General features: G+C 35.4%; 4 protein-coding genes across 6 annotated transcripts in view; 1 reads left to right on the top strand and 3 right to left on the bottom strand.

The window, feature by feature from the left end:
• Positions 1–316, bottom strand: part of LOC136036283 (dihydrolipoyllysine-residue acetyltransferase component of pyruvate dehydrogenase complex-like) — a 31,398-nt gene extending 31,082 nt beyond the window's left edge. The window contains exon 1 of the mRNA XM_065718428.1: positions 140–316. Within this exon, the coding sequence (XP_065574500.1) occupies positions 140–249 (110 nt within the window). The 5' untranslated portion in view covers positions 250–316. The remainder of the gene's footprint in view (positions 1–139) is intronic.
• A 7,382-nt stretch (positions 317–7,698) lies between these two features.
• Positions 7,699–68,352, top strand: LOC136036282 (ribosomal protein S6 kinase beta-1-like). The gene is made up of 11 exons (XM_065718427.1): positions 7,699–7,920; positions 28,433–28,479; positions 30,947–31,073; positions 38,968–39,099; positions 39,880–40,013; positions 44,821–45,012; positions 49,124–49,214; positions 52,982–53,098; positions 60,650–60,781; positions 61,857–61,964; positions 64,371–68,352. Exons 1-11 carry the CDS (start codon positions 7,819–7,821, stop codon positions 64,641–64,643), a joined length of 1,455 nt encoding a protein of 484 aa, XP_065574499.1. The 5' UTR covers positions 7,699–7,818; the 3' UTR covers positions 64,644–68,352.
• A 3,973-nt stretch (positions 68,353–72,325) lies between these two features.
• LOC136036280 (H/ACA ribonucleoprotein complex non-core subunit NAF1-like) lies at positions 72,326–87,501 on the bottom strand. Its single transcript, XM_065718426.1, has 6 exons — positions 87,388–87,501; positions 81,907–82,978; positions 79,968–80,125; positions 78,293–78,536; positions 75,201–75,972; positions 72,326–72,432 (listed from the first exon to the last, which is right to left on the bottom strand). The coding sequence occupies exons 2-5, from the start codon at positions 82,974–82,976 to the stop codon at positions 75,210–75,212; spliced, it is 2,235 nt and encodes a 744-aa protein (XP_065574498.1). The 5' UTR covers positions 82,977–82,978; positions 87,388–87,501; the 3' UTR covers positions 72,326–72,432; positions 75,201–75,209.
• Positions 87,502–91,719: 4,218 nt separating this feature from the next.
• LOC136036279 (MOB kinase activator-like 2) overlaps positions 91,720–121,086 on the bottom strand; it is a 115,315-nt gene continuing 85,948 nt past the window's right edge. For all 3 annotated transcript variants that reach the window (XM_065718425.1, XM_065718424.1, XM_065718423.1), the window contains exons 4-5: positions 116,132–116,256; positions 91,720–98,355 (exon numbers count right to left, since the gene is read on the bottom strand). In XM_065718425.1, coding sequence (XP_065574497.1) covers positions 97,925–98,355; positions 116,132–116,256 — 556 coding nt within the window. In that variant the 3' untranslated portion in view covers positions 91,720–97,924. The remainder of the gene's footprint in view (positions 98,356–116,131; positions 116,257–121,086) is intronic.

Genomic DNA, 121,086 nt, shown 5'->3' with positions numbered 1-121,086 from the left:
CCATCAAGATATTTTTCTAAATAAAAGTTAATAAGGCATGGGCCCACCTGTATTACTCTTTCTAGCCTAATTTCGATTACCTTCTGTTATAGGCTAGCCTACTAAAACGACACAGGACATCTAAAATTAAAAATGCTACCTCTTCACACAAGCATTTGAAGATGATAGTCTGACTGCAGTTTTACAGCTTTGTTCCACTTCTTTAGTGAGGCTCCTTCTAATCTGATGAGATATAGCAGATCTAATCATTTTCGATTTTTTACGATTTTCAAATTCCTACTTTTCTACTTCTTAAACATACTGCCAAACAGCCATCTAGAAGGAAATAAATAAAGGTTGGGAAAGAGGACGCTGACTGAGAAGCCTAATAAAAAAGGCAAAATATTGACTAGAAACTTGTGGGAGCCCCTTCAAATTTTTGAACTGAATGTGTGTAAGAACTTATGCAAATTCTATTGACATTAGCCTTCTAGTGTTTTTCCCAAATCCGGTGGTTTTTTCCTTTCACTCTGTGAGGCAGATAATGTAAGAGGATCAAAAAATTATTACTCTCTGCCAATTTTAGTGGATGGATATAAAATAAACTGATCTCAACACACCACATCTCAGGCTTTTAAAATGCTTCAAGTTTATTAGCATTTTAAATAAGATTTTTCGAATTTCATTGATTAGAGCAACAGACCTTTTAAAGTAAAATCCTTCGAGACCAGCAGATATTGAAGGAAAGAAAATAAGTCTCTCTGTCGAAATTTTAATTCAGAATCGTAGTTGTAATAATGAGTGGTTTCCTTAATTTTTCCAAGTGTATTTGCGAACACCTTAGCTGCATAACTTACGTTTAGACATCTTTGCTTTGAGCAAAAAAGTATTTTTATGCACAAAAACTGCAGAAAAGCAACAAATATAACTAAGTATAGCTTGCAGTAATTAATATCAATAGTTTTCTGAATCAGAATTAACAATGTAATCTAATTTGTTGGCAAACCATATATTTGTCATAGATATCATACTCCATAATTTTATACGAACCATTTTATCAAGAATACTGTATCATATTTACTCTAATACTGTTAGTAGAATATAGTATTTAGAGTCTAAAGTATACTGTATATTGCTTACTACTGTTACTTCATGGTATTGGTATTATAAAAATAATACATACACAAGTGTTTGCTTGATGCTCATTAATCCCTATTCTACAACTATAAAAAGCATCACTTGACTTTCTGGAAGAAGAATTTTGATTGGCAGTCTGCAGTCACATGCATTAGGAAGCTGTAATATTAGTTTTGCCCTTATCTAATCCCCAAAATAAATAGAGAATTACTTCTATATTGTAGTGTGGGTATTTAGGCTACTAATCTTTCATGATCCAGCTTTCCAATTACCTGCTTCAGCCAGCCCTTTTAACTGTGAGGACATAAACTGGATTTAACTCTAAATCTAATTGAACTGCGCAGCTAGTGACATTGAGTACAGTAAAAGATTAAGAAATATTATTATCTTTGAGCATTCAAAGAGTGTAGACAAGAAGCGGTATAATAATACATTAATGTAACCCTAATTTGCAAGCAGGAGAGGGGCAGTTCCCCCGTCACAAGCATCAACACTGGCGGCCGCACAATATTTATTTCCATTTGTGAAAATCGTTATTTGAACAAACTTTGGCTTTAATTCAGTGGTATTGGACGATAATTATAAAGGTGTACTCTGTCCCGCAATTCACATTCCACTGGGCCATCTTTCCAACGGTGATTGCCACTTCTATCAAGGGCCTGCCCATATTCAAGATAAATGCTTTATACAAAATAATATACGGAAGAGAATAATGGAAGACTAATTTTGCTCATTCTTTACGGATTATAGCTGAAACTTTACAATGTAAGTAGTCACCCAGTCATCCTTTGAGCGATTCAAGAAGCTGATTAATGAGAAGTTGGACAAAATCCTAACGGCACAAACTCAAGTTTCTACAAAGCTAGACTCAATTTCGGCAGAAATTTTGTTTCTAAGGATGAGCCTGTGTTGCAAGACCATAAAATTTCTGAGCTTGATTTAACCTTGGATGACCAAAAGACCCAATCAGATTCGTTGGAAAAGCAGCTGCTAGCCTTTGAAGTAAAAGAAAGAAAGCTTAATCTATTCATTCACAGGCTTCCCGAAGAAAAAAATTTCCGAAAAGATTGAAGTTTCAGTTTCAAACTTTATTAGAAACAAACTTGAAGTCACAGAACCTATCAATCTGATGAAATGCTATCGCATCACTCCTCGGTCGTCAAATGTTACTGATTCATGTCAACGCGGTAACAAGTCTAAACAGCAAAACGAAGCCTTTTTTTTTATCTCGGTCAGCTGTGAGAGAGAACTGCAGTGGATTATGCAGTGGCTCAAATCTAGCAGTATTCTCATATGTACGGATCTGCCACCCATACTGAATTCTCAAAGAAGTGAATTGCTTGAGTGGCGAAAGAAATTAAATCAAAAGGTGAAGTCGTATCTTCCAGAGTGCGCCACAAAGGGACTGATGTTTGGCTTGAAACTAAAGCCTCTACTCCATCTTCTTGGTCTTGTGTTTAATTAGTGTATCTTTGTTTTCGTATCTTCAGTTAATTGCATTGGACAAGTAAAGTTTATGAATTGTCTCTGCGAATTATTATTTTGTTTTCCATGTGCCCTATTCCACTGTTTTCTTTTTGTTTCAGTGTACTTTCTCTTTCAGTTTTCTTTTTTATCTATCTTTAAAAATACAAAGTTCTTAATCTGCTGCTTTTCCTTTTACAGCACCATTGTTTGGTATCGAGCCTTTGATCTTTTCGAATTTATGTACATCACTAGATGATAAGGTATGTTGCGCGCTTTTCACTATATCTCATGCTTTTGGATGCTTTTTGGCAAGTAATTTAAAAGGAAATTATTTTGTTAAGTAATTTTTTTTATATAATCTGATAGACTGAAACGGTTTGAGAGATACTCTACTGAGTTGAGTAAAACATTAATTTTTCAATAAATATAGGTGATGATCCAGCCCAAAACCCTCTTGTTGATAATACACCCCGCAACAGGTATCATTTACTTGAAGAAATTATTTCTGTTAACAGTGGCCTTTTCCGACTAGCGAGTTGGAACTGTGGGGTGCTTTCTAGCCTAAATTTTTATCTACGTTCCTTCCTCGTAATGGGATAGGAGTTATGGGGCTTTGTGAGACTTTTTTGAATGCAAATACCCTGAATGCGGCAAATATTCAAGGATACCAAATACTTCAGAAAAACAGATTGAATAATCAAAAAGGAGGACTTGCATTCTACATCCATGCTTCTTTGCATTTTGAAGAAATCAAAGATTTTGACTTTCTATGTGGGGAAATGCTGTTCTAATTTCTAGTCATCGAAGTCGCCATAGCATCTGAGAAGGTTTTTTTTATGAATGTTCTACCGCCCTCCTAGTTCTAGCACCAAGAAATATTTAGATAAATTTGAAGAATTTGCTAAGATGGTCAGTTCGAAGAAAAAAAATCATTCTCATGGGAGACTTTAACATTGACACTTCTTCAGTAAGTCATGACTGAAGTACTTCTGCGCCTTCGAGTATTGTGGCTACAGACTTCCTTACTACATGATTGGCTGCTGGCTTTGTTCCATCCTTCTGGATTCCAACTCGGGTTACAAATCAAAATGCATCTATTATTGATAATCAAATTGTAAATTTCCCTGTTGGGTCGTGTGACGTAACACTTACGGATGTGTCTGATCATTTAGTTCTTATGAGCGAGTTTCTCCGGTATTCCGGTGAAAAGGGTCAAATGAAAAATCTAGAAGGATGGGTCAAGGTTCGGTTAAGCTATTAAATATCAAGTTACTTTGTCCTATTTGGTCGCAATGCTTGGAGTCAGATGACGTTGCAAGTGTAACCACGTCGTTTACTGAAACGTTTCAGAATGTTTTAAATGAAACTTACCCTCTTGTGAAGAAAAGGTGTAAAAAGTACCAGCTGCCCGTAAAGCCATGGAGAAAAAAAGGCTTGCTTAAGAGTATTGATGAAAAAAATCGACTTTACGCTGAATACATAAATTCTCCCACATCAAATAAAGAAGCTACATTCAAATCTTGTAAAAAACATCTTACAAGACTGATAAGATGGGCGAAGAAGATTCATTTTAAGAAACTATTTCTCGAAGCTGAAGGATCTTTACAAAAGACCTCGACAATAATTAACGAGTGTCTTAACAAAAGCAAAAGTCAAGGGCTGCCCGAATCAATGAATGTATGGGATGGATTAATAGTGAATGGTAAGCAAAATGTAGCCGATGAAATGAACCAGTACTTTGCTAGGATTAGAGAGGTCACCGTAAACAGTAATTTGAATGACTGCTTGGATGTGGAATCTGGATTGCACGACTTCCTACCACATCCCGTCGGTTCTTCCATATTTCCCTCTCCCGTGACTGAAGTGGAACTCAAGAATCTGGTAAAAATCATAAAGAACGGACATTCTGAAGGAACTGATTGCTCATTTACTTATCTACTGAAACAAATCACTGAATGGCATGCTCAAGTGCTGGTTCATCTGGTCAATCTATGCTTCAAACATGGACCTTTCCCTGAAGTGATGAAAACTGCTCGAGCTATTCTCCTGCATAAAAAAGGAAACAAGCAAAATCCGTCCAATTATCGACCCATTTCCATTTTGTCCGCTTTTAGCAAAGCTATTGAAAAGTGTATATATAACAGGTTGAACAGTTTCTTGAAGAAAACAAATTTTTAAGCCCATTTCAATTTAGATTCAGGTCTTCATACTCTACAGAACATGCAATATCAAGGCTAACCCTGTTTTTCAATGACGCCATGGATAAAGGTCTACAACCTGCAATAATATTCGTTGATATAAAAAAAGCTTTCGACACTATTTCTCACAAAATTCTACCAACTAAGCTATATAATTGCAGTATTAGAGGACATGCGAGTCTCCTAATTGAATCTTACCTCAAGGAGAGAAAACAAATATTGAAGCGAATGACTTCATTTCAGATGAGAAAAACCTATCTAATGCTGTGATGGTTCCTCAGGGGTCCATAATTGAACCACTGTTATTTCTTATCTATGAAAACGATCTCCCTCTAAGCCTAGTCTGCCATAGGACTGCTACAAATATCAGTTTACTGTTTGGTGATGATACAGCCAACTCTACCTGCGACATAGATCATCGATCTCTAAAATCAAATCTGAAATTATCACTGAGAAAGGTACTTCAGTGGTTTCATTGTAACAAAGTGGTTGTCAACACTTCAAAGACATTGAGTGCAACAATTGAGTGTAAACAGCTCGGTATCTTGGAGTCATTGTTGATCAGAATTTAAGCTGGAAAGCTCATATTACTGCCCTAAGGCTTAAGTTAGGAAGGAAGGTAGGTGTAATGCATTGTCTAAATTTTGTCCTTCTTTTTTATGCTTTAACATCAATCTATTTTTCTCTTGTTTATTCGTATATTAATTATTGCTCGATCATTTATTTGAGTACGTTTCAGTCACATATTTCTCCTATTGTGAAGCTACAAAAAAAAGCAATGAGAATCCTTGAGATGTTATTTTATTCCCCACTTTCTCTTCCTGGTAAATCTCGAACTAAGAATCTTTACAGTTATTTTAATATTATTCTGACTAGACAAATTTTAGCTTTTCAATGGATACTTTTCTGTGTCCGTTATCTAAAGGATCTGGAACCAGATCGCTTTAAATTATTTTTTCCAGGCCCTTCCTCAGTCAAACCACATAATACTCGTTGTCCTTAAAGCAAGCTTCCTGTTCCTTTCATTGTCTTCGAACGGTCTACAAATATTATGACAAATTATTCAAACACATATGAATATTTTTTTTCAGAGTCGATCGCTATTAACATTAAAAACTAAAGTCAAAGCTCTTCTAATTAGTAAATATTAATTTGTGAGTAGCTGACGGTCCTTAAGCTATCGGATAAATAATGAAATTAATTTTAATAATTGCTTTTTGAACTTATTTTTTGGTGTGAGATAGAGTGAGAAGTGTGATGACATCCGTTTCTTCTGGGTTTATTTGTTTATACTGTTTGTATCGTCGCCCGGCTTTTGAGCCAGTCTCCAAGCCCGGGATGGTATGTGCATAGTTTTGAATATGTATAGTTAAAGAATAATAAGAACTTGAACTTCAATTGACAAATAAAGTTTTTAGAGAATTTGGCTATTTGTGTGAGATTTGGACAAATATTCACTTTCAGTTGAAAAGAAGTAGAGTAAATAAAAACTTGTCCACAAGGGCAAGGGGTAACAATGACGTAAAAGTAAATTTTCACATAGTAACGTTGAAACTCCATGAGCTTGAGCTTTGAACAAGTTTTAAAAAACCGCAGGATGAAAAAAAGGAAAAAGTACAAAGCAAAAAAAGGTACATCTCTTCTTGTAGAAGATACAAGATACGTACGTCTTGTGAGAAGAGATATTTCAGAAGAGATATATCACCTGGTAGGGCTAAAGAAAAATATCGACTAAATGCAACACCTCTTGCACAAATGTATAAAGTCATTGCAATATCATCACGTATCCCTTTTGCTCTTTAAATGCGTTTGAATGATACGTCATTCAAATGAAAGGTTTTTTTTTCGGAATTGAGGTTCTAAAGTTTCGTCAGCTGAAAGTTTCACGTCCTGCCCATGACCCAACAAAATATTACCCTGCTCCAACAGTGGGGTATATGCCCCACCATGCAAGTCACGGGAGCTTTTAGCTTTTCAGTCAAGCTCATAGGGCATGAAAATCTCGGCCCTGGCCAAAAGGAGTTACAATACTTGGAATACGTTCAATCAGCCCAAGGCGTATGAAGGCCAGATCTTAAATATTTTCGACATGACTAGGATTAAAGGAATATCTGAACGTGGTAAACTCTCGATCAGCCAAGGCAAAAAAGATTAGCCGGACTTGGAATATTTTTGAGCAGATCAGACAAAAAAATAAAGTACATTTTTGACAATCATTTAAGCCCACCACAAGAAAATATTCAATGGATGCAGTTTTCGGTGACAGGAAAAAAATTATGAACGTCTTGAAACTAAAATGGGAACTTTGGGCTAATGAGGGCTCATAGCACAAGTTAATTCAGCCTTAAAGGCGTTGAAATATGTACAAGAATTATATCTTTGATATTCACATGGAACAGAATTTGAAAAGTATGTACACTATTTTTTTCTAAAGGGACTTCTTTACACACAACAGAAGGTGACAACAAAAAGTCGTTAATGCAAACTTACCAAAAAAAAAAAAAAAAAACATGTAAAAAAAACTCAGTACCTGCAAAATAAGATTATTCAGCTGAAAAAATATTCAAAAGAGGAAATTTAGTCGAATGATTTGTTTTTGATGGTTAATTTAAGGATGCTAATCGAACTTCATTTTACCTTATTATTTGTGTTTTGTTGCTGCGATGGGGAGTCACTATTAAGTACCGTTTTCATTGGTGTATTATGGTTGGCCAGGACGTAAAAATGAAACCGTGAGAAAGCTGTATGACATGGCAGAGCACATTTGGGTTTCCAATTGACTAGTTCAATAGTAGTTAATATCTTAGTTTAAAGTTAAAGTAGTAGTTAAAGTAAAGTTAAAGTAGTTTATATTGTTGGTTAAATCTATACGGATATTAAATTTTTAGATAGCGCTGGGATAGTTAAAAATTTGCTTATTTCATAGAAGCAATAAATTTACCCCACATGCTTCTGTTTACTTTTCTCCAGTGTAGAGTTACAAAACAAGGTTAACAGTTGCCTTAAGTTAGTATTGGACTGATAAATCTTTTACAAAATGGCTGGAGTTTTTGATATTGAGCTACATGAACCAGACGATACTGCTCATCTCACTATTCAGAGTGAACTACAATCAGATGAGGATTCCATTGAAGTGGAGGTAAAAAATAGAGACATATGTTTTTGTGGCTGGTTTAGCAGTAAAATTCTAATTTTGTTATGCTAGGAAAATGAAACTCACTGTTGAATCCAGGCTAAAAACATACTCCAGGAAGGTATTAAAAAGCAGTAAAATTCTAGTTAATGACTTCTTGCATTTCCTAACATTTCCTAAATTTTGAAAAAAAACATTGATATGGCTCAAAATTCTACTCAAATAATGGGAATTGCATTTTAGAACTAAAGGCAGAGAAAAAGCAACTAGTAACTGAAAATTAAGGTAAAATGTTGTTTTGTCAAAATTTCAGTAGGTAATAGACCTGTCATATAGGCAAATTTCAGGGCCCTCTAGAGAGAGAAGGAGTGGAGATGGGTACTTTAAAATACCTTCCTGGGACATACTTTAGTCAGTAGATTCATTCCTGAAAGTTCCTTTTTCCTAACCTAAACCCTTTCTGAGATAGCAAGAAGTGAATTAACTAGAATGTCACCTAAAAAGCTTCCATGTTAACCCTCTTCTCATTTCTAAATATTAGAAATTTTTCTACATCACAGGTCTAGCCTATACCTATTGAAATTTCAACAAAATAAAATTTGATGTTAACTTTCAGTTATCAGTTTCCTTTTCTCTGGTTTTAGTTTTTAAAATGCAGTTCATGTTAATTGAGTAAAATTTTAGCCATATGCTATCAATTGGTTGTTCTTACAAAACTTAGAAAATGTATTTGTGGATCTTTGAAACTTCTTAAATTGGTATTGAGCAAAGTTGAAAACAGTTTTGTTGCAGGGGCTTACCACATTTAAGCTGAAGATTTATTTTCAACATTTCACTTGTATAAACACAAAGATTTTCAAAAGTCACTAAACTCTAGAGAGAGAGAGGGAAGGAGTAGAGATAGGGGTCAATGGTCCTATTACCTGAACAATTGTTTAGGGTCATGAAACTATTGTTAATAGATGCATTTTGACTTTTGGAACATCTTTTCTCTCTTGTAAACCTACTGCACACTCACTGTTATGGATTTATTATATATTTGCACATTAGGGGGGGGAGGGAGTAAAGCAAAGCATATATTAAATACTGCAATGGTTAGTTTACATATTCAATATATGCTTTGCTTTACCCCCACCCCCATAATGTGCAAATATATAGCCCAAATTTATTTCTAAAGTATTACAGATTTGTGATTTCAAATATCCAATCAATCAACAGGAACAAAAATGATTGCAATTCTATATGTGTAACTACTGCACACTCACTGTTATGAATTTATTATATATTTGCACATTAGGGGGGGGGGAGGGAGTAAAGCAAAGCATATATTAAATACAGCAATGGTTAGTTTACATATTCAATATATGCTTTGCTTTACCCCCACCCCCATAATGTGCAAATATATAGCCCAAATTTGTTTCTAAAGTATTACAGATTTGTGATTTCAAATATCCAATCAACAAGAACAAAAATGATTGCAATTCTATATGTGTAACTACTGCACACTCACTGTTATGGATTTATTATATATTTGCACATTAGGGGGGGAGGGAGTAAAGCAAAGCATATATTAAATACAGCAATGGTTAGTTTACATATTCAATATATGCTTTGCTTTACCCCCACCCCCATAATGTGCAAATATATAGCCCAAATTTGTTTCTAAAGTATTACAGATTTGTGATTTCAAATATCCAATCAACAGGAACAAAAATGATTACAATTCTATATGTGTAAATACGAGAATATTTCAGCAGGAATTACTCCACAATGGTGGATTTGCAGTAGTTTTGCAAGAGAGAAAAGATGTTCCAAAAGTCAAAATGTATCTATTAACAATAGTTTCATGACCCTAAACAATTGTTCAGGTAATAGGAACATTGACCAAGATAGGTACTTGAAAAAATCCTCCCAGGACATAATTGCCTATAGACCTATTCCTGAAAGTTTCATTTTTCTAACCTTATCCCTTTGCAAAATAGCCAAAAGTAGCTGAAGTAGAATTTTACCATGAATTAGCCTCTTAAAATTCTAGACAAGTTACTATTGGCAATCTTGGAATAGGGTTAGGTTAAGAAAATGGAACTTCTAGGGACAGAACTACAGACTAAAGAATGTCCTAAAAAGGTATTTTGAAGTACCTGTCACCATCCCTTCTCCCTTCAATGGGCTCTAACCTTTAAAAATATTTATGTTACAACAATGAAACCTAACAGAATAAATCTCCTGCTTAAAAAAAGTACAAGGAAAAGTATTTTCAACTTTGTAACTTTGCTCAATCCCAATTTATGAGGTTTCAAATGTTTGCAAGTACATTTCCTAAATTTATGAAAAATTGATATAACCTAAAATTCTGCTCAAATTGTAGGAGTTGCATTTTCAAAACTAAAACTATAGACATATCAGCCTTACCTGTGTGGCATGCAAGGTCATGGAGAGAATTGTGAACAAATGCATCATTAATCATCTTGAGGCTAACTCACTCATCAGCAGCAGCCAGCATGGTTTTTGTTCTAAGAGATCAGTGGATACAAACCTTCTTGAGTCTTACAGTCTTGTAACTGACCTAATAGAAAAAGGAGTACCAGTGGATATAATCCTGCTGGATCTAGCCAAAGCTTTTGACAAGGTTTGTCACTGCTACCTCATTCACAGGCTATGCACCCTGTCTCTTAGTCCAAAAGTGATCAGTTGGATTGAGGATTTTCTGAGGGACAGAATGCAGCAAGTGAAAGTGACCAATGGACCAAATAGTCGTGCACTCTCTGATGAAGTCAATGTCACCAGTGGGTCCCCCAGGGCAGTGTCCTGGGCCTTATCCTGTTCAATATATACGTAAATGAGCTAGCCATTATCAGCAGTAACAAAACCACTCTCTATGCAGATGATTCAAAACTTACAGGTCCTGCCAGTACCCCTTCTGCCTACCAATCTCTCCAAAATGATCTCAACCACATCTGCTCCTGGGTCAAAAGATGGTTGCTGGAATTCAATGCTGAAAAATGCAAGGTCATGCACTTTGGACACAGCAACCCCCAGCAACAATACCTAATGACCCAAAACCCTGGACGTCACCACATACTGGAGCATGTTCAGGAGGAGAGAGACCTTGGAGTTATTGTAGACTCCCAGTTGAAATTCAGCTCCCGCTCACAGAAGATCTCAGCCAATGCTAGCAGAGCCCTAGGTATCATTTAACACAGCATTACCAGCAAAAGTAGACATGTAATCACCAAGCTCTACAAAGGACTGGTAAAACCACGTTTGGGGGTGAGGACCATCCTGGCCACCCCTCAATTCAAAAAGGATAAGGTAGTGCTTGAGCAAATCCAACATAGGGCCACTAAGCTGATTGCCAGTATGGAAAACAAGCCCTACAATGAACGGCTGAAGGAACTCAACCTCCCCTCTTTAGTCTACAGGCGGAAACGTGGGGTATGATCCAGGCACATAAACTCCTCTCTACCAATCAAGAAAATGAGCTTGAGATTGACCTCTCCCACATAACTTGAGGACACCCAAAACAAATCCGCGAAATTCATGCAAAGACTGGACCAAGATGCAGCTTCTTCTCAAACCGGATTGTGAACCTCTGGAACAGCCTCAAGGAGAACACTGTTTCTGCTGAATCAACAGATATATTTAAATGCTGTCTGGATGCTGAGTGGAGTGACAAACCATGGAGATTTGACTGGGATGCACCAGAATTTAATCAACCATGTATGCAACTGTCATCACAAGGAGTGATTCAACAGGATCAAAAGTCCTTATTTCACTCCAAGATGTGATTTAAGGTAATTTAAGGTAAAACCAGAGAAAAAGAAACTAAAACTGAACATTAAGGCATAATATTATTTTGTCAAAATTCAGTAAACTCTGAAGAAAATTTTTGAGACTTTGAAATCAGAATAGGATTAATGTAGTGGCTTGCTAATACCCTCCCATAGTATGTTTTTGATCCTGGATTCATTGCTAAAAGTTTCATTTTCCTATCATAGCCCCTTTCCAAGATAGTAAAAAGGTGCTTATGTAGAATTTTACTGTTGATTCAGGGGAATCAAACTTTCAGGACTGAATCTATGGGCAAAAATATAGGATATGCTAAGTAAAATTATAGAATAATAGCTTTCCAGAAGGAGGCATTTTTGAACACAAAGAAAAACATTTTTATATTATACCTTACTAGAGTTATGGTTAAAATCAGATTAGTGACAATTTTTCTCCAGCTGCTCCTCACCTGTATAGCCTTAGGCTATATGCAAAACTAACAAAATAAGATTGTTTTCTGAGTCACAATTAACAATGTAATCAAATTCAGTGGCAAGCCATATACTTGCCATAGGTATCATACTCCATAATTTTATATGAACCATTTTATCAAGAGTACCTAAGTTGCCTTAAATCACAGCTTGGTTGCAATCAGTGCTGTCACTTACTTAAAGTACTTTTACTTGAAGTACTACTTAAGTAAAATTTTCCATTACTTGTACTTGTACTTAAGTAAAAACTCTAGAGTGTATTTATTACTTGATACTTAAGTAAGATTACAAAATACTTATTACTTAAGATACTTTTAATGTACTTGTTTTTCAAATACTTTACCTTTGACACGAAAATTTTGTGTGTGTGTGCTTTGGCAATGTACAAGAAAACATTGTCTTTAGATTTAGAGCAAACTCAGATATAGCTTTTGTGTGTGTGTGCTTTGGCAATGTACAAGAAAACATCACCCTTTAGATTTAGAATAAACTCAGATATAACTCCATGCCCTATTTTTGGATATGAAATAAGGTATTTGTTTTTGACAAAAAAAAAAATTATAGTATGATTAACACTTGGCTTAATTTTTGTTTATATAACAAAGAAAATTGAAGTTATTTCACAGTTCACTGGTCGACATTGAGCTAAAATCCCTCGTTTTGTACTAAATGTTGCATACTGTAGTCCATTTGGGCTTATATTTCTGACATTAGTGTAAGTTTTGTCATCTCGTCAACTGAACCAGATTTCTACCATTTCATCATCTTCAGGATCACATTATTGGTAAAACTACTGAAGCTATGAATCTTTGCCCAATTAACGTTGTCTGCAATAAACAAGTATAGGGAATTCTAGCTGGATCCACTGCAGTGGTATTTTGTCAAATTCGTTCCAGCAAATTCAGGTATTTGGACGAATCTGACTTCAGATTTGTCACTCCATTCATAAGTTATAGGCCCTACTAAATTAAAGGAAAACAACTTTCTTAAAACTTGAAACCCTCTCCCTATTTGAGATAGGGTTTGCGATACCAGAGCTTGATATGAGCCCTTATCTTAGGCATCTTTGGTCTAGTTTTCATTCGGATCCGTTACTCCATTTGCAAGTTATACTAAATTAAACAGAAAACTTAAATTTTTCAGGAATTAAAACCCACTCCCCCTTGTTAAATTTGAGCTAGGATCTTTATCTCAAAACTTGATGTGTCATGCTCTTAGGCCTCTTTGGTTCAATTTTCATTCAGATCCATCACTCCAGTTGCAATTTACTCTGAATTAAACGAAAAACTGTTTTTAGCAGGTAAAGCCCTCTCCCCCCCTGTTTGTTTGAGCTAGGGTCTACATCTTTCAACTTGATGTGTCTCATGATCCTTGGCACCAAATCTGGCCATCAAAATTTTCATCCAAATCCAACCAGCAGTTCTCCCCCTATACGTGATTAAACAGATGGACGGACAGACGGACAAACGGATTTTGCAGTGTCTTAGGTAGCCAAGTTCGCTCATTGGATCCAAAAAAAAAGGAAAACAATAGCATATCATGATCCAGGCATCATCACCTGTTTGGATAGTGGAAAATATCCATCAAGATAGGTTTTTGAGATCTGTCTGTCTGTCCGCCCGTCTGTGCAATCGAGTATAGCGGGAGAACTACCAGTCAGATTTGTATTAAAATTGAACTATTTGGATTAAAATTGAGCTTAATTAGGGCGACGGGGCTTAAGTGTTAAAAACAATTCGAGCTTTTCATTTAATTCACTGTAACTTGCAAATGGAGAGATGAATTTTGATGAAAATTGAATAAAGATGCCTAAGAGTATGATATGCATTGAGTTCTGGGATGGAGACCCAAGCTTAACTAGGGCGAGGGGAGGGGGCTTTAAGAGCTAAAAAAGTTGAGTTTTTCATTTAATTCAGTGTAACTTCCAAGAGATTGATGGATCTCAGTGAAGATTGAACCAAAGGTGCGTAAGACTGTGACAGGCATCACGTTTTGAGATGAAAACCCTAGCTCAAATAGAACGAGGGGGAGTGGGTTTTAAGTGCTTGAAAAGTCAAGCTTTTGGTTTAATTTAGTATAACTTGCAAATGAAGCAACGGATCCAAATGAAAGCTAGACCAAAGATGACTAGGATCAGGGCTCATATCAAGCTCTGATATCACAAGCCCTATCTAAAATAGGGCGAGGGGGAGGGGGTTTCCAGTTTTAAGAAAGTCGAGTTTTCCTTCAGTTTAGTAGGGCCTATAGCTACTTCCATCCATGGCTTGCCCAAAGCCTGGAAACAACCCTTTTCCAAAATAAGTCATACTAAAGCCAACCTTCAACCAAATATCCCATCCCTAGAGAAAAATTACTTTGTATGGCACTTGGTATTTACCAAGTGACATACAGTGATTGCAAATTCTGTCGGTCTATCGGTCTGTCAGTCCTGGTCTTGCTAGTTAGGCACTTCTAGATAAGCTAGGACGACGAAATTTGGCAGGCGTATCAGGGACCAGACCAGATTAAATTTGAAATAGTTGTTTCCCCGAGTTCGACCATCTGGGGGGAGGGAGAGTGGGAGGACGGATAATTTGGAAAAATTAGATCGAATCTTAATTAAATGTGATATTTAGAAGGATATCATGTCTCAGAGGTCTTATTTTAAATACCGACCGGATGAGGTGACATTGGAGGGGGAAACCTAAAATCTTGGAGAATGCCTAGAGTGGAGGGATCGGGATGAAACTTGGTGGGAAAAATAAGCACAAGTCCTAGATACGTGATTGACATAAACAGAACGAATTCTCTCTTTTGGGGAGTTGGGGGGAGGGTTAATTCTGAAAAATAAAAAAAGAGGTATTTTTAACTTACGAAGGAGTGATCGGATCTTGAATTTCACCGGTAACTCAGATCTCATGTCTTAAATCCCGACCAGATTCGTTGTCATTGGGGGGATCTGGGGGGGCCGGAAATCTTGAAAAACGCTTAGAGTGGAGTGATCAGGATGAAACTTGATGGGAAGGATAAGCACAAGTCCTAGATACGTGATTGACATAACCGAAATGGATTAGCTCTCTTTGGGGGAGTTGCAGGGGGCGTTAATTCAGAAAAATTGCAAAAATTGAGGTATTTTTAAGTTAAGAGCGGGTGACCATTCAAGAGGTATTTTTGAATTCGATATTAAGAGGGAACTCATGTCTCAGATCTCTTATTTTAAACCCCGACCAGTTCTGGTGACATTGGGGGAGAGTTGGAGGGGGGAACCGGAAATCTTGGAAAACGCTTAGAGTGGAGAGATCGGGATGAAACTTGGTGGGTAGAATTAGCAAATGTCGTAGATGCGTGATTGACGAAACCGGACTGGATCCACTCTCTTTGGGGTGGTTAGGGGGTCCAATGCTTTGGCAAGTTCGGTACTTCTGGACATGCTAGGACAATGAGGCATGTCAGGGACCTGCACAAATTGACTTGATAAAGTTTATTTCCCCGATTCAACCATATGGGGGGGGGTTGAAGGGAGAGGAAAAATTAGAAAAATGAGGTATTTTTAACTAGCGAGTGGGTAATCGGATCTTAATGAATTTTGATCTTTAAAAGGACCTTGTGTCTCAGAGCTCTTATTTTAAATGCCGACCGGCAGTACACCTCTGATTTTTCTTTTAAATTAATCTGTTGATTCTTATAATTTTGCTAGAGCTCATGCCATATGAGCTCTTGGCTCTTCCGACCTCGTCACAAGTGCCATATGAGCTCTTAGCTCTTGTTTTATTCCTTTTTTTCTCAGAAGATTTTCGACTTAGTCTCATGGTTTTTGCTGCTTCATGGTGTGAAAACTGCTGCTAGAAATAGATAGGTTGCAACTTCTGCCGTGTTGTCTTCTAGTATATTTAAATGTGTGCTTGCATCGTGCCTGCGTCCCTTTAAAAATTCTGTTTCTTACGGTAATATTGGTTTGTCTTCTGTTGCATATGCAGACGACATTCTTCTTGTTGCCCGGACTCGTCGTGGATTGCTTTCCAATTTTACCATATTAACCAATGAACTATCTAAGATTGGACTGTCAGTTAATGCGTCTAAACGCTCCATTCGTTGCTGTGACTGCAATTCTGCCATGTTCTTCTTTAATGGGTTGGCTATGTCTGTGTTTCGGTCCAACACTTTCCACTACCTTTTCATCCCTAGTGAATCAAGCCGTGAAAAACCTACGCGTCGTTTACGGGAAAATATCCCCAAACAAAAGTAGTTACAACCGCAATGGTTTGTGCATGATTATATAATGCTTATTGTGCCCCTGTGCTTTTGTTTTTATCAGGCATGGCTCATCTGTTTCGGAAGAATAATCGCCATATTCTACGTGCGGCTTATTTCAGATATTGCAAACTCCTCCGGCTTCCTAGATGGCACGAAAACAGAAAAATAATTGCCCGATTTGGTTTAAGAGATATGCCTTCTTGAATTCGGTCTTCCAGTGATGATTTATGTAAAAAGACTATCTACTTTATTCACGTTTATGACCCTCTGCAGCCTTTTTTCCATATTGATACTGGTTAATTAGTCCATGTTGTCTTTTGTTAGTTTGAATTTTTTTTCTTGCTGATTATCGTTTTTGTTTTTGTTTATTTATAATACTCCGTACTTTTGTTTTTTACACTTTTGCGGATAATGAAGTTCATTCATTCACTCTGCAGTTTGACCAGACGTATGGAATGCGTCTGAATCAGCGGGCTTGCTGCAGGCCCGTGATTTTACAATATATGTTTGTAGAGAGTTTTACCGACCATCTGAATTGACTACAGAGCATGCAGCTTGCTTGAATGAAAACCAGCCAAAGGATATAGATGCCATACATTTTCATTACGCGTCTGAAATTTAACTTGAAAACTTGAGGCACTTTTCTTGTAAAGGTGCAGGGCGAGACATGTCATCAAAGTGTGAATCAAGACTTAATTTTCATACTCTTCTTTTCTTTCAGCTCGCTGAGAGCCAGTGACCTTCAGCTAGCTGCCGAAAGTGTGGATTTTTGCTGCTCTTTTTTTTATTGAGCTTTGATTTCTCTTAATAAAAAGTCTGCAACTGACTCACTTGGCTCCTTACTTTTAAATTCGAGTTTTTTTTGTTGCTAAGGTTTTTACTTATTGAATCAGAGAATGAACTACTTTATTACCTTTTATCTGTTTTAAAGTCAATTCAAAGTTTATTTTTCTATTTTCAATATTTGTTCCACCATTCTGACATGTTTCAGAATAACCTTGTATTTTTTCAAATGAACCAGATTTGAATGAACACTAATCGCCAGAAGTTCAACTCTATGTGCACTGTATTAATCCTGTTATGTGATCTGTCTGATCCAATCAGAAATTTTTTGACTGCACTTAATTGTTTTGATAGTCTTTTTCTTTCAAGCCGTTGTGTTGAAAATTGGTTCAGATTATTTTTTGGATTTCGTTGGGTGTCTACCAGCCAAACAAGGGAAAAAAAATTTCGATATTTTGTTTTATCATTCCCACATGTTTCAGAATAACCGTGTATTTTTTCAAACGTGCCAGATTTGACTGAACACTAATCACCAGAAGTTCAACTCTATGTGCACTGTGTTACTCCTGTCATGTGATCTGTCTGATCCAATCAGGAGTTTTTTGACTGCACTTAATCGTTTTGAAAGTCTTTTGCTTTCAAGCCGTTGTTTTGAAAATTGGTTCGGATTATTTTTTGGACTTCGTTGGGTGTGTAACAGCCAAGGCGTGCACTGTGTTAATCCTGTCATGTGATATGCCTGATCCAATCAAGAGTTTTTTGACTACATTTAATTGTTTTGATAGTCTTTTCCTTTCAAGCCGTTGTGATGAAAATTGGTTAAGATTATTTTCTTGGACTTCATTGGGTGTGTACCAGCCGAACAAGGGAAACGGTTAAAAACGATAAAACGGAAATTCTGGTTCTTGATGAAGATTTCCAAGAGAGGAATGACAGGGGGCATTTTATAGGCAAGGAAAGGGGTTGAGAAGCCTTCAGAATTGCTTTAAAAAATGTTGCATGGGCTTGATATCAGAAATATATATATATATATATATATATATATATATATATATATATATATATATATATATATATATATATATATATATATATACATATATATTTATATATATATATATATATAGAATAAATACTTGAAGTAATACTTAAGTACAATTTTGACAAGTACTTGATATTTGATACTTAAGTAAGAATTTGGAAAGTAATTATTACTTGATATTTAAGTAAAAAAAAAACAATGAGTACTTAATACTTGATACTTAAGTAAAAATTTGGAGTACTTGTTGCAGCACTGGTTGCAATATAAGGATTTTCCTTCCTTGTGATGCTTCAGTGATGAAAAAAAATTGTTTGGGGTAAATTGTGGTTGTTGATCTAGACTCTTTTGAAGAACTCTGCAGCTTCCCAACTGTAAAGGAACTCCTGGCAGAGCCTTTCCTTATCAACGTGGGACTTGAACATGCTGGTTGAAGTTGCAGAAACTGTTTCCTCAGACAGTTGGTTCCACAGATTGTTGACTCTTTGGCTAAAGAAATGACTTCTGTGTCTACTCGTGGAATGCTGCATGGGGAGCTTTATTGAATGTCTTCTAGTGTCAGAATGCAAGGGCTATGCAAAGAGTCTGGGAAGGGTATTTTTATAGAGGATTTTTTTGGTTAAAATCATGTCACCCCTTTTCCTTTGGTATATCAGTGTTGGTAGCTTCAAATGATGTAGTCATTCTTCATATGGAAATTTATTCATGCTAATAACCATCTTTGGGGCACAATGCTGGACATCCTCAAGCACCTTCTTATCTTTTTAGCAAAATGGGGCTGCCAATGACATTCCAACCTCCTGATGTGGCTGTACAAGCCCCTTACATAACTTCATAAAAACTCTTGAGTGTTGGTTGGAGATGGTTCATTTTATGATACTAAGGGATTTATTTGCAGAAGATGAAACAGACTTAGCATGACTGCTAAACTTTTTTGGTGATCAACAATAACACCAATATCTTTTTCATTTGAAACAACAGAAAGAAAGTTGTCTTGAAGAAAATACTTATGATGCTTGTTGTGTTTGCCAAAATGGATGAAAAGCAAGGAGCCACATGTTAGCCCATCTTCCTAGACTGTCAAAATCTGTTTGAATTGATTGCTGGTCAGAGCGAGTAGCCATTTTTCCAACTAGTCTTGTGTTATCAGCATAAAGGGTAACAAGATTTGAATGAAGGGTGGGTAGATTTTTGACATAGAAGTTGAAAAGTGTTGGTCCAAGAATATTGCCCTGGGACATGCAGCTCAATACAGCTGTGGGAGAAGAGAAATGACCAGTTCCTTGTGAATCAAAAACTCTGACACTCTATGATCTTTCAGAGAGGAAGCCCATAATCCACTGTACAGCGCCTTCATTGACACCTGCAGCCTTAAGTTTGATTCTGAGGAATTCATGACAAACCTTTTTGAATGCTTTGGACAGATCAAGAAGAATCATATCAACAGGAAGACCTTTATTAATCAGTGTAGTCACTAATTCATATGTTTGGGCAAGGTTAGTGTCCACAGATCTGCCAGATCTGAATCCATGTTGTGATGTGAAGAGGATGTTATTGACCTCAAGATGTTCAATTAGAGCTTTGTTAACAAATATCTCAAGCACCTTAAAAACTGCAGAAGCAATGCTTATAGGATGGTAATTTTCTGCAGTCTCTCTTAGTCCCTTTTTATGGATTGGGGTTATATAAGATGTTTTTCAATCATGCAGTAGTTCCCCATTTTGAATAGATAACAGGAGCAGCATGCACAGGGGGTAACTGAGAGCTTTTCAACACTCCTTAAGAAGATGTGGATGAACACTGTCTGGTGCCTTTGACTTATTTACATCAAGCTTCCCAAGGCTATTGAAACCATTACTTCATTTACTGACAGATTAGACATGGGAAAAGCACTTAATACAATGGAGGATCTGGTGAGGAGGTACCTGAGTTTCGGGTAAAGGCAGAAGCAAATTTTGCATTTAAAAGGCCAGCCTTATCTATTGGAGATGATTATAGTACATTGTTGTCAACAAGGTCAGGAATAGTATGATGATATGGGTTTTTAGCAGAGACATGTCTCCAGAAAGCTTCTTGATGTCAGAAGCTGTTTTTTCGTCATAAGCAAATTTCAGTTTTTTGACAGAATCTGTTACATGATTATGTGCTGCCTTTTAAATTTACAGGTTCTCCTGGTTCCTCTTCTTCATATACTGTTTTCAAGCTATAGATTTTTGGTTAATCAGCTTCTTAACTTCCTTAGTGAGGAAGGGAAATGTTTTAGGCTGTTTTCTAAAAATGGAATGTTTCTTTTCAAGAGCAAGGAGAGTTTTTTTTTTTAATTTAACCAAGACTCATTGATGTCACTGGTGATAAGCATTAACCAGTTTGCAGATGAAAGTTCCTGCTGTATTGCCTCATAGTTGGTGAATGCATGAGGACGAAGTTTAGGTTGAGGATGACTATTTAAGGACAACACAGTCAGAATCTTATTTACTACTTTAATATTCCTAGTGGAATATAGTATCTTAAGTCTGAAGTATACTGTATAAAGCTTACTGCTGTTACTTCATGGATAGAGGTGTACCCTCCAATACTATTGGGATTAAAGAAATAATGCATACCCAACTGTTTGCTTGATACTCATTGATCACTATACTATAACTATAAAAAGCATCACTTGACTTTCTGGAAGAAGAATTTTCATTGGCAGTCTGCAGTCCCATGCATTAGGAAGCTGTAATATTAGTTTTGCCCTTATCTAATCCCCGAAATAAACAGAGAATTACTTCTATACTGTAGTATGGGTATTTAGGCTACTAATCTTCCATGTTCCATCGTTCTAATTACCTGCATTAACTATGTACACCTTGATAGCTACCAGCCCTTTCAAGATTCTTTCAATTGACGAATAAGCTTTGACAGAATTTGGCTATTTATGTGACTTACTCAACAACTTTCCTAAACTGTACAAAGATCCTAGACTGGAGTTGAACCACTTAATCAAACATAGACCCCCATCAAAAATATTGCAGGGGAGAGGGCACCAGAGTAGCAGTGGTGAGGGGAGGAGGAGAGGGGGAATAAATTAAAAGATAAAATGCTATATGCAAAATAATCTCAAGGAAAAACTACTTAATTTTTACTTACCAAATGAAACATAATTAAAAAAAATAAATGGTGAAGATTCCTGGCAAAAAGATCAATTCTGTTAATTGGTACTTATGTATTATATCACTGACACCCAAGAAGTAAAGTTAGGTAACTCCTAATGAAAAATACCAAAATAAGACGAAAATATAATACTGTATAAACACGTTTGGGCTATATATTTGTACATTAGGGGGGGGGGGGCTGACCATGACTAACCTAACCCAACACCTCTCCCCCTTAGTGTGCAAATACATAGCCCAAGTTATTTAATTACAATGTAAAGTTATGCAGTTCCAAGCGTAAGCTAATTGTTTCTCAATACAGAGAAATAAAACTGGTTTTGACTTAAGGACTTCGGATTAAGGTTAAGGACTTTTGATCCTGTTGAATCACTCCTTGTGATGACAGTTGCATACATGGTTGATTAGATTCTGGTGCATCCCAGTCAAGTCTCCATGGTTTGTCACTCCACTCAGCATCCAGTGTTTCCTCAGCCGTTCACTGTAGGGCTTGTTTTCCATACTGGCAATCAGCTTAGTGGCCCTTTGCTGGATTTGCTCAAGCACCACCTTGTCCTTTTTGAATCAAGGAGTGGCCAGGATGGTCCCCACCTCCAAACACGGTCTTCCCAGTCCTTTGTAGAGCTTGGTGATTACATGTCTATTTCTGCTGGTAATGATGTGTCTAATGATGCCTAGGGCTCTGCTAGCATTGGCTGACATCTTCTATGAGTGGGATCTTGATTCTCAAAGGTGTTCCCTTCGATCACTTAGGAGCTTATAGTGTTCCTATAGTGTTATATAGGAACTTCTATTGGTACAGTGAAAAAAAAAAACATTTTTAACCCCTCCCCTCTAGTACCCATTTCAAGGATTAAAACCGGTCAAATGGCAACCTGTGCTCTTTTACGCCGAAATTATGAGTTACCTTTTTATTTAGAATGGTTGGAGGGTAACTATGCCCTCCTTGTCCTTTAGACCAGTGTCCTGTTAAGGGAAAACTTGGTGATAGATTTAAATAAAAAATGAAACAGAACGATTGGAATATTACAAAACTATGGTTCAGAGAACAAATTAATGTTTGTACTTCCAAGGAAATGGCCTAAAACTATGAAACACTGCTCATTGTACATAAACGGATTGTTATACACATTTTTGAAGAAAGGACGCTTGTTATGGCATTTCAAAAGGAAGATTTTGTAGATCTTGATTGTATTGATTCTTTCGATGTACCTGATGATGAGGCTAAATACTTTTGATGAGAACCGATTTTGATTTTCAATGAACAGTACATTTTGATGAGGCTCAATAGTGACCAAAATCTTAGAAACAGAATCTTGATAACAATAGGTACATCAAAAGAATCGAATTTAGATGCTTATTCCAAATATGTAAAATTCATCAAATTTAACGGCACCCATCTAAAGGTACGCCAGAGAAAATTTTTCCAATTATTGAAAAAGGGGAAAACTTCCCCAAAACATTAAGTTATCTTAATGAAAATCACTCCATAAGATTCAGCATACCAGAGAACCCTACTTTAGAAATTTCAAGCTCCTATGTACAAAAATGTTGTTACATATAATATTGGTTATTGGGAAGTATACAGACGCTTTCAGCGCGGATTTTTCTGTCAGAGGGGGGGGGGTACATGGGAGGATCTTTCCATGAAGGAATTTTGTATGAGGAAAGGGATTTTCCATGCAGGGGGAGTCAGATTTTCCAGTATTATTTAAACGGCGGTCGGAAATTAAATTAAAAAACAAGTAACTTAAAAACTTTAGCGTAAAGACCGAGATGTTGAGGAGGGGGCAATCCCCCTCATATATATAACAGTTTCTGTTCGATTTAAGTTTTGATGTTGCTCCTTACTGACTGTTGAAAAACTTTTTTTTTAATTTAATAGATAACTAAAGACTAACCCATGCGAATGTAACTGGAACTGTAAAAACAGAATTTAGGTCAGAATATATAGGCTACAGCACAAGAATGTGCCTTTTATGATAGTTCCCAGTATGTAAAATGTATATAATTTAATGAGCAACCCCAATCTCTTAGTTAAAAGTCTTAATTTTCCCCCTAATGCTTCGAGGACAAACTCTCAAGCATAAGAACAGTGTGATACAAAGCTTTTTTTTGTTTTTAATGAATGTTTGAAATGAAAAGAAGTTACATTTTCTTAAAATATGTTATATGCAAAATTTTTCTTCAATCAGATAATGGAAACCATATTGCCTCTCCCGTCGTATGTGAACAAAATGATTCTAAGAAAAGGTGACTTTTTCTACGAAGTGGCTCAAACAAACAATTAAATATTCACGGATAGTCCAGCTATATCACGGAAAATCCATCCTTAGCAGTAAAGAAAAAAAAAAACTAAATATAAACCGCCGATTAACTCACAATTGAAAAGATCAGTAGAATCTTTCCTGAACCTCTTTGAAATGAGGATGATAGGCTCTTTTAGCAGCTTTTTTCGTGCTGATTTGATTGTAATTTATTATTTTTATCCTATTTTTTCTCTTTTTGCTGAGAATGGCAAAAGAGAAAAAATAGAAATATTTCTATGATTAAAATTTTTAACTGTGTTGTTAAAGGGCCTAAAAGCCATATCATTGGTGGATCCAATCCTCTCCTCTCCTCTGCCGTAAGTGCAGTTCACTTTTTTATAGTTTTTACTTACCTTTATATGAAGATGCATAGTAAAACAGAAACAATAAACCCCACGAAAATCTTGCCACTAGATATACTGAACCAAAAAAAAAGAATGAGTTAGAAAAACCTGAGAAAACAGGAAACAGTTTGAAGATAGTCTCAAGCACCTAAGAAGAAATGACAGGATACAGCTTAGGTAAAATATCAAATTTGTTTCTGATTATGATTCTATATATATAAAAATAAGTTGTCTGTGTGTGGATCTGTGGATGGATCAGGTGACGTCACCTGAAAAAACTGGATCAGGTGACAAAACTGAAAACTGAAAAAACTAAAAAAAGGCAAAAACTACAAAAAAAACTAAAAACTAATAAAAAAAATAAAAAAGCTAAAAAACTAAAAAAACTAAAAAAAGGCAAAAACTACAAAAAAAACTAAAAACTAATAAAAAAGCTAAAAAACTAAAAAAACTAAAATAAGGCAAAAACTACAAAAAAAACTAAAAACTAATAAAAAAAATAAAAAAGCTAAAAAACTAAAAAAACTAAAAAAACTAAAAAAAGGTAAAAAACTAAAAAAACTAAAAACTAAAAAAAAACTAAAAAAAAGGAAAAAACTGAAAAATAAGCTAAAATAAAGGTAAAAACCAATAAAAAACTAAAAAAAAAACTGAAAAAACTAAAAAAAGGCAAAAACTACAAAAAAACTAAAAACTAATAAAAAAAGCTAAAAAACTAAAAAAACTAAAAAAAACTAAAAAAAGGTAAAAAACTAAAAAAAATAAAAAATAAAAAAAACTAAAAAAAAAGGAAAAAACTGAAAAATAAGCTAAAATAAAGGTAAAAACCAATAAAAAACTAAAAAGAAAAAAAGAAAAAACTAAAAAAAATTTTCATCTAAAAAACTAAAAAAAACTAAAAAAGGTAAAAACTAAAAGAACTAAAAAAGAAAAAAATAAATGACGACACTCAAAGAGAAAGCGACCAGGACAAAAGGAATGTTCGATTAGCAATCAACAAAGCACCGGGACACAGGGAGTATAAATGACGACCAGGACATAAGTAAAAAAAAAACTAACAAAACTAAAAAGAAGGTAAAAACTACAAAAAACTAAAAAGAAAAAAACTAAAAAAAGGCAAAAACTACAAAAAAAAACTAAAAACTAATAAAAAAGCTAAAAAACTAAAAAAACTAAAAAAAAGGCAAAAACTACAAAAAAAACTAAAAACTAATAAAAAAAATAAAAAAGCTAAAAAACTGAAAAAACTAAAAAAACTAAAAAAAGGTAAAAAGCTAAAAAAAACTAAAAACTAAAAAAAACTAAAAAAAAGGAAAAAACTGAAAAATAAGCTAAAATAAAGGTAAAAACCAATAAAAAACTAAAAAAAAAACTGAAAAAACTAAAAAAAGGCAAAAACTACAAAAAAAACTAAAAACTAATAAAAAAAGTAAAAAAGCTAAAAAACTAAAAAAACTAAAAAAAGGTAAAAAACTAAAAAAAATAAAAAATAAAAAAAAAACTAAAAAAAAGGAAAAAACTGAAAAATAAGCTAAAATAAAGGTAAAAACCAATAAAAAACTAAAAAGAAAAAAAGGAAAAAACTAAAAAAAATTTTCATCTAAAAAACTAAAAAAAACTAAAAAAGGTAAAAACTAAAAGAACTAAAAAAGAAAAAAATAAATGACGACACTCAAAGAGAAAGCGACCAGGACAAAAGGAATGTTCGATTAGCAATCAACAAAGCACCGGGACACAGGGAGTATAAATGACGACCAGGACATAAGTAAAAAAAAACTAACAAAACTAAAAAGAAGGTAAAAACTACAAAAAAAAAAAGAAAAAAAAACTAAAAACTAATAAAAAAACTAAAAAATCTAAAAATCTAAATAAACTAAAAAAGAAAAAAAAAAGGAAAAAAATAAAGGAGAAAAACAAAACTAAAAAACGAATGTATATACAGACCTGGACACCGGGATACAAATGACGACCGGGACACAGGGAATATAAATGACGACCGGGACACAGGGACACAACTACAACGGGGACACCGGGGGAAACAGGGGGATATAAATGACGACCGGGACACCGGGACAGGGAATGGTCGATTAGCAATCACCATCAACAAAGCTCAAGGGCAATCATTAGAATCATGAGGTATAGATCTGAATACAGATTGTTTTCCCATGGACCATTATATGTTGCATGTTCAAGAGTCGGTAAACCTGACAATCTATTTATATGCAAAGACAATGGGACAGCAAAGAATGTTGTATATTCGCAAGTTTTACGTAGTTAAAACCATATATATATATATATATATATATATATATATATATATATATATATATATATATATATATATATATATATATATATATATATATATATATATATATATATATATATCTATATTCACAGGTGGGACATAGGGACACAACTACAATAGCGCGTAACTATTATGGCGCGTAACGACTTACGCGCGCGGGGGGGCTTGGGGGGGGGCGAAGCGCCCCCACCAACTAGGTGTTGGGGTGGCGCGAAGCGCCACCCCAACAGCTAGTATATATATATATATATATATATATTTATATATATATATATATATATTTTTTATTGTCAAGGTCAGATTGTACCTGCAAGACGTACTAAAAATTGTTATAATACGAAAATTTATATTTTCCAAAGAGAAACGCCCTAGCGCCTTCTTGTTGATGGGGGGGGGGTCCAGATTTGTACAGGAATTTCTGGATGATTTATAGGAATTTGCTGTATTTTACTGGAATTTTTTCAAAGTGATCATATTGCTAGAAATTGTAGTGTGGTTATGTTGTGGTATCGATTATGCCTTAGTCCATCGACCAGCGGCAAGATGACTTTCATTATTTTAAAGGTATGGAGTTCGTTTAGCAGTTACTGGACATAGACACTATCTTGCGCCTTTGTTAAACTCCATGAGCCATTTCTCGTTCATCATCAGCCAGTCTTGCAAGAGTCTTTATTTAGTATAACCTAAGTATTGTATCTAAACATGAATTTCAGTATCTGCACATTTGACTGGTGCCTTGTGGATTGTGTGAATTAATCTGGCTGCCAAAATTATGCCTCAGTTTTCTGCTTAGAGTGAAACAAAGCTTGGTCAAGAAGCAGAAGGACTAATTAAAGATCAGAAGTTAAGTTGCATTTGGATATGGCTTGAAAGTTTTATAAATTTACGAGATATACGTAAATCATTCAGTGAATGTTTCAGTTTACTGTGCTGTCTGTCTGAAGTAATCAATTTGATAAGCGGTGTCTTCAGGTCATCTCGATAAGTTAGAGTCTGTGCCTCTCTGTAAACTGCAAAATTTCAGCTACTTTCCTGAATCAAATTCCATGGGACTATCTGGGACAAGTTTCAGTTGATTTTCTGATTTAAGCTTTAGTAAATTTTCTGAGAAAAGTTCCAATAGATGGCCTGAGCCACGTTTCGGTAGATTTCCTTGTACAAGATTTTGGTAGATTCCCTGAATCGAATTTTTGTACATTTCAGCCGAATTCCAGTAGATTCCTTGAGCGAAACTTGGGTAGATTTCATGAGAAAAGTGGAGGTAGATTATCGTAAACAGTTTGCTAGATTCACTGGCAAAACTTCCAGTTTGCTACCTGAGTGGAAATACAACACATTAGTGCCGCCAAGCTCCAGAGTAGATTCCCTTTGTCGAACTCTTGTAAATCCTTCTTAGCCAAGTTTGGCGAACACTCACCGTGGGAATGATCATGTTCCCAAGTGCTTCTGTAAATGAGGTAAAGAGAAATTCAGATTTTTTGCAAAAGTGAGAAATTTCAAAATTTGCATTCTAATTATTTTCCAAGAAACTTTACAGGAATGTGTTTGGATGATCCTAAGAAGTGTGAATTTTCTCAGTACAGGAAAGAACTGGAAATTCTAGACATTTTTGGGGCTACTTCAATATAAATGATTATTTTTCTACTTCTATTATACCTCTCATTGAAAAATAGTTTTTGATTATCATATGGTTCATTTTGCTATATTTTTTGGAATTCTTTTTGATGCGTATAGATCCAATCCTAAGAAGAGCTTCCAGTGGTGTTTCCTGGTAAGGGGTGTCAAAAACATGAAAAAGTTCTATCTTGATGCATCAGTTTAGCGTGGAGGAAGGGAGCTGCTTTAAACCAACTTAGGAAAGGACCCCCTCCTTTGGATGAACAGTAGTCGAAGGGTATGACGGACAATGCGGTAAACGTATGGTTTTATGCCCATACCTGTCAATTTTTTTGGGGCTTTGGATTAGCTTTAGAGATTAGAGAAGCTCCCTTCGTCCGTTGGTATCTTTATATTTGTTTTTCTGGAGGGTTGTCTGCCTCTCCCTACCCTGTGCAGAAATGGCCATTATACTATCTTCTTATATATTTTTAGGATGTCAGCATGCTCGATCAAGGATCCTATTATGAAACTTTTGTAAAGTAAGTTATGTTTTGTTTCTTGTGTATTTATTACTCAATTTAATATTCAACGGTATTTAGCTCTACAACAGGAAAATAAAATGTCAAAACTTATTTCGTCAAAAACATCCTTGTCCTTGTTGTTCAGCGAATGTAACGTAAATTTTATATAACATGGAATGAAATGCTTATCAAACAGTTCGTGGTAAGGAGTGATGAGGCTCAATGGTAACCGATACTGTAAGAAATAGTCTTGATAGCAATGGATACATAAAAAGAATATTATTGTGATGCTTATTCAAAAATTTTAATGCCAGAAGCAAGATCGTGGATGCGTTTTTATTTGTTTTTGTTTTTGTTTTTTTTTTCGAGTGGTTGTTGTGTCGAACCAGTAATTCTAGAAGATTTGAAGAGGACTCATTTGATCAAAAATCAAAATTTCTATGCTCTTTTTAAGTGCAAAAATATTGGAGGGTAGCTTGTACCCCTCCCACGCCCCTTTTTCCCCATAGTCGTCCGATCAAAATTTTGAGAGTCATTTTGTTCAGCATAGTGAAAAGGTCCAATAACTACGTCTTTGAGGGTGAATTAACCCCCCACAGCGCCCCGAGGAAAAGCTGCAGGCTATTAACTTCGTCCATTGATTACATGTGATTTTGACTATTGGGAAGTATAAGAATATTTTTCGTGGAAGAGGGATTTTTCGTGTGGGTTTACATCGGAGAAATTTTCCTTCTTCCATGGGTGAATTTTTCTATGGAGGGGGAGCTGGATTTTCCGGCTTTGCTAAGAAAAACTATCAGAAACTCAATCAAAAAGACATTTTTTTTTACTGAAATAAGGAACAACATTTAGACTTAAAACAACAAATATTGTTCAGTTTGTTAGAGGGTCGCACCCTCCTCAATACCTCGCTCTTTACGCTAAAGTTTTTTATCTTTTAAAAAAGCTTCTAATTAAACGGCCTTACTGTTTCAGGAGTCACTCTAAATAATTGGAACAAAAAGTCAAACTTTAGCGTAAAAAGCAAGGTATTAAGGAGGGGGTTATTCCTCTCATATGCGTAATAATTTCTATTCGTTTTAAGTTTTGATGTTTCCCCTTACTTTCCATTGAAAAAACTAGTTTCTTTTAAATTTAGTTAAAAAAGGAACAGTCTCCCTGCTCTTGGTCGTAAGACTAAAACTTCATAAGAAACCTTGTTTAAATTAAACGATCTAAACATATATACAAACAAAATAAAGTAAGTAGCATGTGAAGTATTGTATTGTATCAGATTAACGACGCTTCTTGACTACTAAGGTCCCTGCGTCGGCCCTGCAGTGCATTGCTGCAGCATAATTCGATCTCTGGGTCCTGTATTACCAAGCTAAGGTCAAACCCACTGCGCCACTACAGGACTAGCATGTGAAGTCAGAATTCACTCTTAACTATTTGAACTACGGGAAAAAGGATGTTATACAGAGAAAACACAGGTTATTTTTAAGATACAATTTTTAAACGATATCCGCTTAACCTTATCGATGTTAATGAGGTCAATTTACCTTAATATGTTTTAGCTACAGCATGTGTTGTTTGAAAATGAAATTATAAGCATTTTAGCCTATGCTGCATCAAGCCCAAAGGAGATTTGGTTGTCAAAAGTTGACAACCAAAGTTACTGCGTTTAGTTTCTATGAAACACAGGGCTCTTAATTGTTATTGGCCATATACTCTCTTCTGAAAAATATTGTGTATGAATTTTAAGTTGTTTAGAATTCCTACACCAGCCTAAAATTCAGGATGATTTATTGTTGTTTAAAGTATTTTATTAAAGTTTCTTATAAGGAAATGTATTCGCTGTGGACCACAGTTACCAAATTAGCAACTCCCTCGTCAACATCGTCAACTTCTCTGCCTTTCTGTTGTTTGAGGTTATGTGGGTGGTTAGTGATGAAGCACATGATTAGCCATCAATGGGATTGCTATTCCTTAAAAGTATGGATGTTTGCTAAAAAATTATAAAAATTTATTGCTACCAAAAACTATATAATTTTTTGGAAGCCGATTTGACTAATTAAACTCTAAAATTTACTTAAAACAGCTTCTAAACTCATTCACTTTAAAACAAAATAAATTATTGTGGAATGTTACTTCTCAGATGGCTAATTATTAGAATTGGAACCATCAGTGCATCTTTTTTTATATAAAGTTTCTGCCTGCCTTTTTTTTGGGATTTGGATAAATCGACCTCTGAATGGTTCATTTGAATAACATACAATAATTCTGTCGTATTGTATCTCTCAGGAAAGAATTTATAATGCTAAAAATTACATTTAAAGGATACCATTTTCTTGGAGTGGGGGGTGTCTTTTCGACCATATCTGTGCATAGATATGAGTAACTCAGTTTTTATGTTTAGTGAAGTGAATGTGAGTATTAATCCTGCATTGCTTACAATTCCGTTAGTGTGATTAAATACTTACAGTGATAGTTTACCTCTTTCTAGCCAACCAGACGTTGAGGCCATTCCTATTTCTGAGCAAAATGTCAATCAAGGGAAAGAGAAGACTGGTCCTCAAGATTTTGAACTGAGAAAGGTTTTAGGCAAAGGAGGCTACGGAAAAGTATTTCAGGTATGTCAATTTTTAATTTATTTACTAATTTATGTATTTTTGTGCCTCAAACGGTAGAGCGTATTTCGTATTTCCTAATCCTTCAGGAGAACAAAATGATTTTTTGAGTCTTTTTTGGGCCTTTTTCTTTTTTTCTTTTTTTTTGCCCAGGAACTGAAATAAGAGAAATAAATAAAGAAAAATATATATATATGTCCAGTATAGCTAAACAAACGTGGATTTATTTAACTGAACAATAAATTGTCTTTGGGCTAGAAGTAACGAAACATTTTCGGCACAACCATGGTTGGTCCCCAAGTTTTAACATGCAGTAAGTATTTTGCAAACGCAAGCAGTGAACTAATGCGTAACCAGTCACGATGTTTTTTTTATGGGGTGGAAGGGCGGAGGGAAGCTAACATATTTTACCGACGGGCTGAAAATATCATCGATCAACATCTAGATATGTAACCGTGATGTAAAATCGTGATCAAATTAATTGACCGAAGTAAGTCTGTAGGACAATGATTTCGTGTCACAATTTTACAAACTAAATCTGTCAATTCCTTTGCTCAGTGGTGGAAAAAATTGGAAGGGGGAATACCCCTGTCTTGCTTATATTTGACGCCTCTGACAGCTGATGAAGATCCATTTGTTTAACTTGAATCACTTACCCGCTAAGGTTAGGAAATATGTCCTTTTGTTTCTGCACAAAAGTACCGTGCATCGATTGCTAGATTGGAGTTTTTTAATGGCACACGTCTTTAGTTTTTGGTAGTTTTTCCAGAGCGTTAGGAAAAAAAGGTACTGAAGTTCGATTAAAGCATAACAATATATGTTGTTAATGGTATTTAAAGAGAGCGATTTCTAACTCAAAGTAAGATGGTTGTAAATTCAAAGCCTGTCTTATGTCGGTAAAATTCTGAACAGGATTGCTGCTAACCCAGGAAAAAGAATTCCCAAACTTCCTAGACAAAAAAAAATGTTGTATTCAAAACAATCAAAATGGATTTAACTGTTTTGAGAGGTTTAAAATGGGGAATATAAAATAATCTTTTTCAATTGCAACTTCTGTAAATTCCAATGGAAAGGTGTATGTGGAAATGAAAAATTCAAAAACTGTTCAAAATAAATTCTGGAAAAAAATTATATGAACAAACTATCAGGGAGAGAAATAACTTAATAAAACTAGTGGCAAACCCCCCTTAGGTTCGAAAGCCCTAATCTGGGAAGATGCTGTTTGTATTAAAGATGTGGAAAAAATAGTTTTGAAATCGCAATATGTGTTCTGCTAAGAGTGGTTTGAACAAAGTTGAACCCATCGAAGGATATGTGAGCTCTTAAAAATCAACCTCTGATTTTTATGGCACTTAGTATTTACCAAGTGACATATAGCGATCGCAAATTCTGCCGGTCTTTCTGTCGGTCGCGGTTTTGCTAGTTTAGGCACTTCTAGATTAGCTAGGACGATGAAATTTGGCAGGCATATCAGGGACCAGACCATATTAATTTATAAATAGTAGTTGTCTCCCCGATTCGACCATCTGGGGGGGGGGGTTAATTCGGAAAAATGAGGTGTTTTTAACTTACGAATGGATGATCGGATCTTAATGAAATTTGATATTTAGAAGGATATCGGGTTTCAGAGCTCTTATTTTAAATTCTGACCTGATCTGGTGACAGTGGGGGGAGTTTGAGGGAGAAACCTAAAATCTTGGAAAACGCTTAGAGTGGAAGGATCGGGATGAAACTTAGTGGGAACAATAAGCACAAGTCCTAGATACGATATTGATATAACCAGAACGGATCCGCTCTCTGTGGGGAGTTGGGGGGGGGGGGGGGTTAATTCTGAAAAATTAGAAAAAAGTAGGTATTTTTAACTTACGAATGAGTGATTGAATCTTAGTGACATTTCATATTTAGAAGAACCCCGTAACTTTGATCTCTTACTTTAAATCCCGACCGGATCTAGTGTCATTGTGGGGAGTTGGTGGGGGGCAGAAATCTTGGAAAATGCTTAGAGTGGAGAGATCAGGATGAAACTTGGTGGGAAGAATAAGGACAAGTCCAAGATACGTGACTGACATAGCCGGATCGGATCTGCTCTCTTTGGGGGAGTTGGGGGGGGGGTAGGTGATTCGGAAAAATTAGAAAAAAATGAGGTATTGGTAACTTACGAACGGGTGATCAGATCTTAATGAAGTTTGATATTTAGAAATATCTTGTACTTCAAAGCTCTTATTTTAAATCCCGCTCAGATCCGGTGACATTGGGGGGGGGGGGCTGGAGAGTTAAATCAGAAATATTGGAAAACGTGAAAATTGAGGTATCTTTACCTTACAAATTACTGATCTGATCTTAATGAAACTTGATATATAGAAAGATATTATGTCTCAGATGCTCCATTTTCAATTCGAATTGGATCCGGGGACATGGGGGGCTGGAGGGGGGAAACAGAAATCTTGGAACCGGAAATCTTGGGAAAACGCTTAGGATAAAGCTTGATGGGAAGAATAAGCACAAGTTCTAGATACGTGATTGACATAATTAGAACCGCTTTCTTTGGAGTTGTTGGGGGAGGGTGTTAATTCAGAAAAAATCCCGACCAGATCTGGTGACATAGGGGGAGTTGGAGGGGAAACCAGAAATCTTGGAAAACGCTTAGAGTGGAGAGATCTGGATGAAACTTGGTGGGTAGAATAAGCAAATGTCTTAGATACGTGATTGACGTAACCGGACTGAATCCGCTCTCTTTGGGGGAACTAGGGGGTGTCTAGTGCGTTGGCGAGTTTGGTGCTTCTGGACGTGCTAGGACGCTGAAAATTGGTAGGCGTGACAGGGATCTGCAGTAAGCGTGTCTCAGAGTTCTTATTTTAAATCCCGACCGGCATTAAGCCTCTGATTTTCCTTTTAAATCAATCTGTTGATTCTTAGAATTTTGCTAGAGCTCATGCCATATGAGCTCTTGGCTCTTCCGACCTCGTCACAAGTGCCAAATGAGCTCTTAGCTCTGGTTTGTTTTGTTTTCTTGAGTTGCCTCATTAAGTTGATAGATCAGTTCTTTTTTGAGTTGGTAGCATATTTTTTATTCTTGCTTGCTTTCCTGAGATTATACATTCCCAGGTCTCCTACATTCTGTGTTATGTAGGGGATTTTTTTTGCGTCGGATGATTTGCCCCCAACCATGCATTGCTCTCCCTGCTGAAAGTATTGTCAGGAGATCGATATCGCGCTATGCAGACCATTGGTCACCATGCGAAAAAGTTTAAATTTTGGGTGATTTTTCCTATGAAAAGCAAATTCATATACAAGTATATACAAGAACTGAATTGATTGATAAATTCATATTCATAAATTATATACAATTTCAATGTATTACATTGGATTCACACTTGAACCGAAGGAAGGAAGAGGAAGTCGAGAGAGAGGGAACAAAAGGTAAAAGCAATAAGTGCCTTTATAAAAATTAAAGCATCTGGGTTAAAATTAGCGATCTAAAAAATCTGTGTATATCTGTGAATGAAGGGCTATGAAATCGCATATTATGATTCTTGGTAACTAAATCTAAATACTCCTAGATATTCTAGGTGTAAGTATCAAAATACATGTTAGTACAGGTGCACGCTATTCCCCCCTTTGTTTGCTAGTATGTTTATGTAATATAACATGTTGTTAGGTCAAAAAGGTTTTTGGTTTCGAAAGTATTTCAGGTATGCTGGCGCTAATACCACTGACTGTGGTGTGGATCCTTATGTAAAGTGACAAAAGTGATTTAGATCGATTCTGTATCATAGGGGCAATCCAAGGAGTGGGGAATATAGACTTTTTTCAAAGCTTGTTCTGTATGTTTCCCATTAACAAATACTATCTGTTAGTAATTAAATGAAAAAAAACTATAGTTTTTCATTGAAAGTAAGGAGCAACATCAAACCTTAAAACGAACTGAAATTATTACGCGTGTGAAAGGGGTTGCCTCCTCCTCAAGACCTCGCTCTTTACTCTGAATTTTTTATAGGCTTTTAAAACAAAGCTTGTTATTCTAATTCAACGGTAACCGTGTTTCAGGAATCGCTCCTAAAGAATTAGGACAAAAAGTCAAAACTTTAGCGTAAAAGCAAGGTCCTGTGGAAGGGACAAATCCTTTCGTATGCGTAATAATTTCTGTTCGTTTTAAGTTTTGATTTTGCTCGTTACTTTCAGTTTAAAAAGCTATCTGACTTCAAACTATCCGAATACTTACCCCCCCCCCTATATGCAAATATATAGCCCACATTATATATTTCCCATCTAGTCTGTCACTTGTTTTGATTTGTCTCGCGCTAAGCTGAAAGGAACTAAGAAGAAACCAGCTTGTTCTCGAGTTTTACGCAGCGTAAACTTGAGTGAGTGGCGTATAATACACAAGCATCAAAATTTCTTCTTAGTACAGAAAAAAAACTCAAATAAAGTTCTCAAACTTGGAAAGCCTTATTTTACACGGGGGGTATTTTCTGTGGGGAGAGGGATAAACGTCGGCCACTAAGTACTTCATTTTTAAGGTATAAAGTAAGTGTCAGGAAAGGCTATAGGTCAGCTCGAGTATTTAAGCTGAGGCGAAGGCTTTACCAAAACCCCCTCCCTCCCCCCTAATCTGAGGTCTGTTATGCTTTCCCCTATAATTTGGTATGGTTTAAGATTAATTTAAGTGATTTTCTTATCTAGTACAGGAGCTCCAATCGACAAAAATACTGGGAGGGGGCAGGGTATATTTTTCAAAATCAAGGGGGTGTGCAATCTCTTTTGTTTTTTCGTTTTTTCCTGTAAAAATACCTGAAATTTTTTTTTAAAACTACCAAAAAAAGATATTGTTCGATATCTTGGGAAAGGGCAATAGTCTCCTACCCCCAATTAACATGCCTGACACGGTATCCTCCTAAAAAAATTACCCGACCGACAGAGCTTACAGTTTCAAGTTTGGAAATTTGGGAAGTAAGACTGGAATTTGGGTGAAATAATGGGGTTGGAAATAGGGATTTTCTTAGCCAGGAGTATCAGAAACAATTTTTAAATAGACGGGACAGCTCATACCAAACATTTTACGTGACTTCTGATAAGATTTACCAAGTACTTACGCAACCACAAGATATTACTGGGACAAAGCTACACATAGGGAGGAAGGGTGATTCTTTCTTTGGAAACTTGGAAAATGGCTGCAGAATTTATTTTATTTTTTCACTTCCTCATAAAAATTAAGCCTGTGTCTTAGACAATCAAAATCTTGCATTTTGGATTCTTATTATCATACAACATACACATAAAAAAATATTGATTACATTGACAACTACAAGCCATGAATAATTGTTGCTGATCCGTTTTGCCACGAATTGTGACACCCCATAATAGAATCGGCATTATTGGAACACAAATAGGTCCAGTATTTTACGTGGACTTTGTCCTTCTCAAGGATTTTCAGCGTTTATTTGAGCTTTAAAAATACAGAAGTAGCTGTTCCACGAAAACAGATCATCTTAATATCTATCATAAACATCGAAAATACAATAAGAACGAATTTTTAATGTTTTTTTATGGAATTTTTTAAAGAAAATTCCAAGTCGTCCGTTTTGCCATATCTTTCCCACACAACACCAGGAAGATGTCTTCAAAATTAAAGTTAAGGCCAGACATAAATTTTATCAGTTTAAATTTTATCGGTATTTAGTAAAATCTTCGAAAAGGCTATCCTTTTCGAAGGTCATGATTTTCAATTTGATTTCCGAATGAAGCACTCTACTGAACATGCTTGTATGACCTTGAATTTAAATTTTATACATTCTGCATTAGGTCTGGGATTAATTCCGGTGGCTATATTCCTGGATATTCGTACGGCATTCGATTCCTTAACCCATGAAATTCTTCTATCGAAGATGTCTCATTTTGGCATTAGGGGTAATGCATTTTCTTGGTTTCAGTCTTATTTGAATGATAGGTTAATTTATGTTGATCCACTTTTCCGTTCAACCTTACAGGTGAATTTGGAATTTTCACGGATCAGTTTTAGAGCCTTTGCTATTTTTGATTTAAGTAAATGTTCTTTTTTGTGTAGTAAAAAAGCGGAAATTTATTAATCGTTGTAGACTTTGTCATCCTAAGCCTTCCTTTGCCCATAGTGTCAACTATAGTTTGCCGTCTCCTGATGTCCTTGTTCGTTTTGCTGACACTTGGCACTTCGGGAAATTGCGAAACAGAGTTTCTATTAAATTCGGAAAATTTGTTTGAGAGAGTAATTTTGTGGCCTGATGCTAATTATCTTACGCTAAATTTTTCTAAGTCCAGTTTTTCGATATTTTCGCATATTTCTCATATTTGTCCCCAGTTTTCAGAAATTCACCAGCCAAATCGAATAATTCATAGATGTAAAGATCGATGTGTTCGTTTTTGGGTATTCTTTGAATGAAAACTTGTCTTTCATGCAGCACATTGATTTGGTTAAATTGAATATATGCAAAAGTCTCGGTATCTTAAGGAAACTTAAACATACTTTTCCTGGATTTAATTTCGAAAATCCTTTTTCATTGTTTGATCCAATCTTACGTTTCTTACTGTCCAATAGTATGAATGTCAATCGTTCTTTCACTGTTAAAACCGCTTTCTAAGGTTTACGATAAAGCTAGAAACCTCACTAAGGAAACTAATCGTTCAGTAATTATCCCATTGCTTGATCTCGAGTCACTGTATATTCTTTCATGTGCATGTTATACTTTTTCTCAGCTTCATGGTGACACCCCATCCCTTAAGTGTTCCGCCATCTTTTACCTCTGATCAGAGTAATTATAATCTTCGTAATACCAAAAATCGTATTCAAATTTCTTTTACTCCTTGTGTAAGTTCAGATTTTAATCTTTTAATTGCAAGTCATATTGTATGGAATATGTTGCCCGATTCAGCTCGAAGGTGCCACTTATTCGGTTTGTTCAAAAAAATTATTAAAAATTCTTTGGCCTCTTTAGAAGTCATCTATTTATTTATATATATATATATATATATATATATATAAAATATTATTATTATTTAATCTATTTAATCTACTAATCTACTTAATTAATTTGGTCTATTCAATTTATTTAGTTTTGTTTTCTATAGTTTATTTTGTTTATATTTTTTCATTGCTGTTCACTCTATGAGTAAGTGATTATTTGAAAAAAATTCTCTGAGTAAGTGACTCGTTTTTCTTCCCCCTTCCTTACAGACCAAAGAACCTTTGGGGGAATAGTAAAATATAATATTGATCTAATATTGTATGCGTATTTCTTGATGAATAAACCTCATCTTATCTTACATGAGAATATCGAGTTGCCAAAAAAAGAAAGAAGATAGGTTATTCAGTGAAACTATCCGCTTATTGAGGCGTAATGATATGGTCACCCCTGACCACAAGAAGCGTTTCATTTGTGTTAATTTTGCCTTGCACAAAGAAGATGAAAAACGAAAAACTTGAGCCGAAAATCCTCTGAAGCTGAAAGATGTCTGCTCCGGACTCTGGGTGTCGATTTTCAGAAGAAGTTTTCTTACATAAACTGAAAAAACTGAACCAAGAAAAATACAGTATTCCAGTCATCTTCTATATCTTTGTTAACGGGATCCAGTGACCCTACTGAACTTTTTCGTGTTATAAGTTCGTTCAAGTTCTAATTTATGATTTTCATTGTGACTCCAAAAATAAACGTCGGATTCACACGAGTAAGTCATCACCTTCAAAATGAACTTGAAGTTGACAACATGAAACGGCAGCTCTATCTAAGATACTGTTATAATTATTATATAAACATTATAAAAATAATATAAATAACCTAATTTGTTGTTTTTGATCATTTGTCCTCTTTTCCCTTGGGTCAATTTAAAATTTTAGTTATTGTTTTTTTTTGTATGTTTTTTCAAGGTGAGGAAACTAACTGGACAAGATTCTGGGCACACGTTTGCGATGAAAGTATTAAAGAAGGCAACAATAGTGAGAAATCAGAAAGATACAGCACATACGAAGGCAGAAAGAAATATCCTTGAGGCTGTTAAGGTGAGATTTTATATTTGTTTGGATTCACGATGGATGCTTTCTGCTCTCTTTGTTCTCCTGCTTTCTAATGGATGATCAAAGCTGGTTTCTCTTTGCAATTCAGTTAATTTGGTTTTGGTGGTTACTGGACAGTTATATATTTATTTAAAGACAGTACTAGGTTCGAATAGAGTGCCTTTGAATCCATGAAACTGATTAGAAAACAAAACTTTTGAAAACCCAAATTGAATGGTCCGACCTACTGGGTATTTTCAATATTGTCCTTTATCCTAGACCCAATTTTATATCCGTGTCTTTTCCCTTAGCCCCACTTTATTCGAAATCATTTATTGCGCAGTCCCCTAAGGATTTGATTGGAAATAAAATTGTCATGGTCTGGAAATATTAAAGTGTCTTCAAAAATCCCTCCGTCGTTTCAAATAAAGAAATTCAGGAAGCGTTGAATTTCTTTATTCAGTTGCGTTGAAGCTTTCAAAGCGCAACTTTCAAAAGCGCAACTGAAATTCAGTTGCGTTGAAGCTTTCATTTAAAAAATCGATGCTAGCATATATGATAAATTAGTGCCACATGCTTCAAATAATTAATAATAATAAACAGAGCAATTATCAAAAACAAATATATAATCCTGGTTAGTCAAATTTGTATGCTAGAAAAATAACAGTGAAGAAAAGGGAATGTGCTTATAAAAAAATAAATTGTTCTGAAAGTCGTATTTTGGAAAGTTAAACGCTTTTTGAAACCAATTTCTATCAAAATTGGCTTACTTTATTCCTTTTATAGCATCCATTTATCGTCGACCTAATATACGCCTTTCAAACTGGTGGCAAGCTTTACCTGATCTTGGAGTACTTGAGTGGTGGTGAACTTTTCATGCATCTTGAGAGAGAAGGAATTTTTATGGAAGATACTGCATGGTATGTTGTTCTTTTGTTTTTACCACAGGAATTGATTAAAAATGCCCAAGCCATTTTAATGATGGCTGTGGTGTACTGGGTTGCCACCCAACGAGGAAAAAAAATCTCTAAATTTTAGTCATTTTTGATTGGTTTAGTTATCTTCTCCAATAACCTAGCGATTTATGTCCTGAATTAGTGATTTTTTGTTTAGGCAATATAAAAAATCACTAGAAATATTGATAAATCGCTAGAAATAGTGATAAGTTACTAGGGATGGCATCAAAAAATAGACCCCCTCAAAAAGTCTGTAAAAGCAGTTGCTTAGCCAGGATCAATATTACTGTTAATGTTTTTCAAGCAGAATAAAAGCCTTGCTGATTTTGGCAGTTTTGCATTCACATACACCTCTTCTCTCCTCTTCTTCTTACATTCATCTACCATGACTTATAGTTTGAGCACTATATTTTTTTTATCTTAAAAGGTTAAGTTTATCAATCAATAGATTTGATAAACGATTATTAAGTTCAAAATGCAAAGTAAGATTTCTTTTAGAGCGAAGGCAGGGATTTATCTGCAATGGTAGGCTTTTTGCACCTCAGTTTTTTATAAATATTTTAACTGTTGTCCGAAGAAAAGATGATTATAAAAAATAAGAGAGAAAAGAAAAAAAAAGTTGATAAAAAAAAGGGCAAAGGGTTCCCTTGACTGGAACAGAACTAAGTATATACATAAATATATCATCATACATCATACAGTATATGCATCATACATACATCAATAGTAGCCTAAAGATGTGCATCTAAAATTGGTGACGATGCTTGGCTCTACGTATATCGTTTTCTTTTACAAAATTTAGATCAGAGCCATATCCAGGGGGGCAGTTATATCCCCCCTCCCCAAAAAAAAGTGAAAAAAATCGTCCGACTCGCAAAAAGGTAACAAAATGTATATAAACAAATTTCTGATGCATTTTATAAAGTTTTATTAGCCCCCCTTCCCCTCCCAAACAAAAATCCTGGATACGCGCTTTGTTTTGACACGCTGGAAAAACAGTCTCGCATCCTGTAAAAATAGTTCCTTTGTCCGGTATTGTCTGTTATTGTCATAATCCCTTATTGTCTACTCTCTTTCCTACTAGAAAAATATATTAATTGACTGTTTTCTGTCTTGTCGTACCTGATTTTGGGGGGAGAGAGAGAGAGAGAGAGAGAGAGAGAGAGAGAGAGAGAGAGAGAGAGAGAGAGAGAGAGAGAGAGAGAGAGAGATACGACAGTTCAAGGATCTTAGAACTTATTTCTGTATCGTCAAAAGCACGTGTGTCTATGACAAGGCCATATCCAGGGGGAGGGTTAGGGTTTTGAACTCCGCCCCCCCCCCCCCGAATTATTTGTCCAACTTGTAAAAACGTAACAAAAGTGAATAGAAACCACTATTTGATGTGTTTTTTTAAAGTTTATTGTCAACTCTCCCCCAAAAAATTCCCTTTTGTAAACCCTCCCCCCTCCCAACAAAAAAAACAAATCCTGGAGGCATATCTGGTCTGTGATACCTCTCATTCCGATTTCAAATATTCCATTGTTAAAGGATAAACGTTCCAGCGCTTAACAGACTGAGATAGCGTTTTGACAGTCTTTTTAAACTTCGAGTAGCTTTATAATTTGCCCAACGCTTTTTTTTTACCAGCCAAATTTGCAAAGGTCTGAAACTTATTGTTTAACTATCCTTAATGGACTCTCCTTTTTAATGTTTTCGTAGAAAGAAAGCAAAATTTGTTGAGTGTTTTTCCCTTTAGAATCTTCCAGGTTTGTGAGTGAAATATCATCTCTCCTGTTCTCCATCTGCTTGCACCATCAAAATAGTAAACTTAATAATACTGCTGCATAATTCTGTCAAGCGATTGAGAATTCTATTGGATACATTGTACAGGGATTTTGTTATGTTTTTATTTTAACCTGTGTTAACCCGTATAAACTACCTCTGGTGAAAAATGAAAGATCTCGTTTCAACCTTGGGTATATGATCCCATCAATAGCCAACAAATATTCATTAAATAAATTTGTTGAGTTACCAAAAGGATCTTTCAAGAGACGATTAAAAAGTTATATAATGGAACCTGCTTGCAAGAACGGCGGATAAAAATTTTTATTTTATATTTTATTTTGGCCTCACTCCACTTACTCCACCTGAAATACCCTCATTAAAGATACTGTTTTTTTTTTTTTTTTTTTTTTTTTTTTTTTTTTTTTTTTTTTTTTTTTTTTTTTTTTTTTTTTTTTTTTTTTTATTGATGAAATAGTGGTTCATTTTTTGTTTGTTCTGTATCAATGAGGATTGTTACATTTATATGTCTTGCCCAGCAGTCGAGCCTGTTTCTCTATTTGGGCAAGTTGAAGATTTTGATGAATATGAATTTTTGAATAAATGAATCTGAATCTGTCCCCTCACAAATAAACTAAGGTATCAAAAAAACAAACAAACAAAAAACTATGAAACTGGAACACCTCAGTTGCTTCTTTGCAAGCTGACGTCTTGCGTCCAAAAATTAGATGAAAATCCTTAGAAAGACACCAAGTTTATTTAGGATTAATACTGACATTATTCGCAGGTGCAAGCAAATTTGACTCTTGTGTGTCTGTGTGTGGGGAGGGTGGGGGTTCAGGACTTAAACAATTGCGCCGCAGTTTTTTTCCAGGATGGGCGTCCTTTGTATTGACCTCACAGAAATTCACCCCCCCCCCCCTTTTTTTGGTAGGATGGTACTACTGTATTGATACGTTAAGAATATTTTTCGGATAACAGAGTAGCAGTCTTAGTATCTGGGGATGGACATTCAATTTTAAAAACAAAAGAAGAATACTATTTTCGTAGAAGAAGGCAACACTTTCCAACAAGTGGCATAATTTGTGATGACTATCTTTTATGCATTGATGTGAAAACCAACGAGACCGGACTCCTCTCTGAGCAAGAAGATCTATTCGTGTCCATAATGAAATTTTCGTTTTACATTTTCTTCGAGAAAATGTAAAATATATATAAAAATGTGTATAGAAAATTTACATATATATATATATATATATATATATATATATATATATATATATATATTAGCTTCATCCTTTGCATTATATTAGACTCTGATTCATATTACTTGTCATAATCTACTATGGTATCTATCTGAAAGAGCCAGTTAATTGGCTATCTTGTTTTACATCTAATTCCCTGCTATGTTTTATCATTGCAGATAATCCATTGTTTCCACCAGATGGCTTTATATTAAAATCAAATCCAACAATATTTCTTCTTTTTCTGTTTTCTTCGTTTCCTTTTTATGGACTTGATTGATTTTTTTTTTTCGCAATAGAAATGACGCAAAAATTTAGGAGTTTGACTCTTCGGAATCATGCTTTTTCTTCAGGTTTTTTGGGTCTGTGTGTTTTTTTTATTCATCTCGTGAAGCATCTTGTCAAACACCTTTGGTCCTCATTTTTATAGATTATGAGCAAGCATTCGATTATGTTTATAGAAGAGCTTTAGCGAAGATCTTATCATTGTATGGTATACCGGACAAATACATAAAGTGACTAGTGCTATGTATGAGAATAACGCTGCTGCTTTTAAGGTAGGACATGAGGTTAGCAGCTGGTCTTGTATTAAATCAGTTGTTAAGCACGGTTGTGTTCTATCCCCCTTTATATGGATCATTTTGATGGACTTTGGCTTAAGGAGCACAGGAAAGGCAATAGGAGACCCCCGAATCAAATGGGGAGGAAAAACGTAGATTATGCAGATGATTTAAGCATCCTAGATGAAAGTGTGAGCAAAATGAATGAACTTTTAGAGGTATTGCGAATTTATGGTGCTAGATCATGTTTAAAAATTAATGTTAAGAAGACTAAGTCGCTAAGGCTAGGAACAAGTGAAGATGAAAAGGGTCGTTGGGTAACGAAACGATTGATTAGGAGGACAGCTTCACATACCATGGTAGTATTATTAGTAAAGACAGTGGAAGCTATGAAGATGTTAAAAGTAGAATAGCCGAGGCTCAGAGTGTCTTTTACAGTTAAAAACTGTCTGGAAGAATAGGAAGATAAATCTGCAAAGCAAGATTAGAATTTTGGAAGCTACAGTAATGACAGTGGTCAGATATGGTTCTGAAGCAGGGCGCTTCGAAAAATAGATGAAGATTTGCTTGATGTTTTCCAGAGAAATTGCCTACGGGTTGTTCTGGGTACCCGGCTCACTAACCGTATTTCAAACAGTAGGCTATACGAAAAGTGTGGTTCAATCCGACTTTCTAGGACTATAATGATAGAAAGGTTTAGATGGCTAGGACATGTTTTGAGGATGAAGGATGACAGATTGCCGAAGATAGTCCTTTTTGGTCAACCGTCTTGGGCTAAACGGGAAGCAGGTCGTCCGTGGTTGGGGTGGGAGGATGTCATAAAGGAAAATTTAAAGGAAATGGGAACTTCCTGGGAGTTTGTAAAGAGGGAGGCTTTGAATAGATTGGGACGGAGGAGGAACTTGCGTAGCTGTGTTGGCCTCAGGCAGCTTGGTGTTGCGATAAGTTGTTAGCAGTAGTAGTAGTCGTGGAGCTGACTTTATTTATTACTTGTATTGTATTTTTTTCTTTTTTTTTTCTTATGTTTTTTTTCTACTTTGATTTTTACATTTAATTTAAAAATGGAAAATAAAACTTATTGTTATTATTTGATATCCGAAAGAAATATCTGATGATCCTTATTAATCTAGAATTGCCAAAGAAAAAACTACTACGTGATATTGTCTTTAGTCAGCTATTCAATTTAATAAATTTCTATTTTAGTTTTTATCTATCAGAGATAATATTGGCATTAGAGCATTTGCATCATCAAGGAATAATTTACAGAGATTTAAAGCCAGAGAATATATTGTTAGACGCTCAAGGTCATGTAAAACTGACAGACTTTGGCCTTTGTAAGGAATCTGTTATAGAAGGCTCGGTAACGCACACATTCTGTGGAACAATTGAATATATGTAAGTATATCTTTTTTTTTACTTCGAGATAAGGATATTGAAAGTCCTAGGGCAATAACCAAACTGCCAAAAATTGAAAATACAATAAAAAAAGAAAAAACAAATAAAACAAAAACAAATCATTCGGGAATTTAAGAAGTTACATTAGAACGGAAGGTACAAAGTATTCAGCTGTAGTTAGTTCAGTATTAATAAAAATTTCGTGGGATAGGTACCTTGTTGACAAGTACTCGAATCTATGTACTATGTACTTACGGATTTGTAGAAATATGAATTTAGAAGATTGTAGGTTTATACCTGTTAATGTCTTCTCTCTTGAAAAAATAGGCATGGAAAGTGGTGGAGATGACATCTATACAGTGTAGTGGACAAGAGTCCCTATCTTCATATGTACCAGGACATGGGTGCGTCTGTTAAAAATGTGTATGCTATGTATTTAAGTAGTTTTCATAAAGTTCTGGCAATTTTTCGTAATTGACCCTGGTAGCTTTAGCCTGAGTTCCCTTTTTTAAACTGGTATGGGTCTATTGATCACCTCTAGAATGTAAGGAAGATAAGGAGGAAATTGGTAAGTTAGCTTGTATCTAACCCCAAACTCCTAGAAAAAAAATGGACTGAATAGCGTCCGGAATCGCTACTGAAAAATTGTCATATTGCTAGCCATTTGAAGTTGATTCACTATCAAACACCTCACGGCCGCCAAATCCTGTTTTAAGCTTTTCGTTGTCGCCTTGGTTTCACCTCAGAAAATCTTCAAAGGTTTTGAGTAATTTTATTGTAATCTGGGACATCCAGCCTTTTCCTACCGGGGTATTTATAAATGTGCAGCAGCAAAAGTGGTTTTCCTTTATATACATTAGCCCACTGAGTAAACTCGAGGTACTTTGTTTAAGAAAGTAGCGTTTGGCTCCTCCTCGCTACGCTTTGTGTCTAAAATCATCCTTCAATGATTTCTCCAAGTAATTTATAGCTCATTCGTCTCTTTTTCTTTAGCGGTTATGCTTTGTGTCATAATTTGCAATGCTGGTCATTATTAGGTTATTATACCAGATTGTAAATCAGTAGTAATTCTGCTAATTACTCTGTGTTAATTATAGGGAAAGAGCTCGGTCTTTGGAAATTAAAACAGCTTTTTCAGTTTTAAATATCTATATAATTTGTCTGAAATATACTTTAATGGGGGTAATTTATTATCATCCCAAACTGTTTCTTTCTGTCTTTCTAATGGTTTACTTCTCCAATTTTTTATGCCATGCAAAAGGATCAGTATTGTTACTTTCTGAAAAGCAGTGCCTGTTACAGGAAGCTTAAATCGGTTTGTCTATTTGTTAATCCTATTGCAAATTATGACTTTCTTTTTTTTCTGAAGCAGAAATATTAATTTTTTTTCTTTCTTCAAAGTAATATTACTTTTCTCAAGAGAAATACATTTTGAAGAGGATACAAACTCTTTCACTCCGCAAAACCGGTGAGGAAGTAACGTGAATGCTACAGCTTTAAATTGCTCACTTTTGTTTAAGCGGCCATTTCCTACGAATTTGACGAACTTTAATGTAATTGGCATAAAGAAAAATTAGGAAATATTAATTTGCTGTTGTTACAACTAATACTATTCCTTGGGTTCAGTTATCGTCGATAATTTGATTACACGCTTATAATGTCGTTAAATATTACCCCCTTTTACTGAGCGTGTTTTAACCATAGACGTGGTTAGGGGACAAAGTAGACAGAGCCTCATAAAAGCTTTACACCCGCACCCTTGTGGTGTCAGTTTATGAAAATCGGGGGATTTGGGGGGGAGGGGGTATATATTTCACAAAATCTAGAGGAATGCAAATTTATCGTTTTTCAATTTCTCCCCAATGAAATTACTAGAAAAGGGTTTTTCAATGAAAACAAACTCCAAAAGAGGTATTTTCAAAATCTTGGGTGTGGGGCCAAAATATAGGGGGGGAGGGGCGTGCCCCCCAATTGACGACGCTGCAAATATTTCTCCTTCCCCTAGGTGAGATAGTATAAGGAATTTTGTCGTTTCATACGAAATTTTCCCAGATCCCATCCTGATTAGCTTTACGACATAAGCTGTTGCAGTAACCCATAAACCATTGCAGTAACCTAACCCATTAAATCTGCTCTGAGTAACACCCCTTTTTTGTTTTTAGTTTTGTCAGGTCTGATATCTTATTTAATGTTATTTGAGACGGCATCTTTAGGTAACATCTGTATTTCCTATTGCTTCAGGTAAAGGACAGAAAAGAAAATAACCAAAACATGGGTTGGTTTCTTCATTTGTTTCGCAACGCGGTACTTCGCGGTTTCAATGTTGAGACACAATTTTGAAATTGATACGTTATAACAGTTTAGCATATGAATTTACTATGCTCCTGGTCAGTCGAGGGATTTCATTGTCGTTAAAGCATGCTTTAAATTTTTTTTTTTTTTTTTTTGTTAAATTCAGATTTGAATATTTCATATTATTTCTATTTAATAGCGAACTAATCAATTCCGAAGGAAACAGGTTGTATAAGATCAAAATCGAATTTAAAAATAGCTTTTGCTTTTACTAATTACGAGAATTTCGCATTATCATAGAAAAAATGAAAAAACTCATGCCCTCCCTCGACTTCATTCCCTCTACCGCAATCTCTTACTTGTTTGGTTGTTCCCATCTAATTCTACATTCAAATGCCATTTTTTCCGAATTTAACCTCCTTGAAATATTGAAGCGCCGCCCACAAAAATTTAACCTTGATTGCATCCCTGAGACAAGTGCGAACTTAAATCTTTGCATCAAAACGTGACAACCAAATCTTAGTATGTAGTTGGCCATTCTTAATATTGCAAATTAAAAAAACTAGTAAGGTGACATGAATGAAATACTATATGATACTCTTCTTAGTTTTGAACTCCTTGAAGCTGACACACTCGTGAACACTGCTCCATCTCATCATGTTTAAAGTTCTGCTTTCGCCAACATAGAATAATTTCATAACTAATCTGGGCCGTCCTTTCTTTTACTTACCCCCTTGCAGAATACTTCGTTGAACTTTTTAGGATCACAGATTTTTCATCTTGAAACCATTTCTGAGCCGTGCTTGCAGCTCCTTCACAATACCTGTAGTGAGTCAAATTGAACCATTTGCTCAGAAGAAGTAGCGTTAGACACCCCGTTATTAGCAGTGTTTAAAATTGTTCTTAAACAGTTTCTCTGAAAAATTACATCTCTCTTTTTTTTTCGTTACTAATGCTGAAAATATATTATTTACAATGGACTGCTATAATTATTTGTTATTTCAGCGTTTCAGTCAGTTGAACTAGGATCTCGTTTTTTTTTAAAGAATTGCTGTAAAAGTAACTACTACCGTAAACTACTTGGTTTTTGCAGAGGGCAGTTATGATGAATTACCACTAATAGATTACCAGAGAATTAACGCTTCGAGAACTCTTGTGTATCTCTCATTCATATGCTCTGCAGGAAACATGCTTAGAGCCCATTCGCAATGACATTTTACTAATACCGACATTTAAATAGTGCTAAATTAGGCCCATCAGATTTTCCATAGAATGTTCGAATTGATGAAAAATTCTCATTGGCTCAAACTAGCGCTGATTAAATATTGATATTAGTAAAATTTCATTGTGAATAGGCCTTCAATGAGAAAGGTGTGAAATATTTTAGTATATTTTTGAAACAAGATGCAATTGCAAGTGACAGTAAAATGAGTATTCAGAATTGTGCTGAGAAAACTGAGGCCTTAATCTCAACCCCGAGAACGTTGTATATAAGTAATAATTCAGGATATGTAGCCAGGATGAAAAACCCCAATTCTATAAATGAACTTAAGTTAAGTCTTCTCTACAAAGATTTAATTCTTAAGTATCTATGATCAAAGTAAATAGTCTTTCTTAATGGTCTTCCAAAGCTCCTCATTTCGTCGTCTTTATTTTTATAAAAAACCGACGAGTGTTTATGTTTAGTTTTGCACCCACCCCTTTTCAAGTAGCCTTCATATATAATGACTTTGTTGGCTTAATTGATTCTAAAAGTTTTATTTATTTTATCTTATTCTTATTTAGTTTGATTCGAATTGTTTTCATTTGTTTTTTCAAGGGCTCCTGAGATTTTGACAAGGTCAGGTCACGGTAAAGCAGTTGACTGGTGGTCTCTGGGTGCTTTAATGTATGACATGCTCACTGGTGCTGTAAGTACTTTACCTTTCAATTCTGTTTTTTCTGTATACTTTCTTCTTTTTTTAATTTTCAGTAATTCCTATATGTTGAAGTATTGTTTGATCATTTTTTTGATAATGGAAATTTAGGAGGGGGTCATTTTTCAATATATAGAGGGGGGGGCAAAACATTTTCCAAGAAACACCACAAAAACATATTTTCAAATATCCAGAGGGGCAGAGTCCCCTCCCCCTCTCAGTTGATGCCACTGTGTAGTTGTACTTATATTATGATGGTTAGTTCGTGTAAATTAAAATTAGTATGAATCTTTTCGTTTCTTTTCTCTGTCGTTTGTTATATGGACTTGATTAAGTTGTGTAGGGAAGTTAGGTAATCGAAAGTATTTTTCTTGGCTGGTTATAGTTTCTTATTCTTCTATTGCAACGATCCGCGTTCAAAAATTCTGTCCCTGATTTATTTAAGTTTGAAACAGATACTTTATCCTAGCATATGTGGTACGTCTAGTCCATTTCCAGCTATCCAGTTGCTGGATTTTCAACAGAATGAGGGTATGCCACCGTCCACTATTCCTGAAATGAACCTATTGTATTACTAAAAGAACTCTGCGTTAGTAAGCGTTACCAAAAGCTATCCTTTTCTACTGGTTATTGATGAATTATTAACTTCGTTGTTTACTGTTGAACATATGCTTGCCATTTTTTCTAACGACATGGGATAGGCCGTTCAGCGACCAGTTTTTCACAAAAAAGATCGAAGTCATAAAGCTTATGAAGAGAAATAAAAACGGATAGGCTCCCAAAAATAATGCTAATAAAACAAGTTGACTTTTTCTGTGAGCCATATACGAGAAACGAACGTAGTTTCTCGACCAAACTTGATAGGCTGTCCTAATTATGCTTTTTTTGAACCAGAACTTAGCCTGATCTCTATGGGAGACCGGAGAGGGGGAGTTTTCATAAATTCATGTCATCAGCGTAGCTACAAAAAAGTGGTTGGTTCTCAACCACACTTTGTTGGAAGTCACAGCAAGTGGTCTAGTTATGCTTGTCAAGGATCTAGAGATTCTAAAGTGGTTGTCGTCCTAGCCGAGTGGTTAGCGCGCTGGATTTAGAATCCTTTGGAATCTTTGGGGTTCAATTCCTGGTATGGCCAGTTATTGGTTTGGGACAGGAAGTGCAACCACACATTGCACTTCCTGACTGGAGGCCCTTGAAACTGAAATCAACACTCCTAGTTTGAACTTTAAGGGTCTAGTGCTGTATCCTTTTTTTTAGATTCCAGACCCAAACATGGTCGGAGGTAAATGTAAATTTTCTAGTTGTGTTTTGCTTGGGGGGGGGGGGTTTCTTGTCCTTTCAACCTCTGTTGGACGGTGGTCTATAAATTCTTGTCATCGTGACTCCTATAAGAACAGGCTTTTGGATAGTAACCTAACTCTGTGCAAAGTAAGAGTTAGTGTCCAGGTCCTGATTTTGAGGGTTTAGACCGGATTCGACGTATGTGGGAGGAGTGTGTGGTTGAATTCTTGTCATTAGGACTTCTACCAAAAAGAATTATCTGAATTTAGCGATACTTAATGGATAATAAGACCTAATGTCTTGTTTATGCCTTTTAGGCATCAGGATCCAATTAGGACTATGTTGGGGAGGGGGGGCTCTCTAAATCCATTTTGATGAGTAGAATAGCCAGTTCAAAAAGGGTTGCCAGATCTCTGCTGAATGCAGTAAAAGTTCATGCCAAAATTAGGCATTTTGTAAACAGTTGTGCTGGGCCACTTTCAAATTCTGTTGGTAAAGGGTAAGTTTGTTTCATAAGTATCTTTACCAAAAGGGGAAATCAACTCCCACCCCAAAAATGGAAGGGAAGTACTTTGTGTGCTTCTCCTGCTAGTAGTTTTTTGTGTCTGGACTGGATGTGGTCCCTGTGGAGGGGAAGGTGTTCCTTAATTCTCGTACAACTACCAAATGGGTTTTCTGATCTCAATCAAACTTTGTGGAAAGTAAGAATAGACTAACATGCCTAGTTTTGCCTTTTGGTGGTCCATACCTGACCTGTGCTTTGTGGGAGAGGGCATCCCTTCATTCTTATCAGCATGACGTCCACCAGAACGGGTTTAAGTTTTATAGTGGGACCAACCCATACACTCTAGATAGAGAGGCTAAGGCCTCAAAGACCCACTGTCTCAACCCTCGCCCCCTCAAGAAACCACGAATAATCAAGTAATTTTTTAGATAACAGAGGTTGATCGTGAAAAAAAAGGGACGAATCGGGATTAATAAATTCATTGTAGCTGGGGCTTAGAAAAGTTACTCCGGTGTCCCTATTAAGGACAATTTGTTTACACGTATGTTTCTTGGTTTTAACTACCTCCCTGAAAAATTGCGTGAAATCTTTAACAGAGGCAATAATGGATGTGTTGTCAAACAAAAGGAAGTGGCGTGGGTTTATCAGTCAAATGCTGAGCCAAGGCGGAATCAAGATTCTAGGACTTTTGGCATGACTTTGTGCCTTTGTCGATTGAAAATTTGTGTTCTGACAACCTCTTTCCTTGCTATCTGTGGCTCCTTCCAGCGTAGAAACAACTACAAGAACAAGATATTGTACAACATAGTATCCAGCAAACTGATAGGATACTCCGCCATAGCAGAGCTACCACAAAAGAAAGAATAGCTAATAATTGAAATAGCCGAATGAAGTCGTTAAAAAATCTGTTTATGTTAATTATCGGTCAGCATAGATGTCTCTCAGAGGAGAAAGCCATAATTAAAAAGAGATTGGATTTGCGAAATAAAACTCAAGGATTTAGCCACTCCTCTTCACATAAGGAGGGTGATTAGTAGAAAATGCAAATATCCATCGTAATGTGTAGGCCTTTTCGTAAATTGAAAACTGCTAGGTTGAGAGACATTTTGAGCATCCAAACGCCTAAAAAGGCAATTTATGATTATCTTTTAGTTTTAAGGTGAATTGAAGATCAGAATCTTAAGTGTTCAGATATGTCAAGAAGGTGGTTGTCAAGTGACCCCTCTCCGTGATCCCACACAGAAATAAGGTCACCCACAAAGCAATTCTGCAAACAGTGCTTCAGAGGAAGTGTTTTAAGTAGAAGTCTGATTGAGAAAAGTGGAAAAAAAAGTAAAAGGCTAGTACCCATTGGCATACCAACAGTTTGTGTGAACAGTTGGTTATTGTGTTGAAAATAATAATAATGAAAATATTGCAAACGTGGACAAGGGCATAATGGTTTTGATATCTAACGTAGTCCATTTGGCTGATATTGCTTTAATGAGCGAGTTTTCATTTTTCTAACATCACACCAGGCGTACGTAGAAATAACATCGAAACTAGCCAAAATCGTGTCTTTTTTAATATTTAATTTTAATTTTTCGTAATCTCAATTTATAATTTTTCTTCATTATAGTAATTTTTCACAAGCTAAACTGAATTTTTATTGTATTAAATTTGTGTAGATGTATGGGGACAAAAAATTGTGGAGAACCATTTTCCCAATATGGCAGCTGGAGAGGAATAAGAATAATGGGTCTTACAGGAACTCCATTTTGAAGATATCCACCCTTTTTTTACTATATGAGCATTTTTTATGACTAAGAATGAAGGCTCAGATCAAAAAAAAAATGAGGGGTTTGGTGTTTTTTTTCCGACCAATAATGTCAAACTAAAAACGCCCGAAATGTTTATTTTTATTTGATGACCACTTTTAATTGTTGTATCCATCCCTTTTAAAATTGAATTTTAATTTATACATTTCCTGTTTTAGCCACCCTTCACTGCTGAAAACAGAAAAAAGACAATTGAGAAGATATTGAAAGGCAAGTTAAATCTGCCACCGTACCTGTCCCCCGATGCAAGAGATCTTATACGTAAATTGCTTAAAGTAAGTTTTTTATTATTAATAGTGGTTTTAAATGTTTTTCAGTTCTTTTTCTGCCAGAGAACTCTAATGATCTTTTTCTTCTCATCTTTTGTTTTAGTTCGACAGGTTTTCAGAAATTTGAGAGAACTGCACAAAAATATAATAACTCGACCATTATCACAAATAATTAACCATTAAAATAATTCACCATTATCACAAGTTTTGGCACTTCTGAAATGTCTTTATCTATATCCTAAAATGTAATTATTCTGGCGAGTTTCAGAGGGATAAAATAGTAAATAATTTAAGCTTTTGTATCATATAAAAAATAATACTGGAATCTGGAGATTGTACATGAAATAACAGGTAAAATTTCACTAATATTTGGGTCGAAAAAAAAAATTGGAAACTTGGTTGCATTACCCTATTTGATTTCGAGATATTTCGGTAAGAGCGGTTTTATATGGTCACTTCATCATTTTTATCCAAGGGCGTACATATTGCAGTTGGGCTGTAGACTGATTTGGCAGAATACTTTAATTGGTTAACTTCTGTAATTTCTGTAACCTAAACTTTTCCAACGCTTTACTTAAATTAATTAAAAACGGTTTTGACAAAACAAGTTTTCGTAAGAACAGTAAAGAGCTCCATTAAGCCAAAAATGAGCAGAAATAAAGTCAAATAATCTTCCAAGTGTAAAAAATACCATAAATCACCATTAATAAATAAATGAATCCCAAAACGAACAGAAATTACAATAAATAACCGAGTCAAACTCAAAACGAGCAAAAATCACCATGAATAGGGCCTAAACCCCCATGTCTTCTCAAGATCAGAACGTAATTTGAAATTTACTGAAAATAAACAGACAAATGAACGCGGATTTTCAGTTTAATTGGCATATACTCGTATTTATTCCTTAAAGTTATGATGATTTTACTGATTAAAGTAAAAAAGTGAAAACATTTAAAACGTATTTTGTTTTCAGTAAAGCGCAACTTATGTTCTGGTCTTGGGAAGCCATTGGGGTTATAAGCCGTACTCATGTTAGTTTTTGCCCCTTTTTTGCTTGATTCGACTATTTGTTGTAATTTCTGTTCTTTTTTAGTTTATCTTATTTATTACTGGTAATCTGTTGTATTTTTAGGCTTAAAAGATTATTTGACTTTATTTCTGCTCATTTTTGGCTCAATGGAACACTTTACTTTTCGTTGAAAAACTTCCTTTGTGGAAAAAGTTTTTTAAACTAATTTTTGTTCGTTTTTTATTGACATAGTCTTTTTCATGAAAAAAATAATATTTTATATATTTTCGGTGTTTTTATAAGAATCCATAATTTGGGTTGCTATTTGTATATTGGAGAAAATTTTTCAGCAATTTTTAATTTTGACACAAACAGTATTTTTTTAATCTAATTTCATAACTCCTGAAGTTGGCCTTAAAAATAAAACTTAGTGTCATTCCCAAAAGATTCTTTCTATGTTCTTTGACAACCTGAATACGCTTTTTTTTTATTTATTTAAATAGTAAGAGCATAAGTAGTAAAAGTAGTAGCCCCAAAAGTTTCAACTTAATACCCCCGGTCGTTCTCGATATATTGCTGAGGTGTCTTACTGGTAACCACAAACACAGTGCCTTCTGATTTAGTTTCAAGCAGCATTTAGTTTTAAAGCGTAATGGGTCAATTGCATAATTGTAGGGGGTTGACATGCCGAATATCCCTAAAGATATATTTGCTGGACCATTCTACTAGGATGAGCAAAATGGCTGGCTCAAAATTTGGCTGGACGCGTTCGGAAAATGATTGGGTTTGAGAGATGGGCTGCTTGCCCTTTAATCTCTGTTTACTCTTGAAAAGGGCACCAGAACTTTTAATTTTGAATGGAATTAGCTCCTTTAAATGTTACCCTTAAAGTCATTAGTTACAGTAACTGTGTGGTAGTAATAAAAGAATGCACATAGTGCCTTCTGGCTAGTTCAAAATCACCCACAACTCGCACTTAAAGGTCTAACTAAGTAAAATAAGTTGTTCTTAAGATATTGCTTTGTTACTTTTTGAAAGTCCAAATGCTCACCTTAATGCCCTTAGCCTGCGCAGTAGCAATAGTTATAGTAACATTAGTAGCAGTATGCACATAGCACCTTTGGTTTCCCTTCAACACACGCTGAAAGTTTCAGCTTAATACCATCAACCGTTCTTGAAGCATTTTTGATGCGTCCGCTTGACAACCTTTGTGGGCATAGTGTGCTTCAAATTATTTCAATACAGTTTCTATATATCCCAAGTTTTTCGTCGTAATACCCTTTGTTTCAAAAGCAGTAGTAATAGTAGCAGTAGAATTAATAGTAGTTGCCTAAGCTTTAGTGGCAGTAGTAGTAATAATAGTAACAGCAGTAGTAGTATGAGTAGATGCAGTAGCATTAGGATGGAAATATTTTCTTCTGGTTAGTTCAACATCCCTCACAACAAGCCCTGTTAGTTTCAAATTCACACACCAAACTGTTCCTAAGACATTGCTGTTACACCCTTTTGAAAACCTGCATACAGACGACATACCGGAACTTTCAACAATGCTGAACAAAATAGCCCTCTTAAAATGTCGATCGGAGGTATTTTGTAAAATGATAGGGTTGGGGAGGGGGATATCGCACTCCATTTACTTTTGACTCTTAAAAAGAACACTAAAATTTCCGATTTCCAATCAAATGAGCTCCACCCGATCCAAAGTTTATGCGAACACCCGTTCCATAAAAACCTTATATGCCCCGGGGCATAACTTACAAATCTTGCCAGTTTGGGGAATTGATGGGCATCGGGGGGGGGGGGGGGGGCTTGTTGCCCCCTAATGACTTTTGACTATTAAAAAGTACACTGACCATTACAGTTTCCAATCGAATGAGGCTTTGTCGAAGTTTCTACGACAACAAATGACCATCCCAAAATTTCATCGAAGACATTTCGGGAAAAAACGAGATGGAGAGGGTATCCGCCCCCCGATCTCTTTGAATCTTAAAAAGGGCGCTAGAACTTCTGATTATGAATCAAATTATCCCCCTCTGAAGTCCACATGACCACTCTTTCCATAAAACCCTGAGTCCTATATGCCTCAGGGCATGATTTTCAACCCTTACCCTGAGGGCTGTGAAGGAGTTGTCATCCTTAAAGGCATAATTTCTGGACCTTTTAACTATGCTGAACAAAATGGCTACCTCAAAGTTTTATTGGATTTGTTTGGGGAAACGGTAGGCGTGGGAGGGGGTTGGTTGCCCTCCAGTCACTTTCGACTATTAATTACGGCAAAAGTCCTTCCGATTTTCGATCGAATAAGAAGCCCTTTTCAAAATTTCCACGTCAACTCCTTCGATACGAAGTGCCCTGGTCTAAAAAAAAAGTAAATAATACATTTTGCCCACATCGCATTTTACTTCGACAGCACTATTACACTGCCTTTGATTACATGACATTTAATTGAATATTATTGAAATATTTGTAGGAAAAGGATTATTGTTCTGAAAATAGGTTAAGATGATTTCACCCTTCCCCCCCCCAAAAAAAAAAAACAAACTGATATGACGTTTGTGCTTCGAGTGGTTAGCACGCTAGACTTGAAGACCCTTTGTCTGTGAGGAGAGGGGATCGAGGCCTGGTGTCTTTGGCTATTTGGTCTGGAACTAGGGTCAGTATTGTGACTGTAAGCTCAGTTAAAATCGACATAACTATTAATGGGGATCTGAATAAACCTGGGGAAGGTAAAAAGGAAGGCTGTACGAAAACAGGATATCTGGCCCCCAACCCCATTTCACTTCCTGGCTGATGGGCCATGAAACAGAGATCAGAACTGCCGGTAGGGACTGTAAAGTACAATGCCGTGTTCTTTACCTTATTTTCGCATAATACTACGCGAAACCTAAGGGGATTCCTTTCGTAGTGTAATATTTTTCTTTTGTGTCGAATTAAGCATATTGTGAGAATCTGAGTAAGGAATTGCTGAAAATTTCTAGTTTTGTAGTCGTTGATTTTACTTGACAGTTTTCCCCTTAGTGATTGCTTGCATCAGAATGACATATGCCTAATTGGGGCTTAGGAAATAAATAAAGTTATGTCATAGGTTGCCCAGTTTATTTGTGTGTATTTTTTTGGGGGCGGGGGGTGTAGATTTTGTTTCAGAAATTCTTTATCACTTTTCAATTTTTGGGAAAAAGTTGGATTTGTGGAAAAAAAGATGACTTTAGACTATTTTATGCGTGCTGATAATTCTTTTTATAAATGAGTATTTCTATAGTTATTGTAAGTCTATCCTGTTTTGTCTTTGTTTGGGATAGAGTTGAAACATTCAGATCCTTCTGGTGGAGGGCGGTGGTTTAAGCGCCTTTGGGTTTTGCGTTTCGGGCAGAGGACATCTATTCTCTGATCCTCGCAATAGAACATAGGCCACGGTTTTTTTATGGCACTTGATATTAACCAAGTGACATATAGCGATCGCAAATTCTGTCGGTCTGTCTGTCTGTCCCAGTTTTGCTACTTTAGGCACTTCCAGGTAAGCTAGGACGATGAAATTTAGCAGGCGTATCAGGAGCCAGACTAGGTTAAATTAGAAATAGTCATTTCCCTGATTCGACCATCTGGGGGGAGGGGACGGTTAAATCGGAAAAATTAGAAAAAAGGAGGTATTTTTAACTTACGAACGGGAGATCGGATCTTAATGAAATTTGATGTTGGGAAGGATATCGTGTCTCAGAGCTCTTATTTTAAAACCTGACCGGATCAGGTGACATTGGGGGGAGTTGGGGTGGGGAACCTAAAATCTTGGGAAACGCTTAGAGGCGAGGGATCGGAATGAAACTTGGTGGAAAAAAATAAGTACAAGTCGTAGATACGTGATTGACATAACCAGAACGGATCCGCTCTCTTTGGGGCAGTTGGGGGGGAGGGTTAATTCTGAAAATGAGGTATTTTTAACTTAAGAAGGAGCGATCGGATCTTATTGAAATTTGATGTTTCGAAGGATATAGTGTCTCAGAGCTCTTATTTTAAGTCCCGACCGTACCCGGTGGCATTGGGGGGAGTTAGGGGGAGAGCCTAAAATCTTGGAAAACGCTTAGAGCCGAGGGATCGGGATGAAACTTGGTGGGAAAAATAATCGCAAGTCCTAAATACGTGATTGACATAACCGCAACGGATCCACTCTTTTTGGGGGAGTTGGGGAGAGGGTTAATTCTGAAAAATTATAAAAATGAGGTATTTTTAACTTATGAAGGAGTAATCAGATCTTAATGAAATTTGATGTTTGGAAGGAAATATTGTCTCAGAGCTCTTGTTTTAAATCCCAACTGGATCTGGTGAAATTGGGGGGAGTTGGGGGGGGGGCCTAAAATTTTGGAAAACGCTTAGAGTGGAGGGATCGGGATGAAACTTGGTTGGAAAAATAATATGTGATTGACATAACCGGAATGGATCCGCTCTCTTTGGGGGAGTTGGGGGGGGTGGGGTAATTCTAGAACATAAAAAAGGAGATATTTTTAACTTACAAAGAAATGATCGGATCTTTATGAAATTTTATATTTAGAAGGACCTCGTAACTCGGGTCTCTTATTTTAAATCTCGACTGGATCTTGTGTCATTGGGGGGGGCGGAAATCTTGGAAAACGCTGAAAGCGGAGAGATCAGGATGAAACTTGGTGGGAAGAATAAGCACTTGGAATAAGTCGAAGACAAGTTACTCACATAACCGGACGGTATCCGCTCTCTTTGGTAGAGTTGGGGGGGGGAGGAGTAATTCGGAAAAATTAGAAAAAATGAGGTATTTTAACTTACCAACGGGTGATCAGATCTTGGAGGGGGAAACCGGAGATCTTTGAAAACGCTTAGAGTGGAGAGATCGAGATGAAACTTGATGGGAAGAATAAGCTCAAGCTATAGATACGTGACTGGCATAATTGTTCTCTATGGGGGAGCTGCGGGTTGTTAATTAGGAAAAATTGAGATATTTTTAACTTAAGAACGGGTGACCGGATCTTAATGAAATTTGATATTTAGAAGGAACTCATGTCTCAGAGCTCTTATTTCAAATGCCGACCAGATCTGTTGAGATTGGGGGAAGTTGGAGGGGAAATCGGAAATCTTGTAAAACGCTTATAAATGTCGTAGATTCGTGATTGACGTAACCGGACTGGATCCACTCTCTTTGGGGGAGTTAGGGGTATGGGATTCAGTGCTTTGGCGAGTTTGGTGCTTCTGGACGTGCTAGGACGATGAAAATTGGTAGGTGTGTCAGGGAGCTGCACAAATTGACTTGATAAAGTCGTTTTCCCTGATTCGGCCATCTGGGGGGCTGAAGGATTCATAAAATTTTGCTAGAGCTCATGCATATGAGCTTTTGGCTCTTCCAACCTCGTCACAAGTGCCATATGAGCTCTTAGCTCTTGTTTTTCTTGTGTCTCCCGTTTGACAGACTTCGCCGCTAGTTTATAATAAGAATAAAGCAACTAAAAATAATTGCCTGGGAAAATTGCTGCTGGTGCTGAACCCAAGATTCCCCTGTGAATTGTCGGATCTCTCAACCGTGGATCAACAGGCACGCCTACCGATCTTTCCATAGCTTATAATTATACCGTTCTGTACATATCAAATAACTTGAAATTTCAAGTTATCTTATTTGTAAAAGTGAAGTAGCTAGTAAGGACATTGACAGGAGGAATCCTCCTGTGCCATTACTGCTGCATAGGGCGTCTACCCAACGTCTTTCTTATAGGGACAATTAGCAAGGTTGTCACCCAACCTTGTTGTGGCGGAAATCGAACCTCGGGCCTCGTATTGCCATGCAGAGCATCAATCCACTGTGCTACAACAAGGTTATGGAAGGGAGATAGCCGGCGGTTAATCTGTTCACATGAACTGAATTTCATTTTCTTCTCAGAAATATATAGAGCTGATTACAGAAAATCCTAGATTTACAATGAACCAGCATTTGAAAAACATCTTGAACTAACCGATGATAACGAAATGAACCAGCATTTGAAAAACATCTTGAACTAACCGATGATAACGAAAACAATAATGTAGATTTTCCAACATACAGATAGGACTGAAAACAAGACATCTACAAGAAAAATTGTAAAAGTGGAAATTGACTCCACTGAACAAATGCGGATACAAAGCATATATTTGCTGTTATAACTATGCATGTATAATGTGCATTTTTTTTTTTATTGTTGTTATGCTTGAGTGTGGAGCAAGTCAGCTAAATCGACTGTTAGAATTATATGAGGCATTCAGTGACTAACTTTCATTTATGCGTGGGAGGGGGAAGGGCTAATTCTTATATTTAGGTAGTTTCATTGTCAATGTACCATCAGTCAAACGCTTTGATACTAGCAAGTGAAAGAGTGTGACGAGTATGCTGAATTGATCTGACCTATTTGACTAGCTTAATTGATGTATCTCACACTTATTCTAGAGTCAATGTTAGATATTCTAGAGTCAATGTTAGATAATGACACAATTTCATTTAGTAAAGTCACTGGTATTTAATTTGTTGTTGTCCAGAATACAAAATCTATTCTTTGTTTCAGAGGACAGTAAACCAACGTTTAGGATCTGGTCCAGAAGATGGTGAATCGTTGAAAGATCACCCTTTCTTCAGACTCGTGAATTGGAATGACGTCCTTATGAGAAGAGTTGATCCACCTTTCAAGCCAGCTTTGGTGAGCCCTTTTTTCTTATTTTTCATAACACCTTTATTTATTATCGGGGACAACCAGTTTCAGCTCAGAGCAGCTACTCAACTCTCATACAAATACCAACAAATACCCACTCTGTTGTGTGTTGATTTGAATGTATTGGGTTAATCGGAGACAATCGCAAAAACCTCTGTGTAATAGACAATAAGGACTAAAGACAGAAATACTAAAATTGTTCTATATTTGCAATTCTATGCTTGAAGGAGGTGATCGTCCTTAGCTCCCCATGACATTGGCCAGAAGACTCTACCACCAGTATCCTTCAGTAAAAATTGTGGTCTAAAAAATTTTGTTTCTGTTTTGACCCCCTCCCCCTTCGTAAGGATAATCTTCGGTCAAAAATACGGGTGTCATTAACCTTCGAAATATATTGAGACATCTTGAACTGCCCTCACTAATCTTTTGTACTCACTCATCTTTTTAATAATATGCTTATCTTTTGACCGCTCATTGCCTGGCCGGATAGAAAGTATTCCTAAAAATTAATTAAGATAAATTAAATTTGTCGAAATATTCGTATCTCTTTTGGAGAGCTACACGTGGAAGCTCCAGGTGCAATTTGCGAACAGTGTGCTTCAGAATCCAACCACAGGAAAATTGTTTTTTATCTATCATTTTAATTTAGACTTTGGACCCCCTTACCTAGTCTGACAAGGAATGCCCTTCTTTCCCCTTCTTTTTTTATCTATGGTTTGGTATGAAAACACGTTCATTATTGCTATTTGTGCTTTCACCTTCTTATTCTCCGTCCTGTCTTGTTCAATGATGTTATTATTTGTCTATTTATGTCAATTTATGTCATTATTTTCTTTCCACTTGTTTTACTTTTTTCTTTTCTGTTTTCTTTTTTTTTTACCTGCTTGTTCCTTGTTTTTTTTTCTGGGATTTTTTTTCTTTATAGATAGTGATTTTTGTTTTATTAAATGTGTTTCCATCCTTTTTTTTTTGTGGTAGCCCCACCAACCTCTAGAGGTAGGAATGATGTGCATCTCTGAATGTACAAAGGTACTGTATTTAAAAACCTTACTTTTTATTTTAGACATCCGAAGATGACGTATCGCAGTTTGACACTCGATTTACAAAGCAGACTCCTGTGGACTCCCCTGATGAATCAACATTAAGCGAAAGTGCAAATCTTGTCTTCCAGGTAAGCTTTCTCCCAAATCCTTTGAATACTTACTATCCAGTAGCTTAGAACCAGAAGTCACTTTTTTTTCAAGCAGTTGATTGACTCAATGAGGAATGACACTTACAAATTACAATCAAATAAGTAATTCTGTAATAACAAATTACAATACTTGCATACAAATTTTTATACGAATTCGGCTCAGCCGGGCTTCTGATAGCTATTTATTGAAATAAACATTATCTTGTCTGATAAAACACACTGAAGCACAATATTCGTGTTTGAACAAAACTGTAAAAGAAAAGTCTTTTTCTATCGCTTGAGGTTCAGTTCAAGAAAAGGTGTATTGTATCGCCGTTAAACAATTCTATTGTCTGTCTTGGGGAGTTTTTTCATATGACATGTGAACTACTGGGTTTGAACCCCTCACCCTCCCAAAAATGTGTCAGAATCTATAAAACCTAGTAACAAAAATACATCTAAACAAATTTTGATGTTTTTATAAAAAAAAAATTGTAACCCCCTCCAAAAAGGAAAAACCCAGGATACGCCCTTGCTATAAAAATGCTGATATGTCCCCCCAAATATTATTTTCAGTATTATGTACGAATACCCTTTGATTTTACTGCCCGTATTGGTGGTGTCTCATTTGATGATCCATGTTGTTGATTTTCACCAATTGTGAAATTGTGATATGACTCATATCTTGGTCTCTTATTGTCTCTGTTTTTACCCTCGTCAATCTTAAAGAGTACAGTTTGACTATTTTACTGTTATCAGGTGTAAGTTATACATTTCTAAATTTTTTAGACCTAAAAAGAAGAAAAACATATTTTGTTATCCTAGTGTGTTTTTTTTAAGGAGGTTTGCCCATCTATTTATAGTCTTTTTTATACGTGTTATTCTCCTGCGATTCGCGAAATCATTTTTTGTGGTGTCATAATATTTCAAAACAATATGTTTAATTTCTTAGCAAACTAGCCTCAAGCATGAATCTCACATTTTGTACTATCACAAAGAAACAGGATGTAACCTAAAATATACCTATGTCTACAATAAACTGTCTGGATTTGTGAATATCTATATGCTAAACTACTCAAGCATAGAAACGTGAAATATTTTCGCAATAATCTTAGAACTTTGTCATTGTTGTGGCTGCACATGTTTAAAAGAAAGCACAAAACTCTTCTTAAATGACGTTATATGGTATATTTGTGAGATTCGAGCAGAAGGGGGTGAAACAAAAATTGCTAGAAGAAAAGCAAATGATACAAGCTTGTCTATATATACTTATAAGATTACGCTTTTGTTGTGTCTGTCCGTTTTTTTAGTACATACATAGATATGCTAATACTAGCTTCTAGGGGTTTTTGGCGCTTCATCCGCTCGCTTTGATCAGGTACTCGGGCCTTCTGCTTTCGCATCACCTAATCATTGCGTCAGCCAATCTATACTAGCTAGAAATCGGCAAGTTTCGCCAAATCATTAGGAACTATGGGATTTACTGCAAGGCATATAGTGAAGTTATGTGAAAAAAAATTACTCTCTTTAATAAATCCGTCTCTTAAGGATGAGAAATTGATATAAGTGTGACGTAAGTAAGAAAGAAGATGGAAATGCCTTTCCATCGTACAAGAACAAAATAATTCCAAGAAATGAGGTCTTTTTTGCCAAGACAGTGACACCCCACCTTTTATATCGTATAGGAACAAAACAATTCCTAGAAATGAGGCCTTTTTTTGTCATGAAAGTGATATCCCACGTTTTATTTGCGAATAATTAGGCTTTCTTACCAACAGCCGTTTCACTGAAAAGCGAATGTCATTTTTTGTCGCGTCATTTTTAATTGAAACCAGTTTATTTGGTGGTTTCTGCTTGATTTTTTTTCCCTAAAAATCTATCAATAATCTATTTTCCTAAAATTGATGACAAAAAGAAAAGTAGAGAAAATTTTACTGAGAATAAAATCATGATTTCTATATTCAGCATTAAAAGTGAAACCGAAATTCTTTTCAATTAGTTTTTGCTTCTTTCATAATGATTTGTCATGAAACCTCCATAATACTACCTCTATTAAACTTTGCTAGCGTTTCAACTCCTCAGTCGCAAATCCGATTAGTTCAATTTTCTTATTTTCTTTTTTGGTAGCATTCTTTAAAAAGAATAGTATATGGAAGCAGCGTCAACCCCATCCATCTAGAGAGACTTAAATTGGCCAATACCTAGTTTATACGATGTAATCCCCCTTTGAGCATGCAGGGTTGTTTTTTTTAAGGTATCAAGCAAGTGACACTTTCGAGCTAACTTAAGTTGGCTATTACATGGATATATGGTATGTTGAGGAAGTAAATTTCTAGGTTAACCACCCCCTTCGAAGCTTCAGACTTGCACGCATCTATGATTTTAACCAAGATTTTTGTATTTCAGGGTTTTACATATGTAGCACCATCAGTTCTAGAAGACGTTAATAGACCGCATGTAATTAAAGCCCGGTCCCCCAGGAAGCCCACTTTTCATTTAACTCGAATGAACTCGCAGCCTTTTTCTCCTCGTCAGACTACCTATCAACATTTTCCTTGTTTCAACAGCGCCACACGCAGTAGTGTTGACATTGGAGATACAATGGACACAGGAATGCCATCTATTGTAAATAATGCTACTACGGATTTTCAACAGCAGCGCTTTATGCCCATGCTATGACTTGTGTGATTAATAATTAGGGATAATTTTGTAGGAAATAAATTTTGAATCCTCTTCCTGCTTTGGTGATCAAATTGATGCCTTTTTGAAGAGGATGACAACGGTTTGATTGACCTGGTTAAGCAAGAATTAGTTGTTCCTTTTTTTAAATTAAAAGTTTGATCACGATTTGAATTAAGGATTATTGACTTTGAGTTGGTCAGTCATATTAAAAAACTTGAGCAGACAGTCATTTGAAAAATCTTCACTGCTGTTAGTATTTAGTAGTAATATACATCAACCATAGACTTTTAAAGAGCAATAATTTATGTTATAGATTAAGTCTTGGATACAGATTACGACTTGAGTGAACATAGATATTTCCTAATACCCATGCTATAAATTATGAACACCAGCTAATTATTTATATAAACTTTCAAATGAAAAATTGGATATATAATAGCCGAAATTTTGTCTTGTTAAGAAATAATCTTCAAATTAAATCCGTATTCATCTATTACAGATACAGATCACACCATCGTGATCAGAATTATTTAACATAGTAAGTTTTTTCATGTTCTTTTTAATTAGTATCACAGATTCCTATTGTTGCTTTACCTGTCTTAGTGCCTATCATCTCTCTCTCCCCTCTCAGTAGAAATTCCTTGACTTCCCCCCCCCCCCCAAAAAAAAGAAAATGCAGGAGAAAAAACTGTTCGTGTAATTACTGTCCTACGACCCTAAGAAAATAATCATCCAAAGAATACGGCACTTTATTTTACATTATACAAATTCAATAGTTAATGGGAATGAGTAAGGTTGGCCGATTTTTTTACACTAGTTACTTCATTGTTTGTTGCTTGATTTAATATTCAAAATGCCTGGTTACCAACCGTTGTATGGTAACACCATCTACGATGTTACAAGAATTTTTTTCCCTTAGATTGCTTGCTATTGTGTATAAATTTATGTATGTAGATGCTATGAATTGTGTTGCAGTTATATTTTTGAAGGGCTGTTAATGCTGGCTACTTTTATTCGTTCTTTTTGAATTGAAATAAATACTGATTTTTTGGAATTTTTGTAAGATCCTGCCTGAAAGGACGTGACTTAAATTTAGTTCACACTCAAACAGCATTTTGTGATCTTAGTAATTATGAGCTGAAGGTATAATTGAATTTGGCCATCAATTGCGTCAAGACACTTTCCATTTGAATTTTTTTAGTGGATTTAAAAAAATGTATGTTAAGTATTACACTGTTTTGCACTATATATGATGTATTCTTAACCTCTCAAGGTGGGGGGAGGCAGGAGTCTTCCTAACCACTTGTTCTGGGAACACTTCTAGACATTACCCTTGGGGCAACATTTTCGACTTCGTGTTAAAAATGTTAACTTTAAAAATTTGTAGCAGTTACGTCTTTGAAGCATGGATTGTTAAGTCAAGTACTTTTTTTCTTTCTTTGCTTTACCAGACTGAGTCCCTAATAGACTAAATTTTTATAAAAGTAAACATTATAGGCTTAACTGAAATGACTTTAGCAGCATTAGCTCTACACAACTTTTGATGCTAGTATAGAATTTAACTGCAATTATTTAAGTTTAAGAATTGTTTTTCTTACTTTTACTTGGTGTATTATTAGATTAAAGTTGGCTCATATTGTATTTATTTGAAAAGTCGGGGAATTTGTGAGAAACAGCTGCGGTTTCTGTGTATGTCTCATCCATTACATGCATATAATTGAAAAGGAACAACAGCATTGCTTTCTGTATTTAGCTTTAGTTAGATAAAATAATAGGTGTCGAGTATACTCATAGCCAGTTAGTGGTGTGACAATATGACAATTGCGTCAGCCTGGTGATTAAATTGTTGGGTTATTGATGTATGGTTCAATTGAATGAATCTGAGAGTTTTTCAAAGGATCCATTATGGTGCCACCAGTTATTGACTAGTTAGTCCAAGGGGCAACGTATTAAGGATCAATAAAATAAGAAATGACGGCCAATATTTAATTTTAAATCAAAGCTCATGAGAGAATGTTATGCAACTAGTAGCTGGCTTAAGTCTAGTAAATTTTCCCAGAAGCAGATACTCAAGTTTCACAGAAGAATCCTACTATTTATAAAAGTTCTCATTATAAGATTTGGCTGAAATTTCATATAAACTCCGCTATTCATGAGGTGTTAGATTTTACTCTTTATATTTCTAAGCTTAATGTCCAATTTGGTAGGGATTTTGAATTATTAAAAGATTCCAAATAACAGTCAAATTAAGCAATGATTTGTTTATGGGTCGTTTTGGAGCCGAATCGTTAAATTCTAGTTTTTAAATTTTGTATCTTAGTGTCTCTTAGATGGCCCCAATATCAACACTCAAAAATGTCAAAAATATTATGTGAATTGAGTATTTAAATATTTCGTAAATAAAATTCGAATTACGCTATCTAAGCCCAAACCGCGTGCAATATCATTGATTGTAAATGATTGCAATTGATTTTCGTCACTGGCGTTCAAGGAAAAGCAGTTTCTTTGTAATAAAATGGTCTTCGTGGCTGTCAGTGACAAAAATCGATTCCAATAACATGTTTTGAACGCAGATCCAATGTATTTCAACACATTTCCACTCTCAACACACATAAGAAAACATAGAGTAAGTCTGAAAAGTGAATTGACCAGATCATCAATACATTACAATTAGCTACGTGAGTTCTTTGTCTATCTTCCTTAATGTTTTAATGAAGTCCATTTGACCCCTATGTCGCTCATATAAAAGAGAGGAAAAACAGTTTGATTATACGAGATTTGAGATGGTACTTTAAAATATTTTGATAATTTTCTGGTCGGCGACACAATCTGATAAGATTTAGAAATAAATAGTTTTTTTTCTTAGTTTACGCATAGTCATTTTTTTATATATTGCATGTTTTTACAATGGAAATGGCCTCGAACGATGTCTTATTGCTATTAGGATGCACTATCTAGTTTCTGTCCTGTAACTAACCCTATCTAGTTTATCCCCTTTTCTGACTGAATACTATAATAACACATTTCTTAATTCATTAAATTCAAAAAATCTCTTTTTAATAAACTGTCAGAGTTAATCCCATTTTGAGACCACGATAAATACTAAATCTCTTGGAATTCTATCAACGCAGTTGTAACTGATATCACTAGGAGGAACCATCCCCACGAAATCAGGCAAACTGTGTTATTATCGTACAGATGATTGGTAAAAATTGTAACTAGTAATGTATAATCTTTATCACTTTTCTGCTTGTTGTTTTATGGAATTAAACAAATGTTTCAAGCAATTGACTCATTTGGTACATTGGAAATGTGTGAAACCCTTAATCTGAATAAAATATGACAATTAATTTTAAAAAGTAGTCAAAAAATCTTAGACTAATTTCGTTAATCTTTTAATCGAACATTTCTCGCCCCAGCTGTGTATACCAGTTCCCCTGGTTGCACTTGTGATTGCAAGTCTTTGATTGCAATAGGAAGGCAACAATTTGTGCTTACTAAATTGATCTATTTTATTAACCTTGGTATGTTGGATGAAGTGAATGAGATTATGCTGGGTGGCCAGAGTGCCTTACTAGAGATAGTTTCTAAATTGATAATGGCACAAAATTATTCTTGTATTTGTGTATTTGTAGGAGGGTGATTTTTATTGTTTGCCCGTACAACTGTCAATAAAGTTAAAAATAAAATTATAATCAATGGACAAGTGTTTACTTAATTTAGGTGAAGACCCAAGAGTATTGCTAGATGGAAAAAGCAAAATAAAAGCTATTCAAGGCTGGTAAACATGAGTTCGAAATATTTCTATAGAGTTATACCAGAAATATTTACTAATTTCTTTTATGTACTCAAACTGTGTATTAGACTTGCGAAACAGTATTTAATGTTTTTTTTATGTTTCGTCAAATAACTAGTGATATAAACGTTGACAGCATAATATAAAAGAATGGTATTTGAATCATGTATTAAAAGAAGTGAAAAAGGGTTATTTTTGGTAAAACATAGTCATGATTTCTTCTCGTTTTAAGTAATTGAATATATGAAAAGAGTGGGGACTTAGGCATTTTCGGAAATATTATTTCTATCTCTTTATTTTAAGATTGCTCTAAAAATGCCTCCTTAAAGGCTGCACCAATGAGTATAAGGGGCTTTGAGTCTTTGGCTACTTTGTTTGGCCCAAAACTGTTACATAATTGCAATTTTTAGGTACTTTAAACTACAGGAGATCTTAAAGTCAGCTAGCCTACTTAGCCTGCCAAGATTTTCCCAAGTAACCTAAGCCTACTTAGCCTACCAAGATTTTCCCAAGCTAACTAACTTAAGCCTACTTAGCCATCCAAGATTTTCTCAATCTAACCTGAGCCTACTTTGCGACGACTGGATTTTAGACTTGAAATAATTCTTGAAAAGAAATATTGCTGTCCAATTATCAATTGCAGAGAAATTTCATCTTTAGCCCCATTGCATTGTAGATTAAACATATCAAATACCAAAGTTTCTTTACAAGTTTTTACTATTGTGGTGCTACTAGTTTTTAATTCCAGACTAGTTTAATTCCTAGTTTAGTTTAATATTTCTAGTTTTCTTCCCATGTAAAATCGCGTAAGATCTAACGCTTATCTTTCATTCTCTTTAGGATGTACTCGCTACACTAAGGAAACTAACTAAGGAAATGTATATATACAACACCTCTATACCTATAAAAAGGTATATAGGTCTGCAGAAACCATAAAATTTGCTTAACTTAATAACTATTTTAATATATTCTCTTAACATAAGTACAAATGGGTTTGTAAAAAGAGCAGGGGGGGAGGTCGTAGAATTTTTGCAATGGCTGGGGATGGGGTCAAAATAAAAATACATTTTTAGTGCATTATTTTAAATCTTTCTAGGGGGATTCTTCACACAAGCCTTTCTATCCTTTTAAAACCCTCTTAATGAGCAGTCATTCCCGAATGACTGCCACGCTAGACTTGCAATCCTTTTCCCGTGCAGACAGGGATTCGAATCTCAGTCATTTGGTTTGGAACAGGGGTCAGTGGCGTGACTAAGCTCAGCCAGAGTCAACCCAACTCTAAATGGATACCTGGAGAAATCTAGGGAAGGTAAACAGGAAAAGTGTGTGAAAGCTAAGGATGACCAACCCTCATTGCACTTCCCGGCTGAAGGGCCACGAAGCGGAGATCAGGCCCGCGGGTTGGGCCAATGCCGTTTTCTTTACTTACTTATTTCTTAATATATCTGATGTAGTTGGATTGTTCTTAAGCTGCATCAATTCAACAATAAGAAAACGGCTAGCTGGCTGTTAGGAGCCGGTTTGTAACTGGAATCAAAAGATTATGTGTTGTAAGCTGTTTGGGAAGTTTCAAAATGCTTTGATTAATGTTTTATTTACCCAAGCCAAATTAATCAAACATTTGAAAAACTATATGTTCTATCACTATCTTAGCTCTATGACTATCTACCTTGGTTCTACTGCCCTAGCAATGACGCAAGGATGGATAATAGATAGACATGTCTATTAACAAATGAACTAACCTCCTTTTTATACAATCCTAATAAGGGGGGAATTAATGCCAGGTTTGCTTCTCACTAAATTGGACTATCTGTCTTTTTCTACAATTAGCTATGACTTGATGCCCACAACTATTCCATTTTAAGTCAATTTTAAGAAGATTTGAATTTACCTAACAAATATAATAATACACGAGGAACATTTGAACATTGGTTCTTTTTGTAGGTACATCGTATATGTGATTACCCACAAATGAAAACTTTCCATTAGGGAGTTGCGGACTTTCTCCTCTTCTGAGTTTTTTTTTTTTTTTTGAGGACTCTTACCTCCAATTAAGATAACAGAATCTGTAATAAATTTGTCTGTTCTACATCCAGCCCCAACTGTTGTTCTCTAAAAAATACATCGCCAATTTTATCCTGATCTGTTTACCTAATTCTGTTAAACCCCTTCCCTTTGTTTTACTAGAATTCGGCCGTTACTATTTGCTAACTGAATGTCTAGGACAGAATCCTTCCCCATTTTTTTTTACTCTAATTGGTTAGAAGCGTGTTCTTCATGGGGTATTGTAAGCTAGTCCCTGCGGAAGATTAGTTGAGCCTCTGATCTAATGCTATGTACAGTACTCAGACACCTGAAAAAAGAATGCTTTTTGAGCTCAGAATCACCCTGATAATGAGATAATCACGAAGTGGTGGTGTGGTTTTAGTTAGAGGGGCTTCAAACTAATGAACAGACACATATTGGGGCTTCCCAAGTGCCCAGGACCCAGAATATCAAACAGATCCCTAATCTTGCGAAAATCTTCAGACATATAGCATCCACCAAATCTTCTTCATTGGTGTTAAATTAAGAATCTTATTGGAATTTTCGTTATACTTTTTTAAACAGAAATACTCGGCAAAAAAAAAATCTGCATAGAACAACCTGTTCTTTGAATGCGTAAGACACATGGCTTCTGAGAAATAAGAGAGATGAATACCGGACACTGCCTATATAGTCATTACTCACTTCCCATGCTCTTGGAAGAATTTTGAATTAGGATAGAGGGATTGCCAGAAATGATTCTGCAGCTAAATTAGGGTCTTATAATGTGTCTTTAAGCCACTACCTAGACTCCTCTACTTCTGATGTTTGGAAAAGACTGGGTTCGAAATTTATAAAGAAAGCCTATCTCAGAATAGAGATCGAGTCGCAGGAAGGGTCTTGCCCTTCCCCTTCCTAGTCGTAGAAAGGATCAACAATCCAAAATCAGAGGAATTTCCCTAAGTTGAGAAAAAACAAATATTTACAGAGTAGAAAGATCTTTCTTCAAAAAAAATCTTTACCGTTAGGGACTTTACAATTTGGGTGAGGTTGGACATAGGAGCTTGAAAGCTCATCATGGGACCCAATTTGATCCGTCCACAGATGTTTCATTCACCTAGCAAAAGAGCTTACCGAGTTGGCAAAAAGCCAATCTCCTGCACTTTCAACAACACACTTAGATGTAACCTTAGATTAAAATCGTAAATTGTTAAGCAACGACCAAGGCTCATTATCTTCAGAGAAAAAGCGGATAACCCCTCAAATATTAGATCTTCACCATTTTTTTTTTTTTTTGTGTACTTAGTATTAAAAAGCATGACGAAACCGGTTTAGGTCTGAGGATAAGCTTCTTAGAGATCATGTAATGGTGGATTAATATAGAGCATGGTGTTAAATATTTATAAAAGCAGAAACCAAATTGTATTTTTCTCCTAGATTTTTAGTCAATAATTTTTGAAAAATCTATCTGGAAATTCCAAATTATAAGTTTTTTCATATTGGTATATCCAAAAATAAAATCTGAATTGGGTTAGTATCTATAGAACCAACCGATATAACACGCGGAATTCAGTTGTGCATTAGGATTTATTTTGCGTGAGAAAAGAGGATATTGAATATATTTTGGAAAAACAGAAACTCCTAAGCACCTTGAGAACTAAATCGGATATTGGAGAATAGTAGAAAATCTATAAAGCTTACTTCCTTCAACAGCGTCTACTTCAAATCTGATTTTTACAAAACAAGTCAAACCCATATACCCTAACATATATTTTCCTACGTTAAAACGACGTAGTTTTGAAATTGTTTAAACAACTAGATAGTCTATCCTTATAGTCTATCACAACCGAGGGGAAAATAGTGGTGTTAAATTTATTGGCTTCAAAAAACAATAGACAAGAATATTTAACAAAATACGAAAAGAAGCATTTTGGATTTAATCGCACGTGCGTTGTAGAAAATCGCCTGAAAAAATGGAAAAAATAATGAAAAGTCAAGCAAGAACACCTTTTATGATGTAACAGAAATTCGCTGAAGGAGATTTTTTTGTTTAATCAATCAAAAACATGATATTTATAAGTGCAATTTGAAGCCAAATGGCGTGATTGAGCATGCAAAGTGTCTATTTGAATTTAAAATGGCTTTGCGTGATGTTTTTCAAATCCTTTTTGCAGAGCTTATTTTTTAATTCAGCACAAAGACTTATTATAATTTTTTATTAGATGATTAAATTCTTTTTTTCTGAAAAGTTTAATAACCCAAATTTCACTCCAAAGCAAATCATAAGAAATTATTAAATAAAGCCGACAAAAAAAGAAATTCAGCATAAAAATCTACTTTCAAGGTGCAATAAAACTCGTTTGAATCCAATTTGTTATATCAGTATTACTAGCTACTAAAATTGAACAAAATTAAGCTTTTAAGTGAGACATTTTTAAATAACACAGAAAGAGTCATCTATAGAAAAGGGAACTATTTAAAAGACTAAAACTTCAATAATAACAAAGGCTTAATTTATCAACAAGTTAAATTAAAGAAGGGTCACTTTAAGACAACCTTAGCTTAAGTTGCAACATAAGCTCCTTTGAAGCGGCAAAAGTCTGTTCCAAAAATTAGGAATTTGCCTGGACGTGTCTATCCGGGTGTTTGAAGCCTTTCTAACAGCAACCACATTGGTACTTTCTAATAATTGTGCATCCTTTTTATATCAGGATGATCCTGGAATAAATAATCTTTCTGGATGCAGGACACCACATTTACTCTAGAAGGACATAATAGTCATACATTTTCAAATCAGGGGATCCCAAATTGGAAATCACCCTTTTCTAGAGGAAATGGTTATGCATCATTAGTCCAGAGGCCAAACTAACACCACGTAGTGACTATTGTTTTGTGTTTTTACTATGAAAAGGTAGTTATACATTCACAGTTATAAATACCCATTAAATGTGTAGGAATGCCCTTAAGACTGACACGGGATTGAAAAGCCTTTTCATTAGAATATGTCAAAGAAAATAAAAATTCCTTAAACTAATAGTACTGTGTATCATGCAGCACTCACAAACGGACTATCAATGAATCATATGGAAAATTAGTGGTCTTAAATTTAAAGTAAATGAAATTAGTTGTGAGACGTGTAAAGTAGAAATATTTCTAGATGCATAAAACTTAATAACTTTCAGTGCGTTAATGCACCAACCTCGAACTGCCACACTGTCAAAGATATTTTATTAGTTACTAAAGGGGCTCTATTTAGTAGCTACTAAAAGGGCTCCAATGATTGCTGAACTTCTCGCGAAAGAAGAAAAGAAAATACACACCGCAGACATTCGGAATTTTAACAACAACAAAAATCAGAAATCATGAGAATACAGACTTTCAAAAATTAGGACAATAGGAGAACTGAACAGAAGTTACTTTTCGTGGTCATAAATTACGTTAGTTGCATGATTGGCAATTATTTTCCAATTTTGTGCAATTTGTGACTGGAAAACTGGGTTATTTAACTTCTAACCCTCTGACCGCCGTATCCGACGATTTAAGTGTGCAGCAGATATAGTTTAAAACTACTTACTTATTTTTTCAAATTTGGTTTAAAAAATGCATTTTCTAAATGGTTAATTACATTATTTTAAATATTATTATATCAAAATTTCTTTTAATTAACATTATATTTGACTTGTACGACTTTTTTTAGTAAATGATAAAGTAATTATTTGGAAATACAAATTTATTTCAAAAACAGTTTCATACATTCAAAAAATTTTCAAACATTGACCAAAACTGACACACTTTACCCAACAACATCAGATTCCTCCATCTTACCTCCTAACTAGGGCCTACCAGTATTCTATAACACAAATCAAATATTTATAATTCAGAAAACAAAACACACCACTTCACACGCCAATCTATTTAGACATATAGCCCGACACTGAAAAACAATCGGGTAACATTGACGGTAGAATCGTGCTATAGCATTGTATTAACATAAATAATTGGGTAAAAGTCCAAATCACGGGATGCGTAGAATAAAAACCGCAGCTACTATACGCGTAATTCGCGGGATACGCGGTCAGCGGGTAATATTTGGAAAAATAAGTACGTGGTCAGAGGGCTAACATTGCTGAGGCTAGACTGCTATAAATAAAATTAGGGCAGACTTCCTCCTACTGAATGAACGGGATTGAAAACATTCAGGTTATAACCAAACTCTTCTAAGGGTTTGGGGTAATAAACTCATTCTTTCAAGAGGGACGAGCGTGGTTAAACACATTCTTGTAAGAAAAATACTTAACACCCAAGTGAATTTAAGCTTTCAGGTTGTGAACTCTAATCCGGCATCAATGACATGGCAGAGAATTACTGCAATAATGTTCTAAAGAAAACAAGATAAACATGACATTTACATTTCCTATTTTTAGATTTTATTAGGAAACCAAAGGTTTATATATATATATATATATATATATATATATATATAGGCAGTATGTGTCTCCCATTATTAAGGGTGCTTACTTAAGGGTGTTATAGCATAATTTGCAGCCATTTTTAATGATGAGGGATTCAAGATGCTCTAAACTCCAACTTCTTGTGTGAAGGAATGAAGAGAAAACACATTGGAGAAAACAATGAGAACTATTCTAATGAGACTTTATAAAGCAAGAAGTTTTTAAGTCAAGAGTATAATACGGCTGATTGATTTCTTATTCAATTTATTATAGATTTCTTACCTGTGTTCTTTAGTATCGGGGTGGTCGATAAGACTCAAAATATTGCGGCTGATGTGCTTCCCCTGGAGAAGAGAAGGAAGACCAGCCAGGAGTTGCGCCAAACCTAGGATATCTGGGAGGCGGTCGTGGTTGAAACCTCAAAGAAGATGTATGATGTATGGGGGATGGTGCTATATTCATATGAGACTGTTGTTGGTTTTCATAAAAGTAATCAAATCTTGGGGGATCTGATACAGACATTTCTGTGGAGTGATTAAAGTTTTGTGGAGGTTGAAATCTTGTTCCATAGCCTCCACGGGTTCTAATTGAACTCTGATATTCTAGGCCCGAATTCTGTAGGGACTGAAACTTTGGTTCATAGCGTCCTTGCTGCCTACTTTGTGGCTGATAATTTGAACCCACAATTTCCACTGACTGGAAATTTACGCCATACCCTTCTTGCTGTCTAACCGTCAATTGAGAATTAAAAGTCGAATTTTGTGGAGGTTGGCATCTTGGCACATATTCCCTCTGAGGTAAGGATGTTTGCTGATAATTTGAACCAAAGGGGTTGTTACTGACCCTTGGACGGTAGGATCCAGTGGATTGACCCCTGCCTCTGCCCCTTTTTTGGGGCGGTCTTTCACCTTCATAGACTATTTCTATTCTATTGTTATGTTTTTGTGATTTCTTTTTACGTCGGGCTTCTCTTTCTTTTTCATCATCTGAGAACTCTTGAAGACTTGGAGGGAGCTCCATATCGTTTTTTCCCGATGCATCAGAGCCTTTCATGCTGAAAAGAAAATTCAATAAGGAATATCATTTAAAAACAAACTTAGCTTATCTTATACCACTATTTAGCTAAAAATTGTTCTTGTCTTGTATTTGAGAAAAGAACCTTGAAATTCTCAGATTGCGATTACCATATTGTTTACCTACATAAGAAGAATATTTTGTTTCACACGAAAAGAGTAGGATTTGGGAAATTTTTATTTTAATACAGCCCAAATAGGACATTGGCCTCAAATCTACTGCCTGTGCTTTGAGGGTTTAAATAGAGAGTATCCTTTTTGATTTTGAAAACAAATTCTCATCTAAGGAAGATCTTCTTTTTCCACCAGCAAAATCTATATTAAAAAAAAAAGAAAGAATTCCTAGAATTAAAAAAAAACTGCTGTAGAAAACTACAATTTGTTTCAGAATTTCAGCTGTTCTTACACATTTTTTTCTTGCTGTTCCTTTTGCCATTACAGAGATAATAGAGAACCTACGCAGTAAATTCCTCATTGGCTCTGGCTACAATTTCTTCTGAAATTACTCCTCTTAATTTTGGAATTAATGCGTTAGAGGGGTTTCTCAGTCTAGATTCCTCTGAACCCTAAGATTCTGCCAAGGGTCTCCAGAGGTTCTCTTGAGAAATAATAAGCTGCAGTGAAACCAAGTGAGCTAGGATGAAAAAGACGGAAGCAGTAGAACTTTTCAGAACAGCAAAAATACAAATATAACCTCAATATAAAAAAAGGTAAAGGATACGGCATTAGACTTTACAGTCCGTACCGGCGGTGCTGATCTCCGTTTCTTGGCCCTTCAGCCAGGAAGTGCAATGGGGGGTTGGGGGCCAGCCATCCTATGCTTTCGCACACCCTTCCTGTTTACCTTCCCCAGATTTTTCCAGGTACCCATTTAGAGCTGGGTCGACTCTGGCTAAGCTTTCAGTCACGCCACTGACCCCCCCGTCCCAAACTGAAGAATTGGGTACACTAGGATTCGAACCCGCGTCCTCTCAGACAAGGGATCCCGAATCCAGCGCACCAACCAACTCGGCCAGGACGGCTAACCTCAATATAATATTATGAAATATAATTAGTAATATACATCATCAATGTATATTGTATGTTACTAATAAATATATTATTATTAATAATTAGAAATATAAATTCTAAACAACAGATTTTTTCATTTTTTTTTTTATCTTATATACTTTGTTTTTGCTTAAATCTCCCAAATTCAATTCTCTTTAACATTCAGGTTTTTTGTCCTTGATTTAATTAATAAATTATGTAACATATACATAATATTCATAGTTTTATCTGCTTGAATAAGACTAAAAAGGTGTCTATAAATTATTACCTGGTGATCATGTTATAAAAATCAGTTCGGTCCAAAAAAAAAATATTGCTAGCGTGTATTCTTGGAAATATGTTTCCTTGTTCTTGAATTTCGGGTAAAATTTGGAGAGTGGGTGTTACCTAGTTAAAATTAAGATACCTACACAGTTAAAAATGTTCACCCTCTTCAATATTTAGTTCTTCAAAGCATTATTTTTCACTTTAATTTTCACTGTCCCTGAAAGATGTCATATTTTGTTAAACCACAAGTGCACCAAAAGAATCGACTAATTTAAATACTCGTTAGTAAGCTTCGAGTCGGCCAAAACTAAGTACGTAATTGAAAATGCACTTTTGATACAGTTTATAGTTCAGAAAATTATGTTCTACAGTCTTCAAGCAGAAGGTGCTAAAACAGTACCTTTTAATTCTTACTTTGAAGGATGGTCTTGTCTAAGTAACTGCACTTAAACAAATTCGACCAGTAATTTAGTGCCTATAACTCACTTTGTATAAAGCTCAGTTTGAGAAAAAAAACATAATATAAGACTTTTTCAACTGCAGAATGGGTCTTTTCCAAGTTTGACGGTCAATTTGATATTTGTTCCCTTCATGTGTCAAGCTTCCGCGTTTTAGCTCCAGAGAAAGTTTTACAAGCCTGCATAGAAGAATTTCCCCAATTCTTTTTCCCATATGTTTTCAAACATTTACTACCAAAGACTTCATATCCAAATTTAATTAAACACTTCTTTTAATAGTATTTGATTTTAAAAATTTTCAAAGCTAAACTTTTCTTTTAACATGTACTCTGCCAAAAATTGAGCTTTATGGCATTCCAGACAGGGCCAAATGAAAATAGGAACTTGAAGGTAGGTTCCAAATGGGATGCACAAATTGAAGCATTGAGAAGGGAATCTGTGTTGGCGTCAGGTGGTTGTAGAACTACAATTAGTTTTTAGTAATAGCAGCAACAAAATAGTGCTTGAATAAAACAAGGGTACATACCTCATAAGTTGGGAAATCAAAACAAAGTGAGAGTGTTCCGTTCTAGGGGCACAAAAAACCTCCGTTCCTACTGTGATTTCTTTTTCTTGAACATGTTCGGGTGAGTTGAATCTTACGACATAAGAGGGCTCACTTACACAGCCAAATATGTCAAATACTTTCCCAAGTGGCTTTTTACCCTTGTCCAGGAATAAGACACTATCTTCATCCAAAGCTGGAGTATTCTTTAGAGCTTGAACCACAACTAGAAAAAAAAATTAGCTTACCCTTGAAATACACACAACACTAGTATATCCACAGCCATAACTACACACAAGAAAGGGTGGAGGGCATATCTCTCTGAAAAGGGCTTGAGAAATATCTGAAAACTTTGGCCAAAAGAAATAATCTCATGAATATTTAGCTCCTCCTTACCCCAGCCATGAGGGCCTAAACATGCATCCTTATGACAGGACACATGCGCACCAATAACATGTCAATGCACAGACCCTTAGACCAGAGTGTTTTCCATGTATGGGTACGGGAAGTCTACTGCGTAAATTCTGACATATTTGCCCCCCAGGTTTCCATGTGTTTAGGAGTTGTACCTGATGCTGAAAAAACTTTCTTGGGGCACCTGTCCTATAGATGCAACTTAGTTAATATGGGAGGAGATCCTTGCTAATAGGGGGACTTACTACCATTTTTTAAGCGAATTAAAGTTTTTTATGGGGTTTCACAATCCGCAACCAATCAACCTTGGGAAAAACATCTGTTGATAGAAATTGTCAGACAGTTCACAATACACGCAATAAAGTTTCAATCTTCGTCCTAAGGAACACAGCAAAGGTTTTGGGAGAACATTATACTAAAAATCTTCTAGACGTAGATTGTTCAGATGATTTGATCATCCTAGTTAAATATGTTAGTGAACTGAAAGAATTTTTGATTGAGAGTTCAGAGTGCATGTATAGGTTGAAAATTTATTTTAAAATAACAAGTTGCCTACACTAAGAATGAATGACAAAAACGACATGGTTCACCAGCCTGGGTAACATTGTCAATAAAGATGGTGAATACACTGAAGATCTAAAAAGTAGAATAGCCAAGGCATGTGGTTTTCTCCTTTTTTTTAGTTTAAAAATTTTAGAACAATAAAAAGATTAGTCTTCAAATAAAGATTAGAATATTAAATCCACAGTAATGACACTGATCAAGTACAGTTCTAAAACATAGGTACTTCTTGGTGTATGCCAAAGGAATTGTCTAAAAATAGTTTGGCCACGCTGCCAAAACTTTAAGGTTAAGTTGCCTGTCTTGTTGCCAAAGGTTAAGATGTCTAGTTTACCACAGATCATGCTTATTGACCAATCCTCTGGGGCTAAACAAAATCAGATCGTCCTTGAATGAGTTGGGAAGAGGTTACAAGAAATGATGAAATGGTAACCCAAACTTCATGGGAAGGAGTAAAAAGGGAAGGTTGGAACACATTCGAGAGGAGGAGGAGCATGTATAGCTGTGTTGGTCTAAGGTGGCTGGTGGTACAATGAGTGATTAGTAGCAGTAATAACAGTATAGAATATCAGTTTTCTGACATTCCCATAGAGTCTCAATATAAGCTCTTGTGATGATTTTCTTTCAAAAATTTGCAAAAGGGGCAGGTTTCTTTGTTCAGTATAGTATTTTATAAACTAACCTAGGTTGTCAATGATGCTGGTTATTTTTCCCATCTCCAAGCACTCATTTTCTGGCACAGAAATGGTAAGATCTTCAATTTTTGGTAAAGAGCTAGGGCAATATTCTTCCTCAGGCAGTAGCTTCTTTTTGGTCTGTTTAATCTCTTCATCTTCTATGCTGAAAAAATAGAACACGCATTTCAGTTTGTGTTGAAGTTATCATTCACACCAATTCCTGCAAATTAGGCAACCTGCTTATGTGCACACATTATCCATGTGACCATCATTATCTCTGACCTTAATGAAGGAGGGGTGTCAGTCGGATTCAAAGGGGGATGGGGGATTTTAGCGCCACAAGATTAAACTCAATGGCTGAAATTACACATTTTTCTACAGCATCCACTGGTCAAATTTTAAAGAACACCCTTTATTTTGCAACATGCGCATGGGTACACAGGCATATATATATATATATATATATATATATATATATATATATATATATATATATATATATATATATATATATATATATATATATATATATATATATATATATATATATATATATATATATATATATATATATATATATATTTCTGCAAGTCATTTATTCAAATATTTTTAATTTACATTTTCTATCCATAGCCATTGAAATTTGTGATTTTCAATCTTATTACAACCTAGTGTTGTTAATGTTCAAGATCTTAAACTTTCTTTTCAAAAAACAAAAACAAAAAAAGGTGACAGTCATGAAATTAAAGAAAAAAGTTTCGTCATGTTTAATTAAATGTCATACTTTAGCTTTTATGGTCAAGAACTAGTTTTCACTTAGAAACATTACTCCTCCTGATCACCCCTTACTCAGCAAGCAGACAAAATGGTAAAGGTTATTATATCTTTACTAATACTGTAAGTTCTATTTTCTTAATTGCAACATGTTTTGCTTGCAATAAAACAATAAATCTTAAAGGGTTTATAGAAGACTACAAGAAACAATCAGCTCTAATTCTAGAATGTGAGCTAGTTTTCATTCACACACATATTATCTTAAATTCAATATTTTTTTTTCTATACCTAAAACCTTCATATTAACTTTGAAATTTTAAGGAGTCATGTCTTAAGCTGCTTTGTCAGGCATTGCTCATCATTGTCACAGGTTTAGATATTACCTGAAATTGTGTTAATTTGCACTTGTTTACAACAGAATGATCAAACAATATGACATGATAGTATATATGTATGAGTGAGATTTATTTCTGAAAGATCTATTTTTTGAATCACATGCCCAGTTGGGCCAAATTCACAATTTAGTCAATAAGCACAGCACAAGAAGAAAAAAAAACACAATAGAGCTGATCAGTGACAAAAAAAGGAAAAAAAGTTAAGAAGAATAGACCAAATGAAATATGAGGTCAATTTAGTCTTGCAACTACAAAATATAAAAACTAAAACAAACCTCAGCTTGAAGTGAGTGGGAGGAGATAACTTATTTAATACATCAACTATGTATGGGATGAAAATTCTTTGTATCTATCAATGAAAAATTTATTGGGGTAAAAATAAGAATTCCAGTTGAAGCAAAACAAGGAAGGCATGGTCAATAGAGGGGGAAGGGGGAATTGACTAGTAAAAGTGGAAATTATCCAGGGTAGGCATAACCTCTGATGTATTAAGGGTACGTATTTCTCTGAATGGGAACATATATAACCCTTGTAGAGGAAGGGGCAACATCAAAGGATTTTTTTGCAAAGGTTTTTGATTGAAATGCCTAAAAAAGACCACAAACCATACCTCTATATGTAGACTCTTGTGTTTATAAGTTTCATACAGCAATGCTTATTTTTTAACATAAATGGTAAGCATCTAAACATCACCACTCTACTAGTCTTCTATTGTGCCATTTTGTAAGCTAAACTGTTGGTAGGCTTGACCTTGTTTATTAGCTACTATACTTACATTAGTTCTTCAACCTCTTCTTCTGAACTTTCACTATCTTCATATTCACTAGATGACTCACTAGATTCCTCACTAGAATCAGAAGTATCTGAATCTCTGTATGACTGTCGTCCCATTTGTATGTCAGTCTCTATTGATGGTTGTAGAACTTGTTCAATACTGGAGATTGGCTCACTAGATGAATTTTTTTCTGTCTCAATTTCAGATGACTTCATATCTAAATTAAGTACCTCTGATTCAATGGCAACTTCTTGAACATTTGACAAGACCAACGATTTCAATTCTTTCTTTGAATTGGATGTAATGTTAGTATTTTTCCCATCAACAGTGTTTGTATTTGTAATTTCAACAGTAGAATCAAGGTTAGATGGCAATTCTTGTTGACTGGTATCTGACATTTCTATATCTGTGTTAGACAACTTTGCATTTGTATTCAATCCCAAATGGGTTTCCTTGCAGCATTCACTATTAGAAAGCTCATCATTCAACACCTGAGTTTGTAAATCTGCTGCATTCTCAGTAGAAAAATCTGTTTGGTATGTTATTTTAAGCAATGACTGTGACTCTTCCTCAGCAGAATTTACAGCTCTCTCACATTCATTAGTTATTGGTGCTGTATTCAAGTCTTTTTCATGTTTATTTGCAGATTCTCCACAATCCTCATTTGTAAGCCCAGCTTTGATAAGTGACTGCTCATCAGCTTCTTCTTTCATGGATGTAATAGCACTAGAATTTTCTTTAAGATTGTTATCTGGATTGACTTCTATTATTTTTTCATGATCATCATCAAAGCTATCCTGAGTGTTGATTTTAGTAATTTCAGCAGCTGAATTAAGGTTAGATGGCAATATTTGTTTGCTGGTATCTGTCATTTCTACATCTGTGTTAGACAGCATATTTCCTTTATTCAATTCCAAATTGGTTTCTTTCAAGTGTTCACCATCATGGAGTGTGTCATTCAACACCTGAGCTTGAATATCTTCTGCAGTCTCAGTAGAAAAATCTATTTTCTGTGGTATCTTATGTAGTGATTGTTCAGCAGGTGCTGAAGGTGCCAATTTATTTTCCATATCTGAAATAGACAGTAGTCAATAACTAAGCAAAGAAGACAAGTCATGAAAACAAAAACAAGAATGCACAAAAATAAAAAATTTCTGTATCTGAAATAGACAGTAGTCAATAACTAAGCAAAGAAAGCAAGTCATGAAAACAAAAACAAGAATGCACAAAAAAGAAATTTTCTATATCTGAAATAGACAGTAGTCAATAACTAAGCAAAGAAAACAGGTCATGAAAATCAAAACAAGAATGCAATAATAAAAAAAAAATATGTAATCATCTATTGTTTTGTACTGCATCAAAGATAGTGATTCATACATTTTCTCAAAAAGATAAGGTGGGCCAGTTGCCACAAAAAAAAAAGCATTGTAAGGCCATAATTTCCTAGATTTCTTAAGATACACTCCCAACACTGTTTAATAGCATTTTTATTGTGTTTCCATACCTGATATTGCATTACTTGTTTTTTGTCTTAAGCATTACCCTTTATTCATAGATGCACTCAGCCAAAATGCTATGGAGTATCAGAGGTCTTCTGAAGGGGTTGTCTTTTGTATTAATCTTGGTTGGATAATATAGTAGGATCTTGGGCAAATAAGTTGCAAGGAAATTGGGTCAACACAATTTGCCTTTCCTTTACACTTTTGTTCATTGATTTCAAAGAAGTCATTAATCTGAAGGTGGAAAGAGTAAGGGTAACTAAAGCTATCAATAGGGGGAGGGAAGCATTCCCTCCTGAACCTTAACTGGTCTCATAGTTTCTTTTTATATGGAAATTTATATTACAATTTGAATTGTTTCTTTGTTCAAGTTGTCAGTAACCAAACCAGTTTTCATTTAAGAATTATTTATGGCTTGTTCTTTATCATTGAATAGAAGATTTAAAACTTAAAGGTGTCTCCTGTCAAAACATTAAACAAAAAATTACACTGTAGCATAGCATACAACCTGAGGATTGCAAGAGGACAGGGAAACATTGCATTCAGTTTCTTACTTCCTAACCCAGGCCACTACCATGACCAATCACATTCATTTGAAGCAAACATTAAATAATTACCCAACGAGGCCTTTAAAAGGACCACAGTGGGAGAATTTCATTCCCCATAGCATAAATGCATGTAGGGTTTTATTCTTTCAGTCTTATCTTTTCACTCCATTTCTCCTTGTAAGCAGTGGCATCAGTTCACATAGGGGGGGGGGCAAAATCTATTTTTCAAATTATGAGAAGAGGCTGTTTGTTGCCATGTCTGTAAGGGTTAAAGCCTCTATGAAAATGGGTCTTAACTTAGAACAAAAGGTTTGGTTCAATACTCAGAGCTTCCATGAAAAGATCTGCAATCCAAGAAAAGCAGTGTCTCAGCCAGGCTAAGAAATAATCATTTTTGTTTAAGTTTAGATAAGTGTACTTGTCACCACACAATCTTAGCATGAAATCCCTAAACAAGAGAATTACACTGAGTAATCAGAACAATTGGAGGTAGGGTTGCTGGGTTACAACAGTGTACTGATATTTTTCTACATTTGGTAGAGTGTTTTTGAACTTCCATGTCCACTCCTCCCCTTTTGCTATGTACAACTCTGTAAAGACAGTCCTTAAATTTGAATAAGTCTAGTGTGACTTCTCTAACACTGTAGATCTTGGCAATGTGATTCCCAGTATTTGAGTTTGATTCAATACCAAAAATTACACATTTGCTGAAAGTTAGAACTGTTCAAACCTTATAAGTTGGGAAGAAGTGAAATTATGAGTTTTAAAAACCTTTTCAGGCTTCTGTTTGAAATGTAGATCTATTTCTGGAGGTTTTACTTATCTAGCAAAAAACATGAAAAATATTATGAAAAGTTCATGGCTGAGATGAGAGGGAATGGGTGAATATTGATAATCAAAAACATCATCCTGTGCCCTAATGTGGATTGTAGATACTTGGACATGACATCCAAGTAGATTCTGGGCATTTCATTCACAAAGTGCAATAATTTTTTAAGATATCAAAAACTTCCTAGAGTAAACTGCTGCCTTGGCAATTAATTTCTTTAATATTTAATTGTACTTGTATACCAAACAAAGAAAAAGAACAAGGAAAATATTTAAATACCTTTCATGGCTACAACTTCTAATAGCAATTAAATGGCACAATTTTCACCTATAATACACTCAACAAATTAAACCACTGTTAATTTTAAAATTCTGGAAAAATATTTTAGTAGGCCTACCTATTTTAATTCAAAACATAGAGCCAAACTAATAAAATGACCATCTGTAGAAGCTTTACAGACTTGACAAATACTTGTTACTGACCATTGTAAAACAAGCTTGTACCATAGGCTTATGTACAGTTATGCCATTTACCAATACTGCTGCAAACCTTTTTAGTCACCAGTGGATCCAGGAGGCCAGGCCCACCCCCAAATTTTTCTGGTGCCCTCTTTCTCTGTTTTTTTCTTCTTTTATTTCCCTGTTTTTTTTTTTTGTTTTTTTTATTGGTCAATTATTGTCACCTTTGTCATATTCCCCCCCCCCAGATTGCCTGAGATTTTGCCTTGCAGTAAGGTAATGGACAAACAGTAGTAATTTGCCCTGTTCCTTATTTTTATTCTTTTAAACCTTACAAGTTGGGCAGATGTGGAGATAGGAGCTTGAAGCTATCCCAAGGCCCTAATTTGGGCTCAAGATGATTTTTGCATCAACTAGATTTACTACTAATCATTCCTTTTTGGTCAATACTTTCTAGTGGTAAAATTCTAGTTAATTGACTTCTTGCTATCTCAGAAAGGGTTTAGGTTAGGAAAAGGAAAAAAAAAACATTGATATGGCTCAAAATTCAACTCAAATAACAAGAATTGCATTTTCAGAACTAAAGGCAGAGAAAAATCAACTAGTAACTGAAAATTAAGGTAAAATGTTGTTTTGTCAAAATTTCAGTAGGTATAGACCTGTCACATAGGCAAATTTCAGGGCCCTCAAGAGGGAGAAGGAGTTGAGGTGGGTACTTTAAAATACCTTCCCAGGACATACTTTAGCCTGTAGACCCATCCCTGAAAGTTTCATTTTCCTAACCTAAACCCTTTCTAAGATAGCAAGAAGTGAATTAACTAGAATTTTACCCTTTCTAGCTAGCCAAAGAAAAAAGTGGGGAAAGTTTCAAATTAAAGGTCATCAAAGGTCATGGCCCTCTAGAGGGAGAGGTTGAAAGGGTATATACATCAAAATAGGATAATTGTTGAGCCTATTTCCAAAAAGAAATTCTTGGAAGCAAGTCAATAAACTAATAATTTTAAGTACTTAATCTTGAATGATTTCATTGATATATATGATTTATATGATTTACATTGATATATATGATTTAATGAACCAATGAATGATTTCATTGGTTCATTACAAATCTGTAATAGTTTCGAAACAAATTTGGGCTACATATTTGCACATCAGGGGGGGAGAGGGTAAAGCATAGCATATATTAAATACATAAACTAACCATTGCTGGATATTTCTTTTTACATAAACTAACCATTGCTGAATTGTTTTTTCTTTTTCTTTTTTTTATGTGTTTGTGCTGTTGCACTGATGATTTCTCTTCTCATTAAAATTTGATGTGCATAAACATGTAAAAAAAAAGAAGCAATGGTTAGTTTACATATTTAATATATGCTATTCTTTACCCCCACCCCCCTGATGTGCAAATATATAGCCCAAATTTGTTTCTAAACTATTACAGATTTGTAATGACCCCATATAGCCTATAGGTCATTTTTAAGAGGTCAAAAAGTGCTTAAATCTGAATTTGCAGTAGAAGGAATTATTATATTTGTAAAGAGCATAAAAAAAAGGCATCAAGTGGTATATTCACTTTATATGAAAGCCAGTAATACTGTTTGCACCAATTTTACCTATAATTCTTCTCAATTACTCTTTGGTAAGAAGATGTGAGGGTTTTAGTTTTACATAATTTTGCTCAATCAGATACTGGTTTTTTATCCTATTTTATGAGCATATTTTCTTTAGATGAATGCCAATTCTAAATTGTTATTGTGGAGGCGACTGTGGCAATATGATGAGGCTAATATAAATCTCAAGCATATATAACCTAGGCCTACCTAGTGAGAATGAGATATTAAAAAGCCATCTGCATTAGCCTACTTACACTACAATGAGATTAACCAAACAGACAGACCAAGGATGATGAGGCAATAAACGATAAAAAGACTAATTATGTTTCTCTATAAGTCACCCATATGACTCATATTTAGGCTGCTTATTAATAATATAGGCCTGTGTATAAATCTGACTAGGTCTAGGACAATCTCTTCTTACTGTAGTGTTTACTCAAACAAAGTGGGAATAATTGTGCAGGAATAGCCGACCTCAAATTTGATCATATACGAAACATTGTCTCTGAACGTATTCTAATTTCATACACTTACTTCTATTTTCTTTTCTATTGGGCTCAAACTATTTCGTCACGCGTGTCTTGTCTTTCACCGCACGTGTTTTACAATTAAATTTTTATTAGCCAGTGTTATCATAAAACATTTTAAGAATACTTCCGTTGCGAAAACCACTTCAAAAATGTTTCATACAAAAAGTGCTCACTGAATTTTATAGTTTTCAAAATGAACTTTAGCTTTTACTACACAGTGGCAGGTCCAGGAAGGTGCCCCCTCCCAAACATAGTGGTGGATTTGTGATTCGGACCGCTTGCTATGTGTTGGGACGAAAGTTATTTCTTTTTATAATTGGTTTATAAGAGTTGAGTTTTTTAATAAATTTTTAATTATTAAGACTGTTTCTTTTTGCGCACAAGTTTGAAAAATGTATGAGAAATGCTAAAATTATTAACTTGAGCTTGGGATTTTGGTGAGCAAATGGTAGTCAATTTACTGCCTATTTTAATCAAATTAAAGCTCTGCATCATATGACATATCACCTCCTCTGTTCATCCTAAAACATTAAGTAAAGGCCAAATTCTTTAGAACTGTAATAAAGGATAGTATAACTATATACTTAAAATAGAGTGTTTAAGTCGAAATACTTCTTTAAAGGTTAAAGTAATCATTTAAGAGGAATAGATTTTCGAAAATTGTTTAAAAAGGAAGGCAAATAATTATCTATTTTTTTCTAGCTGGTATAGATAGGTCTTGGAATTCTTAATTTGAATCAGTGGAATGGCATCGGTTTTTTTTCGAACATTTACTAATAAAATGTTAATAAAAAGCGGAAATTCACACAACTTGAGTTAACCACGGAAATAAAATGCAACTATAATATTACTTTAGAATTTATCACTTTCTGAATACCAACCAGTCACAAAATATAGTTTTGTTTTGTATAGAGGTTGCGCATATTTGTCCATAAGATTGTAGAGCTCTTAGCAAAGGTTTTATCATTGTATGGTATACCCAAAAAATACATTAAAGTGATTAGTGCTATGTACGAGAAAAATACTGCTGTGGTTAAAGTAGGAAATAAGGTTAGCAGCTGGTTTTGTATTAAATCAGGGTTGTCTTCTATCCCCCTTTATATGCATCATTTTGATGGACTTCGTCTTAAGGGGCCCAGGAAAGGCAATGGGACACTATTGAATCAAATGCGGAGGAGAAACTCTCCTCGACTTACATTATGCTGACGATTTAAGCACCCTAGATGAAAGTGTGAGCAAAATGAATGAATTTTTAGAGGTTTTGCGGGTTCAGGTTGCTAGAATAGGTTTGAAAATTAAAGTTAAGAAGACTAAGTCACTACGGCTAGGAATCAGTGAAGATGAAAAGGTGACGCTGGGTAACGAAAAGACTGGTCGAGTAAGCAGCTTCACTTACCTTGGTAGCATTATTAGTAATGATGGTGGGAGCAATGAAAAGTAGAATAGCCAAGGCTCAGGGTATTTTTTCACAATTAAAAAAATTTTGGAAGAATAGGAAAATAAGTCTGAAAACCAAGATTAGAATATTGGAAGTTACAGTAATGACAGTGGTCAAATATGGCTCTGAAGATTGGGCGCTCCGAAAAGTGGATAAAGATTTACTAAATGTTTTCCAGGGAAATTGCCTACGGATCGTTCTTGGTGCCAGGCTGACTGACTGTATTTCAAACAGTAGGCTATACGAAAAATGTGGCTCAATTCCAGGTTCTTGGGCCACAATGAAAGAAAGGTTGAGATGGCTAGGGCACGTTCGGTGCATGAAAGATGACAGATTGCCGAAGATTGTCCTTTTCGGCCAACCGTCTAGGGATTAACGGAAAGCAGGTCGTCCTCGTCTGGAGTGGTAAGGATGTCATAAAGATTTAAAGGAAATAGGAACATCCTGGGAAGGTGTATAGAGGGAGGCTTTGAATAGATTGGGATGGAGGAAGAGCGTGCGTAGGTTTGTTGGCCTCGGGCAGCTTGGTGCTGCGGTGAGTTCTTAGCAGCAGTAGAGGTAGTCACTCAGACAGGATATTTGAGTGACCAAGTTGAGTCATCATAGAAAAAGCCTTTCAAAGTGATTCTATACAACATTTACACATATTATGAATCAGCATTATCTACATTACAACTACCTTCCTTTGAAGTGCGTCTGTTTAGTTTAATTTTGAATTTTTTTCTTAGCAGTGATGAACAGAGAAAGATATTACAATGATTTGTGGTGAAAAAAGCAAATACAAGATCGAAAAGCAAAGATATAATAAACTGTCTACCTTGTGGACAAAAAACTTGTTAACTTCCTTTGTGCCTTATTTTTCGCCAATGTTTAGTGAGTACTAGTCCAATGTATTTTATTTTGTAAGTATGAATGCTATTTCTTTGAAGTCACGTTAATTCCTCTTGGTAATATACTTGGGCCAAAAGTAGATTAAAAGTCAAAAATGGTCCCCTGCAAAAAAATTGATCCTTTACCAAGCCCCGAGAAAATTGAACAGAGAATCCAAATTTATATATTTGAAAATGTGCACACAATGCCTACTACACCCTCTTGACAAGTGTTTGATATCTTTTGAACTAATGTAAAGCAAAAAATAAAGTATAATCATAAAAATCAAAATGTGACAGGGACATAGAAAACACCCTTCTTTTTATACAGGTTGCTTTTCCTCAAAATGAAGTGCTGAAAAATTGTCAAGGACGGTATCAGGAATAACGAGTATTATCTATTACCCAACAATTGTAGTTAAAGGTTTATCTAGTAATGTTAATGGTTTGTACAGTAAAGGACACTAGACCTTAGACTAGTAGTTACCAACCGATTTTGGGCCATGCCCCACTTAGGCATATCTAAAATCTCCCTCTCTGTGATATACCTGATGGAAGTTTAAAAGGCCTATTAACTTGGCATTTTATTTTCCGGTTGTCATCTATGTATATTTTATACTAATGAAAATTTTTGTCAATATACATCGCCTTTGATACAATGCATGATGTTGTTGCAATACTATCATGTATCTTTATTTGCTCTTTAAATGCATATGAATGTGACGTCAATAAAATATTGTTTTTTCTTTTTGTTTTACAAAATTAAGGCTCTAAAGTATGGTCAACTAAAGGATGCACGACCTGTCCATGACCTGCCAAAATACTGCCATGCCCCACCGGTGGGGCTAGCACTCTATGTTGGGAATCATGACCTTAGACCCTCTTCCAGATTACATGTTTTTTCTTTATAATGAGTTAGCGTCAATCTGTTTCCGCTGGTCACATTCACAAAGGTCTATTTGAAGCACAGGAGACATACGGTATTCGCAACAATAGTTTTCCACTACTTCTCGTGCAGATTCCACAGCATGATTTTAAATGCCATGTCTTAAAATCTTATTTAAATTAATTTAATTATACTATTTATTATACTATTAAATCTTAGGGGCACAACTGACGTTATCACTTCCAAGATAATTACAAAAAGCCGCTTGCTAAACTATTCTCACGGTTTAGATCAGTCTGGAAGTGCATATTAAATCACGCCTTGATCAGCCTCATCAACATTCTCCTGCTGATCTCCATTTGAGGAACAGCTTAGAAAAAAGTTTTTGTCAAATATCTCAAAAGTGTGAAAATGTCAGACATGATTTTTAGGCATGACAGAGACAAATTACCAAAATCGAGCCACCTTATTTATCATACTGAGAATTTTATGCATATTTTTTAGTTTGAATCTAACCGTTCTCACAAAAAGATTATTTTCGCACCCTTTTTAAACAAAAAAAAGTGAGATACACCTTTTCGTTTAACGCACGATAATAACACAGCATAAATATTAAATGAGGAGAGAGAAATTAAAATTAAAAGCTGTGACATTTTTTACTTTGGCTTTCTTATTAATCATGAGTTACTTTAAAACTCATATTCTTAGGTTGAAATGATACAGTGGAAACAACTTTGTTATCAAAAGCGTCGTCTTTATCGAATTCCGAACAGCTACGAGCGTAGCCTTTTCTCGCTTCAATTATAAACCAGAAATAGTTAAATTAATAAACACTTTGTGCTTAATATTTAACACACATGATTAAAAATTAAGCAAACAAATACTTCTTCCAATAAGGGTACATACTGCTACAATTAACTTCCTAAGCTAAACTAGATTCAAACATCTCCCCCAAATCACTTGAACTTGAAATTGAAGATTCATTTCACCATTCCCGAGGATAGTAACACAATTATTGGTGATTCATGTTCCAAGCAACTTATGGCGGAACAAAATTTACAATACTTAAAAAAAGAAGAAAGAAGCTTTGTAGCGAGATCCATAGATTCCAACTATAACATATAAACAAAATCCCAAAAGCAATTAATTTAATAATCGTATATTTTATTTCTCTGGACTACAACGCAACTGTACATGTGATTTTCTTGATAAACTTTATAATGCGCAAATTCCAGCGAGGGAATAAAAACTTCTCTTTCCTATCACAAAATTGGCTATTCACAAAAACAATCACAACAATGACAAAACTCCACATAATCCCCCTCCAAATTAAATCCCAAACGTGATCTCGTCCTCAACAGTAAGTACAAACAGATTATATCAGGTTTTCTTTAAAAAAACAAAACAAAAAAAAAACAATAAAAATCAATAAAACTGAATAAAAATACCATCGTTTGCGTCCAAAGTAATTATGTCCAGTTTAAATACACTCAAGTAGATAACTCGGAGTACATGAATAATGACATAAAATAATTCAAAAATTCCGGGTCCAATTAATATGCCAACTTTAAACTTCAGAAGAAGTCTAAAGGTATCAAGACGTATGAACTGTTTAATTATTACTAAACATTGCTGATCAACTGACCCGACAAAAATACTGTTCTCAGAATTCTAGTATTTCTTAGTATCACATTTCTCTTCTGATCCAGGGAGAGGGGGAAAGAAGGGCTACCTGGTTTGAGCCCTCCCCCCCCCCTCGGCGTCCTCTCACCGTAATTTTTTTCAACTCGCAAAAGCGTTACAAAGATATAAATTAAAACATTTTCGATCGTTTTTTAAAGTTTTTTGTACCCCCCCGCCTCCGAACAAAAATCCTGTATACGCCCTTGTTTATTATTTAGACACGATCAAAAGAGTGAGACATAATAAAACAAGACAACCAGATGACTTCAGATCTGGGTCCTCAAAATCCCATGATTATTATATCTTTTCTATAACTAGCCCTTATTTTTGCTTCTTTGATCACATTTTGCACTCCCTAAGAAAGATTTGCACTCCCTATGTAGTTTTAGTATATCATACAGAAGTTTTTACATACTGAACACTTTGGACTCAATCAATGACTAACTGACGGCAGTAAGAACTAGCAAAAAAAAAAAAAAAAAAAAAAAAAAAAAACACAAGATAGGTAAGATAAACATGAAACTACAAAACTGCCAACAATTATTTATGAATCTAAAAAGAAGAAAAAAGAGAAAAAAAAGCAATTAAAATTTTGAATAAAAGCAGCCAAAATTAACAGTAAGTTAATCAAAAATTTACATAATACTTTGGGTATGTTCCAGAACTCAATTGTCATTAGTGACAATTAATTATTCGTAATTATCTTCATTTGAAGACAAGGGTTAACAATAATTATAGGCAATTTGTGTTACTTTAAGTAGGGAATGGACAACAATAACTGTCGCGTTTGTGTGCTATAAGCAACTTAGGATTAAAAAGATTACTATCGGCTATTTTAGATTGAAGGTAAAAGAAACAAAATAATGATTATTAATGATAATCGAGTTCTGAAACATATCCTTTTACTGCACGGACCGTATATTTACCCGACTGAAGTAATCAATCGTAAGAGAACACAGCCAAAATCTTAGAGCCATCATTTTTCTTAGGGGAAGGGGGAGAAGGGTGACCCAAACCCCCAAAATCACATATAAGAGCATAAATTCCAAACTTAATAAATTTTTAAAATGTATAGCACTAATCTGGTGGAATATCCCTCCCCCAGTTCCTCCGAGAAATTTACAACTATAGTTTTACGGCAAGTTAGTGTTGAAACGGATATGAGAACTTGTTATGTTGTCTCTTTGCTTTAATGAAATGCATTTAGAATTACATATTGTCACAAGGGCATGGCTAGGATACATACTTCCATGAAGACAAAATGAAGTTTTCTTTTAGGAAGACATAGTACCAAGGTATACACCCAGAGGCGCCATTAGGGGGGGTCAGGGGTGGGCAAATGCCCACCCCAGATTTTCCAGGGGCCCAAGCCTCCACCACAAAGGGCCCTTTTTCGGCCATAATTACCTATTATGTCCAACATAATCTATTCTGTTCAAATAATTTGAACTAACTGCACGCCTATTAGCCAAAGAGCATAATTACCTGACGACCCTTGGGGTAATTGTGCTATTTGCTATTAATCCTTGTAAACTTTGAAAGTAGGTTAGATTCATAATAAAAGTCTCAAGTTCCATCAAATGCCCCATGCCCACCCCAAGATTTGGCCCAAATGGCGCCTCTGTATACACCATACTTAATATCTTTCCGCTCCTGCTTCTACAATTCTTTTTCAAACCTTTTTGTGGCACTGATGTAATGCACCAAATATCGGATAAATACACGGTTAAAAAAGGACTGACAAGGAAAACCAAAAAAGCAAGGCAAACGATGAAAAGCCTATGAAGGCACCCATTCGAAACTATTTTCACTGCATTTTCTCTCTCTTAAAAATAAACATAAAACTAAAAAAGAAAAAACTGAAAGACTGGACACATTAAAACTATAAAAAATTAAATAAACATCAAATACGTTCAGCCAGAATAAAATTCCAACAAGTATAAAGCTTGTTAGCCATATTAATTTGAGGAATCCCCAACTTTCAGTCAGGAGTTTACATAATCTAGAGCAAGAACTCATAGCCAGAGGAAATCGAATCGCTTGGGGTATGAGAAAAAAAAAAATATCAGAATATGGGCCACAGTATCCAGACCCTAGTCGTTGTTGTCGCACTTAAACATTATACTTGACATATTACATTTCTAAGATATTTGACAACGCCGTTTGTTTTCAAAGATACAACAAACAGGACAATTTGAAAATCAGAAAGATAAGGGTGGGATAAAAGAGAATTGACCAATTGATTCTCCTTTTGAAAATAGTTTAGTAACTGAGTTTTGGCCACTATTTCAGAAGTATGGAGCGTCACATGTTACCTTTAAGCATGGCAGCGACGTAGTATTTATTTTAACGCAAATGTTAACGAAATGAATTTTGTTCACTCTGTTACTTCGAGAGGAGAGTGAAAGGGGTGCGAAACTTTATATGACAATCTGTCGGGGGTCTGGAATCGCGATCTGTTCCTGACCCTGATATAAAAGAATAACTATTCACCATTGGTTTATCCAACATTCCCATTTTTTACTTTAAACCCAGCGACGAAACTAAACGGAATAGTTCTTAATCTAGAATTACGTATACGATAAGTAAATCATACAGAAATAAGAGCAATTCGACTGATTGTAACATTTTAGTATCAAACCATCTGATTGACTAAAAAGAATTGAAACCCAAGTATGAAATTCAAAAATTACGATTAGTTGCCCATAGAAAGAAAAAATAATCATGCTTTTTAGCAGCCAATTCAAACTAAATGTGCTTAAACACCCTTTAATAACAAATCATGAAAAACATTTTGATTCGAAAAAACATAGAAAGTTATGAAATAAATTACACAATTGCAATTTGGAGGAGGGGACCAAGTCCGAAACCCCCTTCTCGTATATGTCCCTAATCTAGATTAATCCTTAATAATAACCGGTTCTTATAGAACTCAAGCGACACGATGGCTAATTAAAGATTGGCCAAAACAAGTAATAGTTGGAATTACATAGGGAATAAAGTGGCAGGGCAAAACGCGTTACAAAGGGAATAAAAAAACTGATCATTTTTTCTTTTATATTACTCTTTGAAAACTGATAAGCACGATTTAATTTTCATAGATAAATAAGTCCGACACAAAGTAAATCTCTAGACTATGTAAGCTCTTTTGACTGAGCCCATCTTATTCTCCAATAACTACAAGGTAAAAGTATACATATTGAGGCATAGTGAGGAACATATCAACGGAGTGGTGCGATGTAAAATTTATTTGATCGCATTAAGGTTTGTCAGGAAATCAAACGGAAAATAAGTCCTACAAATTGAAGATGAAAAAATTGCCGGAACATCAAACAATAGATATAGTCATAAATTAAGGAAACGTTACGATATTTCGAGAGCGGGGTCGGAACCTCTCCCCCTCTATGTATGTACTTAAACTCAGAGCTCGATTATTAACAATGATTAAGCCAGTTTATGTACATTTGTACCTTGCAAGAACAACACTAAAACTTGACATAAAATAAAAACAGATCTAATGATGAAAATGCGCATTTAGAAACAAAATTGTCATGCCGAGCGCAGATAGTCAGTAAATATTCTAAAAATTTGGAAGAGAAATAATATTTAAATTAAATTCTTAACTTTGTACTTTTTAGTGACATAGTTATTGTTAATTATTTAGCTTGTTGTAAAATCGAAAAAGGCTGCATCATTGATTTGTAGTCAAATGATACAGTGTATTAATTTTACACTTCAGTCTAACATGAAACCTAAGTTAAACTTGAACCTAAGTTAAATAATTATTGTAAGCCCACATAAAAAACATTGAACTATTCGACTTTTGTGGCTTAAATTAAAACTAATAAAATGTTCCTTTCCTTCTTTCAAAGCTCCTTTTTTACATACTCTTTACGGTTCTTATATGAAAATCAAAAACATAACGACCCTAAGGATGTGTATCCATATATGTTCACGTAGGGAAGGAGGGGGGAGGGTGAACCACCCTCATCTCAATGAAATTATGTTGGAACATACTAAAATGTGCAACATTCGAATATTTAGACATAAATACGAAACATTGGATTAAAAGATACCCACCCCCTAGGAATATCCATGGCCATTCCGGTTGAAGATGACGCTATATGCGCTTCTGTGCCTAAATCTTCAATAGTTTTAAAACAAACCACTAAAGAGATCTATGTTTTGTGTACATGATCAATGATTTAAATTCATCCAATAATAATTATACCAATAGGCATGTTGTCTCAAATCCAAGGACGTGAGGGACATTACGAATTTATCAAGAAGAGAAATCAACATTTATAAAAGCTCTTCACGGGGAACTCTTTTTTTCAAAGATTTATACAGGAGAAAATACTGAATTATATTTGCTATACTTATTAATCTTTTACTAAAATTTTCTAACGCGGAGGTCTTATCCATTTATGGTATCCATGATGCATCAACGAAGGTGACTGGTTTAGAATGAAGAGCTACAATGTGATCCCTCTGCAAATTTTTACGATTCGTAATAATAAATAAAAAAATCGTAATAAATAATAAAAAGTTTAGCTTATATTTTATTTTTAACCAATTTTCCTTCGCTGCATTTTTCTTTCTCGCATTAATTTTTGAGGTTTGACCTTAATTAGCTTATTTATTTTATCATTTTGACTCTATTTTGTATGTATACGTTCTTTTTTTTTTACCTCCCTATCCCTGAATTTTCAAATGAATGACATGTTTAGTTGCAAAATAATTTACTTTTTAGCGACCAGACATAATTTGCATTATTTTTTTTGTTTAGCATTTACTTGGACTTAATTCATTGATGTATTAATTGGGTTTATTTGAAAACGATATAATAATGCTCTAAGCTCTTCCAGAAACCTTTGAAACGGTTTGTGAAAGAGCGATTGTAGTACAATCAGCTTTCAGAATAATGAGATTAATGGGAGGCGATCATTTTCTAGGCTTTTCTTGTCTAATATCCTATCGATGAACTTTCGTTTTGAATCAAATATCACTCTTAATTTGTTTAATTGTGAATTATCAACTCATGCATTGCCTTTTTTGTTTAATCAGCATTTTATATATTGCAATTTTGATAATACATACATTTTGATCATACAGTGCCTAAATTTCCCCTTTACCACACAAGCTGGGCCCCTTCACCCCCCATTTGAATTAGCTCTTCTGAACCGTGGCAGTGGCTGCACTGCTGTTAGTGGATAACAAGTTCAAATACCATACTCTTAAACAAAGCTCCTGATTACAATAAAAAGTCCCACATCAAATTCATTTCAAGAACCTAAGACCAAGTGCTAAATTTAGAAATACAGTTTGAAGAAGCAGGTGAACTTTTTTTATTAGTTGTAATCTGATGATTGTTAAGTGTTGCTACTGACTTGGCAGATGAGGAGGGTCGACAAGAAGAATTAGGAACAATTGTCGTTATAAGACCGGATAGTCGTCAAAAAGCTCGTGACTAAAGGCTGAAAAAGAACAAATCTTAAAAGGCAACTTTACGTGTACTAAAAAATGGCAACTACCCCTTCCCTTTTACGCAATAGAGGCGAGGAACGTGGCCAAAACGCGCTAGCGTGAACAAAGACTAAAACTACACGGGAAAGGAACACTGGGCGAATTCTAAAACGTGAGTGACTACACAGTGCCTAATATTTTAGATACCCGTTGCGGCCACTAGATTAGGACCTTCTCCACCGCTAATCCCTCCCCCAGAGTCACCCATACCACAAGATCCTCGTGAAGTTCCCGAATCGGATCTTCGATGCTTTGTAATATCATCACAGCCAACATCAGATTGCTTTGAGCAAGCACTACTGCCATCTTCATTCAGAAGATCTTCGTCGCTAGATGGTTCAAGCCGTAGCGCAACACTCAAATCGTGTAATAAATCTGTTTCTTTTTTGTCAATTAGATAATATCGTTGATTCAATAATATAACATGAGAGAAAACACAATGAAGATGCACATTTAATCCGAGAGCTAGAATTTCTCTATAGTGAGAATGATACAGATGGGCAATACAGTGAAATAACAAACGAAGGATCCGACGAAGAATCAAATCGAAGTTGCTAGGAAACTCGTGACCTAGAAAAAGTAAACAAACTATTAGAAAAAATGTATTGAACCTATACCAACGAAAATACTGTTCAATGCACAAAGGTATCACTTATTAAGACATGAATACGCTAAGTAATTTGTTTTATTTAATACAAAGGTGGAATCACAAAATTGGATCGAGGCTAGGGCCTCAAAGGTCCATCGCCTCCATACCTCAAAATATCTGCGCTCAGTTGAGGGGGTCATTGATGGATTCGGCTTCCCGCCATTATCACAGTGTTCCCCTTAGTCAGACCTCTCCTTCCCTTACCATATCCTCCAGCTGGACAATTAATATTGTAAAATATAGCAAGCCAGCGCTTCATCTTGGGTGAAAATTTTCTATCAGATGCCTTCTTGTTTCGATGATGGTCATTTCACATTTTTGGAAAATTAAAGAATCAATCCTCCCTTGTCGGGATAGATGCTTTCCAAAATTTCCAATTCCTGTTATGGCTTCAATTGCCACTCTTATTTTAAACCCTTTCAATCGTAGGATGTGTCTAGTCAGGGTGAGATTAAATTTAGGGGGTGGTTCCTTTGTTTCATTCCATCCAATCTCCTATGTCAATTTTGTTCAGCCCTCACCACCTCTTTCAAGCAGCTCCGAGATATTGGGACAAAATGTTCTGGTCCGTAAGATCTCACTGATATTTCAGCATTAGCTCCTTCCTCTATCATTTCATTACCGTCAATTCCAGAGTTTCCTAATTTGTTTCAATCGAAGGCTAAACTGTCCAGAGTTTCATAGTTGTCTAATTCTCTCTTTCGCTATCTCTTTATATCCTGCAGAGCCCTGAAGTGTGCTTGATAAAACTGTGAATTTCAGCCTGGAAAACTGCAGCAACCTCTCCCAGATGGTAACTATTTCCTTTTCAAATTCAGTAGTGCTCTAGTATACCATTAGTCCAGTACCTGATTTTTATCAAATCACGAACAATCTATATAAAAATAGTAATGCATAATGTTATTACTTAATAACGCTAAAGCACATGATCTAAATTATTAATATTATTGTACTGACCCTCAAGACCATGCAGTACTATCAGCAGTATTTAAACCAATATTGAGCTGGTATCAAATGGACTAGTCCATTCAATTCCTGAAAAAATAACTTGAAGCAAGTGGGAAAAGAGTTTTTGGCCCTTTTTGGGACCTTTTTTGTGCTGTATGGAGAAGCAATATTTTTTTCTCACAACTCCATTAGCACATCAGCATTATTTAATTGGACCCCAAAATTCTAAACTAAGGGAGGGAGCAGAGGTAAACCAAAACACTCTACGTGCATCTAGTCATCGATATAAGTAGGGTGGAAACATTCTTATTTGCAAAACTTGACTAGCCTTGTGATACTATTATATTTTAATTTAATAAACATGGAGCCAAAACTCTAAGATCAAGCAAATTTAGAATTGAAAGAACTTTTTTTTTTATTTCAAACTTAGATTTATACAATATGGAGTTAAACTTTAAGTCAGGTTCAAGCAAATTTAAAATCGACAGAACTTCTTATTCTAAACAAACAGGCAACAGTTTAAGTAAATAAAAAAAGTTTTCAAAAAGTCATTAAACCCTGTTCACAAAAAAAGTACGCTTATCTTCGTTCTTTTTATTTGCCAAAATTTCCCTTTGGTTACTCAATTTTACATTTGAAGAAGATATTCCAAGGGAATTTATTTAATTTCTGTTCATTTTGGGTTTCATTTATGTTAATAGGAACTTCTGGTTATTATTATTATTTTTTTTTGGGGGGGGGGGGGCAATAGGGTACTAAGATCAGTCACAATTCACATTTACCCCCCCCCCCACCCAATATATTTATTGGGGGTGCAAGGGGAGATGCTATTTAAGCGGTAATGAAGAAAAGCAACTATAGTGTTAACAAGCTTTCGGGCTGGCAAAGATGAATGTCGTATATGCTAGACTTTTTCAGCCAGATTCACCACTAATGCTGCAGAACATATCCCATATCCATTTCCTCCAACAACACCGCTCAATCTCATAATTGAACCAAGCTCTAGTCTAATAGCCCCAGGTATCGCGCAATTCATTTGCTCGAAATTTGAATGGATTTTGACTCTGTAAGATTTAAATTTTTTTACTAAACTTTTAATATACTCGATTTATTGAAATATTATTTATGATTTTTTATTAAATTGATTTGCTTGTGAGCTCACCAATTTATAATAATAAATAGCATTAATATCAGCGGCAACATAAAGCCGAAACAAATATAATACAAAGCATAATAGTAAAGATACAGCATAAGTCAAAGTGTTACTACAGATTGTGCAACATTATATTGTGACATATTTCCCACCCACATTTTAATGACTGTATTCAAAAATTGAAAATATACGAAAAATAAAGTTAGAATTATTAACTTATCCGTTGGGCAGTTTGACAAAGAATATCCAGAAATCTGAACAATTCTTGGCACCACTGCGACAGAAAACTCGACTCCTAGAGTTTGATTACCTTCCCCTTTGTATCAAGTCTTTCTTGTGCAAATCACGGTATGAGGGGGGGGGGGGTATACATTTCCAGAGAGGGGTTAACCTTAATATCGTTTTTATGTCTATAATTTCCTTGACAAGCAAAGCTCGGCCTCCTAGTAGTGCATGATAAAACTGATAAGAATAGAAAAAGAGAAAGGGTCGGTGCTGATGAAGCGTTCACAGAAAATTTCTAAATTGTGAGAAAAATATGAATATTTGTTTAAATTCACTTTATTCTGTCCTCAGCAGACACTTCGTACAGCGTGCTGATGTGGAGATAAATTTCCTACAAGCAGCCTAGGATTGTGTGAAATGCGACTAAGATCAGTAACAACTCACATTTACGTCAAATCTTTTTTGGAGCTGGTAAAAAAAATATATTTAGAACAGCGAAAATAGCAAGAATTCAGCATGGCATTATACATAGAGGCAGCTTTACATTTATGGGTTGGTATGTGAATCCAAAACGTAAAGAATAGGACGTTTTCAGCCCTTATTAGGCACTTCAATGACAAACAAAAGAGATTCAGAGTTTCCATTAAATACTGGAAATAAAAATTAAAACAATGAATTGATCGTTTCGATTGATAAAATTTCAATTGATTCTACAATGATTCCATTTCTGGCCAATTGAGGGTGTATTCATTTCCACTTTTGAATGTTTTATAACAAGAAAATCTAATCTTGCATTGATCGATTCTAGGAAGTTAAAGCACTTCAAATATCAGGTGAAAAATTGACCTGAGCAAATGTGGCGAAACAAGAAGCATAAAATATTTTTCAATTTTGTTATTAACTAGGCTCACATTTTTAATTGATAATAAGGTTTTAAAGGCAGTATATTTGGAAAAATATTGGCGTAGAGCATATTATGAAGTGAAATGGACCCCTATCTTTTTTCGTTTTCTTTATATTAAGAACGAGAAAGGATTAATTAAAAAAAATTATCTGCTTAGACTAAAAAGCAAATTTGGTACTTAAACGAACAACAGCTTTAAACTTTTTTCCAGATTATGGGAGGGGGAGCTACCACCTTGCCCCCCCCCCTCAACGACACTAATGTGCTGATATTCAGTTTGACATGGCCTTTACTTTTTTTTAAGAGCTTCTTTTCAGAAAGTTTTTTTAGTTAATATATAAAAAGTAGGTCACATTTACCAAGAAGTTAGTCAGTCCAGGAGGAGAGGAGGGAGGAGGGAATTTCTGGGGAGGAAAACGCTACACTCCATATAGCTCCTTGGGAGCGGGTAAGGAACTATAGGGTTACAAAACAGGAAGATGCAACTCTAATTCCACATCGTGTAAAAATAAATCCTAGTCCAAATCATTGTAGATTTTGTTGATTCTTTATGTACGCTTTGATCAAAACCCTTATTAAATAAAGCAGTTAAAGATTATATGAATTACCACGGGTTTTAAAACACCACTTGAGTAATCTAGACAAAGAAAGCCATAACAAATCTTTTCTAATAGAGGACATTAGATCTAATAAATGAGGGAGGCGTCAATTATCTAACAGAGAAGAGGACAGACGTATCTTTATTTATAAATTTAACGAACACAGAAAAGGAAATCCTTCAGTCATTAATTGATATCGAATTATCGAACTGGACCAATTTGCACATCTAAATTTACTCTCATTTATACTCTGATAAGGGATTCTGTATTAGTACGATCGATCGGAAATTTTTCTGGAATCAGAATCATCACAAGAATCAAGAAAAACCTGTCATATCTTAAGACAATTTCGCACCAAATTCATATTTTTTAAATAATAGCTGATATTATCCTGGGCTTCCGTTAATTGTAAAAGTAAGCGCGTTACTTATACCTTTAACAAGCTACTAATTGAAGATAAGTAAAATTTCTCACATTATCATTAGTTGATTATTTCTTCGTTATAAATGAGGTCAATCCTGTCTAAATTATCACAGTTTTATGCATTTGCGGACTTTCGCAATAAAAGAAATTCAGGTTGGTTTGTATCATTGAAGCTTCAATACCACAGTATAAATATATGATATTAAATATTTATGCTGTGCTTCAATGCGGAAATAAATTTTTTTATATGACTTATTTATTTATTGAACCAAAAATTGTTTTTTGATAAGATAATATTTACATTTCATAACTTATTATATTGACTGGAAGTTTCTATTTTTAGAGTTAATAATACAAACTAAATAATACTTGACTTTACTACAACAACTACTACTAACAACTCACTGCAGCACCAAGCCGGAGAGGCCAACACGGCTACACACGCTCCTCCTCCATCCCAATCTAATCGAAGCTTTCCTCTTTACATCCTCCCAGAAAGTTCCCAATTACTTTAAATATTTCTTTGTGACATTCTCCCAACTCAACCGCGGACGACCTACTTTCCGTTTAGCCCTAGACGGTTGGCCGAAAAGGACAATCTTAGGCAATCTACACAAACCATTTTTCTATAGTTCACTTCAAGTAAACTTTGACGACAAGAGCCTAAGAATTTGTTACAATAGACGAACCAAAATTTGAATGAGAACAGATAAGATTTCTAACGTTTTTTTATTTTAAATTCAGTTTAAAATATAACTATTTCGGGCAGCTTGAACTCTAAATTTCAGATCTTATGAGCAACCTTCGAATTTTTTGCGACCATGAGGTAGACGTATGGATGAGGAAGGGGCAATCCGCCTCTTATATGGAATAAAGACCCACCAATGTAGTGTGCCTTTTCACAGACCGAGCTTAGAGGCGCGGTTGATAGAAAGCATGCAGTATGTCACATAGTTATGCACATTAACAACAGAGAGTACTTTCTACAACCCTGTTGCACAAGTTAATGTGCTAATACTTTTATTATTAACTGCAAGCGCGTGTTTTTTTCCAAATATTGCAAGAACTTCGCAAAACTCTTTTCTATATTCTTGGTGCTTCAGGGTAATGAGAGGACAAACAAATGCCATACCCCCCCCCAAAAAAAAGAGTCCATGATTGCCCGTAACTACGTATTTACTTATTACTTTTGCAGGTGAAATACACAGTATAATTTACATGAAAAACACTTTTTTTTGCTTTCATCCAAATTTATGCACGAGGAGAAACAAAATAACAAAATTACAATGACCAAACAGGTCTTATATCGTCAACGGAAGTATTTAGACACATCTGATTCAAAACATAAAATGCTAATTCTATTAATAGAAAGTAAATGAACCCTGTTTTTAAGTTTATATCGTTTATATAAACATAAAACAGGGAACTTGACATGCTTACTGATACATTCTGCAAGTTTTCTCTTTTCTCATTTGTCTTCTTAATAAGGTAATTGCCATCGCCAAACAAATCATGTTTGGCGTAATATTACATAAAGTAGTAATATTACATAAAAGAAGTAGAGGAATTTTTCTGTCCACAATAATTCAAGCACAATGATTATAATTATTTTTTTAATCTGAACTCTTAACTTGTTCGGGACTATTGCTTGAATGATCATGAAGATCGCCTAATGGAAAATAGAATTATCATCACTGAGGTCACCTTTCAGAGGCAAAATTTGGCGAAAATGTTGTAAATATTTTTTTTTTCGAGGGGCACGTATGGTTAAAAAAAGATTCCCAACATTCGGTATAACGCGTCTAACTAACACACGTGAGGGACGTAAATTATCTTTTTTGGCCTTAAAAAGCCAAAATCATGCAAGAGTTGGCCATAGAAACGCAAAATTCACGAGAGTTTACCGAGAACGGCAATGTGTTTTCCCATTAAAAAATGAAGATAAAATATATCTTCCTATATATCTATCCTATACTAGCTGTTGGGGTGGCGCTTCGCGCCACCCCAACACCTAGTTGGTGGGGGCGCTTCGCGCCCCCAAAGCCCCCCCGCGCGCGTAAGTCGTTACGCGCCATATTAGTTACGCGCCATTGTAGTTGTGTCCCTGTGTACCACCTATGAATATAGTTAGATTTATATATGTGTTTTGAACGACGTAAAACTTGCGAATATACAACATTCTTGGCTTTCCCATTGTCGGTGCATGTACAAAGCCTTATGTACTTATAATGACGTCATATGCAAACGTTCTTTTTACAAACAAACAAACATGCATACACACAACTTGTTTTTATATAGATAGATAGATAAATAGATACAATACAAATTAACTGCGTAAAACTTGCGAATATACAACATTCTTCGCTGTCCAATTGTCGCTGCATATAAATAGATTGTCAGGTTTACCGACCCTCGAACATGCAACGTGCAATTGTCCATGGGAAAAACAATCAGTATTAAGATCTATACCACATTTTTCTAATGATTGACCTTGAGCTTTGCTGATGGTGATTGCAAATGCTAATCGAATGTGCCCTTGAGCTTTGTTGATGGTGATTGCTAATTGAACACTCCCTGTGTCCCGGTGGTCATTTATATATCCCCCCTGTGCCCCCCGGTGTCCCCGTTGTAGTTGTGTCCCTGTGTCCCGGTCGTCATTTATATTCCCTGTGTCCCGTTCGTCATTTATATTCCCTGTTTCCCGGTAGTCCTTTGTGTCCCGGTGTCCCGGTCTGTAATTTCGTCAGTCGACAAATATGACGTCAGTCGACAAAAAACTTCATGACGGAATAATGCTCAATCCTCATAATGACGTCAGTCGACAAACATGACATCAGTCGACACACAAACATGACGTCAGTCAACAGACATACAACTTATTTTTATATATATAGATATAGATATAGTTTCTGTTTCAGTTTTTCTTTTTTTTAGTTTTGCAGCTTTTTTGTGTTTTTAAAGCTTTTTTTTTTAGTTTTTTACCTTTTTATGGCACTTGGTATTAACCAAGTGACATATAGCAATCGTAAATTCTGTCGGTCTGTCGGTCAATGTTCATTCTAACATTGACAGTTGGAAAAATCTTCACGTGCCAAGTATGCTAAAGCTCAACAATTTATAATAAACCTCAAGTTTTAAGTATCTGTTTTAAGGTTTTCGAATTACTTTAATCTATTGTCAAAATATTTTGAAATATTTATGCAATTCCCAGTTTTTACATTTTTAGTTTCAGTTTTCTTTTTCTTCTTTATTTTTCAGACGTAAATACATATCGCCGAACCTTTGTTTTTTAAGTAAAATCTGGTAGGCATTGATAACCTTATCCAAGTCAAAATCCCAAACCCAATCATCATCGCTATCATTTTCAGTTTTGATACGTTTTGACTCTCGCTGTCCAGGTTGATCTTCTTCTAATTGCGCGGTTTTGCGTTCTTTAGCCGCAAGCCTTTTGGCATTAACTCTCTGAGCAGCTTAATCCGCTGTTTCTTCTGTTGTAGGATTTGGTAACATTCTATCTTTTTCAATGTTTTTCAATTTGTCAGTGTTCATTCTAACATTGACTGTTAGAAAAAATTTTACGTGCCAAGCATGCTAACACTCAACAATTTATAATAAACCTCAAAATTATAAATATCTGTTATAAGGTTTTCGAATTAATTTAATCTATTGTCAAAATATATAGAAATATTTATGCAATTCCCAGTTTCTACATTTTTAGTTTCAGTTTGCTTTTCAGTTTAGTTTCATTTTTATATATAGATAAGATATAATCTGGCGTAACGGACAGACAACTTATTTTTATATATATAGATATATAGGAAAGGGGGATTTCAATTTTCAAAATCTAGAGGAGAGGGCAATTAACCCCTCTAACCTCACTAATTGGTACCCTTGGTTGTCCAGTATAGGCAAATGGTTTTTACAGTTCCGATATACAAAACAACTTCCTTTTGACAGAAACATATAGCCTACTTCTTTTTCGGTTTAGATTGAGGGCTTTTCGGTCGACAGTATTTAGTCCAGCCTTTTTATAGAAAACATGGGCTTCTTTTTCTTCCCTGGTCGCTGTCTTTTGTCTTCCTTAGCTTAAAAAGTCAAGGAAATATAAAATTACACAATTAAATCAGAAAAAAAGCATGAGAATTGAGTTTAGAATAGTAATGAGAGACAAATGAGAATAAAATGAATGAGAAGAATAGAGAGGCTTTCAACCAAAGAGAACATTTACCTTAGCAGAGAGCCTAATACAAGAGTAGAGGAGATCAATTATCTGGGATCACTGATATATAGGAAAACCGAAGCTTCTGATGAAACTCAGGGTATATTAGCAAAGCTTGGTCAATCTTCAGCCAACTCTACAAATCACTATAGGATAGGAGCGGATTTAAAATCGACGGACTTCAGGATCTACTCAGCAAGTGTGCATTCAATCCTGTTACGTGGATGTAAGATCTGGTACCTCAAGGAGGATAAGAAGATCATTTTGATAATCTCGACCGAAATTCTTAAGGGCCTCTATCAGCATAGGCTGTCGCAAAGGATCAGCAAAGAAGAGTTGCTGAAAACATTGGAAAAAGCTTGAAGTTTGCACTATGATCAGCAAAAGAGCTCTTTAGCGGCTAAACCACGTGATAAGGCACCTAGAAAACACCCTGACACGCCAGGTACTAAAAGCAGCCTTCTTAATATAATAAACAAATATGCAGTCATATTAAATCCTGGCCAAAGATCGTCACAAAAGATTTCGAGCTGCTTGGGGGATTTTAGAAGCATGGTCAAAAGTTGTAGAGGGTTTTGCTTGAGTTTATTCGACCACTCACAGAAGACAAAACCTACTGGGTGCATTTGATCCAGCAGATTCTCAATTCCGAGTTGGGTTGTACAGCCTGTGTATCATTTGAAGTAAGTAAGAGAAACATATCACTTTTCACTGGAAATGGCTCATATAAGCTGGTTCCAGATCAAAAAGACTTCCCATGTTATTAGTTGAACTAATTAGCTAGAAAGCATGTGATTTTATCTTTCTTTAGCACTTAATATCTTGTTACAAAGTAAACAAAGGCTTGGTCAGTTTATCATATGTTATCATCATCAAAATGTTGGCAATAAAAAAAAGGGTGCGTAGACACTTTCCATGTTTTGATGACCACAACTATCATAGTCCGAGTAAGCAGTTAAAAAATAATTACAATCAGCAATAAGTAAATTTGGAATTTTTTTGGGGAGGAAGTGGCATTAGAAAAGGGTTGATAGCTAGCCTTAGTGTTTCTGAGTACATCAAACTCCACGTACAAGGTCAGTATTAATGTCCACTAATGTTATGAGCCAATATAGTCCTAGCATTCAAGCCACCACAACATCGTTTCTGATAATACAATTTTCATAAGTTTGATTGAGAATGAAAATGTACAAAAAAGCTTTGCACGTGTCAAACGTTGATATAGGTTGGAGATTGACACCTAATTACCCAAGAAGCGGTCACTGCTCAAAATTTTAATTTCAAGGGGAGTAAAGGAGACTTCCATTAGTCTTTCCAGGGAGTGGGTGAACCGGCTAATTCCTGGTTATGACTTGGTCTAAAGGTTTTTTGGTCAACACAGAATATGTTTTATTTCATTATTGAAAAATTTTCAACTTGAAACTCAGACTGTAAACACTTGTTTAACAAGCTGCAGTCCTGGCAATAGCCTAGATATACAAATAATGGATCTTGTAGGAAATCCTTTGGTTTATATCATTTTCTCTTCTTTTACTTTCGGACTGATTATAAACTGCATATGGTGCATTTCTAAGTCTCTCTTTAATTTCTATATACTCCCTTCTGCGGGATTGCCGCTCATTGGGATTTCCTCTAAGATATCAAAATTTCAGTCCTGCGCTAGAGATCTTGGAAAAAGTATGCATATCAAACAATACTCTCAGTGGCCTATATTAAGTACAAATATTGTTATCATTTAATATCTTTTCAAAACTTAGGTTTTTAGCAAAGTGAATCCAATTTATTTTAAATTTTCCATCACAGCCCTGCCTCGTAAACTACATTTATTCTAGACATTATAACCTCTCTTCCGTCTTTTTTCCTTTTCTGATCAGTAAATCAAATTTGAAACTAATTTTACAAAGTATAAGATAAGCTTTGATGTAAATTAAGTTTGTTTTGTTTTGAAGATACTATGCGAATTTCGTGATTATGACGATACACTATTCGTGATTATGATGATACTTCGTACACTATGCGAATTTCGTGGTATGACGATACATCCTTTCTTTCCACAAAGTTTAATCCCAACCTTCTAAGATTTTTAATAGTGATTAGCGAATTTTCTGCCGTATAATTATTTTTATCTATTCATTTATATAGTTAATGTTGAAAATAATATACTGTAAAACATACTACAAAACACATTATACTGTAAAACATATACTATAAAACATATTATACTCTAAAACGTACTTTAACAGTAATAATATCATTAATCTAGGCACTGACAGATTCAGAGGGAAGGACGCCGGCCCCCAATTTTTTTTTTCTGGCGCCCTCTTTACTTGTTTTCTTTACTTTATTAGAATGAATTTGTCAATTTGGTTAATTATTAGCACCTTTGTCATTGACGCCCTTGTCACATTGCTCCCACTCAAGATTTTGCTCTAGATCCACCCCTGTGTCAGTAGTGAGGGGGTTATGGGTATAGTCACAGCCACTACTCTTTTCTTCCTTTAATGACTTGAGATGACATGGAATGTTTGACGGCGACCCCGACAGGGCAAGATGCAGCTGCTTATTACGGCATAGGGAATGTTTTCTTCAATACGTCAGTGCATGTTACGCCAAAAGGAATGTTTTCTAAGAGATGCAGGTGTTTATTACGTAATTGAGAGGGCTTTCCAAACAATACATGTGTTAATTACCTAATAGTTTCTTTAATTATTCAAAATGCCGCGAGGGCCAGGAATAAACCTTCAAAGGACCACCAAATCAGGATTTCTTTGATTTTCACGTCTTAGGGAACGTTTTAATAAACCTACGAGACCCTGCTGAATCAAGATTTCTGTGATTGTTACTTAAAAAAACCTACGAGGAGGATTTCTTTGGATGTTATATTCAAAGAACCGCAAGGGTTCTCCCTGAGCATGGCCCTTACATCATCCCAATATTTTCATCCTTTACAGCCATTCCGTGTCAGCAAACAAGAGATTTGTGACACCACTTTCTAGGAGCAGAACCGTTGGCGAGTCTAGACATATATTGATTTTCATATGAACAAAGACGTGTTGGTAAACATGGAATGTACCACTATGCTTAGGAAAATAGAAGCGTCACGTAGTCCGCTATTATTCTAACGAAAACGAGTAATTTTCGAGTGTATCCGGGGGGAAGGTTTATAAAAAAGAGCACTAGAATTGAATTCCCATCAGTCTTAAATAAGATTCTGAAAGTGACATCAAGATTTTCTCACATAGATTCCTATACTAAGTTGAAAAAGGAGTAGACCTCCGCTTATATGCTGGTGAGACTCTTTCCATATACCCCCTCTCCCCACCAAAGCTGCGCATACCAAATCTGAGCTGAAATAGCTCCCTATATTAGAAAAGGAAGTAAAAACCTAATTCCCACCTCTCGTGAAGTTCTATTAGAGGTATAATAACCTTATTTTTATCACTAAATTCATGCCCCCATATGAGAGCACATTTTCCAATACTGGTTAAATATCATGACAGCTCCCAATTGGTTAACCGGCTGTCTCCTATTCGGGTTAGACCTTAATTACAGTTGAGCGCCTATCATTTTGGCAGCATAGGGCTACATATTGACACGAAAACACCCAGTGTTACGCTAATGGACAATGGTTCATTCTTGTCGGCCAGTAAATTTTGACATTCTTGATATTAAGAGCGTTTCGTAATTTAGAAACATTTTCTTAATCACATTGACCGACTTATGGTTAAACATAATCTATGATTTTAGAAGAAGGCGAGCTAAATTCTAACTACTTCCATTTTAAGTGGTCAAAATTAGTTATTATTGCTACTTAATCGTGAAAAAAGGCACATATTTTCCTTTACTATTGCTTATTATAGAGGGAATAAAAACGCAAAGAAAATATTTACAGTCTGTGAAATTTGCTAATTAAATTTTTTCTGTTAAACACCACATTTTTTCCTGTATTTTCTAAATAACTCGCCTTCACTTAGCTAGATTATTTGATTCTATTTTTTGTAAGTGAAATTCATTACTTATCTTTGAAAGTTTCTTTTATCCTCGCAGGTCGTAAAGACTATGGTTTCTAGCATCGATTCAGAAGGGGTGGGGGTGGAATAAGTTAAATTTAATAGGACTCGTGCTGAATTTATTTGAAAAAAAAACAAAAAAATATTTTTTTATACGAACTTTGATGAGGATATGAGCAGCTATGCGTGAGGTACTAGAAGCTCAAGAACGAAATACGTGTGAAGAATGTTTTTGCATTTACTATATTATAAAAAGAAAAAGGGCTCTAACAAAATTCTAATAATCAATAGATTAATTTAAAAGAAAAATCAGAGGCTTAATGCCGGTCGGGATTTGAAATAAGAGGTTTGAGTCACGATGTCCTTCTAAATATCAAAATTCATTAAGATCCGACCACCCACTCGTACGTTATGGATACCCCATTCTTTCTAACCTTTCCTCTCTCTTTACCCCCCAGATGGTCGGATCTGAGAAAACGACTTTATCAAGTCAATTTGTGCAGCTCCCTGACACGCCTACCAATATTCGTCGTCCTAGCACGTCCAGAAGCACCAAACTCGAGAAAACACTGAACCCCCTCCCCCAACTCCCCCAAAGAGAGTGAACCCAGTACGGTTACGTCAATCACGTATCTAGGACATTTGCTTATTCTATCCACCAAGCTTCATCCCGATTCCTCCACTCTAAGCGTTTTCCAAGATTTCTGATTTCTCCCTCCAACTCCCCCAAGTATCAACAGATCTGGTCGGGATTTGAAATAAGAGCTCTGAGACAAAAATTCCTTCTAAATATCAAATTCCATTAAGATCCGGTCACCCGTTCTTAAGTTAAAAATACCTCAATTTTTCTAGTTTTCCAAATTAACACCCCCCAGCTCCTCCAAAGAGAACGGATCCGTTTCAATTATGTCAATCACGTATCTAGAACTTGTGCTTATTTTTCCCATCAAGTTTCATTCCGATTTCTCCATTCTAAGCGTTCCAACACCCTATATCTCCGGATCCAATTCGAGTCGAAAATGGAGCATCTGAGACATAAGATCCTTCTATATATATATATATATATATATATATATATATATATATATATATATATATATATATATATATATATATATATATATATATATATATATATATATATCAAGTTTCATTAAGATCCGATCACCTATTCGTAAGTTAAAAATACACCAATTTTCATGTTTTCCAAGAATTCTGGTTTCCCCCTCCAACTCCCCCCAATGTCACAGGATCTGGTCGGAATTTAAAATAAGAGCTTTAAAGCACAAGATCCTACTAAATATCAAATTTCACTAAGATCTGGTCAACCGTCCGTAAGTTAAAATACCTCACTTTTCCGAATTACTCCCAACCTCCCCCCTAACTCCACCAAAGAGAGCAGATCCGGCCCGGTTATGTCAGTCACGTATCTTAGATAGGTTTTTATTCTTCCGATCCAGTTTCATCCTGATCTCTCCGCTTTAATTATTTTCTAAGATTTTCAGTCCCCTCCCAACTGCCCCCCATGACGGTGGATCCGGCTGAGATTTAAAATAAGAGATCGGAGTAACCAGGTCCAGCTAAATATGAAGTTTCATGAAGATCCGATCACTCCTTCGTAAGTTAAAAATACGTCATTTTTTCTAATTTTTCAGAATTAGACCTCCCCCTTCCCCAATAGAGCGAATCCGTTCCAATTATGTCAATCACATACCTAAGACTTCTGCTTATTTTCCCCCACCAAGTTTCATCCCAATCCCTCCAATCTAAGCGTTTTCCATGATTTTAGGTCCCCCCTCCCCAAACTCCCCTTTATGTCACCAGATCCGGTCAGGATTTAAAATAAGAGCTTTGAGACACGATATCCTTCTAAATGTCAAATTTCATTGAGATTCGATCAACCGTTCGTAATTTAAAAATAGTTCATTTTTCTAATTTTTTCAGAATTAATCCCCCCCAAGTACCCCAAAGAGAGTGGCCGATCCCTCCACTCTAAGTGTTTTCTAAGATTTTAGGTTTCCCCCCCCCAATGTCACCAGATCCGGCTGGGATTTAAAAATAACAACTCTGAGACACGATATCCTTCCTAGCATCAAATTTCATTAAGATCTGATCAACCCTTTGTAAGTTAAAAATACTTCATTTTTTTTATTTTTTCCCAATTAACCGGCCCCCACTCCCCCAGATGGTCAAATCGGGAAAACGACTATTTCTAATTTAATCTGTTCCGGTCCCTGATACGCCTGCAAAATTTCATCGTCCTTGCTTGCCTGGAAGTGCCTAAAGTAGCAAAACCGGGACCGACAGACAGACAGACCGACCGATAGAATTTGCGATTGCTATAACACTTGGTTAATACCAAGTGTTATAATAAAAACGTACAAAGAATTACTCAGGGTCTATGATATTCGCTAATTCAAAATTTTTCCGTTAAATATCCCATTCTGAGCTTGCCCCATCCCTTTAAGATTATCCCTTTAAACCCTATTAAAGTATAAATTCCACTTAGAGCAAAGGGCTTGCACATCATATGCCCTCCATAGTTCCGCATCATTACATTTTTGGACCACATTAAGGTGGACGGGGGTTATTTCAGAAGGCTAAGATGATTTTTAGGCATATGTTCTTTTTATAAAAAAACAAATTTTTGTAAGATATATTTTTCACTACATGGAAAACTAAAAATTTACTTCTTTTTAAGGAAAATAGAGAGCTTCCTCCCCAAAAGAGGGTGAAGATAGGAGCTGGTTCATCCACGCAATGCGATAAGAACATGCCCCCTCAAAACCCTCGAGGGCTTCAAGACCTAAAGTCATTATATATACCTAAAATGCCGATCCTCCTGTCCTCCGCAAGCAACATAGTGAAGTTCCCCGAGCTTCAAGACCTGTGGCCAATGGCAGTGAAGTCACCGAACCTTGTGCGCAAGGCGACACCGATATTGCCAGCCTTCACGTAAGTGTAAATTCTTTGATAAAGCTTATTTATTGGCGCAGTAAAAAACCCTTCACTTTTCCAAGGTAATGTCTATTTTTGGTCAAACTAATCAAATAGGAAAACTAGGAAATAGGGGGTCTTGTTCCCACCTCTGAAGGAGGGGGTAGTGATATTGCCCTATCCTAAAAATAATTCTTTCTTTTAAGCCAAATAAAGACTTTGAGGGGCTTTTCGCCATGATATAACGTTAAAAAAAATTCTTATGCGAGACAAACTTCTCAGGCAATTAGAATATTGATGATATAACCCATCTCTTAAAAGTAACGCATTTATTTTAGTTTACTAAAGGGACCTTTCTAATAATTTAGAGGGAAGAGTCCATTTGCTCCGAAGGAAGAAATAACAAAAAGAACAAATTCTTTTCAGCTTAATAATGAGCCCTGGCTCGTTAGCTCTGAACGGTTGAAGGAGCCACTGGCATCGTCGATTAATAATATACTTGTTACACAAATTAAAATCATAAATGCTTCAAGGGAGCAAGAATTTTACTCTTTTTTACAGGTACCTGAAAATGATGATCTATAGCTACTCACCGATTTCTTTGGAGCAGCACCAATGGACACAACCTCCCCTCCGTTTGTATTTTTAGGACTCTTTAAAATTTTAATACCTGAAACGTAAAGAGGGAGCACTCTACCCCACGTTTATATGGCAATTTTAGCTCTTAAATTCTTAGCTGATAGTGTGTTGTCTTCGAAACCAAAAGGTCACTTTGGGAGTCCATGTATAATATACTGACTCTTAAATTCCTATCTGGTAGTGTGGTCTCAACACATCCGAAGGGTCACTTTGGGTGAAATTACTCTTTCCTACTTGTTTAATATAAATTTCAGTTCCCTAAAAATGAAATACATTAAGAATGATTGTGAATTTGTTTATAATAAAACTTGTATGGAAAAAAGTCATTGTCTTTTAGATTTCTTCTTCCACGTATAGATAACCATCGCTGATGATAAGCGGCGGCAGGTTATCAGGATTCAACTTGTTATCATCTTGTCACGCAAAGTCAGGATCACATTTTCTACAATTTAATGTAACTTCATTTTATTTTATCTCTTTTTAAAGTCAATAATACTATTGACTAATATTGAAGTTAACAGCACAATCAAAATACCATTTTGTTCTGTTTCAATTAATATATCAATAAATTGTGTAAATGCACCTGGACAACGAAATATAAGCATCATGCACTAGTTCAAAGATGGAGACTCATTTTTCATGTATCGTTAAGGCATTCTTTGGGAAAATATTTTCCTTTGAAGTTATAACCCTAGAAAATCATCATCTAGAATAAACATTTTCCCAAAGCCACTATATTCCGCATAATTTTTAAGTTCTCAAACCCAGTCATTTTTAATCCAGAAACTCTCAATACCAATTATAGACTAGCGATGATTTTTGCTCGCTAATAGCAAACTGTTCCTCCGACTTGAATTTGCTTAATTATATAACATATCGCGTAAACATTTCATCCCATTCTAGGGTTAGCCGGCAACTCCCTTTAGTTTCTAATGCAAAATTAAGCACTTTAAGATTCATTTCGCCATTGTTAGCGCCTGCAATATCCAATAGAGTAAAAGCACCAATTACTAGAGAATAATATCCCTGATGTTGACACAATGAACTCTTTTTCAATACGGAAACAAATCTAGCAAGTCATGCACCATTACGTCAGCCTCAAATGCAAATATTTTACCATGATATTTTTTCTACAACCAAGACTTACCCGCTTGACTAACGAAGTCTGACATTCCCTATGATGTGACAAACAAAGAAATCCTGATTTGGCAGCCCCCTGAAGGTTTTTTCCTTGTCCTCACGGTTTCTTTAAATAGTCAAAGAAACTATTCGAAAATTAAAACATGCATCGTTTAGAAAGCCCTCTCAAATACGTAACTAACATCTGCATCTCTTAGAAAACATTACCTATTACGTAACATGCACCTGCGTCATGAAGGAAACATTCCCTATGACGTAGCATGCACCAGCGTCTCTCTCTGAGGGGGTCACCGTTATACCTTCTTCGTCATCTTAACTCATTAAAGGAAGAAAAGCGTAGTGGCTATGGGTCTTCCTAAATCAATAGTTCCTCACTACTTGTATCTAGGTAATATTCACAATTTATGTTAAAGTTTAACGCATAAGTAAAATTTGCAGGCTTATAATAATTCACAAACTTAGAAATACCATCCTGTCCGAAAAGAGCAGGGAAAGCTCACCGAATTTAGTAGGAAACATAGATTCATCATTGACTGTTTTCTGTACATAGGTCATTGCATAATCAATATATTGAGGTGCTGATAATCGACTTTTCTTGCCTTTATCGTCTATCCAAAAGAATGACCTGAAAAGATTTCACAGTTAGAGAAAAATTCTACTTCACAAAATCTATAGAAACATACAAGCGCATATTTGGAAAAGGACGGATACGTATACATGATACAGTAGTTTGACCTGAAAACAGACATCTTAAATATTCAAAATTTCTTTTTCTATGCAAAGTTAGGTATTCAACAAAATAAAATATGTAGACATATATCTTTCTTTTCTTTGAAGGAGGGACAAATAGCAGCCTCATACTAAGACAAAGATAGCTCACAACTCCCAAAAGTAACCATACATTTAAAAAAAAAACTTCTGAAGGTTAAACAAGAAGCTGATGTTATTCCGATTTTTTATAATAACGGAGTAATTATGGTTTTACCTGATAAATTTATCATTGCATTAAACACTTCTGATCACGAGTGCAGCACACAATACGTGATAATGACAGGCTCAAGACAGGCAGATGCAAAGTGTTATAAAATGATTGCATAATTGTAAGAAGAATGCAATTATGCAATCAATTATGATTGCATAATTGTAAGAAGAGAGGCATCAAAGCTTGAACCCTTTATTCTTCTATGAGCGCTGGATAAAACTTTTTACCCATTTACCAAACACAAAATCGGAAGTCCACTTGCCCCTTACCATAAAAAGAATTTTCCCTGGAAGTTTTGATTCGTTCCACTGTCCGTGTCGCAAAATAAGGTAGAGTGATCAGATAAAAATATAAAACTAGTCATCATTTTAAACATACTTAGCGGCTGTATGCATGATAAAAACACTTACTTGGCTTTAGGTACCTGTGGCCTAGAGTCATGCAATTGTTTTCGGAGCTAAAGATTTGTGATTGGCTAGGAGTTATGGACACTTACCAAATATATACTGTACAAAAAAAGAAGAAGCCTGGAAACCTATAAAAAAAATCCTCAGCCCCAATCTAGACTGCACAACATTTTTTTTTCTCAAGCTTAGATAGGTCATTTGGACTTTGAGATGAGCGTGACAAATATCAAATAACACAACCACTATTGCACAGGCAAGTTGTTCTGAAGGTGCTGCAGAAGTCTACTTAGCCACATCTTCAAGCGGTAAGAGACCTTGCCGGAGAACTAAGAGATAACCATTCCCGAATTTGGCAGATTAATGAAAAACTCCCTAAACATCCCGTTTTCATAACAACAAGTCGTTCAACGGGTCAGTCATGTGAACTCTGCACTCTCATGGCCTCACACCTGATCTGTGAATTATGAATCGCCCTTCTCGTTTTGGCTTTTATCTTGACCGCCAACATCCCCGTTTTTATTCATCGTGCTCACCACTGGCACTGTCGTAATCACCACTACCACCTCTACGATTCGAAATTAATTAATACTGCACTTCAATAAGGAGCGAAACATCTTCTGTTAAAAACGGAAAGCATTGTCTTTTTTAAAGAAGTGAGCTTGTCAAAAATGATAACGGTCTATTTATTCGTGTTTCCTTAGAAGGAAACTGTGTTTCTAAGGGGAATTTTTAGTTTTATCGATATCGTAACCCCATTTCTTTTTTAAATGTGACGGCACACTGTTTAAATTGTCAATATAAAAACAAATGAAACAACTGCAATACCGAAAATTAGAATTTGACTCTATTAAATAAAAAAACAACTTTTTTTAAATGGAAGTAAGGAGCGACATTAAAACTTAAAACGAACAGAAATTACTCCGTATATGAAAGGGGCTTTTCCTCCTCGACACCCCGCTCCTTACGCTAAAGTTTTTTATTGTTTTAAAAAGTAGAGTTGCGAGAAAGAATCAAACTTTAGCGCAAGGAGCGGGGTGTCGAGGAGGAAAAGCCCCTTTCATATACGGAGTAATTTCTGTTCGTTTTAAGTTTTAATGTCGCTCCTTACTTTCATTTAAAAAACTTGTTTTTTTATTTAATTTCTGAAAGTTTTTGAATTAATGCATGTCTGATTTTGGCTCTCCGTACATAAATTATAAAAATGAAATTTGCATATTAATTATTTTTTTGGCTAAATGGCTTTCTCTTAGTTTTGATCAGACGATTTTGAGAAATAAGGGGTGGGGAAGGAGGTCTAGTTGCCCTCCAATTTTTCGGTTAGTTAAAAAGGCAACTAGATCTTTTATTTTTAACGAACGTTTTTATTATTAAAAAAAAATACGTAACTTAAGAATTAACTTACGTAACAAACTTTTATATTCTTATATTTTTGATTATATATATGAGGGGGTTGGTCCCCTCGTTAATACCTCGCTCTTCACACTAAATCTTGTTTTATCCCAATTCTTTAAGAATGACCCCTGAATCAGAAAGGCCGTAGAATAAATAGTTGAAATTATTTTAAAAAATTTTAGCATAAAGAGCGAAGTATTTATCTCCTCCTAAATACCTCGCTCTTTATGCTAGAGTATTTTTAGAACCCCTCATATGCGTAATAATCTCTGTTCGTTTTAAGTTTTAATGCTTCTCCTTACTTTCAATTGAAAAAACTTTTTCATGTTTACATTTTCATTGTTTTTATGGCACTTGGTATTAACCAAGTGACATATAGCAGTCGCCAATTCTGTCGGTCTGTCTGTCGGTCTGTCTGTCGGTCCCGGTTTTGCTACTTTAGGCACTTCCAGGTAAGCTAAGACGATGAAATTTGGCAAGCGTATCAGGGACCGCACCAGATTAAATTAGAAATAGTCGTTTTCCCGATTTGACCATCTGGGGGGGGGGGGGAGTGGGGGCCCGGTTAATTCGCAAAAAATAGAAAAAATGAAGTATTTTTAACTTATCAGCGGGTATTTGGATCTTAATGAAATTTGATGTTTGGAATGATATTGTGTCTTAGAGCTCTTATTTTTAATCCCGACCGGATCTGATGACATTGGGGGGAGTTGGAGGGGGAAAACCTAAAGTCCCGGTTTTGCTACTTTAGGCACTTCCAGGTAAGCTAGGACGATGAAATTTGGCAAGCGTATCAGGGACCGGACCAGATTAAATTAGAAATAGTCGTTTTCCCGATTTGACCATCTGGGGGGGGGAGAAGGGGCCGGTTAATTCGGAAAAATAGAAAAAATGAAGTATTTTTAACTTATGAGCGGGTGATTGGATCTTAATGAAATTTGATGTTTGGAATGATATTGTGTCTCAGAGCTCTTATTTTAAATCCCGACTGGGTCTGATGACATTGGGGGGAGTTGGAGGGGGGAAACCTAAAATCTTGGAAAACACTTAGAGTAGAGGGATCGGGATGAAACTTGATGGGAAAAATAAGCGCAAGTCCCAGATACATGATTGACATAATCGGAACTTATTTGCTCTCTTTGGGGTAGTTGGGAGGGGGGGGGGAGTAAGTCTTAAAAATTAGAAAAATGAGGTATTTTCAACTTACGAACGGGTGATCGGATCTCAATGAAATTTGATGTTTAGAAGGATATCGTGTCATAGAGCTCTTATTTTAAATCCCGACCGGATCTGGTGATGGGGGCGGGGAGTTGGGAGGGGGAAACCTAAAACTTGGAAAACACTTAGAGTGGAGGGATCGGGATGAAACATGGTGGGAAAAATAAACACAAGTCCTAGATAGATGATTGACATAAACGGAACGGATCCGCTCTCTTTTGGGTAGTTGGGGGGGGGGGGGTTAATTCTGAAAAATTAGAAAAAATGAGGTATTTTTAACTTACGAACAGGTGATTGGATCTTCATGAAATTTGATTTTTAGAAGGATATCGTGGCTCAAAGCTCTTATTTTAAATCCTGACCGGATCTGGTGACATTGGGGGAAGTTTGGGGTGGGGAGACCTAAAATGATGGGAAACGCTTAGATTTAAAATTGAGGTATTTGTAACTTACGAAAGGGTAACCAGATCTTAATTAAATTTGATATTTAGAAGGATCTTGTGCTATAAAGTTCTAATTTCAAATTCCGACCAGATCCTGTGACATTCGGGGGAGTTGGAAGGGCGGATCCGCTCTCTTTGGGGGAGTGGGGGCGAGGGTTAATTCTGAAAGATTATAAAAATGAGGTATTTCATTAGGTTCTTTAGGATTCTTTAGGTTCTGACCTTCTCACAAGTACCAAATGAGCTCTTGGCTCTTCCAACCTCGTACCATATGAGCTCTCGGCTCTTCCGACCTCGTCACAAGTGCCATATGAGCTCTTAGCTCTTGTTTTTATAGTAATGCTAGAAAGTCCTGCGCCCTTTTCATTGAGATTCTCTTCCCCATGACATATTCCTCAAAGGAAAGATACTCCCACATAGCCCCCTCCCCTGAACCCCACACCCAAACCAAAAAAATCCCCCTGATAACGTCGGTACACTTCCCAGTAACAATTACTGTATGTAAACATTGGTCAAAGTTTGTAACTTGCAGCCCCTCCCCCAGGGACTGTGGGGGGTAAGTCATCCCCAAAGACATAGTTATTATGGTTTTCGACTATGCGGAACAAAATGGCTATCTCAAAATTTTGATCCGTTGACTTTGGGGAAAAAATGAGCGTGGGAGGGGGCCTAGGTGCCCTCCAATTTTTTTGGTCACTTAAAAAGGGCACTAGAACTTTTCATTTCCGTTAGAATGAGCCCTTTTGCAACACTTTAGGACCACTTGGTCGATACGATGACCCCTGGAGAAAAAAAAAAAAAAAAAAAAAAAAAAAAAAAAAAAAAAAAAAAAAAAAAAAAAAAAAAAAAAAAAAAAAAACACGCACCCGTGATTTGTCTTCTGGCAAAAAATACGAAATTCCGCATTTTTGTAGATTGGACCTTGAAATTTTTTCTATAGGGTTCTCTGATACGCTGAATGCGATGGTGTGATTTTCGTTAAGATCCTATGACTTTTAGGGGGTGTTACCCCT

This window comes from Artemia franciscana, chromosome 15 (genome assembly GCF_032884065.1).
Source record: "Artemia franciscana chromosome 15, ASM3288406v1, whole genome shotgun sequence".
Lineage (NCBI taxonomy): Eukaryota > Metazoa > Arthropoda > Branchiopoda > Anostraca > Artemiidae > Artemia > Artemia franciscana.
Note: the sequence above shows the minus strand (reverse complement) of the source record. Positions and strands in the feature narration are given on the sequence as shown.

Coding starts and splice junctions, on each gene's coding strand:
- LOC136036282 (XM_065718427.1), top strand. CDS start 7,819: ATGGCTGGAGTTTTTGATATTGAGCTACATGAACCAGACGATACTGCT. Junction 28,480..30,946: donor TATTATGAAACTTTTGTAAA/GTAAGTTATGTT, acceptor ACCTCTTTCTAG/CCAACCAGACGTTGAGGCCA. Junction 49,215..52,981: donor ATGACATGCTCACTGGTGCT/GTAAGTACTTTA, acceptor TTCCTGTTTTAG/CCACCCTTCACTGCTGAAAA.
- LOC136036280 (XM_065718426.1), bottom strand. CDS start 82,976: ATGGAAAATAAATTGGCACCTTCAGCACCTGCTGAACAATCACTACAT. Junction 80,126..81,906: donor GAAGAGGTTGAAGAACTAAT/GTAAGTATAGTA, acceptor CTATTTTTTCAG/CATAGAAGATGAAGAGATTA. Junction 75,973..78,292: donor TTGATTTCCCAACTTATGAG/GTATGTACCCTT, acceptor TTTTCTTTTCAG/CATGAAAGGCTCTGATGCAT.